The sequence below is a fragment of the Cervus elaphus genome, chromosome 25, assembly GCF_910594005.1.
Source record: "Cervus elaphus chromosome 25, mCerEla1.1, whole genome shotgun sequence".
Classification (NCBI taxonomy): Eukaryota; Metazoa; Chordata; class Mammalia; order Artiodactyla; family Cervidae; genus Cervus; species Cervus elaphus.
Genome location: NC_057839.1, coordinates 68,906,376 through 69,050,554, shown reverse-complemented (window position 1 = coordinate 69,050,554; position 144,179 = coordinate 68,906,376).

Here is a 144,179-nt window from a genome sequence, read left to right as displayed (position 1 = left end):
CTGAGCCCCCAGGAGAGCCCCAGATGTTACGACAATTTAATAACAAAAATATTTATTCAGTAGTGACTTTTATTGGTTGATATGTGACTAAATACATTTCAAAGTGTCTCATTTATGTATAAATATGTCAATTTCAAAACTTTATAGAGGACAGATAATGTAATAAATATTGATAATAATGTAAATAATATTTAACTAAAAGAAGACAATGTCTAATGTGAAATAAAACAAAGAAGAAAAACCTTAAAAATGTTTCATTTTCTTAAAAACAATGAGCAAGAAAGCAGAGGAAGCCAGTTTGCAGCGAAGAGAGGGGAATGGGAATGCAAAGAAGAATGGAGTCTGGACTCCGGGTCCCCAGAGCCTGGCCGGTGGAGGGCATTCATGACCCTGTGGGTGATCAGGATTGGATCATCCAGGTCTCCATCCAGCCCTGAGTTACCTGTTTGAGCTCTAGCTATTCACCTTGTGGAAGTCCAGTGGCCACCAACCTGCCCAGAGGTCCTTCCAAGACATCCGTGGCCTTCCGGGGGCTGCATGACCGCCACACGCACGACACCAGCAGAGAGCGCGGGGAGGAGTCGTGGAACCAGGGGAGCTGCAGGGACGGGGCTGGGGACTGGGACGCGTCCTCGGAGACTGGGCCAGATGCTGGGAGAACGTCCTTGGGAGCCCAGAGCGGGGACTGGGGGAGGGGAGGACTGGCGGAGGGGAAGGGGAGGGAGGCGGAGGACGCCCGGGGGAGAGAGGAGTCAGCAGAAGCTGGGGGTCCGGGGGTCGGCTGGAGGCGGTTCCAGCTGAGAGTCAGAGCCTGGACCGGGACGCAGGAGGAGCGGCTGGACGCGGATCCCACACACGGACCACCGGCAGCTCACGGGGCGCAGCTCAGGGGACACACCGCCCCACCCCCACTCACCACCCTCGCCCTGGGGTCTCCTCTTTGGCCAGGCCAGCCTTCCAGGTAAGCAGCCCTGGGTCTACCATCTGCCCCAGACACAGAGCCCCAGACGCAGAGAGCAGGGTGAAGGGGAACGGGCGCCCAGGTCAGGGGAGGCAGAGGCCCCTGCTGGCTGCTGCTGGGATGGGGTGGATGGACCAGTGGGGTGGCTGGGGCCCCCTGTCCAAGTGTGCATGTCGTTGAGTGTGTCTGAGTGTGAGTGAGCTAGTGAGAACTAGTGTGTGTGTGTGAGTGCAGGGGTGTGATGTGTGTCTGTGTAAGTGGGAGTTGTGGGTGAGCGTGCGGGTCCAGACCCGAGTGGGCAGGTCCCTGGCTCAGCCCCACGGGCCCCTCCTGCTGGTGCTCAGAGGGCGTTGATGACAACAGGCGCCTGTAATTACGTACCTGGAATATTCCTCATTAAGCTTTGGTGAACGCTTGCCAAACTCAGGGTATTTTGTCTAAAATTGCTTACCTTTGGGCCTCAGGTGGCCTCTGAGCATTTAATTTAAAATAACAAGGCAATATCTCCATCGGGAACGTTTGCCATAGGAAAGGGGGCGTGTGGGCTCTGACCACTTGAGCATGTCCCGGGCCGGGGCGGTGGCCTCTTGGGTCTGATCAGTGGGCTGATGGACAGTGCCGGCCGCTAAGGAGGGGGGCTGGCATCCAGGCAGACCCCCAGCCACGTGAGCACCAGAGCCAGCGGTGAGCCAGACTGGGGACCTACTGGCCTTCGCAGAGAGTACGTCAGTCCATGGCCAACTCTGTGCTCACCTGGGCCTGACTGGACTGACTGGACATGGTTACGTGTAAACCAACCCACAGCCCTTGCTGGCATCCTAGCTGGGTCAGGGTGCTCCTTTAAAATATCCACTCAGTGTGGCTCCAGAGCTCACCACACAAAACCTTGCTTGTAGAGACCCAGGGGCAGCCTAGACGCTGAGGTTCTGTTTGGGGAGAGCCAGGGGATGGGGGGTGGAGGTTGCTGAACATCTGGTGGAAGCAATTTCATTGCCAAAGATTAACATCTGTTGCTTAAGCATGAACGTATAGTGGCTGGAAATGTAATAAGATTCATGGTCCTGTTTTAAGTAGATTAATTTTGTAATATTTGCTTTCCACCCCCTGCATTTAATACTCAGATTTAGACTTGGGAACTGCCTTGTAAAATCGCTCATATGGCTCCGTCTAATGGCCCCGTGGAACGCACTGCGGCCAGATCCTCACAGCACCTCTCTGTCCACCGGGCTGCCCGCCCCTGGGCAGAAGCATGGTGTTCCCGCCTGCCTGCAGCCAACGACAGGCGGGATTGTGCTTGCCCTCTGGAATCAGAGCCTTGTAACCTTGGCAAAGCCAGGTGCTGTTACAGTGGGTGACTGAGTCACGCTTCTATTAAAATACCTTTAAGGTAAAGGACAGGTAGATGACAGTATATATTGCCAACTCTGGAGAGGGTGAGATCGTTCACTCTCCGCATTGTATCGTTCTGGTGGCCATAGCAAAACATCACAGGCAGGGCGGCTTAAACAACTGACAATTTACTTTCTCACAGTTCCAGATGCTGGAAGTTCAGGACCAAGGTGTGGGTAGGGTTGGTTTCTCGTGGGGCCTCTCTCCTCTGCGTGTACACGGCCGTCTCCTCCCTACATCCTCAGATGGTCATCCTTCTGTGAGTATCTGTGTCATAATCTCCTCTTTTTGTAAGGACACTGGCCAGATCATATTAGGGTCCATGTTCCTGGCTTCCTTTCATCTTATTACCTCTTCAGAGACCCCACCTTCAAAGAGTCATGTTTGGAGGTTCTGGGGGTTAGGAATCAACCTGTGGATTTGGGGGGACATATCACAGTGTCAATCCACTACATCCCCCAACAAGAGTAAAAACAGGGGTTCCAGTCTTGAAGGAAAACCACAGATTTGTATTCTTATAGAATCTCAACATGGACTGAGTTTTATTTCTATGAAAATCTACTTGCCAGGCCTAGAGGAATGAAACCACGTTATCACATAAACCTGGTATTTCCTGTTTATAACTAATTTAACTGTGCTGGTCTAAGGATCATAATAGAATACTATGAAGATATGTGTTGTGCTGGTCTTTTTTGTAGAGAACACCCAATATAGGTGGAAGACAACAACTGCTACTGTATTATTAATATATGAAGTTGTATTAGTCACTCGGTCATGTCCAGCTCTGTACAACCCCATGGACTATAGCCCGCCAGGCTTCTCCCTGTTGTTGTCTGGCCAGGAGTTGCTGCTCTGAGAAGTGGAAACGGCCCCTGTCCGGGGGCAGGCCTGTCCATCGTGGAGGACGGGGGGCCGCCGGTGAGGAAGGGGACCCTGTGCGGCGGGGCTGAGGCCTGGCGCTCGTCCCCAGCACACCCACCTTGGGTCGCGTTCTCCCGTTAAACCTTGAGCTGAAGTCGTTTTGCGCTGGCGGGTGACCCCAATGTGGCCCTTAGGTTACTGTCCCCTGTCCCCTCTGCCCTTTGTCCTCAGTGAGTCCTGGGTGAAGTCATGTGGAGCCGGGGCTGGGCAGCTAATTTCATCTCACGTCGTGCTCACCCGGCCACCCTGAAATGCATGTAAATGGATTCTATGTGTTTTCAAAAAGGGAGCCGTACAAATAGAAGGTGGTGAACGAGGGGGCAAAAAAAAAAAAAAAAAGATAAAATACCCGCAGCGGGCATGTGGGTGTTTCCAGTTGGAGGGAAGGCTGCTTCCTGTCACCGTCTGAATGTGTATCAACCTAACTCGATCACCTTCTGAAGAATTTATGAATCATGCTTAATAATCAGCTTTAGGCACTTCTGAGGGAAGCATCGCATTTTGAAGCTACAAAGGTCCCCTAAACAGCTCCTGGGAAATGACCTTGCATCCCATTAGAGGTGAAAATCCACTGCCATCGGATGAGGTGTGGGAGCTGAGCCACTTCAGTCTCAGCCCACTTCAAAATGTCAAGGAGCCTCCACTTAAACACTTGATTAATCTACAAGGGCCAGAGCAGACAGAGCCTTCCCGGGGAAGGGGAAAAGTCACATGTGCATTTTTTCCTTGAAGAAACTTTTCCTTTGCACTTAAGGAAAAAAAAAAATAACCTCTTCTTTCTCTCATATGCATTATTTTCTGTCTTTAAAAAGACCTTTATCTGACTTTTATCTCTTCCATATGCCTGTGGCCAATGCCAGCATCTTCCCGTTTTACAAATCTGCCCAGGTAGAGGCTTTATCTGACTCACACCGGCTTACTATTTTCCTATTTAAATGGTTGATGCTTAATCAAAGTCAAATGTGAAGGTCAGGAAGATGGTTTTGGAGCTTTGTGATCCGAGACACACAGCGGGCTCACTCGACAGAAGAAAGGGGCTCAACAGAATGAAATTCCCACCAACTGTCACTCTCGCAACCCGTGTTTGGAGCAATTTGGGCTCTGTTTGCTTTGTCTTTATTATAAATAATAATACTAATTACTCTACTTATTATACATTACATATAATTTGCATTGATAATACCATCAATAATTTATTTGTTACACATATTATAATTAATAAATTAGAGTAATCATTCAGGTGATTTGAATTTTAAATTAAACTAGGTCTCATAGAGCCTACCAAATAGGTATTTTATTTGGAGAGACTTATAGAATTTCCATAATTGCCACAATTACAGCCATCATGATACAATCATCCTGTTTCCACAGGAAACAGATTAGTTCCTGATTGCCCATTGCTTTTTTTCTGGGAATCCCGTTGTTCAAAGTTGTCTTGACATTTAGGTGAAAGGAAAGGCATAGTGTCTCCTATTTACTTCACACTTCACACCCCTGTGCACTCAGAACTCGTGAGTGTCCCCTGAGTCTTGATGACCAGTTTGCACTCACAGTTTCCGTGCAGTCCTGAGCCTGTGGCCCAGTGTTATCTCCTGGGGACTCCCTGTCATCTCCGTCGGGTGAGGGTTACGGGGTGGTTCCATGATTCTTGGCAGCTTCTCACCCTTTCAGACCCACTGAGTTATTTTTGGTTTTGAATGCGCTTTAACATTTTCTAAGACGGTAAATTTTGTGCTGTGTTCTTACCATCAAAAAAAAGGAAAAACAAACCAGGTGACCTAAGGTGACTCTGGGAGGTGCTGGCTTGGCTGTCCCCTCGCTGGTGGAGGTGGTGTCCTGATCCTGCGTAGAGTCCGCCAGCTCCAAACTGTACCCAGGAACCACACGCTGCCCTGTGGCAGGGACCCCTCCACAGAGCGGGTTAGAAGGAAGCAGCCCTCAGGGCCCCACGGGGCTGGCCGCAGGCTGATGTCACTGAGTCCGCAGAAAAATAGCCCCCCGAGCCCTCCACTCCCCGGAGGCCAGAACTGGGGCCTGCTCTTGCACCCCAGAGTGAAAACCCGGCTCTGTGAGTCAGGGCGCGGCGTGGAGGCTCCGGGCGGCTGGGGCAGGGCGGGCTGAGCAAACAAACACAGCCCACAGCAGAAGGCAGGCCCATCAGCTCCCGTCTGTCCTCCGCACGTGTCTCTAAACGCCCTGGTGCAGCCGGACAAATGCTAACTGGCCCGGCCTGGGGTGTGCCGGGCAGGAGTGGAGGGAGGGTGGGCTCCCGGAGGCTGGTGGCCGAGGGCGTGCAGGAGCATCCAGGGTCCCAGGGCCAGCTGTCAGGACGGCTGATCCCTACGTGGTCCCCCCTCTGGGGATGGGCTCTGGGTTCCCTGGGCCTCCGCATGGACCCATGTGGGGGTACCCCACCACCCCGAGAGGGACGGAAGGCCTCGCTCTGAGTGCTGACTGCCTTGTGAGCAATGGTGGGGGCTTCCTGGATCCTTCGGGAGAGACAGGCAGCTGCTGGCCTGGCCACCTGGGGTCGAGGGCCCTGGGGACCAGAGGTGGCCTTGTGCCTGGACACGGCAAGCCCGCGGCTCCAGCCATCTGCCCTCTGAGGCCTGCCTCCCCTGCTCCTTCCCTCTCTGCACAGACGTGATGGGTGACCTGGGCAACCGGGAGGAGCTGTGCTTTCATTAGACTAGAGGGGACGCCAAGAATCAGATGTGCCTGAAGCGACTAAGCGCACCTGCAGACTAGTCACTCGCAAGGATGAAACGTTTGCGCTTTTCACCTCTGCTCTGGTTGGTTGCAGGCTACTGGATGTGAAGGGTTTGGGGACATCTCTGTGGTGGCTTGGGGGTTGCATCAGTGTGAAAAGACAGTCTTCCTGCTGGAGTGTGATTCACATGCAGGTGACTGTGAAAGTGTTTTCTTTGGAGATGCAATGGCTCCTAGGCACGTGGGTTACAGAGCATCATTCTCTAACTTTTAACAGCAGAACGATGAACACAGACTGAACTTGGCCTTGAGAAGACTGTCCACACAGCAAGCACCTAACAGTCACCATCTGGCCTTTGTGGGACCAGCTTCGGTTTGCGGAGTGGGGTGGGGGGATGTCCTCGTCTCTGTTAAATTGAACAGAAATGTCACCTTTGTTGTGAAATAAATACCTCACCTTTCACTCGTGAAGGTACATTCCCGGCCAGGTTGGACCGCGACAGAAGCTGAGGTCCAGGGAACAGCGTTTGTCACCCTCATGATGAGGGTCTCTTGTGGTGGCCAGTCACCTTGCCGCCCCAGTGCCAGCCAGCATCTCCCCTGCATGGGGAGGCCATGCCCGCTGCGGGGCGGCCCCACACCCCTCTGCCCCCTCCCCGCTGAGCCGGCCCACAGCACCAGCTCAGCACCGCAGCCTGGGAAGACCCCCGGCTCTGAAAGCATGAAGGGACACTTGCTCAGAATGCAGGGACCCCAGAACTCTGAGCCACGGCCTTGGACTGGCAGAACCGACCCACGGGCCCAGAACTCTCTGGGCTCTGTCAGTGACTCCTGCCCATGTTTCCAGATCAGCACCAAGCAGAGAAAGCCTAAACGCCCCCATTATTTAGGACACCCATCTCTGCAGGCCACCCCCCACTTCCTCAGGCCCCGGCCTCCCCTGCGCCCACCTGAGGCCACCTCTTCACTCCGACGTGGACCCAACTCCTCTGCCTGCCTTTGGGTGTCTGCCAAATTCGAGGGGTGGCTGAGCCCCTCCCGCTCTCGCCTGGGTGGTCTGCGGTGACGCCCACCTGCCCCAGAAGGCAATCATCCAGCAAGGGCACGGGAAGTGTGAGCCACGCGCCCGGCGCTGCTGTAGGTCCTGGCAGGCGGGACACGAAGGCAGCGTCTCTGATGATGGAAGCTGATCCCACGTCCCCTGCTCCGTGCTTCCAGAGACAAGGGCTCCTCAGGGCAGGCCGGGGCCACGTGGCTGGAATGCCCGGGGCATGTGGACTTGGGTTTGTGGAGACGGGGTGTGTGCATTCTGAGCTGCTCATCAGTACTGCAGCCAGATGCCCCCTGGGAGCCCATGCCCAGCTTGGCGAAGGATGCCCAGGGCCACACCAGATACTCCGCTTCCAGAGTCTTCACTCACCGGTCTGAAAGAGGCCCCAGACATTTCCTCTTCTTCCCTTGGGCTCTTGGAGTGATTCAGAAAAAAAAAAAAAAAATGGCTCTATCCCATTCCTTTGGAAAGACACAGACCACTCCACGGCCGTTGTCCCATGACCCCACAGGAGAGCTCGGGGCCAAATCCTCCATGCTTGCCTTGGGGTCCTGCACCCACAGAGTCCTCTGTCCCTGCTGTACCTGAGCATCGGCCCAGGACATGGTTTCCTATTAACATGACCTGAGCCACCGGAGCCGTCCTGCCCTGTGACCTCTCCCTGGACCAGAGCATGATTCTCCTGACAACACAGCCCGAGCCGGTTCCCTTCTTCACGCCACGTGATGGTGCCGGCTTGAGTGATGTGAGGTGACTGAGACCAGCAGGTCTTTCTCCGTGAAGCTCAAGTTCCCTCCTCTTGCTCTTTGGTGTGAGTTTAGCTCTTTGCGCTGGCCTGGGATGTTCCCCCAGGAGCAGTGGAGGGTCGGGAGATGGCCAATGTCCATAAAGCCGGAAGCTTGGCTGCAGGGGAGAGTCACTTCCGGGTCAGCCAGGTTCTGGGCGTCACCTTCATCCTGACCCCCACACCGCTGCATTCCTGCTGGTGAGCAGCTCAACTCAGGGGCACAGACCGGGGCACACTTTAGGGGAGAGATGTCTTTGTGCACTTAATATGAAGAACCCTTTAAATATTGACAAATGGAGTCTCAGAGAAAAAGAGGATGTTTATGTGAAATACTCAATAGGGCCGTTATTTTATGACTCCTGTAACTTTTGTGGAGATGCTTCACTGACCGAATTCTGGACCAATCAGATCATTTCATTGTTTAGTTGCTAAGTCATGTCTCACTCGGAGACTCAGCCAATGAAGGAGACTAAATTCCATCTCTTCATGCCACAGAAGTGCAGGTGTGATGGACAAAGTAATTTAGGAAGGTGCGTGCTAAGTCATTTCAAGTGTCCAACTTTTTGTGACCCTGTGGACCTTAGCCTTTCATGTTTCTCTGTGGGGCTCTCTAGGCAAGAATACTAGAGCGGATTGCCATGCCCTCCGCCATGGGATCTCCCTGACTCGGGGACTGAACCTGCATTTCTTACCTCTCCTGCATTGGCAAGCAGGTTCTTTATCACTAGTGCCACCTGGGAAGCCCCAATTTAGGAATAACACACAGTGATTTGGGAAAACACCCATGAGTTGGGAATGAGGATAAAATCAGGAGATACTGCCTTCCTCTGCCCAGGTTGCCATAACAAAATGCCACAGGCTGGGCTGTGTAAACAGCAGACGTTCACTTGTGATGGTTCTGGGGGCTGACGTTGAGGTGAGGGGGGGGGGGGGGGGTGTCTGTTCTGGGGAGGGGTGCAGAGAAGGTTGACCTTCATCTCTGCAGTTTGTTTTCCTTTAAAGAGAACATTGTAGACCTTATTGAACTGGTCGGTCAAACTCAGTCAAACACTTGCTGGTCTTTGCATGTAAGCTTCCAACCCTCACTGGGGCGGGGGTGGTGTTACTCCAGGTCAGAGGGATTTGCGTTTGGGTTCTGACACTAGCTAAGCGAGCACATTTGAGAAGTGTTCTCCCAGACCTTCCCGGCTTCCTTTTCGAGGATAATGGCACCCCCTTCATTGGCTCACGGCATCAAGACTAAGCAGTCCCTATGAAAGGCATCTGGGGGGGGCTCTGCCCCTCCTCGGGCCTCTGCACCCCTTGTGCAGGCTGTGGGGTCCACTGTTGGAGCGAGTGAGGGGTGTGATCCCACCTGCACTTCACTCCTGGGGCCCTGGGTCTTCCTGACCCACAGAGAGGGGCTTTGTGGACTGGCCGTGGCAGCAACGGTTCTAACTTCTCAGCACACTGCCTAAGAAAGTATATACAAGAACCTCTTCCCCCCTCCTGCTCAGCATCTGTGACCCTTTGTGAGCAACCAGACACTCTGCGAAACGCTAGCTCGGAGCCTGTTTGCCAACGCTACACAAAGGAAGATTCAAACCTCATTGCACAGCAACCCCAAACCCACAACTAAAACGATACAACTGAACAAAAACACAATTTAGCGACCACCTTTGGATGTAAAACGTTTAAGACACTATTTCCTGTTGTCCAGTTGATACAACTGTTAACAAACAGGTACTCTTTTGCATATCAGTGCCCCCCACCTTTTTAAATGACAGTCAATTTTCTCACTCAGTTGGCTGCTTTCTCAATAATTGCATCAATTTTTTTTAAACATGAACTAGACAAAAATAAGATCTAGCTGCAAAAGGTGAAGCGGGAAGGCAGTTAGTATAGACGTTCCAGGCAGGGAATGGCTCACTCCTACGAGGCGCCATGATGCCCCCGGCCCCTCATGTCTAAGGGTACACATCGTCACGGATGGCTTTAGCGCACATTTTCCAAATGGACTAAATGTGATTTTGTTGAATGACTAATTGTGCTGGAAAAGTAGCTCCATAGTTTTCTGGCACATTTGTTTTGCTAAAAAAAAAAAAAAAACTGAGATTGGGAGATGTCATCATAAACTTCTCTTAAATCTTCACTGGCTAGAAAATATCTTCACTGGCTAGAAAATATTTTATCGGAAAATTCATACATTATAAAGAAGTTGGGTCTTAAAAAGCAACAGGCAATCCACAGGAAAAATATAAACAAATAAATATCAACCATTTGCTCATGTTTGTTTTTCGATAATACAATAATTCATAATTAATTCATCCATCCAACTCTATAATTACCAAGTATTTATTAGGTAGTTTCACTGTGGTGGTTCTATGGTAAAAAACCCACCGCCGATGCAGGAGACACAGGAGATGCACGTTCTATCCCTGGGTCAGGAAGATCCCATAGAGAAGAAAATAGCAACCCACTCCAGTATTCTTGCCTGGAGAATCCCATGGACAGAGGAGCCTAGTGGGCTACAGTCCATGGGGTGGTAAAGAATCAGACACGACTGGGGATTGAACACATACACTGTGATATGGATCAGAAATAGAATTTTGAGACAGATACAAATATACGCCTTGCTTTTGTAAAGCTTTCACTTACAAGCAAAACAGAAGAATTAAAGTATTTTCCAAAGGTACTTTTTAAAAATTTAGAAAACAGGCTAAATTTCTTTCTTTCAGAGTTAAATTTAAGTAAAAGACATATCTGTAATAACAGTGAAATAATCTAAAAATGAAAAAAATTAAGATTGATTTCATTAATTCCTTTTTTGGCTAGATTGTTGAAGTGACTGTGGGTGTGTTTCTGTCCACATCTAGAACATATCACCCTATACCTAATGTCATGTTCTTATAAAAAGACTGCTGCTGATAAATCACTTCAGTCGTGTCCGACTCTGTGCGATCCCATAGACGGCAGCCCACCAGGCTCCCCTGTCCCTGGGATTCTCCAGGCAAGAATACTGGAGTGGGTTGCCATTTCCTCCTCCAATGCAAGAAAGTGAAAAGTGAAAATGCAGTCGTCAGTCGTGTCCGACTCTCAGCGACTGCATGGACTGCAGGCTACCGGCTCCTCCGTCCATGGGATTTTCCAGGCAAGAGTACTGGAGTGGGATGCCATTGCCTTCTCTGATATAAAAAGACATGTATATGTAAAATAATTTCTATATGCATATTCATATATATTTGTAACATGACTTAAAATTTTGACAATGTCTTGTAGTTTGCTTTACTGTTAAATGGGAGTTTAGATTGCTTAAAAAAAATGTTGGAAACTCTTGGACAACCACTAAAATGTTGCTAAAATAAATATGAGAGATAAAACGCTAAGATCTGCCAAGAGAGGAAATAGAATTGCACAAAGTTCAACTAAAACCACAGAGGATAGAAAAAAGGCTGGGGGCGAGAAAGAAGCAAAAAACAAATGCAACAAATGAAAGTAATTACAATCTTGTAGAAATAAATGCAACTATATCAATTACCACTTTAAATGTGAAGAGTCTAAATAAAGTAAAGACAGGGAATACTGGAATGGCTTTAAAAAGCGGATTAAAAAGTTATTTTTTTTAATCTAGAAGAAGCTGATTTTAATTATAAAATTACAGAAAAGTGAAAAGTAGAGAAATGGCTTCCCAGGTGGCTCAGTGGTAATAAATCAGCCTGCCAAATCAGGAGACATAAGAGATGCGGGTTTGATTCCTGGGTTTGGAAGATCCCCTGGAGAAGAAAAAGGCAACCCACTCCAGTATTCTTGCCTGGGAAATCCCATGGACAGAGAAGCCTGGCGAGCTGCAGTCTATAGGGTCACAAAGAGTCAGACAGGATTGAAGTGACTTAGCACACATACATGCTTAACACATGAGAGAAATGAAGAAAGCAACGACAGGTCAAAACTGATTAAAAAGTGGAGAAGCTGTTTTAATTCCAGGCAAAGATGACTTCAGAAGAAGGGGCTTTATCAAAGATAAAGGCGTGTATTACATAAAGATTAAGTGGTCAGTTCTGCAAGAAGGTACCACAATCCTACTTCTGTATGTACCTAACCACGGGATATAGAAATATGTGAAGGCAAAACTGATAGCTCTAAAAGAAGAAATATATAAGCATACTTACTTGATGATTTTAACACCTTTCTGTCGGAAGTAGATCAAACCAGGAAGCATACCTATACCCCAGGCAGCACTGTTAGTCACCTTCTCCCCACCGACTTTCATGGAATGATCTCTCCAACAGCAGCAGAATGAACGTCCTTCTCAGACTCACATGGATCATTCCCATGATAAACCTCATTTTGTGTCATAAGCACACATGAATAAATGTAATATTCTGTAAATTGTATTAAAACAGTGTATATTCTCAGATCTCATGGAATCAAACTGGAAATGAATAACAGAAAAATAGTTGAAAATCTCCAATTATTGGGAAATTAGGCAATATCTATCCAAACAACTCATAGGTCAAACAAAGGCTTCTTGGAGAAATGTCTGACTTAATTACAACTATGGTGGGAAATAATGTGGATGAACCCTGAGTATCGAGTGACAGAAAGTAAGAAAGCGTTCAACACACATACATACACGTGCATAAGTGCATGTACAAATGCATGCACTCACATGCACATCTATGCACACGTATGATATGGAGTATGTCCAAAGGACTCAGGAGTTAGGTGAAGAAGACCACAATGACTCCAGCCATTTTCTTGTGAGCAATACAAAATAAAGTAGCATTGAATTATATCCCAAAGCATTAATATTCACAATCCCATTATGATATAATTAATTGATCCAATAAATAAATAAAGGAGGAAAATAGACAACCAATGCAGGATTACTACAGATAATTTCTGTAACTACTCTACTCTCTGAAACTGGAGCAGAGCTCCATCGCCCTTCAATGTGGAAGTAGAGTAGCAAAGTAACTTCCTTCCAAAGGGTACAGTAAGGAAGGGGGGACCTCACAGGGGGGGGGGGAAACGCATGTTCTCTCAGCCAGGTAGTGAAGGTCAATGCAACGGTGACAAGTTACGTTGAAGGCATGGACACTTGATACTATGCCTTGAGAAAGACACTTGACCTCTGAGCGCTTCTGGTAACCTGTAGCCCAGCCTAATCATGAAGGAAACATGAGGCAAATTCTAACAGGACATTCTACAGACTGCCTGATGGTCGCCACTCAAACCTGCTGAGGTCAGCAAAAATAAGGACCATCTGAGAAGCTGTCACAGCCAAAAGGTGTTCAAGGAGACATGATGATGGATGAGACCCTGGAACAGAAGAAAGATACTAGGAAAAAACAGGAAATCTGCTTAAACTTTGGACTTTTGTTAACAGTGGTGTGTCAATACTGGTTCTTTAATTGTTGCAAATGTCTTGCACTAAAGTAAGATCCTGAATATAAAATAATGGAGGTATGAACATCTAAGAAGTGTTTATAATATCTTTGCAATTTTCTGTAAATTTAAAGCATTTCTTAAATAAAATTTACATTTTTAGGAAATTTAATTGCTGATTTAATCTTTCAATGTGAAGAGCCAAGTCATTAGAAAAGACTCTGATGCTGGGAAAGATTGAGGGCAGGAGGAGAAGGGATGAGGTGGTTGGATGGCATCACCGACTCAATGGACATGAGTTTGAGCAAGTGCCGGAAGATGGTGAAGGACAGGGAAGCCTGGAGTGCTGCAGTCCACGGGGTCACAGAGTCAGACACAACTGAGCACTTGAACAATAACAAAATTTATTAGGAGTGCTTTCCCTCTGAAGATGATACAGTGATGATGATCACTGGTGGAACTAAAGAGAAAGCCAGAAGGAAATAGATTACTTTCAGTCACCTCCCAGGAACCTGAATTTGATGGACATTTTAACTTGGTAGAGATTAACAGGTGCAAATTCACAGGACTTAACTTCACCTGATGCTGGGGAAATCGCTGCAGACTTTCTCAAGCTGCTGGTGCCGTGGTGCTGTCTCTATGTATTAACAGCGGCACTGAATAAGTCAGAACTAGGCCTCAAGATAACAGCATTTATGAGTTTGGAAAGGAATCACAACAGAAAAGATAACAAGGACAGTCGTTGAACAGCTGGAGTATCAGAGCTCCTCAGGCCAGTTTGAGTGTTTCAGAAGAGCTGCACCCACCCTAATTACGCAAAGAGTCCGTGTAAATTAGCAATTTGTGCCGATTGAACTGTTCACCTCCAAAGCACCCGTTTATTTAAACTCAATTACTTACATGACCGGGGCCGGTGATTTTTAAAAAGGAGCCTTTCGTCTCCTGTGATAGGTGTTCTGCCAAAACTCAGCATGTATTTTGTTTTCTTTAAAAACTACCATTTCTATATAATTGGATTAACCCAGCATGTGACTGAGGCCAGATGTCGAAGTTTCCTAGCTTGGGTAGATCCCTCATGTGAATTTTCTGAGGCTTCTCTCATAATATTGTGAAAGTTAGAACTGAGTCATTGATTAAAAATGACCTTCAAGTGTCCTTAAGAAGTTTTACAACTGTTGGTCAGAAGGAAAAACACTAACGGCTTATTTAAAGTTTCAGACGTACAAGTAGCCATGGGCAGAGATCAAGAAACTGTGTTTATTAATTGCTTGCAAAAGCCTATAATTTTGCTAAGAAGTGTATGAGGGAAAAGTATTTCTCAAGTAATATGAAATTTACAAAAGCCTAGGTATTTGAGCTTTCCAGTCTTTTTGAAAAAAATATTTCAGCTGCTATATCCAGCTTATTTCTGACCCAGAAATTTTTATCTTTCTCCTCATATGTATTCTTTGGATAAATGTCTATTTATATCTTCTACCAATTTTTTCATTGGGTTATTTGTTTGTTTTTGATATTGAGATACAGAAGCTGTTTGTATGTTTTGGAGATCCATTGTCATTTGCATCATCCGTAGTTTATGTGGACATTGGTGTATTTAAATAGTGCTAAAATAATCATCAGTCCACTCCAGTGTTCTTATCTGGAGAATGGACAGAGAAGCCTGGTGGGCTACAGTCCATGGGGTCCCAAAGAATCGGACAGGACTGTGTGACCAAGTGTGCATGCATCCAAAATAATCATCATAAAAAGAAAACTGTAGAAATTTGTAATCATAGTATCAGTTATTAATTTGTATTTCAAAATAAGTGAGGGTTAGATTAAATTAATTTCACAAGTTGGAGTTTAACACAAGCAGAATTTGAGCAAAGAAGAATCACCTTCCCTAAGATAAGAGTTTATCAGCGGTGCATGAGATTGAGTGAAGTGAGAAGACTGTAAATATTTTTGCTGACACAGCCAGATGGATGGTTTGAATAGAAAGTCAAGACTTGAGGGTAGTCTGAGGATATTTGGAAACTGCTATGACTTTAAGAGAATATAGATTAACTTATTATTAGTTTCTTTTTTTTACTTTTGGAAAGAAAGCCTTGATACGTGACTTTTTACCCATCCATTGATGAGGCCAAAATCTGTGTAATATGAAGAAAGACAAATTTTTCTAGTGATAATTTGAAATGAATTTCAACAATTTCTGCTAAAAAAGAAAAAAAAAAAAAAAAGACAAAACAAACCAAAAAAAACTTTACACAAGCCCAGGCCATTGCGTGTGTGCTATGCAAAGCTGCTTCTGTCATGGCCAGTTCTGCCACCTGATGAGCTGTAGCCCGAGCTTGGATAGATTCCTCATGTGACTTTTCTGAGGCTTCTCTCACAATGTTCTTAAAGTTAAAACTGAGTCATTGTTTAAAAATGACCTTCAAGTGTCCGTAATAAGTTTTACAATTGTCGGTCAGAAGGAAAAACACTAATGGCTTATTTCAAGTTTCAGACGGGCAAGTAGCTACAAGCAAAGATCAAGAAACAAGCTCCTCTGTCTGTGGATTCTCCAGATGAGAGTACTGGAGTGGGTTGCCATTCTCTTCTCCAGAGGATCTTCCTGGTCCGGGGATTGAACCCAGGTCTTCTGTACTGCAGGCAGAGGGTGAAGAATCTGCCTTTACCCTCTGATCTTTAGACAACCAGTGCTTGGAGGCCACCTTGTCTAGAAACACTTCCCAGGGCATTTGGGGCTGGATTTTCCACTGCTTTTCTTTGAACACCACCTGCCAGCTGGAGCCACGGTTTTCTTAACGGGCTCTCTGCTGCTCCCAGAGCCAGCAGGGCTGATGCTGTTTTCCATTCAGGGCAAAGCCAGTCCAGTCCCAGAGCAGGAATAAAACCGATTCCCCTATGACCCTGAGTGTCCGTGTTACCGTGTTGTGAGTGTTGATTTGCTGAGTTTAAAATCACACACCCTCCGGGCTTGATTTCCTCCCGACCTGCCTACCTGGCCTAGTCCTGGCCCACCAACACCCGCCTAGACACACGCAAGGCCTCTGGAAGCTGGCGTGCACTCAGCCTCTTTGGGCACATCTGGCGTTTTTCGAGCTGACTCTTCTCTCCCTGGTGTTTTTAGTCTATTTGAGAGTCTTCAGATTCCAGAGGAGGTGCCAGCGGGCCTGTCACACTCGTCTTCGGATGACATCTGCTGAGGATTTTCAAGAACATCAAGTGTACACAGCCTGTGAAGAGGGGTGACAGTGGATTCTGGCAGCCACGTGGGGAGACTGCTGGGCAGAAAGTTTTGATTTGGTGATTCTGCAGATGTGGTTTGCGTCCCCTGGAGGGAGGGCCAAACACACACTGTGTCCTCCCGGGCTGGACGCAGAGGCCAGCGTGGTGCGGGTGGAGCCTGGCCGGCACTCCAGGCACAGAGGGGCCCCAGGAAGGCAGCGGCTCCTGTTTGGATGCATCTCCCTTCCTCATTCCCACTCCTTCATTTATGGCTCACAGTATCCCCCACTTGGGAAGTTCTTTCAGTTCAGTTCAGTTCAGTCGCTCAGTCGTGTCCGACTCTTTGCGACCCCATGGACTGCAGCACGCCAGGCCTCCCTGTCCATCACCAACTCCCGGAGTTACTCAGACTCATGTCCATTGAGTCGGTGATGCCATCCAACCATCTCATCCTCTGTCGTCCCCTTCTCTTTCTGCCTTCAATCTCTCCCGGCATCAGGGCCTTTTCCAATGTTAGTTCTTCACATCAGGTGGCCATGTATTGGAGTTTCAGCTTCAGCATCAGTCCTTCCAATGAATATTCAGGACTGACTTCCTTTAGGATGGACTGGTTGGATCTCCTTGCAGTCCAAGGGACCCTCAAGAGTCTTCTCCAATACCACAGTTCAAAAGCAGCAATACTTCGGGGCTCAGCTTTCTTCATAGTCCAACTCTCACATCCTAGAATTTCTTTGGGGTTTATGAATTCTTCAAAAAACAGCTTGCTAAATAAGTCATCAAAACAACTTGCTAAGTCATCAAAACAACTTGCTGAGTCATCAAAACAAGCAACAATATTTTCTCCCTCCAGTCCTTAAAATATATAATCTAGGTCACCCTGTCTACGAGTATGCTGGGTTTCCCAATGGAGTGCATGACCACACTTTAAGTCAGGCTCCTTGGAGCTGACTTCACCATGGAGGTTTCCACCTTGACCCTGTCCTTGCCAAGCCTGCAAGCCCTGTCACATGGATGCACCTGTCAGAGTCCTTCTGAGAACCCCCTACCTCCAAGGCTCTTCACTGTAACTTTTTATCCCCTGACCCTCTCGCTCTACCTGTTGGCTGTAAATCCCACCTTCTTCTATGTGCTTCGGGCTGAGCCCCACCTCTCTTCTCTGTTGCAAGAGCCCTGAAGAAAGTCTTCCTTGCCCTCTTAGTAAATGTCGAGGTACAATTTTTCATTAACAATATGCAATTAAGGTTATTTCCCACGTTCCTCTCAGGGGGCTCTTCTAGGTTCTGTCTGTGCTGCAAAAATTCTCTAGGTTGGCCGTGACCTCACTGCCAAACCCATTTGACCACACACATCTGGCCTCAAGGACGGATTTTTCCACATTTTTTCTTCCTATCATTATACTGATCTATGTCATTGCTACAGCTCCTGGGTGCAGACTTAAGTGTACGTTTAAAGGGGATGAAATTTTCACAGCAAGTCTCTGGTCTTTCTCTAAATCAGAGAGTATGGTGGGAAATAGCAGGACAAATTATCTCACTTTACACTCAAGAGAAGTAAGCTTTACTGAGTATGTGGATATTCAGTGTTTAGGAATAATTACATGTAGTGTGTGAATTATTCCAACTTCTGCCTGAAGGACTCATTTCCACTTACAACAAGATGCCAAGCTAATTTACTACGTAAATGCAAAAATGGCATATTGCATTTTAGCTTTGTATTTTACAGAAAAAATAATTTTAAAAGATATTTGGGACAAGATAAAATATTTGTCATCTCAAGGCAGCTCCCCTTCTATACTACCATCACCACCACCACATACTCCTTCCCAAAATAAATCTTTTGTTCCAATTTCTTTAAGGAAATTATTTTAATAGAGTGGGAAGCTTTTAGCTTTGGTTGGGGTTTTCTTAAATCAGTGACATCATGTGGTAGTTAATACTCCCTACATTTTATTTTAGAAATTAAAAAAATAAAATAAAAATGTAGAATTAGAAATACAAAGCAAAAACTCAAGGCTACCCCAAAAGACAAAGGGTTCAAGCATCAGTTAAAAGTATCTCTTGAGAGAGATGATACTGCTCTTGTGAAGACTGTAGTGAAATTTCCTAGAACTCTATTATACTAATCTGAGAGCTCTTCAATAAACAGGCTGCTATCCTACTACTCTTAGAAATTCTGATTGAGTAGGATGCGCATTTTAAAAACAAGGTTCTCAGGGAGGGGATATACATACAGGTATGGTTGCTTCATGCTGCTGTATGGCAGAAACTAACATGATATTGTAAAGCAATTACCCTCCAAAAAAAAAAAAACTTATAAAATAAAAATAATATTCTCTAACAGCTCACATGGTGGACACCCTTGACAGCCAGTGAACTGAGCAAGGTCATGGCTGGATCACAAACCATGTCCACACGCAGGGAAAGCTTGCCTTTTTACTTCTATTAAACGTGAGTGCTAGTCTGAATTGCGAACTATAGGTCGTTTACAGTTTTCAGATTGTAGAGATGTTAAAAGAAGTACAAACCAATGGGTTTCAAACTATGCTTTAATCCAGAGAACAGGAGCTGGGGAAAAGATGTATAAAGGTGGGAGAAGCAGTGGGGAAGAGTGAGTCAAAATCTACACAAAAAAGAAAGCAACGTCACAGTTGCTTATTTTTAGAGTGTCTGTCCACAAAATTCTCTTTAAATAAAAGATTTATCTGCTTCAAAAAAATGTTTGAGAACAAAGATAATACAAGAGTTTCTTAAATTATGTTGAACTGCAGCTTGTGATTCAGTGAGTCTAGGCTTGGTGGTGGTGATGTTGTTCAGTTGCTCAGTCCTATCCCACCCTCTGCGACCCCATGGACTGCAGCACGCTAGACTTCCCTGTTCTTTATCTTCCGGAGTTTGCTCAGACTCACGTCCACTGAGTCGGTGATGCCACCCAACCGTCTCATCCTCCGTCACAGTCAGTGTGACATGCATGCTGCTCGTGTGGAAGCCAGTACTCTTGTTCCCCCCAAAAGATGAAGTTCATCCCAGGATGTAATCAGCCCAGGCCCAGAGGCGAGGACTCATTTACAGCCTGATAGTCACCCTCTTCTCATCTGTTTATGCAGTTTGAACTGTCATTTCCTGTTCCGATACTTCCTTGATTTGCATCTTCTTGTCTGAAGTATCTTTAAGCTCAGCAAAGAGGGTGGATGAGAAGCTGAGGGATTCTGTGTCTCTCGGTTTTCTGGACCATGTTTACACAGTTGTCCTGTTATTGGCGCCAAGCAATGTCTGGTAGTTCTTCTCACCACGTTCTTGGTCCTGCTTTCTATGCCGTGGATTCACTCCACACCTCTTTTACTGACTGGCTCCTGCATAGGAGGAACTGCCCTGGGCACAGGGGCAAACTGATCAAAACCAACAGAGTCACCGACGCTGAGACCTTCGCTGGCCGTGGGGGGTCAGCTGTGTGGAAGCCGGAGCCAGGCTCCGGGGGAGTGTCAGGGTCTGGCTGAGAGCTCTCAGACTGGTTGGACGATTACTGCAGAAACTGTATATGTTAATGGCAGGCTTGCGTGGAGGAATAACTTTGCTGTTTGCTTGTCACTTTATTTCTCTACGTCTACTGAGATCTAGGTTCCTTTGGATCTAGAACATAGATTGCCTGACATAACCAACTTTCCAATTTTAACCTGCAGCTCCTTCATCCAGTATAATACCTTAGGCAAGTGTTGAATCTGAAGTTTGGAAGTGGTTACTGTTTGTTTTACAGACATCATAAATAATGAAATCATATTTTCATACATTTACTTTCAAACTTTATTTGAGATCCACAGTAAAATGTGATATAAGGTCAAAGAATGATGTGACAGTCATCAACTATCCCTTTTAACAACATATAATATTCCCTTATTGATTTTTTTATCATTTATAGAAAAAGCATTCTTAAAACAGTTGAAGGCACACAATTTTCAAATGTTCAGAAGAGTTAATTTTATGTTTTTTTTTATTTCATTAAAAAACATTTCCTAAAAAAAAAAAAAAAAAAACATTTCCTGAAAATTTTGTGACTATGATTTTAAGTTATGTAGTGGTTTGTACTTTTATTCATTCAATGTGAAAGAACTAAAATCCTGTTCTGGATCCTTATTTCATAAAGCATAATAATATATAATTCAAGATACTGCATAATCACTAAAGAAATAATTAATAGGCCAACATCAGTCACAAAGCAATGATGCTGTTGTGCTTTTTCTCATAGATGACAAAACCATGTGATATGCCAGCATTATTCTTTTGGATATTAGGAAATGTGGACTTGATCAACTAAGAAAAAGGAAACACCTAAAAATTCTCTCTAAAGTTAGTTCTCTTGAATTCTCTAAGTGTGAAAAGTTTTATCTTTAAGGAAAAATTTGGTCTTTCAAAGAACTCAGGGCATCCTATGCCGTGGTCATGACCCAGAAAAGCAGCAGTCGGCAGCCTGCAGACAAATTCTTTGATATTCAATTTAGGTAAAGCGCTGCCCTCCCAACCTGAACTCAGTAACACCTCTCACAGCAAAATGATGTCTGCACAGGGGCATGGGGAGGAGGGGGCCTCCCTCCCCTCCAGGGAGCCTCTGAGGAGCAGGGCAGCGGGGAGGGAGGACCACACCCCAACGAGGTGCCTCTTGACATCCTGTCCCCATCCGTCTCCATGAGGACAAGCGGCTGGGCAGGGCGTCCTCCCTATGGCTGCAGACCAGCAGGGCAATGGGATGGGAAAATGGAAAGAAAAAATAGCCGCCCTGGAAGGTAAGCATACTGAGAAAAAACTCAAAGTTCCAGGCTTAATTAATCTAAATAAAATGTCCGTGTACACGCACCACTACACAATGGTACACGCGCATGCTTCAAAGTGTGTGTGTTGTGTGTATGTGAGTGTGCATTAGCATATGAGTGTGTGTGAGTTGTGTGAGTGTGTGTGTGATTGAGTTGAGTGTGCGTATGTGAGTGCATTAGTGTATGTATGAGTGTGAATGTGTGTTAATGTGTGTGTGAGTGTATGTGAATGTGAGTATGTGTTAGTGTGTGTGTGTGTGAGTGTGTAAAACGGGACTGGAAGTATAGATGTTTGATCATTGCTTTCTGTCCAGGATGTTCTAACAGGCTTGTTGATATAAAACTATAAAACGTGTCATTCTTTCCGGGACATAGTGTCTCTGCGGCCTGAAATAACGAACCCCACGTCTGCAGAGAAACAGCTCTGGTTTGCCTGCGTGACTCCATTTCTGCAAGTGCCGATGCACTGGTGTGAACACAAGCCCAGCTCGGTGTTACCAGGAAGAGCGAGAAAGCGAGAAAGACAGGAAGGTGTTAGCGGAAACAGGATAAGGAATCAGCTTTACCTTTGGGGGGTTTGTGGCACATTTACTAAACTTCAGTGTTCCTCCATTTCATTAAAAGTCAGGAGCCAAGTACACCGCATATACCAGTCACCCTAAGTGTCCAAAACCCAGTTTGTCTGGAGTCCTTTCTGTGAGTCTGTGGGCCACCTCGCTGTGCACCTTGTGGGCAGCCAGGGCGGCGGCAGGAGAGGTGGTCCACCCGAGCTGGAGGAGCTGGTCTTCACGGCTCCATCCTCCCTGCCTGAACCCAGAGCTGAGTGATGTGTGTTCCCGAGCGCGGTTTATAAATATTCTTTCACATTTGTGGAACACGTTCAAAGGCATTTTTAATATTGCTTTCATTTAATTCTGGCTCGAAGAAATGTGTCTGCAAAATGGTTTCCCTAAATCCATGTTCGTAGCTTCTTGCGAACATGGGGTGGAGACAGAAAAAAATGTCAGTTATGCTTTTCATATTCACAAATGATGGGAGGAGGCCGGGTTTGGAAAGCGAGGGAAAGAGGCCGTGCACACATCAGGGGCGCAGGGCTCCGCTGTTCGTGCCAAAAGGCTCGGGGCTTGCTGCTGGGCTTTCTGCCTCCCTTGCCCCACCTGCGGACTTTTAGGTGGGGCAGAATCCACTGAACCAAGGATGATGCTCCAAGGGCCAGAATCCACTGAACCAAGGATGATGCTCCAAGGGCAGGCTGACTGCCGGACCCCAGGGACCCTCCAAGCTCAGTTTGGAGCTCCCACCTGCTCTTTGCCTCCCAAGGCTGACCCAGGGCTGAGAGGCCCGCTGGCCTGGGCCGTGGGGCAGGACCACCCCAGCCCCTCGTCCCCGCACAGCTCCTGTCTGGGGGTAAGTGTGGACCCACAGGACCCCCGGCTGCATCTCTCCTGTCTCCCACATGGGCAGAGTGTCCCTGCTGGCCAGGGCCCTGTGAGGGATGCTCCACGGGTGGTGATGACCCCCTGGGCTGAGCATGAGAAGCCTGCCCTCTTCTCCTGGAGCCTTCTGCCCCTGTCTCTGCAAGCCCTCTGTCCTGGGGCTTGTGGGACACTCGCCAGGGAGCCTGTGGCTTTGGCCCTCATCCACACCCAGCAGAGCCCAGCAAGGCTCAGAGAGGTCAGCTGGGGGCGTCCCCACTCCTTAGATGGGGCAGTCCTGGGTGAGTGGGGAAGACCCTCATAGAGGCCCAAGAGGAGAGGGCACCTCTTCTGCCTTTGGGACACTTCCTTCTGCCCTTGGGATCCCTCCTCTTAAAGCTCAGCTTTGTCTCTGGACTGACAAAGGTTTAAGAGGGGAAGCTGAGATCCACCTTGCAGCTCATGCCCCCCGCCTCCTGCCTGCCATGTCCCTGTGAACGCCCTGGTGGGGGCTCAGCACCACCCCTCCTTGCCTGGACCCCGGCTCCTTCTGGCCTGGACGGGCGAGGGTGCTGGGGTGATGGACAGTGTCGGTCCTCTCTCAAGACCGCGGCGGGGCTTGCTGAGCTCATGGCGGAAAGAACCTCTTCGGGGACCACCAAGGGCTGTCTGCTACCAGAAACAGTTCCCGTGTGATAGACACTCACATCCCTGGGCACTAGCATGGCCCTGGGAGATGCGCTGAGGGCTCTGTACTCACAATAGCTCAATAGAAAAACACATTTTTTAGATTAGACCTTCAACTTTTTACATATACATTTTAAAGGTAACACCACATTTGCAGTTATTACAAAATATTGGCCATATTTCCTGTGGCTTATTTTACACATAACACTTTATGCCTCTTAATATGTTCAGTGGCTCAGTCGTGTCTGACTGCTCATTACCCCATGGACTGCCTCACGCTAGACCTCCCTGTCCATCACCAACTCCCAGAGCTTACCCAAACTCATGTCCATCGAGTCAGTGATGCCATCCAACCATATCGTCCTCTGTCGCCCCCTTCTCCTCCTGCCCTCAATCGTTCCCAGCATCAGAGTCTTTTCCACTCAATCAGCTCTTTGCATCAGGTGGCAAAGGATTGGAGCTTCAGCCATCAGTTCTTCCAATGAATATTCAGTGTTGATTTCCTTTTAGATAGACTGGTTGGATCTCCTTGCAGTCCAAGGGACTCTCAAGAGTCTTCTTCAACACCACAGCTCCGAAGCATCAATTCTTTGGCGCGCAGCCCTCTTTACGGTCCAATTCTCACATCCATACCATGCTGCCCTCCCCATCTCCCCACTGGTAACCACTAGTTTGTTCTCTATGTACCTCTGAGCTTGCTTCTTTTTCTGTTATATTCACTAGTTGTATTGTTCAAATTCCACATATAAGCGATACCATATAGTATTTATCTTTCCCTGTCTGACTTATTTCACTAACATAAGGCCCTCGGTGGCCATCTGTGTTGCCATAAATGGCAAAATGTTGTCCTTTTAGTGGCTGAGTAATATTCTGTTGTCTATATACCGCAAAGCCATTGAAGACATACCACATCTTCTTTAGCCATTTATCTGTAGATGGACTCTTCGGCTGGCTCCATATCTTGGCTGTTGTGAATAATGCTGCTGTGAGCACTGGGGCACATCTATTTCAGAAATTCTCATTCTTGATCTGAAATTTTAGAAAACAGGCACAGGTGGAAATACATACATGTCATTTAGCAATTATTTCTAGAGTAACTCTTGTGAGACAAGCCTGTTAGGTGCATTGTAAAACATGAGATTAGTTAGAGAGATGAACAGGTTTGAATTACATTATAATACCCACAGAAGCACGTGACGCCCACGTGTCAGATAAAGAGTGTGTGCTAAATGCCTTTATTTTGTAAGATACATGATTGCTGCAAATATTAAACAAAAGTTTCCTAAACACTAAAGCTGTTCAAATGCATTGTTCTGGAGGCATTTAGTAGTCAAGTGATTGTTGTCTTTGTTTAGCCCCTAAGTCAGGTCCTACTGTTTTGTGACCCCATGTACCATAGCCTGCCAGGCTCCTCTGTCCACACAGTTTCCCAGGCAAGAATGCTGAATGGGTTGTCATTTCCATCTCCAGGGGATCTTCCTGACCCAGGGATCGAACCCGCATCTCCTGCGTGGGCAGCAGATTCTCAGCTGCTGAGTCGAGTTTCTTTACTTCCACCAGGGAAGCCCCGTCAAGTGATTAGAGGAAATTAAAAGAGTCAAAATTGAGAAAAGGGGATGATTGGCTTCTCTTCATGGACACTTTTAATTTTCCAACAGGAAATACAAGCTGCAGCTTCATTTCTGGGGAAAGTCACTGCTGTGAGTCCAGGAGTGGGCCAGATATGACGGTCCAGGTGGATCCACGCCTGTGTTTACGGCGGCCTGAACTCCCCGTGCCCGCAGAGTACCAGACTCTGGGCAGGATGGGCGCCTCACACCCTCTGAAATTCTCCACCTCTGATCATCACCCACACGTAGGGATGTGCGGGCAGTGGGGGGGCTCATTGCCTGAACCCCAGGTCACGGCAGCCAGTTGGGAGGAAGACTTGCCCCTGCAGAGCAGCCTGTTTTTTTGTTTCTGATAAACCCGTAGTCCCTAAGAACATATTGGCCTCCATCAGCACTGCCGGGATTGCCGTCTGCCAAGAACCCTGGCCACTGGAGCCTGGAAACCTCCTGGGTTGTGTGAGTGACGGCTCTTGAAGCCCCTTGCTGAGCACAGCCCTCTGACCTCTCCCGTCCTCCCCACTGGCAAAGATGCTCGTGAGAAGTGAAGGCTGTAGGGAAACATGCTCTGGGGAACACTTCCCTGAGTCAGGAGGCTGGACCCCGGCTATCAAGGTCATAATGAAGCCGTAATCCTTGGCAAGGTAGTTGTTACCAGCAGTTAATGACGACTCTGTTGGTTAACAGCTCAACCTGAAGCTCAAGGTTGTTAACACTCCATCAAACTCCTTGTTAAGAGCGCTGAGGTTTTATTGAAACCCACTTGGATCGCAGCTGGAGAGCTGCGCGGGCATTGGGCGGCCCCCGGTGGCTCATGACCGTGCTTTTTCCATCAGCCGGAGCACCGGGCACATTCCATCGTGTTTATATAATAGCTGTTAACTGCTGGGGGCTGGTGCCACCGCGTTTGGGGACTCGACGTGACGCGGACCGGACTCCCTCCCTTCTCCATGCGTCAAAAGCGTGTTTTGTTGTTACATTAGTGTGTTATTGACGTGGCCGATGTTTTAAACTCTGTGGTTTCCCGGAGGCTTAGTTCAATTCTTAAATATAAGAGACAGTGCGAGGAAGTCGAGGCGTGTCCGATTGATTCTGGGACGGGTCCCCTGCCAGCTCCATCCCGGAGGCCAGCTACAGAGTGTGACCCCTGGCCCCCCTGTTCTGCATTTGGGGGAGGCTCTCAGCCTTGCCCCTCCCTCCCCCAAGCTTCAGGCTTTTCTAGGGGGGTCATAGACAATCCATTCCAGGACTATAGTCAGAAGCAAGGCTCTTCACCCAGAAGAAGAGTCTTTATCTTCAGGGTGCTGGCCCGGCTGAACCATGCCCTAGAGGGCCCACTGTGGGTGCTTCTCCTGTTTCCCCTTTGACAGAGATGAGAAGGGGCAGCTGAGACCATCAAACTGTCTACTGTGAAGTCCTGGGCCCACACAGAGAACCGGAGGACTGAGTGAGCTGCAGAGACAGCGTGCTCAGATGTGGTCTGAGCCACATGAGTTAGTCGCTCAGTCATGTTTGACTCTCTGTGACCCCATGGACTGCAGTCCATCAAACTCCTCTGTCCATGGGATTCTCCAGGCAAGAACACTGGAGTGGATTGCCATGCCTTCCTCCGGATCTTCCCAACCCAGGGATCAAACCCAGGTCTCCCTCATTGCAGGCAATTCTGTACTGTTTAAGCCACCAGGGAAACCTAAGAATACTGGAGTGGGTAGCCTATCCCTTCTCCAGGGGATCTTCGTGACTGGTAATCGAACCGGGGTCTCCTGCATTGCAGGCGGATTCTTTACCAGCTGAGCCACCAGGATGTGGGATAAGACCCTGGAATTTGCCACGATCTGCATGGAACACAGGGCTTCCTGCATCTTTATCACCCCTGGAAGGAAAGCCTTAAGTGAAGGAACCCACGTGGAGACACTCCAGCCGGTCCGTCTCTCCGCAAGGAGTCAGCACAGCTCTGAGTCCTCCTCCTGCTAAGTCACTGCCCGGAAGCCCTTGCCTTTGTCGGGTCTGTCTGCCCGCCCAGAATTCATTACCATACTAATGCCCGGGGCTGCCCTGTGCTGGATGAGGAGGAGGAGGAGAGCCCTGGAACAGCCGGCGTTCAGAGGCCTGCACAGATGGGCCCGGGCCCTTTGTTCCGCCCGCCCGGGAGGCTGTTATGGGAAGCAGCCAACCTGCCTCTGTCCCTGGGAACACGGTCGCGCCATTGTGCGCTGTTAATTGTTACCATGTAGGTGGACTCTGCGGGGTGGCGGTGGGTACTGAGTACAAGAACCCGGCGCCCTGTGCCAGGCCAAACACATGTCCCGGGCATTCAGCCGCAGTCATCTTGTGCTCAAAGAGAGATCCTTCTCGCAGAGCAATTAAAAAGTCTGATTTATTTACAAAACAGTCTGGAAGGAAGTCTCAGAATGCTCTGTCTCTGACACTTTGCGGACGCCCTGACAGGTTCTCCTACAATGGAGCAATTCTTTCTGCCCTTGTGATATCCAGGCGGGTGGACCACTAATGACAAACCTGACCCCCGTCTGACAGGAGAGGGGGCAAGCCACCGCATCATTCCCAGCGTCTAAAGCACGGTTCCTGGCTGCATGCTCCACAGTCACTATTGCTGCGCCTGGTCCTACGGAGGACGGGGTGTTTGGAGTGAAAACAACCACGCCGTGGGGAAGACTTCGTGGTGGCTCAGCAGTAAAAAAAATCTGCTTGCGATGCAGGAGACGCAGGTTCGATCCCTGAGTCAGTAAGATCCCCTGAAGAAGGAAATGGCAACCCACTCCAGGATTCTTGCCTGGAGAATCCCATGGATAGAGGAGTCTGGTGGGCTACAGTAGATGGGGTCACAAAGAGTCGGACACGACCGGGCGATTAAACCACCAATCATGCCATTGACAATCAGGGGTCTGCATTCACTGGTCTGTTTTTATAACTTCAATAACAAAGTGGACTATTTTAGTCTAGATAGAAGGTACTTTTTTACTTTGGTTCATGGTTGGTGAGAAAAAAAGACTGAGTGAGTTTGAAGTTAATATTTTTTAAGTCAGTGAGGAGGGAGAACTGGCCTTGGTCTTGGGCTTGGGCTCAAGTTCAAGACTCATCTCTGGCCCATCCATGGCACCCACCCAACCCATCCCTCCCTCTGTCCAGCGCCGACTGCGGTCTGCGTGACAGTGGAAGTGACGGTGTGAGTCGCTCAGCCGTGTCTGACTCTTTGTGACCCCGTGGACTTTAGCCCGCCGGTCTCCTCTGTCCGTGGGATTTCCCAGGCAAGAATACTGGAGTGGCTGGCCATTCCCTTTTCCAGGAGACCTTCCCTGACCCAGGGGTCGAACACACATCTCCTGCATTCCAGGCAGGTTCTTTACCAGTGGGCCACCGGGGAAGCCTCTCCAGGCTGGGTAAGTGAGCAGGCTGGAGGAGGAACTGGATCAAATCTAAGGGAGAGGGGTGTGCAGTCAAGGCTTCCTCCTCTGCTGAGAGGTGAGAGCAACGGGAGCAAAGGTTGGCCCAGGGAGGGGGGAGGTTTTCATGATGTGACCAGCATAGCGGTCAGTGAATGTGTGCACAGTATCAAGGCAGAATTCACAGAGTATTCAGTTCTGGCTGGAGACCTCTGAAGCTTGAATGCCCAGTTCTTTTCCCTAGTTCGATTTGGAATGAAACATTAATAGACCAACTGAGGACTTAGATTTCATTTTCTTAGGCCTTTTTGTTACATGGGAACTGGATATCATTGCTGAGCAAGGGAGCTCCAAGTTCAAGTTCTAGGGGCACCGCACCCCTTAGTTTTCACATGTGTATTTTAATGCATCTTGTTCAGTCTGCTAACGCCTCTCTTGTTCATTTTTCAGTCCCCTGGCTCTGTTTGCCTAAGGAACGGGCCGTGTTTACTGCAGCACAGAGGAGACAGGACTGACAAGAGAGGAGCTGGGACATGGATGGAGCCCGAGGCGTCAGGAGACCTTTCCTGGTGGAGCCCTCACCCGGGATCCTTCAGCAGCACAGCCACGGCAAGAGGTATGTGGAGACTCATCCGAGCAGGCGGGCCTGGCGACTCACCAGATATAGGGAGGAAGAAAGGAGCGGATCAGAGGTGACTTCAGAATGCTGGTTTCAGCCGAGGGAAGAATGAAGCATCCCTAATAGAAACCGAAGAACCGAGAGGAAGGGCAGAGTTGGGGGCCGAGAGATTGCGGGGCAGGGGCGCTTTAGACGCAATCCATTTGAGGTTGTGTGACTCTCAGAGTCCATCAGGCAACCGGGCATTCACTCACGTGGCTTGGGAGAAGAGCCAGTCACTGGAGGTCCTTCCCCCAGAGCCCCGTCAAGAGACCGTGGTGGTCAGCCTCCGACTCGAGCACAATAAAATGAAGGGAAGAACAACGTGAAGTCCTGGGCCAGCTTGGAGTCTAAGGCCACTCAAATCCATCGTGTTGCTTCACGGGCACTAGACCACTTCTGGAAGTGGAGAAGAGATTCCTGTGTCCACTTCTCGTGTTCATGGAGTGGCCAGAGGCGGGGGGCAGATGAGACCCCCGGGAAGAAGAGAGTTGCAACCAGAACTGACTCTGATGGAGGGGACGGTCTGCCTCGGGGATAGAGCGAGGTGACCCAGAGTCAGGAGAGGCCTGAAAGGACAGAAGAGGAGGGGCCATTCAGGTGAATGACCCCAGGGGAGGGTCCCACCATAAACTACTGTGGGAAAGCAGGAAGAAAACGCCCTTGGTGAGCTCGCGTCATTGGGACGCATAGCCGAAGGTCAGGGATGCCTGCTGGGTCCATTTCAAAAACCAGAGCCGGAAGGTGAGGAAGGTGAGCCCTGAAGGGAGGCCTTGGACCTGTACCCAGGGGATGTTCTGAGCAGGCGGCTTAGTGAGGAGTGAGGGTAAATGTTGATGGCAGTGTACCCGCTGGGGTCACCTTTGATGTCAGGAAATGGGTGGTTCTCTCCCGAGGCGGCAGAGGCTGTGCAGAGAGTGGGGAGTCATGGGAGGAGGGAAACGGAGCCAGAGTCAGGGGGACGACCCAGAAGGGGAGGAGGAGGGCCCCGAGGGTGTGGGTGGGGGGTGGGTTGGACTCTCCCTGGAGCAGGGTCAGACATCCTCCCCAGTAACCAGTAATTTGACTGCAGTGACTACATTTTTTCCCTCTGAACTGTGAGCTCCTGGAGGTCCATGACCCCCAGAGCTCCATCAGGAGACCTCAGTAGTCAACTTCAGACTCCAGCACCATAAAATTAACTGGGAAAAAAAAATTGAAGTCCTGGGCCAGCTTGGAGTCTAAGACCATTCAAACCCATTGTCTCATCTTGCAGGTACTAGACCACCTCCTGCCAATGCAGGAAATACAAGAGACCCAGGTTGGATCCCTGGGTAGGGGAGATCACCTGGAGGAGGCAATGGCAACCCACTCCAGTATTCTTGCTTGGGAAGTCCCATGGGCAGAGGGGCTACAGTCCATGGGGTCACAAACGAATCAGACAGACAGAGCAATCAAACAGCAACAAACCAACCTGGAAGGATTCATCTCTGCTCTGCAACTGTTATATCAGAAGCAGAAGACAATGAGTAAAGTGCATTGATTAAAGCTTGGTGAGTTTATTCAAGGCTGTTATGTGCCCGCCTGTCCCTGGGGGGATTGGCATGGCTGTGAAGTCACTGCATGCCCGGGGAAGGTTTGTGGGCAACGTTCACTTGTCGAACCCACGCACTTGAAAGACTCCTGCTCAGTGCCACGTTCCCGGCCACAACAGAACACCTGCTCGAGGCTGAGGCAGATGCCGAGCCGAAAGGGGTTAAAAGGAGCAGTGTGACCATCACAGGGTGTAAAATGAGGACCCCGCAGCCTAGAGGCTGCCTAGTCTGTCCACCACCGCTCTGCTGGGCAGTGCCCCAATGGGCCCCATGGTTCCAGAAATTTCTCAGGAGCATTGAACTTTTCTGTAGAATCAAGACCTAATTATAGTGGGTTGAAACAATGTGTCAGGTCCAATTTCAAAATATTGAACCATGTCACAGGAGCCAGAAAGCATAAAGGGTGCCTCTGCCTTGGGACAATCCAATTGACCCATTTTTCGTGGTTTCCCCTCTTGTCTGCCTGAGCCCAAAGGCACCTCAGCAGCCTTGATATACCCGGTCCCTGAAAGAGAGGACTGCCTTGGGGGTCTGCCCAGGGCATTTCTGGGCCCCATGACAGAGGAGAAGTTCCTTTTGCAGGAGGTTGCATAAAGAGCCGGAATTTAAGCTTGTCTTAATTGCTCTTTATAGCATACCTGTTCTCGGGATCGCCTGACAGTCTATGACCAAGATTTCACGATCTTCATAAAAAGAGCAGACACAGAGTGCCGTGGAAAGGGGAGCTTCAGTTACACGTCTGCTTAAAAAGTTTGGGAGGAGGCAGCAGAAAGCAAGAAAAAAGGAGGCGGGGGACGGCCCCACAAAGAAGGGGAGAAGGAAGACCCCCACGAGGCTGTGTGACTGTTATTCTGCCCAGCGTGGGTCGTGCTGCATTATGGAGACGGAGCTCCACTCTGCTCTGGTCTCTGGAGGGCAGCAGGGGAGTGGGCCGCGAGCTGGGTCTCCTCACTGCCCTTCCAAAAGGGCCTGGATGGGGACACACTTGGGCTTTCAGGGATGCGGCCCAGAGGAAGTCTCTACACCTCCCAGAAAAGGGGAAAAGATGCAAACCTCTCCCTGCTCCAAAGCCCAAAGTTTTGACTTGCTTGGCCTCACTGTGTGATGGGCACACGGCCTTAGGTTGGACAAAATCTCCCTGCTGAGCAGACGCGCTCCCTCCCATCAGACAACGGGAAATCACAGCTTATCCTACTTGCTTCTTTGACTTCATTCCCAGGGAAATGTAGACTTAAATGCACTGCAGTTAAATGACAATGGATATTTCTGATACTAATTTTCCATCCCTTTCTATATCTTATAGACATTTTAAAATTTCCACCTAAAGATCTTGTTATATGTCTCTTTTTAATTTTTTGCAAATATTGTGTCACACCTTTGAAGGAAATGAGGATGTGAATCATAAAATCTCTCAATGCTGCTAAGTATATCTGCATGAAACTTGGGTTCATCTTTAAACATCCAGCTGTGTCTTTGTGAAACAGCTTGGGAGAGTATGAATTAGAGACAGGGTCTTTATCTGTGAAAGATCAAGGATGTCATGTTGACTAAAGAAAGACATGCGACCTAAAAGTTGCCAGGCTCCTCTGTCCATGGGATTCTTCAGGCACTAATATCAGAGTGGATTACCATTTCCTTCTCCAGGGGATCTTCCTGATCCAGGAAGAACAAGGACACTGATAGGGTCTGCAGGGTTCAGCCCCTTTGTGCCTGGAGAGCTGGCCTGCCACAGCCAATGCCGACAAAGGGAGATCGCGCCACACGGGGGCCTGGCCAACGTGCTGTCTGCGGGCACAGGCCCCAGGGGAGGCTGACGAAGCCCCTGACGTGGCCGCCTCTGTATGGCTTCATCTGCAAAGTGAGGGGTTTACAGTGCACCTCCGATGTACTCGTTCCAGCTTTAGCACAACTTAGAGTCCAGGGACACGGGAGTGAAGAAGAGAGAAACTTAAAACCAGGAAACTGAGCGGCAAAAATAATTCACACAGAGATCCTGATTTGAGATTGCCCCTCAGCCTTGGTGGCAGAAGTCATAAAGCCCAGGCAAGAATCACTCCTGGCAGGCGTGCCCATCCCTGGCGGTGGTGGACGAATGGAGGAAGCTCAGTGCTCCACTCGCCAGACTTCCCAGGGATCAGAGCATCCTTCCTCCACTCCTGTCATCCTACATCACGCCTTTGCTTAAAATGCTGACAGCTCTCAAAATGCAAATGTCCCTGGGGTAAGACTGTGGCATCTTCGCAAAAATGCACAATCTGTTAAGTTTAATAAAGACGAGCTTGGAGGTGAGGGTGGAGGTGGGATGTGGGCACAGGGGCCCTGTCTCCTGTTGGAGGAAGGTGAGCTGGAGCGGGGAGTGGGGATCACAGAGGAGCAAACCCAGATTCTCCACCCATCGCGCTATTTTGCACAGAAGGTGCCCCACCCTCCACGACACCTATTCTCTCTAGTCTTATAGCAGTTTAAAAATAAATTACTCTTTTCCTCAATAATGTGTGGTCCTTGGGTGCCTAAATATTTTGTCAATTCAGTTCAGTTCAGTCGCTCAGTCAGGCCCGACTCTTTGCGACCCCATGGACTGCAGCATGCCAGGCCTCCCCGTCCATCACCAACTCCTGGAGTTTACTCGAACTCATGTCCATCGAGTCAGTGATGCCATCCAACCATCTCATCCTCTGTCGTCACCTCCTCCCACCTTCAATCTTTCCCAGCATCAGGGTCTTTTCCAATGAGTTAGTTCTTCACATCAGGTGGCCAAAGTATTGGAGTTTCAGCTTCAATATCTGTCCTTCCAATGAATATTCAGGGATGATTTCCTTTAGGATGGGCCAATACTCCACTTGAAATTTCACTTGCTGATGAATCAAGTAAGTGCCTCTGGCTGGTGCTTAGGAAGTGCTATTCTCAAATTTCCATGGTGAAGCTTCTTCTCTGCTTTTACCTCATGCCCGTCTCACTTCCCAATATGACATGTATGTAGCTGTAAAATAACAGCATCTTTAGCCTACTAATAGATATTTTGCAAAGATGATTTCAGTGCGAATATTCATGATATTGAAAAACGAGTTATATAAAACACAGAGATCTTCCACCCAAAAATCACTCTACCATAAACCATACACACACATATACACATCTCCTGATTTGCTTTTAAAATATGTTTTACCCCTTCTGCTATTTAGGTTGGCTATTTTGAGAGGAATGGAAACATTGCAGAAGTGTGTTTACTGTGACTTAGGTCTGAATGGTAGCTTCTTCAAGATTATATATGATTCTTTTAAACTAAATTTTCTGCATTTTATAGGCTAGTAAAGGATTGAAAAGGTATTGGAAACAAACCCACGATCAAGCCTGATTAAGAAGGCCTAACACAAATCCACTGGATACGTGTTCCTGCCTTCACCGGGGCATAGACATGACTTAATTAGCTTTGTGGAAAGGAACTTGGCGGATGGCACAGCTGCTGCAGGAACAACGGTGGGCATCCCATCCTGGGCGCCCAGCATTCTCCTCCAAGGCTTTCCCCAGGCTTCGGACTTGGCACCAAGTGTTTTCATGACACATTTTAAAACCCGGGCTCTGCTTTGATTCTCGGCCCTTAAAATGTGGAGACAACATTTTGAAGGAGTTTTGAAGATGGGATTCTGAAACTTCAAAACCTGCAGACAATGGAGCTACACAGATGCCTCAAGTGTCTTCAGAAATCACTTACGTCTCTGTCTGACAGCTCTGATACATTCCTACGTTTCCAGCCTCCCATTCCTCATGCATTCACCCTCCTCCCAAACCGAGGGGGAACATCTACTGTCAGATGCATAAAATAACACTGGAAATGCAGACTTGAGGCAGCCAACGGTTATGTGTTATTTAAAACTTATGAACCCAAATGAGGGCTTATTTTCTCCAAATTGAAATTTATAGTTTCACTTTAGAGCGCGGGCCTGAATACTGATGGAGCTCAGGCGAGCTATTGCAGAGCGGCCCTGGAAACAGCAGGTAAGCGCCCAGAGGCAAGCAGCCGTGATGGAAATACACAGCCCCCCATGGGATACTGGAAGCTGCCACCTGAACTGGTGGCTGCAGACCTAGAGCGGATTTTGTGCAGCTGATATGCAGTTAAGATTGTCTCTGCTCCTACACCATGTGGTTTAAACCCCCACAAAACAAGGAAACCATTGGTCACTGTCTTTCATATCTCCTAGGCTGTTAAACCCATCCCAACAACCAGAAGTGTCATCTTGGAAATCTGATCACCTCTCTATTAGATCCGCGTGTGATTGATTGCTTGGCCTGTCACTTTGGCAAACTTGCTATAATATTGGACTCTCTCTCTCTCTCTCAGTCACTCAGTCGTGTCCAACTCTTTGCGACCCTTTGGACTGTAATCTGCCAGGTCTCTCTGTCCATGGGATTTTTTTCAGGCAAGAATACTGGAGTGGGTTGCCATTTCCTCCTATAGAATATTAGGCTTTAGACTTCACTGCAGTTGAAATTCAGGTCAATTTATCTATAAAACATTAAAGGTCAGAGGTCCAAATCAAGTTGAAAAACCTGTCTTCAAGGAGTCTGAGATCCAGGCAGGGATGCGACTTTCTGTACACATTAACGTATCGCAGGGTGACACTTGTGACGTTTAAAATAAGACAATAAAAATAAAATAAATATGCAGAGCGATGCAGTTGGTAAAGAACCCACCTGCCAATGCAGGAGATGTAAGTGATGTAGGTTCACTCCCTGGGTCGGGGAAATCCCCTGGAGGAGGAAATGGCAATCCACTCCGGTGTTCTTGCCTGGAGAATCCCACGGACAGAGGAAGCTGCTGGGCTACAGTCCACAGGGTAGCTAATAGTCGGGCACGGCTGAGCGACTGAGAACAGTGTTTAAAAAGTCCTAACACCTGTCCTCTGGAGAAGCACCAGGCCGCCACGGAAGACAATCCTCCGACTTCAGTGCTCCTGTGATGCCACTGTGGTCGCTACACTGCCTCTGAGACTCTTCTCGAAGGAACAGTGCAGTTTTCCTCCAGATGGTTCTGGGTGCTTCTCTCATGGACTTGCATATCAGCCTGTGTGCGGTCCTGGCTGAGGCCACGGTCCAAGGAACACTAGATTTGAGCGGTTCCCACCTCACTCTGCCTTTGGGGCCTCCCTCCTTCCCTCCCTCTTCACGGGAAGGGCTGCATGGCTGCAAGTGTGGGTGCTGCTGGGAGGGCCACTGCAGGATGACTGCAAGGAGGAGAGAAGAGGGGCCAGCCTGTGGGCTGTGCCTCTGGGAATGCGTGCTCACGTGACATACACAAGCACATCCAGGAGACAGCAAGAACCTCAGAGTCAGAAGGAAACAGGCAAATCTTGACCTCAATTCCTTGTATGGGTCAAAGATACAGGCTGATGTTGGCCACTGCCGCCCAGCTGTGTCCCCATCTGATGCTGACACGGGTGTGGCTGCCCTAATCCCTCTTGAGAGAACTCACTGGGCTCAGGACACAGCCGGACGATGGCAGTGGGCAGGGTAATCAGGTGACCACGGATGTCCCCCGGCCTGGCATGCAGGGCCTACGTGAGCACCCAGCACAGTGGGCGAGCCCAGCAGTCTCTGCAATATTAGGTCAGCCTTACACCAACATGGGAAGGCAGGGATTAACTATGACCACGTGTCAAAGAGATAGGAGAACTGACATGTGCTCGTTAGAGAGTCCAGATGCATGTGACTCCTAGGGGGGACGGAGCTGCAGAGATGTGCTGTCCAGGTGGACCACGTGCCCATTCATGGCTCCTCCTGGGGGACCCAGCGGCCAGGTCCGTCCATCACCCCCACTGAGCTCCTTCTCCCCATATCAATTCATGTGATTCCTCTTTGCTGACCCAACACCCACCTGCCATGCAATGAGATTAAGTGTGGTCATCCCGGATCATCGGTGCGCTCATGTGAAGGTCTCCCAATGAGCTCCGTCAGCAGCCAGCGAGGGTCAGCACAGGGGTTTAATCAGCAACCAGGGGTGCCCCTCACTCTGCCTTCTGGGTTGATGGCCTGACCCCCTTCCAGGACAGGGAAAATGAGAGGGCTTGAGCTAACCCCTGTGCTGGGGTGATTCCTCCTATCTCTTCTGTATACTTACAATCCAGGCAAGAATATTCTTCTCATGGCCACCTTCCTTTTCCTCCATCCTACAGTATTTTCCCTTAGGCCATTTGATGTTTCTCTGTGTTACAATAACCTTGGGAATTTGCAAATGTGACACAGGTTAGAGCCTTCTCCACACGTTATAGCAAAATAAACACTATTTTGCAATACTTGGATTTACACACACACACACACACACACACACACACACGAGTTTAATCCCAAAGTTTGCCGTAAGAAACAGCTGTGTGATTTTGGCAACTTTTGTGACTTTGACATGCTGTATTGTTTTCAGCTGTAAAATGGTGATAATAATATTATTTGCTGCATGAACTATGCTGCATAGTAAGTGAATACGTATGACATCTGGCATGCATCTGATTCTGTGCTTAAAAGCTGTTGGTTGCAATTATTAGAAGTATAAACATTTGTATTACTATTTTTGTGAAGTTTCCAAAACAAGTCACTAGACAACCAAAAACGTCACACAGATTAACACATTTGATTTAATGCAAGAAATTTATTTCAGTTGGAATTTCAGCCTATTTTGAAATTGGAAGTCATGTAATTGTTCTTTCACTCACAGAATTCTGCGGTCTTTACGAGTAGAAACGAGCTTATTTACAAAACAGAAACAGAAGCACAGACTTGGAAACGTTAAGGTCACAAGGCGGGAAGGGTGGGTAGTGGGACAGATTGGGAGTTTGGGAGGGTCATGTGCACACTGCTGCGGTTAGAATGGATAGTCAGTGAGGAACGGCCATACAGCCCAGGGAACTCTGCTCAAGATTCTGTAATAACTGAAATGGGGAAATAATAGAAAAAGACCAGATACATGTACATGTATGAACTGAATCACTTTGCTGTGCATCGGAAACTGACACACCATCGTTAGTCAGCTACGTTCCAACACAAACCAAGATTCAACAAAAAAAAGAGTGGAAACATCTTTCCTGTGGTTTGCTATTTTCTGTAGTCTTTCTCTATTAAAAAATACAGTTTCAACATCAAATGCAAAAAATTTCATTAAAACAAGAGATCCTAATTAAAGTGATTCCAGTAATTATTGTTTGCTCCATTAAAGCTATACACTCTATTATAAATTCTTTGTGATCACTTGTATACTAGCATCAGAAAAAAAATATTATTTGGGTGGAACTGTAAGAAATTGCCTTTTTGTACATCAAAAGGCTCAAATACTGGTGATTTCATGAGGTTTCAACAAATATTTAATTTGTGAAATAAAGCACAATATATCTTTTTTATTTTTAAAAAATGGTCATCTGAAGTAACTAAAGCAGTTTAAACAGGACAGTTTAAAAGTTAGTATGTTTTGAATGGACTGCAGACAATCCTACCGTATATACCTCATCGCTGTGGATTGAGTAGCTGACTCGTTTAGGGCTGAATGAAATATTTATGGTGGACCACATAAAGCTGCGATGGAATGGCAAGTTCCTATATCTGGGGACATCGCTGTCACTGTGGGCACTGGTGAAGTAGCTCTGGCCTAATTTCCTCTGACTCTGGATGTGTGCAAATCACAGGGAAATGTGAGCGGACTACAGACTGAGAAAATCGGCAAAGACAGAAAATCATTGCAAATCAGAACCTTATCAATATTTCACAAGGCTGAGACTAAATGTCTTACTCCTCCAGAAACAGAAAGCGGTTTTCTGAACCCATAACTCTGAGATTAAAAAAAAAGAAGAAGTTCACAGCACAGTTCAATGCCCAGGGTGGAAGGTATGCCTCCAAATCCATTGTTTGTGTGTATCTGAGTCACATGTGATGACAATGTGTGTGCTGACAGTCAGTATCTCTGGATAAAGGAGCTATTGCCATGGGAAAATGTTTAGTCTATGCACTGCCTACAATATACGAATAGAGTTGTGTCCGAGCCTGTTGGAATCCACTCTCCTTTGTTCTTCTTAGGGTGGCTGTGACCTAGAACCCACCAACAGTGGCCTCCTCCCTCTCTCTCATCCTTTCTGACTCCAGAAGGAAAAACAAAAGGGTTCTTTCATGGCCTGCTTGCAAAGTTTTTCTTAACATCCTCACCACAACAGCCTCGAACAGAAAACACAACATGAAAACAAAAAGTAACTTAAACTGGACCCTAAAAAGAGTGGACTTTTAAGCCTAGTGTTTTAATCAAGAAATACAGTCAACTGCATAAAGCTTTGGAGATATAAATTCTTTGTTCTGTGATAAATTTCCCTTCTGGATGGAAGCAAATAAACCAAGAAAAATAAACAAAACACACCAATTAAGGTCCAGCTTCCTACTTCACATAAACTGAGAGAACATTGATAAATTTAGCCATTCGCTGAGATTGGAAGGCTTATGTTTTGCTTTGTCATTAAAGTTTCTGCCTTAAGGAAGAAAAAAAAAATGCTGCTGGTGTTTATGAAAGGGGGTGGAGAGTGGTCTGTAGTAAGGAAGAGGTCTTAGATATGTCAGAAGATTTGTTAAAATGTTCTGTTATACAATTATACTTCAATTTTAAATAAAAGGTTAAAGTGATCTAGGAAGGAAAAGGTGGTCAATTTAGAGTACATACAAATGTAAAAAAATCATAATCACCGAAGAGACTGGCTCAAACACACACAAGTGCGTACACACACACACACACACACACTCTGGGCTCAGAGTGCACTAAAGTGTCCTCCAGTGTGAAAACTTTCCTCTATCCAAGCACCCCCATATCCCCTCTTCCTTGGTGGGCTGGTCCCCCATTCCCCAATGCCCTGAGCCCCCCACCCAGCTGGAATGGTTACTGCTTGGGGAGAGCTTTCTCCATCTCAAAAGTAAAGTCACATTTTAGTCCTTTCTTACTAGATGTCCTGCCCCCTCTTCATGCCTCTGACACCATCTCCTTTGTGCCGTGCTCACCCTGAGCCTTTCGGGTGGTGTGGCCACCCCCTCTTCACATTCTCTGCAGACTCTGCCCACCCTGCCTCTGGACCTTCTGGGCTCCCCCAGCCTCTGCCCTCCCTTCTCACACCCTCCCTGGGATCCTAACCCATGGCTATGGTTCCTCCCATCACCCACAAGCTCATGATCCACCAGCAAGTGCTTTTGCCCTTATCTGTGTCCCCAGGACCAGTTACAACTCGAAAAGCCCAACACCAGAATGCATGGCCTCTCCATCAAATATTTGAAGACTTTCAAGATGGTGACAGTGGGGCAAACCGGAACATGGTCCTGGGACAACACACAGGCTGGATGCGGTTCCCGCCTCCGTGCTGGGAGGAGCCGCCGATGAGTGTCAGACATCAGTCTCTGCCTCTGGGAGCCTGACCCAGAGCGACCGTGGGGTTCGATGTGAGTGGCGGCAGCCTCGGGAGCCAAGGTGGTGGTCAACAAGGCTGAGGCCTACCATCCTGCTGAAAGAAACGGAGGACTGGGGAGCTGGTCTACACCAACAAAAGTCACTGTGGCCCAGTTTTCAAGCTGAGCCAGTTTCCCAGTCCTCATCCACTAACAGGAGCAAAGGCTGGTCCCTGTGAAGAAGACAGAGGTTGGGCAGATGGAATCAAAGGCTAGAAGTCAGAAGTGCCCTCTCTCATTGCTCTAAGGATCCTGGGGTGGGGGAGTCTGTGCTCCTCCTCCGTCTCCTCACCTTGAGGTTCTGTGGGTCATGAGGTCATGGTTCCCCAGGGCAAACCCTTCCTACCAGGGTACCTAGAGGACATTTATTCAACGCTATGCCATGGCTGCCTCTTCTACTGCTTCAGAGTCATCAGGTTGCCAGACCAGCAGACGAGGGGAGGTTCACCATCCTGGTGAGAAAAGAGCTGCTCTTACATCCCGGGTGCTGGGATATGGCTTTGGCACAAGGTGGCCCCCTGACTCATTGGCTGCTGCCCTCATGGCCACCCTTGTCTTTGAGGGGGAAGCACTCCTCTACGGCCTCAGGAGGGTGTGCGGCCAGCAGAGGTACTGATGGGGGAGGGGACTCTAGCATGGCTACTGCCGGGGGCAGAGAGGAGGGTCACCAGCCACAGTGGAGGCTCTGGTCCACCCTCTCATCTTCCTCTTGTATGTTTTGCCAGGATGCACAGCCAGCTAGAATCTCAGAGCTTCTGTTTCCCATGGGGTGAATTCACAGGGGAACACATGGGGTACAAAGTGTGGACTCCTGTAGACACCACTTGGTGGATTTGGGTGTGCCACCCCAAATCTTCAACAGGCTCAAACCCAACATCCCCTTGGACTGGGGCAGGGGTGCTTCTCACTGAGGACTCAGCTGACTTCCTCTCCAGGAATTGTGCTCAAATGGGAGATGATGCCCAACACAGAATTCTGACCGCTCCCCAAGACAGCGTACAAGGCCAGGTCCTTGAGGGGGTCCGAAGGCTCCTCTGCCCCAGATGGCACAAATTGTCAGAACCATCCCAGCATCTGAGCTCCCCAGGACCAGTCAAAGCCTCTCCTGGATTGGTTCTGCAGCACAGCTCCTCCCTCTGCTCAGGTCTGCTCCCCTCCCCCTGAACTTGCCTCATCCTGAGAGTGCTCCCCAGGAAACTGTCTGATTTCGCATCTCCATCTCAGAAATTGTTTCCCTATGAGGCTGACCTTTGACACTGCTTCTCATTTATTCCAGACCGATAACCGCATCATGTCACAGCACAAGTGAGCAGGGAAGTAGAGAGGTTACAACCAAAAGAATTGCAGATTTCTCCCAGCACATGGAGAATACGCAGGAATGGACTTTGAAGGCGTTAGACAGGGAAGAGCAGAATGTGAATCTGGACAGGAGAGTGTGTTGACATGGGAGAAGCCCTTCTTACTTGGGGCTTAACATCTGGACCAGGACTCCAAGAAGAATCTTAACATACTTGTCATGTGGCTTCTTAAGGTGTGGATCTAGAGATGAGCTGGAATGAACAGAGCGAAGGAGCTGGAACTTCCCTGCTAGGGTAGGGAGGGAAGGACAGAGTCTCAGGGAGGGGGTGCTGGGAGATGAGCTTATTCTATGAGAGCAAACACGAGCCCTGGTCAGATTTCTCCAAGTCCACTAGCAGTTTCTTTACTCAGACAAGTGTCTTCGAGAAGCTCAGTGTTGACTTTCAGCCATATGTCTGAGTTGCCTGCAAGAGATGCCAGCATGAAATGGGAATCCCAGGTACCAGTTCAAAGGCTAGATTCTCCAACAGCAGGGCTTAGTCATCGGTGACAAGGCGAGAAGCACTTCTCAAACAGACAGAAAAACATGGAGGCAAGCAGAGTGCTTTAGGCTGAAAGAGTCAGGGAAGATGCTAACAGACAGTAGCATTACTAGGGCTGTGAAATACAGATCACCAACCAGGTATGGTCCGATTTATTTAACAAAAAGAGAAAGAGAGCAAGCACACTAGTTCTTGGAGCAGAAATCAATAGCAGCCCTGCATTAAACCCATTTCAGAGTTGGTCCAATAGATCCACGGATCCTCCCTGCTCTTTTAAATCCCTGGTCCTCAATGGACTTGAGTCAGAACTCCATTTTCCTCCTGGATCCTGGAAAACCGTGATGGCATCTTGGTAACTGTGATACTGCTGAGCACCTACCACATCACCAGTGCTTGACCTGCGTTGTGGCTTTTAATTAAATCCTCATCAAAACCTTCTGCTATGCTGCGCTGTGCTCAGTCAGGTCGGACTTTTTGCGACTCCATGGCCTATAGCCCACCAGGCTCCTCTGTCTGTGGAATTTTCCAGCCAACAGTACTGGAGTGGGTTGTCATTTCCTCCTCCAGGGGATCTTCCTGGCCTCGGGGATTGAACACACATCTCTTTCATCTACTGCTTTGGCAGGCGGATTTTTTACCACTCCGCCACTTGGGAAGTCCAAAAGGACAGATGTAATTTTATCTGTTTGCAGGTGAGACTTTGTGCCCAGGGTCAGGCATCCTTCAATGGCAGACTGGCATCTAGGCTCTTCTGGTATACAGCTGGAATTGAGATTTGTAGTCAACGCTGCTTTCTCTTGGCTTAAAATCAATTTTTTCAGAGCATGATTTGCTTATTTATTTTAGATTCATGGCTCTATTTGCAACTACTTAAAAATTCCTGCAACCCTTCACCAATGCCAATGGCATGTACCTTTCCTCATCTCCTCTCTCCAGATGTCCTAATTATACCACCTCAAACATCCTCCTTATAGAGAAAATATGTAGTGTTTTCCAGTTATTTTTAAACTGCATCCCCAAAATAAAATTAAATGTATTTTCTTTAAGATTTTAGTTAATACTATTTTTTTGTTGTTGTTCTAGTTGCTGTTAACTGCTAGAATTAAAAAGGGAATGAAACGTTTCAAAGGAAAGATCCACAGCGTGAAGACTTCTTAAAGAGAAGTCTTGTTGGGGGTATGTCCACATTTTGTCCAAGAGACTTGCCAGGAGGCATTATCCACTGTTAGAAGTGGCCTCTTTGCAAACAGCCTTGCGCATCCCCAAGCGACAGGAAGCAACACTCCCTGCTTTGCCTCTGAGGCTCATTCTATTTTCTCCTAAACACGGCTCCCCATTGGCACCCTCTCTGTATCCTGTGTCAATTTGCTTAGGTCCGCTGTCTGCCTTTCCTAATAAAGACGAACACAGATGAGCGCTCCGATAGCACCGTTGACAGTGAGTGATCTAGCCGGCGTCGTCGGGCAGGAGTGGAGGGTGCAAGTTTGGAGGGTCTCCGGCCAAGATGGAGGGGGCTGATTGTGGCGGTGACTATTTCCGGGTTAATCTTGCAAAGCTTTATTTATAGGAAGTGAATACATAAATAAAACAGGATATATATATATATATATACATATACATATATATATATATATAAATCTCCCCAAACAGGCAGAGGGAGAAAACCGTGGCGGTGCGCGCCCTGTAATCGCAGCGGAGCGGCCCCGGCCGTGGCTAATGGAAGGGCTATGGGATATCCTAATCCCTTCCCTGAGCTCCTTTGGTGCAGCCATGATGACTAAATTTCTTGTGTCTTATCGCACTGTCACAGGCTGGTACCAGGAGAAGGGGCTCTGAAGAAAACACAGCATGAAAAACGAGAAAGGCGATGATCAGATTACCAGCCCCTGGATCTGTGAGCCGGTCCCAATCTGACCAGAGCAGGCTGGATTCCAGCCCCACGGGGTGGGGGGGCGCGTAAACCCCACCCTGGGCCCCTTCAGCCTAGCACACCACTGTTTTTAAAGAACCCCAGACGTCTTTCCAATCACGACAGTGTGGTTTTCTCTTTCTGCCCTGGTCTACCCATTATAAATCTTCTACTGAAAGACGCAACCCTTCTGGAACTTCAGGGGTGGGAAAATCAGATGGATTTCATGTTAGAAATCCTCCTTAGAAGATTGAATATCAAAAGAGGTGGTGCTGTGGGAACCAAAGCTCGTTGCCCCTTCAGGTCGTGTGTGAGTCACATACAGGTTTTCTCGGGCAAGCAAAGGTGGGGTTCTCCGAGACACAGAGCATCGTTGCTTCTCAGAGTCTGAACCATCCCCCTCCACAGACACAAGACCCAGCTGTGTGCACAGCATCTCTCTGCTTCTCAAAGTGTTTGCCTGCCTTGCCTTTTGAGGAAGAATTCATTTCGCCTGCTGAGGAGGTTAAAATTGCCTGATGCCTGATTCTCACTGTGCTTAGTCCAACCATGGTGATGTTCATGGTCAATGAAATGCATACACCTGCATTAATTTTTCTAATCTAGGGCAATATTAGGCACGGGTTGCAGGACACAGCTTCTACTTGAAGTGTCCCAGAGATGCATGGTCAGCATTATGGAGAACAAGATAATGCACTCCTGCTTGCCATGTTCCTCAGAGGTTGTGGGTCTTTGAGCCAGTCTGTCACAAGCTTGGGGAGGAAGTAGACTCATCATGGTGGAAAATGCTTGTTCTCTAGTCCCCTGGCTGCTAACCAGATCCAATTACAGAACACGTGTGCGCTCAGTGGCTTAGCCGTGTCCAACTCTCTGTAGCCCCATGGACTGTAACTCTTATAGCGCCACTGTCCATGGGAATTTCCAATCAAGAACACTGAAGTGCGTTGTCATTTCTTACTCCAGGGGCTCATCCTGACCTCAGGGATCAAACCCAACTCTCCTGTGTCTCCTGCACTGATGGATTCTTTATCACTGAGCTATCTGGGAAGCCCCCAGCTACAGCAGGTTACTTGAACAAATGTTGGACAAAGGTAAATGTGCACCAGAGTTAGGGAAATAGGGCTCTGACAAGGAAATTGTGTACTGAACACGCAAGCCCAGGGAAAGAAAGAACTGAAATATCCTGGCAGAGAACCTGGAGGAGATAGGATGCTGAAATTCACCTCAAAAATGGCTACCCCTGGAGTCTGTGTAAGAAAAAGACAGATAGAAGGGAGATGAAGCCAGGACACAGGTCTTGGAGGCAGTTTTGGTAGGAAAGGGGATCCTTCAGAAAGCCAGGGGAAGACTGCTTCTGAGAAGGATGAAAATGAGGGACGTGGGTGGGAAGTGTGAGGAGCGCTGGCTGTGGAAGGCTCATAACAAGGAGAAGTCAGTGTGGTGAGGAGGGTAGACTTGAGTTGGAATCACCATTTGCTTCTTGAGAATCTGTTTGACCCCACTGTGTTTCTTAGGTAAAAGGAGGAAAAAGTCACTGAGAGCTAAATAACGGTTTTAAAATCTGTAGGAAAAGTGACAAGAGAGAAATGATGGGTTGAGTGTTGACAACTGGAAATGAGAAACAGGAAATGTTAATAAAAACAAATATATTTTGAAGTTTTAGGGACCAGCTGTGTTTATCGAGAAGCATTTTCGTTTTTTTTTAAAAGACTTAGAATCTTCTTTAAAGGAATCATTTTCCTCTGAAGAAGATGTTTTTCATAAGGGAAATTATAATGGTTGCTTTAATATGATCAAATATAATAAGTATTAAACATTACATTCAATTTTGAGAGACTGACTCTCTTTTACCCCTTGATAGCACTGTCCTTGAACTAATATACAGACTGGACCCATATGAATGAACAATAGTTTACAAGTTCAAATATAAGTCATTAGTTCTTGGTAAAATCTCAAATATGGTGTATTTGGTATTTGCAAAACAGACCTAGAGAAAGTTTGGGAAAAAACATCTTCTCAAAACTTTAAAACGTATTATATTTTTTGTTTATTTTTTTAAATCTGTTTTTTATTTAAGTATGTTATTTTGATGTAGAACAATGAAACTTGGCAGATTTGCAAACTGAGGGAACAGTCATTAGAGCTATGGGAAGAAAAACACACACATAGGCAAATCGACAATGTCTGTAAATTGCAGAAAGCGTGACATATTCTTTTGTAAAATATAAACTACAATTGCATAAGTTAAGATAAACAATAAAACATAAGATGTGAAATAGTTTGAAATTTTCATGCAGTTGAATCTCACTGACTGCAGATCTTCATGGTTGTTTGCACTGGAGGCAAAAAGGCAGTTTTGAAGCAGCAACTATGCAGTCAGAGGGGCTCATGTTGAAGCCCAGCTCTGGGTTCCGTGCAGGAACCCTGGAAGTGAGCAGCCTCAGAGCCCCCCACAGCTGCGTCATCACCCATGGAAGGGCTTCCAGGGCTGCTCCAAGAATTACCTTGAGGAACCCAAAGTACACAGAAAAGTGTCCATGGATATGGGCTACCTTCACTAATGATGAGAGGTGTGTGTGTGTGTGCTGTTAAAGGGATCTCCGTTTCATGTGTCATACACATAAATAATCGCATGATTGTTCTTTCTCTGTAACTGCATTTCCTTGGAATTGTGTGGGAACTTTTTGTATGCTTACTGGTTTGTCAAAACAAAAACTTTCTCCCAACAGGGTTTGTGTTTGTATAGACCTCGGTTTCTCAGCCTCGACACTCTTGGCACTTTCTGGAACAGATACTTCTTTATTGTGGGGGCCATCCTGTGCATTGCCAGATGTTCAGCAGTGTCACTGGCCAGATGCAAGCAACACTTTCCCCTCTAGTTGTGTGTCCCCAGACATTGCCAAATGCCTTCCATGGGCTCATGACCCCCAGTTGAGAACCACTGGCCATAGGCCCTCAGACAAACTGGGGTACGCTGGGGATGCAGCATCTCCACACTTCAGTGTTCAGTACTCAACCATAATATGCAGGCAAGTTGCCTCAGAGAGCAGCCATGTAGCTTTGCATCCTCACCAGGAAGGGCCTCTGGTGAAGTCCCGGGATGACACGCACGTCAGCCCTGACCTGGCTTTATGCACCATGGGTCATCAGGGTCATGCACAGTGACACTCAATGAACTAGCTACAACCATCTGATTTGAGGTGGAACAAAATCATAAGTGGACCATCTTTAAGGGCCTCAAATTATGCTTCTATCATTTTTTTTCTGAATCAAATCCAAGACTGCAAAATGGTGGTGGGGCGGGGGGGTACCCGTTCTAAAAGGAGAATGTGGTATGCTCTCCAATAAAGTGCAAGAAAATAAGGCCTGAGAACCTCTGAATCTCCAGGGGCAATTAAAAGAGGAGGTGGGGGTGCAGGCCTCTCCTTCACCCCCTTGCAAAGGGGCCTTTTGCTGCTCCCCAGATGTTTCACCTTGGAAAAGGCACAGCTCATGCCTTCAGGGAATTCAATCAGGAAACCTGAGCGGTCCAGGTCCTTGAGGACCAAACATGCTGCTGAAGAGGGAATGTAATTTAGATTAGCAGCATCTTCTGTAGGCAAACTTCCTTTAGATCCTGGCATTGTCCTGGATGGATGATGCTCCACTGCTCAGACTTTTAGTACATGAGACAGTCAGTTGTGTGACCCCTAAAGATGATTAGAATGTTAGGGTTAAGACAGTTCCTGGGGCTTCCCTGGTGACTTAGTGGTAAAGAATACTGCCGGTGTAGGAGACCGTGGGTTTGATCCCTGATCCAGGAAGATTCCAACTGCTGTGAGGCAGCTGAGCCCGTGGGCACAGTTATTGAACCTGGGCTCAAGAGCCCTCAACACCAAGCCCATGTGCCTTGACTTCTGAAGCCCACATGCCTTTGAGCCCAGGCTCTGCAACAGGAGAAATCACTGCAGTGAGAAGCTTGTGAGTCACAACTAGAGAGTAGACCCCACTCAGTGCAACTAGAGAAAAGTCCACACAGCGATGAAGCCCAAGTACGCTCAAAGATAAATAAAATTGTTTAAAAAAGACAGTTCCTAAAAGGGCTTACGCATTTTGAAAACCTGTTTTAAAAGTTAGATTGTGTGCATGATGTAAATTAGACTATAAAGTGATTTACTGAAATACTCTTTTCAAAAACTAGCTAAACCAAAAAGAAATGCATTATTGAACTTGATTCATTTTTTTAAATTTCTCATGACCTGTTATAATGGTCACACTGCTATTTTAACTCTAATCATAGTAAAGATGGAAACATCAAGCTGTTCTGTATGATATGTTTGGGGAAAGAAAAAAATAAACAACCAAACCAACAGAGAATTCAATTTGTAACAAAATCTTCAAGAAATTCTGCTAAACAGTTCAGAAGGAGAACTTTGTACTTCTCAATTATCTTAGAAAATGGAAAAACAGAATCTAATGTTTTGGATAAAAACATGTTCTTTCACACAACGTACATTCAGAGAAATACACTTTTCATATGAATAACTTAGTGTCCTTATATCTAAATAATATGTTAAAAAACAAACTTTTAAAGGATGAAACGTGCTGGAATCTCTATGCATTTGCTAATGAATACAGCAAGAACACTTTATGCTACGCTCACGTTAATACACATGTGCTACGTCCTTCAGTCGTGTCCGACTCTTTGCGACCCTGTGGACTGTAGCCCACCAGGCTGCTCTGTTGATAGGATTCTCCAGGCAAGAATACTGGAGTGAGTTGCCCTGCCCTCCTCCTCCAGGGGATCTTCCCCACCCGGGGATCTAACCCAAGTCTCTTACGTCTCCTGCAGGGGCAGACAGGTTCTTTACCACTAGCACCACCTGGGAAGGATTCTACCATGCTACACTATACTGTTTACAATTTTACCTTAAACTGATTTTTAAATTGATTATAAAATAACCTACTTTGCAAAAAATCTAGAAAAAGGTTAATTTCGCTATTCATTTTATATTTTAAGGCATTTATTTTCAGTTTTTTCTTTAATAATGAAAAGCTAACATTTAAAGAGTGCTTTGTATAATCTTGTATATTAAATTATTCACACACATCCTTTCTTGTAACATAAAACAATAATTCTCTGAGGTAGGTAATATTAGTAAAATATCATTAAATATATGGTTTTAAATACTTACTAAAATTCTCACAAATAAAAGTTGTACATTACATTTTAAACAGTATTTGATGTGACTATTTTAAATACATTTTATCTATTAACATTATTCTGTTTATAAATTTATTTTATATTATTCTACTAGTTAAATGGACTCTTTTTACCTCCCCAGTTTATAATTCACTAAGATTCTCCAACATAAATCTTAGTGTTGTGTTTGATTATTTCAATCTAATATTCTACATCACACAAAAAACAGCATGCAAGTATTTATAATGTCAAATACTGGCAAGCGTTGTCTTTCAATAGAATGGGTCAATCATTTGTGATACATCGTTTTAATGAAATATTCGGTGGTAAAAAGAAATGAACACGACTAAGAAAGCATGGATAAATCTTAAATGCACATCTTAAGTGAGAGATATCAATCAGAAAAGGTGACAAAGTATTTGATTATGTTCAAGTGGCGTTCTGGAAGAGGCAGTGCTGCAGAGTCGCCCTGGGGATCAGTAGTTGTCAGGAATCCCGGGACTTAAACAGATAAAGAATAGCAGGTATTTGAGGACAGTGAAGTTATTCTCTGTGAAACTGATACAATGGATACATCACACTCTTCAGTTGTCAAAATCCATAAAGCTCTAGCACAAAGGGTAAACACTAATATGTGCAAAATTGAAAGCTCATTTAGGAGGTTGAGAAATCCCTTGTCTGAATGCATAATGTTAGCAGGGTCTAACTGCTTGACAAACCTATGGAACCACATCCCTGAAGGGGGAAGAATAAGAAGGTGACAACCTATACATCTTTGGGAATGGATGGGACTTGTCAGACTAAAAGCAAAAAGGAATGGCTCATAAGCACTGCACTCTAGTTGATAAAGTTGTTTTCCACGGGGGTATACATTGACAATTCTGGAAAAACTATACAGGCCCGCTGGTGTTGAACAGTTATGTAAATAGATACAGATAGTAGGAGCCGGTTTTCTTATTGTTGGAGTGGGAGGTTACAGACAAGCCAGGAGAAGAATAAAATTATCCACATGTAACGAATTAGAGTGGGAGACATCAGTATGGACCCATACTTAACAGTACAGATATAGAAGTATGTGCAGATATAGATACAGATAAGTAAATATACATAAGTCGGTATACACGCCCATGTTTCTTTGCTGAGAGGACCTGGAGGCAACGGCACCCCATCTACAAGAACAGCTAACGCTAAAATCGTGGTTTCTCTTCCCATTCTCTAGTGAAAAGAATCAGGGATATTTACAGAATAGCTAATTATGGGAAAAGGACAAGAAATAGACAAGATGAGACTGGACTGCCTTACATTAATCTCACATTTTGTACAAAAAGCAAGGAAGTGCTCAAAGGAAAAGGATTTGCATCGACAGAAGTATGTCAAAGAGACATTAATTGCGATAAATTAATGTAAGGTGTTAACATGGAGGAAACTAGATGTGAGTTATATGGGAGTCTCTGTAATACCCTTGTTATTTTTCAGTAAAAGTAAAACTACTATAAAATTTAAAAAAAAGTTTATGTAAATAACTCACTGGATAGGACTTAATAGAATATTAGAGTCTACTAAGAAAGGATTAGTAATTTGAATATAGACTAATAGAAATTCTCAAATATGAAAAACAGAGAGAAAATATATTGAAAAGAAATAAGCATACCCTCAAAGACCTGTGAAAAATATTTATTTCTATAATATGTTTAATTTTAGACCCAGAGGGAGAGAAGATATAAATTAGAATTAAACAAACAAAAACATTAATGACAAAAATTTTCTCAAGTTTTGTGGACAATATCAACTTAGACAAACAAGAAACACATGAACTCTAAGAATGAATAAAAATAGAACTGAACCTAGGCACAAAATATTCAAACTACTGAATACCAAAGATAAAACAAATAGCTTGAAAGGGGACAGAGAAAAGAAAAGACATATTATCTGCAGGGGGGCCATAAACAAATGATGGCTGACTTGTCATCAAAAACAACTGACATCAGAATTATACAATAAATTTTTAAAGTGCTGAAAGGAAAAGAAAAAAAACTCAATCAAAACCTCATTTATAAATAGAGGTAAAAGACAAGTTTTTCATATGAGCAATAGTTGAGAGGTTATGTAGCCAGCAGATCTGCACTACAAAGATTGCTAAAGGAAATTCTTCATGCTAAAGGAAAATGAAAACAGATGGGAAAGAGCACAATAAATGGTCATTTGTGGGTGAACATAAAAGACCATCTTTTAAAAAATATTTGAAGACAAATTATAAGACCAAAAAAACCAACATTGTATTTTTTATGAATATACTTATAAAACAAAAAGCATTCATGCAAAGTACAAGAATAAAAGTTACTTTACTTTTGAGACTTTCTTACATTTCACTTGAATTGGCACATGTCACCTCCTTGGAGAATGTGGTAAGTAGAGAATGTATATAGTAATTTCAAAAGAATCAGAAAATGTGAATATCTGTTGCTGTATATCCAATAAAGAAATTAAAATAGAGCAATTATGAATATTACAGTAATCTGAAAGAATCCAGAAATGAGAGGAAAAGTCACATGAGAAAACTAGAAAGCCAATAGCAAGACACTAAAAATAAAATAAGCCGTATCAATTACTAAATTAATTATAAAAGGCATTATAGGTATAAAAGGCACATATGTGTATGTAATTATAATTAAAACTAAAAGCAGTGACTGACAGTTGCAAGTAAAAGATATCAGAACCCATTGTTTGTTACCTAAAATAAGGCATTTTAAGTGCAAGGTCTAAGATACCTTAAGACTGTTGCAGTTGTGCAGTTGTCCAACTGTGTCCAACTCTTTGTCCATGGACTGCAGCACACCAGGCCTCCCTGTCCCTCACCATCTCCCTAAGTTTGCCCAAGTTTATGTCCATTGCATCAACAATGCCATCAAGCCATCTTATTCTCTGACACCCTCTTCTTCTGCCTTCAGTCTTTCCCAGCATCAGGGAATTTTCCAATGAGTCGGCCGTTTGCATCAGATGGCCAAGATACTGGAGTTTCCGTATCAGTGCTTCCAACGAGTATTCAGAGTTGATTTCCCTTAAGATTGACTGCTTTGTTCTCCTCAGGAGTCTTCTCCAACACAACAGTTCAAAGGCATCAATTCTTTGGTGCTCTGCCTTCCTTATGGTCCAGCTCTCACAGCTGTATGTGACCACTGGGAAGATCATAGCCTTGACTATACGGACCTTTGTCAGCAGAGTAATGTCTCTGCTTTTCAACACACTGTCTAGGTTTGTCATCACTTTCCTGCCAAGAAGCAATCGTCTTCTGATTTCATGGCTGCAGTCACCATCCACAGTGATTTTAGTGTCCAAGAAGAGGAAATCTGTCACTACTTCCAACTTTTCCCCTTCTGTTTGCCATGAAGTAATAGGGCCGGATGCCATGATCTTAGCTTTTTTTTTTTTAATATTTAATTTTAAGCTATTCCAGCCTGTAACTCATCTAGCCCAGTATTTCTCATGATGTGCTCAGCATATAGGTTAAATAAACAGGGGGACAGCAGACAGACTATAGTATTTCTTTCCTAAGAATACTAAGATTAAAATATAATTATGAGTATAACTTGTCACTATGACCATAGTTAATACTAGAAAAAACTTGACTGGAAGTCAAGAATTATTACGAGAGGTAAAGAAGGGTGTTCCACAATAATAAAGTCACCAAAGTATCTCATAGACATAACAATTGTAAATGCATTGTGCCTATTAGCAAGCTTCATGTACATGAAGCAAACAGTAGCAGAACTAATGGGGACTGTAGTTCATAAGCATAGATGTTTTTTAATACTCTTCACTCAACATTTTATAGAATCTCTAGACAGATTATCAGTAAGTATGTAGATAAACTATGTTCTGCCTAGCTTTGAGTGACAAATTAAGGATGTTATAGCTAACGAAAGCAGAGTACACATTCTTCTTAAACATGCACGAAATGCCATCAAGGTAAAACATATATTTGGCCATAATGTAAAGTACTGACAATAAAATACCTAGAATATTCTCATTTACATATTAGACAAAGAAGAAATCACAGAAGAAAATAGGAAATATTTCAAATAAATGGTAATGAAAATGCAGCATATCAAAACATGTGAGATTCAACTTGAGCAGTGTTTAGAGGGAAATTTAAAAATCTAATCTAATTTACTTTAACCATATATTAAAGTGCTTATGTTAGAGAAGACTCCTATATTAAAGTGTTTATACTTATGCATATTTTTGAAAAGGTGAAAGAGGAGGTCAAAGAGTAAGAAGATAATCAGAAATGTAAGAGCAAAAATTATTAAAATAGGCAACAAAAATATAAAATGTAATTAACAAAGGCAAAGGTTGTTTTTATTAATTATTATTAAAATAAAAAACATTTAGCAAGATAGGTAGAGATATATGTAGCAATAATAAATTAAAGTATTATAAATGAAAGGAGAGATACACTACAACATTCAAAAGATAATATGACAAATAATTGGTGCCTAACTTTTACAACTTAGAAAGCATGGAGATATCTCTTTTGCAACATAATTTGCTTAAACAGATTCAAGAAAAAATAATACAAATGTCCATGTATATACATGAAATTCACCATATAAATAAACAAAAATCCCCCAAATAAAATTCCAGATTCAAATGTTTTTCTCAGAATTTTTTGACCTCTTATGGAAGATGTAATATATATATTACTATTAATATTTTTACAAAGAAGTGGAAGAAACTTACAAAGAAACTATTAATATAGCTCCAATAGAAAAAATACAATTCTACTTGTAGACATTGCAAGCATTATAAAAATCCTAAGAACTGTACATACATGTTACTTAAACCAATGACTAAATTAGAATAATTCAGACTTAGAAGGGTAAATTAGAACACAAGGTCAACATACAAAGATTACTAGTTTCTTTTTGTACCAGCAGTGAATACTCACAAATAAAACTGACATACTATTAAACATAAAATAAATAACCTATAAGGATATATTTGCAATGTAGAGAATATAGCCACTATTTTATAACTTTAAATGAAATAAAATCTGTGAAATATTGAATCACTATGTTGTATACCTGAAACAAATATAACATTGCAAATCAGCTGTACTTGAATTTGAAAAAGAAATTCAATTAAAAAAGCAATGCCATTTATAGTAGCATAAAAATATGATACCTTTAGGCATAAATTTAGCAAAGTATATGCAAAGCTTGCTGAAAATTTAAAAATATTGTTCAGAAAAAATTTGTCCTTGTTTTTCAGTTGCTCAGTCATGTCCAACTCTTTGCAACCCCATGGACTGCAGCTTGCCATGTTTCCCTGTCCTTCACCATCTCCCAGAGCTTACTAAAACTCATGATCATTGAGTTGGTGATGGCATCCAACCAGATATCTCATCCTCTGTCGTTACCTTCAGAGAAAATAAAGATCTAAATATATGGAGAAATATACAATGTTCATGAATCAGAAATTTGACACTTTTAATGTGTGAGTGCCTTCCAAACCAATCATTTCCATGAGTTTGAAATGAAAATCTCACCAAACTTTCGTGGAAATTTGACTAGTTGATATAAAAAATTCATGTGAAAATGCAAATGACTATTTTAGGAAACAAAACAACAACAAAATGACATCATGAATGGAAACAGCATTGTTAAATGAATAAATTGAAGTTTGCCTTTATTTCTTGTATTGTGTCCTCAAATTTAATGGACTGCTATATTGTGTATACAAAAAGAAACCCTCTAAAAAAGTAATAGTATTAACTAGAAGTTAAGAAAGATTAAGGCCAAAGGAGAAGGGGACAATAGAGGATGAGATGGTTGGCTGGCATCACTGACTTGATGGACATGAGTTTGAGTAAGCTCTGGGAGTTGGTGATGGACGGGGAGGCCTGGCGTGCTGCAGTCCATGGGGTCGCAAAGAGTCAGACATGACTGTGACTGAATTGAAGTGAATAAAGTTGAGCTTATAGCTATTCTATGAGCCATCAATTCCTCCCTATACATTAAAAAAAACAAAAACAAAAAACTAAGATCACAGCACATTGTACCATTAATTAATGACAAATAGAAGGGGAAAAAAGTTGAAGCAGTGACAGATTTTATTTTCTTGGGCTCCCAGAGCTTACTCAAACTCATTGTCCATTGAGTTGGTGATGCCCTCCACTCATCTCATCCTCTGTCGTCCCCTTCTCCTCCTGGCTTCCATCTTTCCCAGCATCAGGGTCTTTTCCAATGAGTCAGCTCTTTGCAACAGATCGCCAAAGGATTGGAGCTTCAGCCTCAGCATCAGTCCTTCCAGTGACTATTCAGGTCTGATTTCCTTTTGGATGGACTGGTTGGATCTCCTTGCTGTCCAAGGAGTTATAAAACCCATTTAATTGTACACTTACAAGAGCCTCATTTTACTCTATGCAAATTTCATCTCAGTGAATGGGTGAACTTAATTACTTCTCCATTCTTTCCATAATCTAGAGCTGTACATAAAATATATATACACTACTTCACATTATCTAGTTCTTATATGATAAAATAAATGATACATAAAAGTGTATTTTTCTTGTAATTCAAATTATTTTTCTTATTTTTTACATCATTTGCCAGTAAAGCTTGGTGAGAAGTTAACTGTCATTTTATATGAACTCTTTATTAATACAAATTATTCTCTTTGTACCACTTCAGTTCAGTTCCGTTCAGTCGCTCAGTTGTGTCCGACTCTTTGCAACCCCATGAATCACAGCACGCCAGGCCTCCCTGTCCATCACCAACTCCCGGAGCTTACTCAAACTCATGTCCATCGAGTCGGTGATGCCATCCAGCTATCTCATCCTCTGTCGTCCCCTTCACCTCCTGCCCCCAATCCCTCCCAGCATCAGGGTCTTTTCCAATGAGTCAACTCTTCCCATGAGGTGGCCAAAGTACTGGAGTTTCAGCTTCAACATCAGTCCTTCCAATGAACACCCAGGACTGATCTCCTTTAGGATAGACTGATTGGATCTCCTTGCAGTCCAAGGGACTCTCAAGAGTCTTCTCCAACACCACAGTTCAAAAGCATCAATTCTTTGGCGCTCAGCTTTCTTCACAGTCCAGCTCTCACATCCATACATGACCACTGGAAAAGCCATAGCCTTGACCAGCGGACCTTTGTTGCACCACTCACCTCTCTAAAATTTGAATTCTACCTTGGCTTTAATACTGTTACTCTGCTGTGTGCTAAGTCACTCAGTCGTGTCCGACTCTTTGTGACTCCACGGACTCTAGCCCGACAGGCTCCTCTGTCCATGGGATTCTCCAGGCAAGTAAACTGGAGTGGGTTTCCATTTCTTCCTCTAGGGGATCCTCCTGACCCAAGGGTTGAACCTGCATCTCTTAAATCTCCTGCCTTGACAGATAGGTTCTTTACCACTAGCACCACCTGGGGAGCCTTACTCTGTTTGCTAATGCCCTTCTTAACTCTTCATTTCTAATTCTTCCATCATTTTTAGTTTTAGGGTTCTCTCTTGCAAACAGGTTTTGCTTGAGCTTAATTTATTTTTTAATGTGATTGATCATTTTGGATTTGTTTTCATTACTGTTCATTTGAATTGTTATCTTCTCTTTTGATTTATTTTTATTAGACATTATTATTATTATTATTATTTTTTGTTGCTATTTTGGCCTCTACTGGTTTCAAAGATACAATCTTAACTATTAAACCAAAAGATATCCACAAGTTAATTTTTTCCTATCAATATAAAGCATAAAATAGTCTTTACTGTTATTCTAATGCAGAAGACCCCCATGAAGTCTTACTTGTTGACCCTGTTTTCTTCCATTCATGTAATATTAGACTTAGTTATTTCAATCAATGCATTTTATTTATATTTTCATTATTCTTTTCAAACCTTTATTTGGTGTCTATGGATTATAATTTTGAATAGTATACCTTTCTGCTTTTGAAAAATTTGGAATCTAAGCCTGTGTTTTACAACCTCTGGATTTAAAAAGTGATTAAATAATGATGTAGATGTTGTCCCTCATGCAGACCAAACTTCCAGGGCATTGAATCCATATCCTAAATAATATTAGATTATTTTTGAATAGTGATTAAACAATTCAAACTGCATGTAGGTTTCATTTTAGGAGAAAACTTGTGCTTGCCAGCGTTACTTATTTCCAAAAAATACAAACTGTTGTCCAGAAGTTCAGCCCCTATACATGCAATGCACCAACATGAAGTTCTGGGGCCAAAGGCTGGTGTCCTGGGTGGGTCTTGTTCTCCCAAATGTGCACACGCCCCAGACACATGGCTGATACAGCACCAGCATACACCACCCGTAACTACTAGCTGCAAGACTTGGAGAAGCCTCTTCACTCCCAGGTAGATGTAAGAAGATGCTGACTAGGACACCTGTATGGGAGGAGAGAGGTGGAACTTTACTGAAAAAATTAAAAGCTTAAGAAAACTCCTCTGCATGTCTGGTGTTTAACAGATGGACGTTGAGGATGAACACCCATCTGCTCTTCTCACTTCAGCGTCACAAATCAGAAACAGTGCTTGCATTCTGGGTCTTGATTTTCTATTGTTGTTTTTATCCCATGTAGATGTCAGGTGACCAATTACACCAGAAACAATAGTTTTCTCCTCTTTCCTGTATCGAAGTCTTTGGGTCCCTCTCTTATATCTGGTGGAATGGGGCGGGTGGTTCCAGATCTCCTATAAGAGGAATTACACATAAATTACTTGTTTGCTAACAGAGCTAATATACTAAGTATAGTCTTGTCTATGAATAAAATAAATCACTGTGTATATATCATTAATAAAGACATATGAAACCTCTCACATTATGTCAAATTACTAGAATTAAGCCGCTTGAGAGAGGGAGGGTGAGCCAATAAAATTTGAATATGCTAAGTGATCATTAGAGCTGGGTGTGATAATTGAAATTTGCTTTGCAGTAATTTCATTAAAAATTCATAACTATGCTGGCCTTTCCTTTCCTCACTCTGTCGTAGTGAGGAGCTTAACCCTCTTGGTAAAAGATGCTTCTGATGTGTACACATTGTTGACGACAAAGCAAGAGACAAGTGCAAACGTAAGGGAAAGACATAAAGGATATTAGCTAAAATGCTTTCTTTGGCTCCTGAGTATCCATCCTTTCCAGAGGAGTGTATGCCTTCCTAACATTCAGTTTTAAACTCCTGGAGAAGCTATTTTTAAAATTTTTAATCTCATAATCCCCTATACAATGCCTTGTTTAATACTAAACACTTGTAATTATCCTAGACATATTAATTATATAAATTATTTAGTCTCTTCTAATGATACATTCATTATCTATTAAATTATTATTAAAAAAAAAAACACATGTAGGAGAAAATAATTGCCATTAATGTCTTGTCCCCTGGAAGTTGTTCTGGGAAATTTGAGTGACAGACACGCCTTGTAAAAACTCCCAGCGTATATCCATTTATACGGGAGGTCTATGGTGTGTTCTTTCAGAAAGGTGTCCAATGTCATCTTGTGGTCATCATCAATTCATGAGTTCATTTTCCAAAACTTTGTGTGTTGATTCTAAGAAATGAATTATGGTTTGAACTCTTCAAAATCCTGGACTTTCTGTTAGAATGCAGGCATGCACGCTCAGTCACTTCAGTCCCGTTCAACTCTTTGGGACACTTTGGACGGCAGCCTACCAGGCTCCTCTGTCCATGGGATTCTCCAGGCAAGAATACTGCAGTGGGGTGCCATCCCCTCCTCCAGGGGATCTTCCCCTCCAGGGATTGAACTCAGGTCTCCTGCACTGAAGGCGAATTCTTTACCATTGAGCCACCAGGGAAGACCTTGTGTTAGAATAGACTTGTTACATGTAAACTGTATTTTGATGAATATATTTGCCTTTAAAAAATAGGTCCTGTGTATTTGAAAGAAAATTTAACCATGCATTTTTAATTCATTTAAGGTTAGCTTACCAACGTATCTATTTGTAAGAACTCTTAGAAATTCAAGAAGGCGTATGAATTTGATTTACCAGCCATTTGAAACTTTCATCTCAAGAAAGGATATCTCTATTTGTTGAGACCAAACAAATTAGAATAGCTCATGGTTGGGTTTTCCATAAATCTTTCACTTGGAAATGTTTTAATACGTTCTGAAAAATTCAATATTCATGGTCATTCTCATCTTAAGACTTTCAAAGATAGAGTCTAGATTTTATAACCATATAGATTTTATAACCATATATATATATGTATATATATATAACCATATAACCATAGAGTCTAGATTTTATAACCATAGATAACCATGCTAGATATCAGTCTGCTCAAATCACCCAAGATATGTATCTTAAAGACAATGATGTTTTAAAGGAAAATCTTATAATTATCTTGTAATTATGAAAGAAGAGTTGTATCCAATTCTACATTTCTTAAATAGGCTTTGAAATATTAAAATTTTCAACAGCTTGATGCTATTCATGAAATAATGCTTCATATCATACCCCTGATTACCCTGTTTAGCTAGCAAAGAATAAAAAGAAATATATTTGGCCCAAATCTGGATTCTACTAGTTCACTTTTGGCTTCATATACACTCACATAAAGGCGTATTTTGAACAACTGATGTCTAAGGGGCATAGGACCTAAAGGTGCAGACATACTACATTGCATCATGGAGTTTACTTCCTAAACAGTCATTGGTAATCGAACCGTCTTCAGAATTTTCAAGGAGTTGGAGCCAAAATTATCCAATATTCACCAAGCAAAAATTAAACATAGACTCATCACACTGTTTATTTACTTCATTTATTTTTCAACTTCTATAAATCTGGGGGAAATGTGCAGAAACCTGCCTATGGGGAAAGCCTGTAAGTCTGTGGGTTACTTCCTGAGGGGCACCATGTAATGAGCTGGAAGAAAATCAAATTACTCTCCAACAACCATAGTTAATGTAATTTTGCAGGACCTAGAAAAAGTCTTCACTGCCAAGTATGGACTTGGCGGACTCTCTTGCAATCATTTGCTCTTCTTTTAATATTCCACCTTCATGGAGGATTTAAATATTGATGAACACCTTTCTTCATCCATTCAGTTCAGTTCAGTCACTCAGTCATGCCCGACTCTTGGCGACCCCATGGACCACAGCACACCAGGCCTCCCTGTTCATCACCAACCCCCTGAATTTACCCAAACCCATGTCCATCGAGTCGGTGATGCCATCCAACCATCTCATCCTCTGTCGTCCCCTTCTCCTCCTGCCCGCAATCCCTCCCAGCATCAGGGTCTTTTCCAATGAGTCAGCTCTTCGCATCAGGTGGCCAAAGTACTGGAGTTTCAGCTTCAGCATCAGTCCTTCCAATGAATATTCAGGACTGATTTCCTTTAGGATGGACTGGTTGAATCTCCTTGCAGTCCAAGGGACGCTCAAGAGTCTTCTCCAACACCACAGTTCAAAAGCATCAATTCTTTGGTGCTCAGCTTTCTTCACAGTCCAACTCTCACATCCATACACGACCACTGGAAAAACCATAGCCTTGACCAGACGGACCTTTGTTGGCAGAGTAACGTCTCTGCTCTTTAGCATCATCCTCCTCCAAACCCACTGGCCGTGTTCTCAGAGCTCTTAGATTCTCTGCTCTCCACTCTCGCACCACGAGGTCACTCTGGCCATGGGCACCGCCGTGCTGTGCATGTACCACTCTCTCAATTCCTTTTGGTTCCTACGATGTCTAGCATCATTGGCAACAAGAGAACTACTCCATCTGCATGCTCAAGGTGCCCAGCCCAGGTCCTTGAGCTCTGATCCATATTCAGAGCATCCTTAGTCATTCCATATCAGCATCTCTTTTCCTCTTGTCCAGCAATAGTTCCAGACACACAAGGGGCTGTTTCCTCATTAAGAAAATCAGGACCAGCTGGGAGAAGAGATTTGTCCATCCCTTAATCTTCATCTGCACATATTTTCCTTCAATCAGCTTTTACACTGATGGTGGTCTTCTGCCTAGAAAGACTCCTACTCCTTCATAAGAAGGACACTTTGTCCTGACATTGTCAGTCTGTAGAGCTCTCTTCAATGCAAACCCCTCAAGTACATCATGAGCCCTTCAGAAAGGTTCATTATGCCTTACTCATCTTTGTATTCCCTCTGGGCCAAGCAGTAATGACCCTAATGTTTTTCTAATCATGCATTATGAGGACAAAAGCTTGGTATTTAGTGAATGAATGAAGTCAGGGCTTCTTGAGGTCAAGGGATTATTGATGCTCTTTGAGTGGTTCTTTTCACCTAGTGTGATGCTTATGCTTTAAGACTTATTATTGAACACTAATGGCTGTATTTCCAGAGTTAAGAATACCGTTTTTGAAACAATTGTGTTCATTTCTTTACAGCCACCTCTGATTTACCTTTCTGCAGATGATAGGCTTCCTGTTGGGTTGCTAACTCTCAAAGTCCCGAGGATTCCCATTGTTCTACTTCAACAGAGTCTACCTCAGCTTCTAGAACGTCCTGCTTCTCTCTGGAGTTTCTTCTCTCTCTCTTTTCTTCTCTCTGGAGTTTCTTTCTGGGCTCTCTGTTCAAACCTCTTGATCAATTGCCTGAAGTTGTCTCAGATTCATACCTCTGACTTCAATTTCTCCTCTGATTGTACCTGCTAAAAGTTCCTCTAACTGAATGAACAGAAAACCTCTAGCTCTCAGCCCATCAAAAGTATAAGATGCAGTTCTCCTTGTAAAAGCATGCCGCTCTTCTCAGTTTCCCGTCTTGGTTAGTGATGTCCAGCCAAGGAAGACGATGCACTCTGTTTCTTTCTTATATCCTGCAAAGATCCAGAAGCCCCTGCCTTTCAGAAGACATATACCCACCTGCTCCCGCTGTGATAGTTCAGGCCTGGCGTGCAAACACTCCCATAACCTGCATTTTGCCCTCTTGCTGTTCCGCGAGTGGGCCTCTCTGGCGCGCCCTACCCGGTGTGTGCCAATTATTAGCGCATGCTTTCCTTTCTGCCTCAAACTCATTTCTCATCTTTTTTTCTAATTTTCTTTCAATATTCAGATCAAAGGCCGCATCATCCAAAGAGTCTCTGATAGTTGGCCTCAATGCACACGCAGACACAACCCATCTCTGTTATAAGAACATCTACGCAGTCTTTCCTTTCTAATTAATTTCACAGTCAGCTAGGTGACTTTGATCCCAGCTGGCACAGGTATGGGACTTTCAGTTCTAACCCCGCTAAAATCAAGGCAAAACCAGGGAGACTGGTCACTCTATAATGAACTAATTATTTTGTCCATAAAACGCTAACATATTGAACAGATTTTGTTTTCTTTGAAGTTGCTACTATTGGATACCAAAGTAATGTCAAAAGTGGAATGATTGTTTTAATCTACTGCCAATATCTTGTAAATGAAGCTATGCCAATTTTAGAAGTCAATGATATTTTAAAGTTTTATAATAGCCTCGCAAATAGTTTTCCAAAGACTCAATATGCACTGTGGATAGTCTACTTGGCTTTCCGTTTTTCAGTGAGTTTTGCTCCTATTTGCTGATTCCACAATGATTCCAAAGTTTTCTTATTCCTCTGGCCAAAAGACGATAGAATTTAGACCCTCTGACCATCAGTGGTACACCAAGTTTTGCTCATGAGTTTTGGAAGCCTCATCAAACCGTTTGTGAAGAGGTGGCTTAGTATTTTGGGAAAGTGTCAAATAGTGTATAAAATAAGGGAACACACAGGGAGAAAGCTGGGCAGCCTGGTGGTCAAGGCTGCAGGCGAGATGCCTGGAGACTTGGGCCTGAGTCCTCGGGACCTGAATCAGCTCCAGAATGCCTGAGTCTGCTGTGTTAGGTAAACTCATGAATGATACTGTCTGTCCTTCAGTCACCAGCACAGGTACACATGGTGACTAGATTCACCATCAGGTGAACACGATCCTTAGTAATCTTGCATGTGCTTGCAGGAAGGATGCAATGAGGATTAATGCTGGTACCCATGAAGGATAACTGGTAGGATCCCTGCCCTTGAGAGGGGTCAGCAAATGAGGGCTCTTATCAATAACAACCTCGTCATCTATCACCTGATCTTCCTTAGACCTGGCAAGTAGAAAGGTCCCAGAAGCAGTTTTTTAGATGTCTCCATTAAAAATATTGTATATTTGAGCTATTTTTCAGTTTGGACAATTTCAACTTAGAGCTGAGTTCTAAATTTATACATGCAAGAGCACTATAACTATATCTGTAAGATATAGTCTATCCATAAGTTTTATCAAGAGCACCAAATCTATACACACTATACAATCATTTTCAAATTATTTCTCTCTTAGTTTGTAATCTATGCTATCCAAATACACAGATTTTGTTTTTATTCATTTAAAAATGCTTAGTAAAAGTTGTATGTATTAATGTTTAAGATATATAACATCATGATTTAACACATACATACATAGTGAACGCATAGATTTCAGGCAATATTAGTCTGAGTAATACTTAATTAACATCTTAAAACTCCAACAAGTCTTCCCCCGATAGTTTATACAGAGTGCTCTGCATTTGTGAAGTTGAAAATGATTGAAATTGCCTTAATAAATCAGAATTTAAAGAAGTACTGTGTTCTACTCTTCACATAACTAATCCTTTGTCTGTAGGTTTTAGCTGAGTGAATGGGTGATGCAGGAGGTCTCTTGGAGCTTCATGTTAAAAAAAGCCAAGAGACTCAGGAGACAGAACTGAACTCTCTTCAGGGCCATTTTTTAAAATTTTATATTTTGGCATGCCATGCAGTGTGTGAAATCTTAGTTCCCCTCCCAGGGAGGGAACCTTCGCCTCCTGCTTTGGAAGCACAGTCTTAACCACTAGACCACCAGGGAAGTCCCTCTCCAAGGCCATCTGTGACTCACAGACAGAGGAAGGCTTGCTAATTTTTCTATATATTATGCATTTTAACAGTCAGTCCTTCCCTTGGGTGTCACTTGGGCGCTACTTTCATTGTTGTTGTTCTTTTTTATATATATTTGTATATTTTTAATTGAAGGATAACTGCTTTACAGTACTGTTTTGGTTTCTACCAAACATCAACGTGAACCAGTCATAGGTTTACCCATGTCCCTTCCCACCTGGACATCCCTCCCACTTCCCTCCCAATCCCACCCTTCTAGGTTGCTACAGATCCCCAGTTTGAGTTCTTGAGATTTGTTTTTCTTTTTTTTTTTGGACTTCGTAAGGACATTGGAAGGACTGATGCTGAAGCTGAAACTCCAATGCTTTGGCCACCTGATGTGAAGAACTGACTCATTAGAAAAGACCCTGATGCTGGGAAAGATTGAAGGGAGGAGAAGGGGATGACAGAGGATGAGATGGTTGGATGGCATCATGACTCAATGGACATGAGTTTGAGTAAGCTCCGGGAGTTGGTGATGTACAGGGAGGCCTGGCGTACTGCAGTTCATGGGGTCACAAAGAGTCAGACACGACTGAGCGACTGAACTGAATGACTCTCTAGTTGCACACATGGGCTCCCGAGTGCTTGGGCTCAGTAGCTGTGGTGCTCTGGCTTAGTTGCTGTGTATCACGTGGGACTTCAACTCACTGACCAGGGATCGAACATAGGTCTCCTGCATTGCAAGGTGGATTCTTAACCTCTGGACCACCAGGGAAGTTCCTGAGATTTGTTTGCATTTTTTTTCTTTTTCTTTAAGTTGTTTTTCTTTTTTAATTAGCTGAATTGCTGTCTGCATTGCATGTCATTTTCCACAAAAGGCAAATATTTTTTTTGAGTCATCGTTTGGGAAAGCTGCTATATGGCTTCACTGGTTTATAGCAAGCATGGATATGAATCTTTTACCTCGAATGGAGATAAGTCACCTTCCTGCTACTTGGGAGGAAAGACCTCCTTTCTGAATGCTTGCATTTTATGGCACTGAACAAGGTCACAGGGATAGATGAAGGGAGAAGAATGGTCCGTACCTGTCTGTCTCTGATAGGCCAGCTGAGTGTGTGGGCTGGTTCCTAAGGCTCTGGAGGACGGGAATAGAGAGAGGAAGACTAGGGGAGAGAAAGGGCAGAGGAACTGCAGAAATAAACACCAGATTTCTTGGCAAAATATAGTAGTTTGAGTTATGTCAAGTCTGGAGAGGATAATAGTTTGTTAATGCCATGCATATCAAGAATGTTAATTTAAAAAAATAGATACAAAAGGAAATAGATATTTAAACACTGAATCTCGATGCAAACATTGGTGGTAACTCACGGAAGATGAGGACAACAGACTCACCTTGGAGGCGGCTCTCACAAGGCAGGGAGCAGGTGTGAGCACAGCGTCAGGGTGGAGGAGCAGAAGGTGTAATTTAGATGATGTGGAAGAGGGATTGGGGGGAGGGTTTGTTGCTCAGGCAGGCGGCCCTCGCAGTTGCACTTTCACGACTGATCAACAATGGAAACATTGCTCCTTTTTTTCGGTGGAGACCCATGGCCTCCCCCGCCCCCGGCCCCCGAGGACAGCGGGTGCTTGACTGCCTGGTGGCTCGCTAGCACTCATGGTACCTTCCAGACAGGCGAGGCTTCGGGCTGTGTCCTGGAGATGCTACGCTCCCGGGGAAAGGAAAGTAAAGGTTCTTTTGGAGTGTCTGGTTTCTGATTTTGGAAAAGCCATCAGCAGTAGCTTCCATGTATACGATGTAGTGTAAGTTGCAACAAAATCATAATCGCATCCAATATGAGAGTCGACAGACATGAGTTTGAGTAAACTTTGGGAACTGGCGATGGACAGGGAGGCCTGTTGTGCTGCAGTCCATGGAGTCGCAAAGAGCCGGACACGACTGGGCGACGAACTGAGCTGAACGGATGGGGGTCCTACGTCCTGGTCCTTTAAGGAGCATGAAGCCTTATGTCCATACCCCACAGCAGTTTTGAGGGTCCCCATCAATACATCATGCAGGCTGGTGACTAAGACAAGGTTCCTACTCTCGAGATGCTCAGGTAGATGCTGACACCAGCGAGATAAATATGGCCTGGCAGAGGAGAGGTGCAGCCTGTAATTCAGAACAGGCCATTCTGCTCCGCTCTGTGCCCCCCTCCCCCGCCCTCCCCACCTCTTTCTCTGTCTCTCCCTCCTGGTGAGAGTCCACTGGGGCTTCTGCTGTGCTGCAGCTGGGACGAAGCGTGGTCCCGGGGCGACAATGCTGTGGGGCGTTTTACCTCAGACGTACTCTGTGTAGGATGGCCAGGAGGGAACTGGGCAGGACTTACTTCCTCACCAATTCTCCCACCCACAGAGTCTTCACTTTTTTTTTTTAATTTGTATAATTGCTGGCATAAGTGTACATTTTTCCCCTTCCAAGGATCCTGTAAAAATCAAATGACAAGGCACCCCAAAAATGCCTAGGAAGCAGATGCAGGTAGAAGGATCAAAGTGCAAAAAGGATTGGAGCCACCTGGCAGGCACTGTGATCTTCACAAAGGACATTTTAGCTCGAAACAGCAGTGTGGACCAGTTCAGATCTAATCATTTGAGAATTTAGTATGGTGCCTGGCCCAAACTAAAGACTGAATGATTGCTGACTGTTACTCTTTTCCTTGACTTCCCTGGTGGCTCAGTGGCAAAGACTCCACCTGCTAAAGCAGGGGGCACAGAAGACGTGGGTTCAATCCCTGGGTTGGGAAGATCCCCTGGAGAAGGGAATGACAACCCATTCCAGTATTCTTGCCTGGAGAACCCCATGGACAGAGGAGTCTGGAGGACTACAGTCCATGGGGTTGCAAAGAGTCAGACACAACAGAGCACACACTATTATTTTCCTTATTTATCCATGTGATTTTCTTATTTCCAGATATGCTAAAATTATACCTACTAACACAGCCCCTGGATAACAGAGCCAAATATAATCAAATCTGAAAGAAAAAAATGGAATTCAATGCACAATTGCTTTTCTTCTTTATTTATTTATTTATTTATTTTTATTAGTTGGAGGCTAATTACTTCACAACATTTCAGTGGGTTTTGTCATACATTGATATGAATCAGCCATAGATTTACACGTATTCCCCATCCCGATCCCCCCTCCCACCTCCCTCTCCACCCGATTCCTCTGGGTCTTCCCAGTGCGCCAGGCCCGAGCACTTGTCTCATGCATCCCACCTGGGCTGGTGATCTGTTTCACCATAGATAGTATACATGCTATTCTTTCAAAACATCCCACCCTCGCCTTCTCCCACAGAGTCCAAAAGTCTGTTCTGTACATCTGTGTCTCTTTTTCTGTTTTGCATATAGGGTTATGTTACCATCTTTCTAAATTCCATATATATGTGTCAGTATGCTGTAATGTTCTTTATCTTTCTGGCTTACTTCACTCTGTATAAGGGGCTCCAGTTTCATCCATCTCATTAGGACTGATTCAAATGAATTCTTTTTAACGGCTGAGTAATCCACTTCTGGGCATACACACTGAGGAAACCAGATCTGAAAGAGACACATGCACCCCAATGTTCATCGCAGCACTGTTTATAATAGCCAGGACATGGAAGCAACCTAGATGCCCATCAGCAGATGAATGGATAAGGAAGCTGTGGTACATATACACCATGGAATATTACTCAGCTTTACTTCTTAAGTTTATTCCAAAGCTACTTTGTCATAATAAATGCCCCCTTAGAACATTTCACTTTTAAAATTTATTTATTTATTTTTACTGTCAGCGATAATATGCTTTCATTGTGGGAAATATTTTCAGAGCTAGTTCTTACATTTTTTTCCTATTAGGAGATCTATTGGTTTTCACTAATTATATCAGGTTATTAAATTTCTTGGAAGATATTTCAGTGGTCACTATTTCAACTCTACCATACTGATGTTACTATTCCCTTATTTCTGTACTTAGAACTTTTCAAATTTTCTATTAAAAATTCTACAATAAAAATCATTGAATAGAATCTTTTCTTGATTATTTTCATTGAATATCTTTTTTTGTTGTTCAGTTGCTCAGTCATGTCCAACTCTTTGTGACTCCATGGACTGCAGCAAACCAGGCCTCCCTGTCCATCACCAACTCCCAGAGCTTGCTCAAACTTAAGCCCATTGAGTCAGTGATGCCATCCAACTATCTCATCCTCTGTCATCCCCTTCTCCTCCTGCATTCGATCTATCCCAGCGTCAGGGTCTTTTTCAATGAGTCAGTTTTTTACATCAGGTGGCCAAAGTATTGGAGTTTCAACTTCGGCATCAGTCTTCCCAATGAATATTCAAGATTGATTTTCTTTAGAATCGACTGGTTTGATCTCCTTGCAGTCCAAGGGACTCTCAAGAGTCTTCTTCAACACCACAGTTCAAAAGCATCAGTTCTTCAGTGCTCAGCCTTCTTTATGGTTCAACTCACATATACATGCATGACTATTAGAAAATCTACAACTCTGATGATAGGAACCTTTGTTTGCAAAATAATGTCTCTGATTTTTAATATGCCATATAGGTTTGTCTAGAATATCTTTCTGGAAAAGAAATTACAACGTTTAATTGTATATGAAGTACATATATATATATATATATATATATATATATATATATATATATATATATAAATTTCTGGATACATTGTTAAATTGATTTTAAGAATGGTTGTATCAATTGTTACACCAACAATTTCTAAAAGAAATTGCCAAACCCTTTCAGTACTGAGTATTATAATGTTCATGCATTATTACTTTGATATGTTGATGTTTTATTTTTGTTTTGATTTATTTTATCACTAACAATATCAAACTAACTTCATGCTTGTTACCAGTTTTACTTTCTCTTCTATAAAATGCATTTTCGTTTTTTTCTCCATTTTACATTGAGATTTTAATGATGATCTTGTAGGTGACTAATAGCTTTTGTGTATTAAAGGTGTTTCTTCTGTTGTATGTGTTACTGAGATGTCTTCCTAGTTTCCTCTTTGAATTTACTGTTGCTATATACATAGGTGTCTCAAATTTAGTCTCCATTTTCTGAGAAATATTACTGATTTTCTTCCTTTGAAAATGTTTCCTCATCAAGAGATGAGATGATTACTTGACTCCGTTCCTTTAGTTTATGTGATTTAATTTTTACATATTTCTCTATAATTTAATTAAAGTGCACTTGTATTTTAATGAGGCAAAGGTATATGTGACTTAAAGTTAAAAAAACAAAAAACACAAATAACCTTGTATATCTTTTATGTCTCACTCAAGTGAAAGGGTAAACACTTTTAATGTTATAATCATCAAGCTCTGTGCTCTAAATAGCTAATTCTAAATTTGGTTTCATAAGTGTGTTGTTCATGTCTGTAACTCTCAGTAATTATTTGAAAATCAACATGTTAGGTTGTTGCCTGGGGTCCAATGCAGTCACCATCCAAGTGCCCTTAAACTAAAATATAAGCTACAACTTGACTTCTGAGCATCGGTCCTGCTGGCCTCCCAACAGCTGCCCCTGTGACCCAGACACGTGCTTCGGATGTGGCTTCTCATCAAAATGTGCCATCTCAGCCCAAACCACCTCATCAATAAGCTAATGCTGTGAATCAATGAGAAAGATTTGCAGGAGATCTTAATTAAAGAAACAACCGCTAATACAAATTACGTTTCCAATGTATTGATGGAGTGCAGGGGTGCTGCTGGACGGCATGGGCAGTCATCAGTGGGCAGGGACCCAGTCTCTTCCTCGCCTCCTGGTGTTCGCTCCCAGACAGACAAGAGAATGTTTAGGGGATCAGGGTGAGCTCAGATACACATTCATAGGAGGGCAGAGTCTCTGGTAAATTTATTATTATTGATAGAATCTTTATCTTTTCCCTGTTAAGGTGTTGCTCAATGACTTAGAATCTTCTTTCCCTTCTTTTCAAAACTCAGACATTAATATAGACTTTCTTATCTACCAAAATAGCCAAATAATAAAGCAAGTTTCAGGTTTGACTTGAAAAAGCTCATTTTAGTCCTCTTAGCATTATGCGATAATAGCTTTCTTAATGAACCAAACAAATGTGTCATTAAGAAGCTTCATAAACCTTTGCTGTTCATACGAGAGCCTGTTCTAAGCTGTACCTGCCCATCAAGTGAGAAAGATGCACCATCTCAGAGGAAAGATTTAAAAATTGACCGGCTACAGATTAAAAAGGGGTGAGAAGTGGGCTGAGAGGGAAAAGGGGAGGCACCCAGACGGAGGTGGGGGGAGATGAGGGAGGGAAGGAAAAGAGGCAGATAGGGCAGGAAGCCCTCTGTCCTTTGGCAGGACGCAACTGCCATTCCAAGTCGATAGCCAGAGTCCCCGAGCGGTTTCCTCCGAGACGTGGCTTAAAGAGGCGTCCATCTGTGCTGTCAGCAGTATTCAACGGAGAGCTAATGGACCTTCAAAGATCAATATGCAAACCTGCACATTGTCAAGTCTTAAAACCCACTCCTGCAACAGTCTCTGCTGGCCAGAAGGAGCAGCTGATGTTAAATAACCCATTTCAAACCACCTCTCAGACAGGCACAGATGCTGTGGAGAGATGGGTATCTCTCTTCCCCCTGGTTCTTTAACTGTGGGAGAAGACGTTCTTCCCCTGGAAGCGGAGGGGACTCAGAAGGGCAGTGCGGTGGCCGTGCTGTCTTTTTTCCTCGTCAGGGTTGTACCAAAGTCAAGACATCCTCCCCCAGCAGCACAGTCATGGAGAGCTGTGTAGGAATAAGTGCTGGAAATGCAGGTCCGAGCTGAGGCTGGTCCAGCCGCTCCGAGGCATCGCTGTTGTCTGAACGAGGGAGTTAGGAACCCTCTAAATAGAGCAAGAGTTTAGAAAAACATTTTCAGTTTGTAGGAAAGTCACCATGACTTAGAAGATGTTAATGAGAGCATAAGTCTGATAATCAATTAAATCATCTTGACCTTGGGTGGGACAGAGACAGTAGGAAAAATTTAGGATATATGTGTGTGACATTACACAGACGTTAAGTGTGTGCACTCAGGTACCTTTGCCACTGGTTATATTTGAGTGCCTAAGTGACCTTGTTGGGAAAATTGTGTGCGACAGTGATCTATCTCTGCCCATCCACAGACTGGTAAGGAGGGAATGGGGAAGGAAGGTACATTCAGTCCTATCTTCCCCTCCTTTCTTCCTCAAGGAATTAAAGGAAAATGAATATGAGGTTAGGAGTATAGCAACCATTCACGTACTCTGTTGTTAATTCACATTGGGCTGAAGTTCATTTCTGTATTTGATAGAAAAATAGAAGGACTGCTGAGCATTCTCCCTGTGGCTTATGTTGCGAGTTTGCTCTGCAGATGAGAAGTCCAGGGTGGGCGTCCACAGCTGTCTGTAAAGCCAAGCACACACCAGGGCACATCTCCCTGTAGACTTAGAGGTGGAGGGTGCACTCTACCTGTGTGGTGAGCTGGAAGGAGAAAATTCTGTCTCCAAGGGAATCTGGATACGCTTTGTGCACGTATGAAACATGCGCTGTATATTTAAAGATTGAAAGCGCTCAGCGGATCTCCTTGAGTCACGAGATTTAGATCCAAGTCATATATGCCGCGTATCAGCAGCCGTCTTAGCGGTATGCACGAGCTATTGCCACCTAATACCCTAATAATGTTAACACATTATTAGTCAATATTTTCATCAATGACACACTATTGTGTTATTAATGAACACATTAATAATAATAACACATGAACATTCAGGGTAAATCTATAGCCATTGCCAGCTGGTGTTTCCCATGCCTGGGAGTGGTATGCATGCATGAATGCTCTCTTATCCAAAGCCTGTGGGCAGGAGGGATTGAGTATTTGAAGATGGAGATTTGGAACTGGTTCAGTCATGTCAAGAGACCTTATTATTCTATCATTTCCTTTTATAGGTTATCATACTCCCTTCAAAATGACATTTGGGTACACGGGTGGCAAATTTCTAGTGTGAATATATACATTTCAACCTGTTAGGCTCAGAACTGAGGCAGGGATGAGTTTGATAAACACGTCGTGTCTCCAGGGTGAGTGCGCGCCTGTGCAGTTGTTCAGTCCTGTGGGACTCTTGGTGATCCCATGAGCTGTAGCCCACTGTAAGCTCCTCTGTCCATGAGATTCTCCAGCAAGACTACTGGAGCGGGTTGCCAAATCCTCCTCCAGGGTGACTCCATGGAAGCCCCCAGTAATCACAGAGCTTGAGGCTCACAACATCTGACCACTCATCTCCTTTCTATCGCAGCTCTTCCTTGTTTTCAGCCCATGGTGACATAGTCTGGATGTGACGACAAGGGCAGATGCACCCAAGAGGGATGCCTCTGTTCCTTCCTTACTGACCCTCAGGTCGCAGACCTCTCAACCCAGAGGGAGGGACTGCAAAAGAGCATGTGGCATTCAGGAGTTAAACTGCTTAACGTGAATAACAGCTCTGGTGGTTTAGACGCTGTGTTGTATCCAACTCTAGCAACCCCATGGACTGTAGCCTGCTAGGCTCCTCTGTCCATGGGATTCTCCAGGCAAGAATACTGGAAGGGGTTGCCATTTCCTTCTCCAGAGGATCTTTCTGACTCGGGGATTGAACCCAGGTCTCCTGCATTGAAGGTGGATTCTTTACCGACTTAGCTACAAGGGAAGTCCAATAACAGCTAAAATCACACCTAAACTTCTGCCCAAATTTCAAATTTAGAAATGCCATTTCATGGGTAGATGTTTCCTGCTAGATATGGCAGCTTTCGATTTATCAGCATCATTTTTGTTGCTTTCAACATTCAGTTTGAATAAGCATCTCCAAAGAGGGAAATTGAGCAGAAGAAATAAACGTTCATTGATCCCTGAAAGCAAGTCATTCCTGATCTTTTCAGCCCATGACGATTGAAGCTGGTTACGGTATATGAGGTTCCACTCTTCCCGGGAGGCTTAGGAAAGTGAATAGACATGTGTGTGCATTATGCTGTTGTTTTGTTCTTCAAATCTGCAACAGTGAGGGCCAAGCCTGTCTTCAGCCTGTGGATGAGGCAAGCAGACCAAGCTGATCAGGACGTTTCTAGTGTCCAGAGTGAAGAGTCTTGGGAAAGTAAAAATTGAGCCCTGTCCTCACCTGCAGCTCTGCTACAGACATGCAATGTGGAGTTGAACACGTCATTTTATTTCTTACAGCCCGAGTATCCCACCATTTAAAACGTTCATAGTGGTAATAATCTCTATCAGCATGTTCCATAAAGAAAATATATTTACTTTTATATTAGTACATAATTAATAGCTGCAATTTATGTGTGTATATACATAAATACACACATATCACGTTGAGCTTTTCATAAGAAACATATCATTTAAATGCAAATTGCTATTACTGTTTTGTAAATAATTCAAGAATGAATAATGCCTGTCATAGGAAAAATATATGTGTGTGTGTGTGTGTGTGTATATATATATATATATATATGTTTATCTCCCTTAATGTATTTTGTAACCTGTAATAATTAAGGTGTGTATGTAATTTGTGTTTACACTGGATAGTTCTTTTCCTTATGATTTCTGTTATTAAATACAAACTGTAATTTGGTATGGGATAATTGGATGGTAATTTATTTCAGACCACTTGAGTCCTAGAAGTACAGCAAAAGAGACCAGCTGCAGGTTCTGGATGAAACAGCAAACAAGCAATGGGCTGACAGCACGTGGAGAGCGCTGATGGCCTGCTGCATGCAATCCATCTTATGAGGGGCTGAAGAGTATCATGTATGTTTTCCAAACCTCAGCTCTCTGAGGGTGTCCTGCCTGGAGTGATTGCCCCATGGTTTTGTGCTGAGGGCAGAGAGCATCAAGCAAGGGAGTCTGAGATCTGTCTCCACTACTGCAGGGTGGATCATGTTATCAGGAGTAGAAGTGACCAATAAATCAATCACCGATCAATAAACAAATACAGAGAAACTCACCGTCAGATTCATTTATAAAACGCCATATAACTAGCTTGACTACTCACCCATGGCAGAAATAAATACCTAGAAGTCATGCTAAAATGGCTGTATTGACAAGGAGATTTAACTCTTGTGAAAACCCAGTGGAAAACGCCGGCAGGCCAGTGACAGAGTTGGTCCTTATTCATCAAACCTGCTTCCTTCAAGGGGAGCCTGATGGACCCATATTCGTTCTGAATCCACACAGAGACGTCCAGGCCATCGCGGTGTTCTGTGCAGGAATACGTGTTTTGTACCCTCGCTTTTCTTCCCGTAAGAGGACGACCCCCAGGCAGAGTTCTCAGGGGGTGTGGCAAGCGCATTCTTGGGAGAATGTGAGCATCTCTGGAGGATTAAAGAATTGTTTCTCAAAGGACTCACCCACATGCACACACACATCTCAGAGACTCAGATACGCCTCGGGACACCGCACCATCACCGAGAGCCGTCAACATTTTGCACCAGGGGACGGCAGCGTCTTCATGTGTATCTGGTCAGTGCCTGAGCAGGGGCCCTTGAGACCCAGCACCCAGGGCCTGGAGCCTGCCCGGCCTCCTCCGGGGACCTAAGCACAGTTGTGATGCTGCGACAGCAAGCAAACATGGCCCTGCGTGGACGCAGCCCTCCGGGACTCGCGACAGGGTTAGTTCCCCATGAGTCCTAGGATCACGTCGATTTCAGGGGATGAAACCAACACAGAGGTTAAGGGCCAAGGTCAAGGTCACTGAGGGCATCCTGCAGCTGACTGTGGGGCACGTAAAGGGGAAGTGTGAAAGTGAAAGTTGTTCTCTCGTGTCCGACTCTTTGCGACCCCCTGGAGTATCCAGTCCATGGAATTCTCCAGGTGAGAATACTGGAGTGGGTAGCTGTTCCCTTCTCCAAGGGATCTTCCCCACCCAGGGATCAAACCCGGGTCTCCTGCATTGCAGGCCAGTTGTTTACCAACTGAGCTATTGGGGAAGCCCAAGAATACTGGAGTGGGTAGCCTGTCTCTTCCTCAGGGGAACTTCCTGACCCAGGAATGGAAGCCAGGTCTCCTGCATTGCAGGCAGATTCTTTACCAGCTGAGCCACAAGGGAAGGGTCACACAATGATTTCTGAAAAGGGGAACTCCGTTAGGAATTCAGTGGATTCACCATAGTTTTTTAAGGAGCCTGGAAAAATACTAAAAATATTGTATAAGTTGTTGATTCAGATAAAATGCACACTGGCACACAAATCACACACACACACACAATTCCCCCAATATAACAGAAAGTTATTTTTCAACCTCACTTCACCTTTATTTCCATTGGCAAAGGCAAACAAAGAGATCGTGCTGGTCAGCCAGTGTCTGAAAATGTATTTCTACCCTTTGTGTATAGTTTATGCATCTGAAAATAGGGTTCAAGGGTGTCTTCAGTGGTTTTATTTTGTAAATAAAATTTATAATTGAACACCACGAATGAAGATTTCTTAAATACCAATGTATTATCTACTCATTGCCAAGGAAAGGTATGGACAGTGAGATTTCCAAAGGAAACTTCCTCTCATGGCGCTGCCAAGGGGTCCACGCGTGACCAAGCACTGGGCCTGGAGCCCAGGCCAGCACTGCACGCTCTGGACGAGGCGGCTGAGGGCTGAGATGTTCCCGAGCCAGCGGGCGGCAGGGGCAGCTCCCGGCCCAGGCTCGTGTGCCTCCAAAAGCAGTCCCAGCTTTCACTAAGAGGGCACCCTTTCCTGGCAGCATCTGAAGAACAGGGACCCCCCTCTGCTGGGCCAGCGAGGCACGCGGGGAGGGAGTCACACCCGTGTTCTACAAGAACACGGTCCCTCTTTTCATTCTCTGTGCGGTTGTTACAGCTTCTGCCTAGAGGAGAGACGGAGCGTTGGAGCGCTCCAGAGGGGAGAACCTCCGAGGTTTAGCCTCTGGTCCCCGCTGTTGGACCCCAGGTGCATTTTGCCAGGCAGGTGCCACGGGGTTTCTCTGGCAGGCGTGGGTGACGGGGACAGAAAGAGCAGCAAGCCCGATCAGCTTTGAGCTCCAGCGGGAGGCAGACGTCCAGGGATCCCTTTCTCCATCTCACAGCGTCTTCCAGGCCAGCAGTGAGGGATGCACGGCTTCTGCTCAGAAACAGTCAGCATCTTCTTCCAAGGACACCCCACAGGCGAGGGGGTGTGTCCATGGGACGCCGTGAGTGAGGCTCCTGTACTTCAGGAGGGAGGCCGGTTCCCTAGCAACGCTCCTGACCACAGACGGCTGGCCACTGCTTTGGGGTAGGGGCCAGGACGGGTTAAATGAAGCTGTTATCCTGTTCTATCCGCCTCTTCCCACTCCTTTTCTACCCCATCTCATCTATTCTATTCTCTTCCTTTATAATGTTTGTTTTGATTTTACCTCTTTCCCGTCCTTTGGTCTTTAAAATCACTACTAAAACCTCCACCATGGGCAGCAGAGATGAAGGCATTTGAATGAATCAGCTCCGGTTTACCCCGAGTGTGGAGGGCTGGGGAGGACTAGCGTATCCCGGGACCCTTCCCTGTCTGTATTCACTTTTCCTGTCCACGTGGCCTGGATGCTCATCCCCACAGGGGGAGTGGTGCTCTGTCCAGCTGTGTCCAGGAGTGAGGGGTCATTTGATGACCTTCACAGTTCAACAAGCTGGGCCCTTCTGAGAATACAGCACCTTCAGACCCCTCATATTTCATAACCGCTTTTCTGATGCCTTTTCCTGCAGGCTGTGTTTTCTATACCTAGTGTGTTGGAGTGGGGTGTGCGCCTAATAAAGATGACCATCTCCATAAAGAATAAATCATTCTTTGTAAACTACACACAAGATCGTGTCATCTAATGAGACAGTTCCCTTTACTACACACTGACCATTGGACTAGTTCTGGGCAAAAATTGACATAAGGGAAGGGAAGGAAGGGGTGGTGGTGGAATTGTTCACACTGATGGGGAAAGTGTGCCAAATCTGTGTGATTTCTCATGAATTTTGGTATCTCTGCTCATAGCTTTTATGAGTGAATTTCAAGAGAGAGAGAGTGGTGTATCTTATTTCAATGTTCAGACTGAGAAGTGGTCCAAAATCTGTTCCTCTCTCAATCAAAATCACATCATTTGTTATTTTTCAGTCACTCAGTCATGTCTGATTCTCTGTGACCCTATGGACTGCAGCACCCCAGGCTTCCTTGTCCTTCACTGTCCTCCCGGAGTGTGCTCACGTTCATCTTCATTGAATCGGTGCTGTGGTATCTAACCACCTCATCCTCTGTCATCTCTTTCTCCTCCCGCCTTCAATCTTTCCCAGCATCAGGGTCTTTTCCAGTGAGTCAGTTCTTCACATCAGGTGGCCAAAGTATTGGAGCTTCAGCATCAGTCCCTCCAATGAATATTCAGGACTGATTTCCTTTAGGATGGACTGGTTTGATCTCCTTGCAGTCCAAGGGACTCTCAAGAGTCTTCTCCAACACCACAATTCGAAAGCACAAATTCTTTGGCGCTCAGCCCTCTTATATTTAAAGGGATGCTGTAATTAAACACAGATATGCAAAGGGTAGCAAAATGACAGGCGACAAAAGCAATGTGTCTGTCTTAAGTGGTTGTCCTTTGAAATAAAACATCTAGGATCCATATCTGTGATGAGGAATCTTCCAGCAGTGTTTTAAAAAAGTGTTTTCTCCAGCTGAAGATTGTAACCTCCCTGTAACCAGGGCTCAGGGTTTGGTCTATCCTGGCGTGAGGCGAGTAGCAGCTTCTCCATGTCATTAGATGAGTGGTTGAACAAAGCGTGGGGGTGTGAGGAGAGACCCCCACCCCATGCTTCCAGAAAAAGCGGGGCATGCGGTGACCTGGTGTTAGCGTTTCACAAGCTGTTTCCTGTGTGATGTTTTCATTAGTCGCTGTTCCACGTTTCTCCCAGTCAGAATCCACACATGTGTTTCTGGGGGTTGTAAACAGATGGGATGAAGATGAAGATATTTAAAATGATCAGAAAAACCTCTTCTCTCTCCCAGAAGGCTATGAATAGAGGGTAAAAGCCATTTTTTGTATCTTTGATTTAACTCTCTAGAGAAAGGAGGAAAAAAAGTCTCCAAATATTTCCCACATCTTCTTAGAGAAAACTCGTCACACTTTTGCCAACACCGATATTAAATTCAGACTCGTTTCCTTGGCAAAAGCTGCTAGAAACTTCCTCAGGAAATCATTCCCATAGACGCCCCACTGTAGAATAAAATATGGGAAACTCCGCAACACTGCGAACAGAAAGAGTCCTCTAGTAGTTTCCAGGGACAGGCAGGAGGGCTGGTTCAAGGGAGAAACCAACAGGAGAAGAGATGGGGCAGCCGGGGCTCACCCCGAACCCCTGGGCCTATCTGCACATCTTTTCTTGAGAATCTAGTGAATTCTACCAACAGCAAGCTGGAACCAGGTCACCGCCAGAAGCTGCGTCCACTGATGACGTCTTCACACCAAAAACTCCAGCCGCCGTGCCTGAGGTGTGTGTGTGAACAGGGCCCCCGTCCCGAGAAGAACAGAACTTCACTACACGTGTGGCTTTGGAGGAAATATTGGCTGGAACAGGACCTGCTTCTCATCAGCTTTGTTCTTCTGAGCTCTGGGTTCACCTGGGCCCTGAGCAGCAGCAGGTGGGACCTTGTGGATTTCAGTTCATCCTCTGATTCCCATCAGGCTCCTGAGAGTCAGGTTCGGGAGTGAAGCAGCGTGACTTCCAGGAGGTGTTCTGGGCCAACCAGACGGTCACTGTGTCATCAGGCACTGAGGCTTGGAGAGAGAGACCTAAGTCGTGAGCAGTTAGAACCAAATAGAGACTTGGATTCACTCCGGTCTACAGCACGGTGCACGAAGGGCCCACACACACCATGCATCTTATTGTTCTCCTATCCAGAGTGAGCGACCTCGGACAACTTCCATAAGACAAGAGGCTCTGATGTAACAACCACGACATCCACAAAGCTCCATCCTGGGTTTCAGCATGGGGAAGGCTGATGACAGAGCTGGGAAGTTCCCAAGTCCATGATTTTTAAAGTGGCCACGGAAACACGAGTGTCCCTTGCAGGAAGCAGCAGCACCTCCACCAGTGAGCAGCCACTTCAGACAAACGGGATGCCAGCAAACCCCTGGGCCGGGGCTTCCCCAGTGACTCAGCAGTGAAGAGTCTGCCTGCAACGCGGGACATCCGGGTTCGACCCCTGGGCCAGGAAGGTGCCCTGAGGCAGGGAATGGCAAATCACTCCAGTATTCTTGCCTGGAGAATCCCACAGACAGAGGAGCCTGGTGGAGTCAATAAGGCTCTTGCAAAGAGTCGGACATGACCGAGCAACTGAACACCCCCCCACCCACACGCACGCAACCGCCTGGTACAATCCTGATAAAACTCCAGGGACAGAACTCTGGGCCAGGCCAGGATAGACTTTTTTTTGCTTTATTTATTTATTTTTTTTTTTCAGACAGCCAGATGATTCAAAATTAAGGCCATCCGACACTGGTGAGGAAGAAAAATGGTGCTATGTTTAACAGAAAGCACTTAAATGCCACACGTCTCAATAATGTAATATCTCCACAACTGTTTCTGTTTAAAGCTAATAAAAGTAAACATAAGACATCCCGTCCTTTCCTATCAAATTTATTACTTTGAGCGACAAAATGACAAAATGATTAGCAGTTAATAAGGCCTTGGCTTAAAAGATTGACTGACATTGCATTACTCATTTAATTTCCGCTTCTCTGAGCTTTTTTTTTCCCTCTTCCTTCCAGCACGGAGGGAATTAATATTATCACATCAAAGGCTTTCCTTTAAATGGGGAGAAAAATCATTTAAAAGGACACAGGCTGTGATTATTCAAACTAGGTTATTTGCACCTTGTATATATAACAATATCATGGTACAACTTCATCTCACTCAAATTGCTGTCAGTCACTAATAGAAGAAATTTGCTCACATTTTATCAGCACCATTGTGTGGCGTCAGGTGGGGGAGGGGTCTGAAACTCAAATCTGATAAGAAGCATATGAACTGAGAGCCAGGCCTGGGCCACGTGACGGAAGACAGATTTCCAGACTAATGCTCAGTATGTAAATTCTCCTCCTGTCTGTCCCCCACTCTGCCTCTCTCTGCTCTTTGTTTCTCCTCAGTCGCCCAGTTTTTCTTAAAGAACTGGACACCCAGAGATAAGTGGCAACCTCCATGGGATTCAGGATGCAGTTAGATGACGCAGCGTTAGCATTCTGCTTCCTTTCCCTCTGAGCCTTGGCAGACAAATTATACCAGGGCTGATTTAATGCCTAAAGACGTATGTCATCTTTCTAGACAATCGCTGTATCCGTGGGTGAAATTAGGAATGGCCCAATGCTTGGCCCAAGTACCGGTCACTGATCTACGAACATCTACGTCTTGATAGATGGAGGGACTATCTTCTCTAACTGCCACCGTGTTAGAGTGTGGAAGACTAACGGCTCACGTGTCAAAGCTTTATTCTTTCTTCCAAGGAAATGAGGGTAGGGAGCTGCTGACCAGTGTGCAGAGGATGCTGGGAGGGAGTGTAGGGAAAGCTGACTCCCATGCAAGATGAAGCATTCATCTGCAAGGTCAAGAGGCAGGACTTGGTCCCCAAGCCTCTAGGGGGACTAAACCCCAGGGGTCCTGGGCAGGATGGGGGAGGGGGTGACAATCAAGTGAGACTGGAGCAATGTCCCCACGTCAAAAGGCTGGGAGAAAAGCCTTGTTAATTCGGGAAACTGCAGAGGGAAATTAGTCCACGCCCTGGCGAAAAGCAGTGTTGCAAACGGTGCCAGGGAGATCAATTCCCCCTGACCGCGCGGACACACCCACCACCGACAGGGCACTGCCGTGCAGGTTCATTAAACTGTCCGACTCCTAGGAGACTCTACAAATTTATAACACTTCCTGCGGATGCGGTCAAGTTCAACGGGCAGGAAAGGAATTATTCACGGATTACAATTTCAACAAGTTAGCATTTTTAACAAAAATTAAGACCACCGTAATTGTCTTTGGGATTGTAATACTAAATCACAGAAACGGACCAAAATTGCTTCCTTTCTGGTGCAGATCCCCATGCTTGATGGGAAGCATGTGGAGAAGGTGATGGGTCTTGCGCCAGCAGTAAGGTTTTAACCAGACAGTATTCAAATAATGTCTGAGAATGCGGTGGAATGCCTGCCATTACCAAGATGGTGGAGACAATCTTCCGAGTGGTTCTAGGTCTCAGTTTAAAAGGAGATGGATACATGCCCAGTATTAGAACTGCTGGATCATATGGTAATTCTGTTTTTAGCTTTCTGAGGAATCACCATATTATTCTCCATAGTGATACATAGATACAGTGGAATAAATTTATTACTCTGTCATAAAAAAATGCAAGTGCTATTTGCAGTGACATGGGTGGAGCTAGAGATTATTATACTAAACGAAGCAAGTCAGATGAGAAAGACACTTATCATACGATGTCACCTATGTGTGGAATATAAAATATGACACAATGAGCATGTAACAAAGCAACCTCACAGGCAGAGAGAACAGACTTGTGGTCATCAAGAAAGAGGAGAGTGAGGGGACCACTGGAGGTACGGGTTAGCGGATGCAAACTAATATACGTAGGATGGACGAACAATAAGGCCCCGCTGTACACACAGGGGACTATATCCAGTATCCTGTGATAAACCATTCATAAATGAATGTGAAAAAGACTATATACACATATGTGGAAAACTGAATCACTTTACCATACAGCAGAAATTAACACAAGGTTGCAAATCAACTGTATTGCAATAAAAATTAATAAAAGAGATGGAATTGTGGTTTAATTGGATTTTAAAGCTAAAACAAGATTTCCTTACGCTCTCCTGATTTACTACTATCTCTTGAAAGTCGAAAAATATCACCTTCCCATGGGAACATGTATTTTCCTTCATGGATCTACCTTCTTTAAGTCTGGGACCACTCTCCCAGGATGTATAAGCTCCAAGTAATGATGCTCTTTAAAGGAACACAGCAATTTGTTTAAATATTCTCCTGGCAAGCCCATGTCTTGCTCCAGGGTCTTCTACAGTGATTTTCCTTGTTAAACACAGGTACTTAACAGGACATCGATAGTCAATCTAGTTTGAGATCCACTCCAGGAGTCATAGGAGAAAGAGGAGACTCTCAGCTCATAAATATTCTGTTCCTGACAATATCCAAAATATATGAGAAACATCTATGATTCAATAGAAAAAAGGTTAAGGTTAAAAGGTTAAAGTGCTCAGATTGAGCAACTAACTCGTGTCTGACTCTTTGTGACCCCATGGACAGTAGCCCACCAGGCTCCTCTGTTCATGGAATTTTCCAGCCAAGGATACTAGAGTGGGTTGCCATTTCCTATTCCAGGGGATCTTCTTGACCCAGGGATCAAATCTATGTCTCCTGCATTGCAGGAAGATTCTTTTCTGTCTGAGCCACCAGAAAGTGAAAGTGAAAGTCTCTCAGTTGTGTCTGACTCTTTGCAAACCTGTGGACTATACAGTCCATGGAATTCTCCAGGCCAGAATCCTGAAGTGGGTAGCCTTTCCCTTCTCCAGGGGATCTTCCCAACCCAGGGATCGAACTCAGGCCTCCTGCATTATAGGCAGACTCTTTATCAGTTGAGCCACAAGGGAAGCCCAAGAATACTGGTGTGGGTAGCCTATCCCTTCTCCAGCAGATCTTCCTGACCCAAGAATCGAACTTGCATTATAGGTGGATTCTTTACCAACTGAGCTATTAGGGAAGCCAAGCCACAGGGGAAACCCATACCTCAATAGGAAAAAAAAAAAAAAAAGTAACCCAGTTAAAAGACCTGAATAGGTTTCTCCAAAGAAGACATACAAATGGCTAGAGGTACATGAAAAAGTGTTCAATATCACTAACCATCTGGAAAATGAAAGTCAACACCACAGTGAGATATCAGCTCACAGCACTTAGAGTGGTCATTATTGGGAAGAAAGGATAGCAAAATTCGATGAGGATGTGGAGAAAAAGGAACTCTTAAACACTGTTGGTGAAAATGTAAACTTGTACATAGTATGGGAAATCCTATGGAGCTTCCTCAAGAAGTTAACATTGAAGCTATATATGATCCTGCACATCCAGAGGGATATTTACCCAAATAATTACAATCGGGCCCTTGAAGAGATAAATATACTCCCATGTTCATTGCGGCATTATTCATAATAATGTAATAACTTGGAAACAACATAAATGTCCATCAACAGATGAATAAAGAAAATGTGAAAAAAAAAAAAAAAAAAGAAAATGTGGCGTGTTTGTGCAGTGGAATATTATTTGTCTTCAAACAGGAAAATGCAAGGATACAGATGGTCCTGGAGGACATTACAGTAAATGAAATAAGCTGGTTCCAGAGGAATAGATACTGATTCTGCTTACATATGGATTCCAAAATAGTCAGACTCAGAAGCTGAGAGCAGGATCCTGACTGCCAGGGTCTGCTGGAGGGGAGCATGGGCTGCTGGTGTTTGGAGAGTATCCACTCCTGTTACGCAAGGTGATGAGGGTCTAGAGATCTTCTGTACCTTGCACGGCCGGTAGTCAACACCACCGTGTTACACAGCTGCCTTTGTGAAGATGGTAGATCTGTTAGCCTGCTTGCCACAAGAAACAGAGTAGACAAAAATGACAAAGGGAAACACAGCAACTTTTGGAGGAAATGAATATTTTTATTATCTTGATTGTGGTGACAGTTTCAGGGGTGTGTGCAAATGTCCAAAGTCATCATCTTGTATATTTTAAATATGTGGAGTGTTTCATGTGTTTATTAGACCTCAATAAAGCTGTTAAATCCCCTTCATGGATCACAGCTTGTCGTGGCAAAGGGCCTTGCATAACTCAACAAAGCTATGAGCCAGGCCATGCAGGGCCATGTTAAGGACCTAACAAAGCAGAAGAGATTAAGAAGAGGTGGCAAGAATACACAGAAGAACTGTACAAGAAAAGTCTTAATGACCCAGATAACCACAGTGATGTGGCCACTCACCTAGAGCCTGACCTCCTAGAGTCTGAAGTCAAGTGGGATTTAGGCAGCATTACTAAGAACAAAAATAGTGGGGGTGACGGAATTCCAGCTAAGCTATTTAAAATCCTGAAAAGACGATATTGTTAGGGTGCTGCACTCAACATGTCAGCAAATTTGGAAAACTCAGCAGTGGCCACAGGACTTGAAAAGGTCAGTTTTCCTTCCAATTCCAAAGAAAGGCAATACCAGAGAATGTACAAACCACTGTACAATTGCGCTGATTCCACATGCCAGCAAGGTTATGCTCAAAATCCTTCAAGCGAGGCTTCATCACTACGTGAACTGAGAACTTCTAGATGTACAAGTTGGGTTTACAAAAGGCAGAGGAACCAGAGAGAAAGTTGCCAACAATCGCTGGATCATGGAGAAAGCAAGGGAGTTCCAGAAAAACAACTACTTCTGCTTCACTGACTGCTCTAAATCCTCTGACTGTGTCGATCACAACAAACTGGAAAATTCTTAAAGAGTTGGGAATACCAGACCACCTTATCTGTCTCCTGAGAAACCTGTATGTGGGATAAAAAGCAGTAGTTAGAAACAGACATGGAACAACTGGCTGGTTAAAAACTGGGAAGGCGGGATGGCAAGGCAGCATACTTCACTCGGCTTATTTAACTTGTATGCGGAGCCGATGTGTCAGTCACTCAGTCGTGTCCGGCTCTTTGCGGCGCCACAGACTGTAGCCACGTGCAGAGCACACCATGTGAAATGCCAGGCTGGATGAATCCCAAGCTGAAATCAAGATTTCTGGGAGAAATATCAACAGCCTCAGATATACAGATGATACCACTCTAACGGTAGAAAGTGAAGAGGAACTAAAGAGCCTCTTGATGAAGGTGAAAGAGGAAAGTGAAAAAGCTGGCTTAAAACTCAACATTCAAAAAACTAGTATTATGGCATCTGGTCCTATCACTTCATGGCAAATAGAAGGGGAGAAAGTGGAAACGGTGACAGACTTTCTTTTCTTGGGCTCCAAAATCACTGCAGATGGTGACTGCAGCCATAAAATTAAAAGATGCTTGCTCTTTGGGAGGAAAGCTATGACAAACCTAGACAGCATATTAAAAAGCAGAGACATCACTTTGCCGATAAAGATCCAGATAGTCAAAGCTATGTTTTTTCCACTAGTCATGTAAGGATGTGAGAGTTGGATCATAAAGAAGGTTGGTTGCTGAAAAATTGATGCTTTCAAATTGTGGTGTTGGAGAAGACTCTTGAGAGACCCTTGGACTGCAAGGAGATCAAACCAGTCAATCTTAAAGGAAATCAACCATGAATACTCTTGGAAGGGCTGATGCTGAAGCTGAAGCTCCAATACTTTGGCCATGTCATATTCGTGCTAAGTCACTTCGGTCATGTCCAACTTTTTATGACTCCATGGACTGCAGTCCAACAGGCTCCTCTGTTTATGGGCTTCTCCAGGCAAGAATACTGGAGTGGGCTGCCATTTCCTTCCCCAGGGGATCTTCCCGACCCAGGAATCAAACCCACCTCTCTTATGGGTCCTGCATTTGCAGGCATGTTCTTTACCACTGGTGACACAAAGAGCTGACTCGTTGGAAAAGACATTGATGCTGAGAAAGACCGAAGGCAAAAGGAGAAGAGGGCAGCAGGTGATGAGATGGTTAGACAGCATCACCAACTCAATGGACATGAGTTTACACAAACCCCAGGAAGTAGCTGAGGACAGCGTAGCCTGGCGTGCTGGAGCTGATGGAGTCGTGAGGAGTCTGACATGTTGTTATTGACTAAACAACAACAGCAGCAACAAAGCTATTACATAGAACAAACCTCTTAAATTCACTCGTGGTTCACGAAGTTATAGTGATGCTTGAAGTTGCTACCGTGTCTGTTTCAAAGGCAATCATTTTTTGAGAATCAATAATTCATAATTTTAATTATAATAATTTTTAAAATGTTTAATTTAATCACCATGAAAAACATATTATCCAAGCATATATATATATATATACACACACACACACACTTTAAAAGTACACCTAAAATCTTGAAAAAATATTGGCTTAGCTTTCATTCCTTAAGATTTCAGACACCCGTATTGACACCTATTAACTATAACATAAATCTTGCATTCTCTATTGATTTTTAGTAAGTTCTGTGTTATTCAAGAAACCAGATATCTGCAAGCCTCCCACCTGTTACAATAGCAACTTGAAGTCCATGCCCAATGTCTGCGTGCAATTTTATAAGGCACAGACAATGAAGCAATCATGTTTCATGGATAAGAAGAAATAAATGAAAATATAGCATTCGCATTTTGAATAAAAGGAGTGAAACCTCTTCCACTGATCAAGTCTTAAGGGCACAGGGGACACTGCCCGTGGTCCCGGGGGGCAGCAGTGGAGGCGGTCCCCCTTCCCACCCCCACCCGACCCCCGCTCAGACCGAGGGCATCGCTCCTGGAGACTGGGAGCAGTTCTCAGGCTGTGAACACCTGGGGCAGATGGCCCTTCTGCCAAACTCTGAAGAGCAGGAGTTCAAAGATAAAGCTGTGAAAGGGAAGACAGGTGCAGGAGAGAGATTCCTGGAGGCCGTCCTGGAGTGTGGTCTATAAAGGAGGAATGTGAAGTGAGGAAGGCCCTAATAAAGGAAAAATTAGTGAAGATCTTCTAGCCATCAACTTGACCTTGCGTGTGGTTCATCAAGTCGGCTGGAAGGGCAAAACAATGTGACCGGAAACACTCTCTTCCAGAGACTAGAGGCTGGAAAGTCTGATGGGCGAGGTTATCGTCAGGGGTGATAAATCACACACTGCCACCCTTTGCTTAGTGTTTAAAATATTGTTTAAATGAGTGATGTTTGTAGCTGCCATGTTAATAGGCCTTCAGGGAATACGTGGCAGAAGATTAAAAAGAACACGGATTCATAAAGAAAGCAAATAATGAGAGAGGGGGTTAATATCTCACGTAATAATTTCTCCACCTTTCTGGATAGGTCACCTGTTCTAGAAACTCACACCCAGTAACCATAAATCTCCTGGCCTGAGTCATGATAATGGCATGAGACAGGAGGTAACAATTGCTGAACAAGTGAAAAATAGGAGGAAAAAAAAAAGGTTTTTTGCCAATTAAACACCCCCAGCTTTTTGAGCGTCACCATAAACGGCGCTGGAAACCATTGAGAGTTACCGTGGCCTAGATCTGTTTCCTGGGAGTATCACAAAAGTGTTGATCAAGGATTTTTTTCACTTGAGCCATTTCCGCGAGACGCGCTCCCCCTCTTCCATTAGCTGATTTGCTCTCGCTGCCGCCCGGCAAATGCTGACCAGCGTGCTCCAACCACACAAAGTGGGCTGGTTGTCCTGCAGCCTCGAGAGTTCCCCCCGGACCCTCGGGCATTTCTCGGTCTTTTAAGCTGTCGTGTGTGGTCCCTGGGCATCCAATCTGTTAAATGAATTAGCCCTCGACTATTCCCTGCAGCATGCCTGCGCGGCTCTGGCATTTTCTAGCCCGGTCCCCATCCATTACCGAGGCGCGGCCAATCCTCGCGCCGTAAATCATCGGGACACGGCGCCCTTTCTCCCTCCCAGGCCCGGCAGTCCCCCAGCTTCCCTGCATTTATGTCAGCGCAGCCCTCGAGGAGGCTGTCTGAGGGTCCGTGCTGAGTTTGGGTTTAACTGAATTAATCACGCGTTTCCTTTTTCTCTGCATCTCAGACAGACCTTAGATGCAGACAGTCTTTACAAGTAGCCTTAAGCTCTAGTATTGGATATTTCAAATACAAGTCCAAAGCCCATAAATGTGTGATGACAACATCTCACAACAATAAGGGATGCGTTTATTCTCGTCACTCACGAGCTGGATGTGCAAAGGCAGGTGTGAAAATAGAAACAGAGAAGATACCAATGAAGGGGTTCTGGTCCCAGATGTGCGGAGAGCAGGCTCACCAGCCTCCGCCTCCGCCTCTGTCCCATCTACAGACTCCAGAGTTGTTCAGTTTGTGACTCCATCGTCACTCTACGAGCACTCTCATGCCCACCCACGGGCACGCTCTGACCCACTGTGCTGCAGATATAAACTCCTTTCATTCTGCTTCATTCTGGGCCAGTCTCTGCTCCTGGAACTTGATTCACTAACCTGGGCTTCCTGCTTGTAAGCCCCAGTCCCCCACCCCTGAGGCAGGCACGCCTATTCTGCACATTTTACAGATGGCAACGCTGAGGCTAGGAGGGGGTCTGAGGCTGATCCAAGGGCTGGAGCGGAAGCCTGTCCTGCAGCTGGTTACAGAGGCTCCGCTATAAACCCTGTTTACACAGAGACGATGCCAGAACGAGTCACACATGGAATGACAACCCAGCGAGTTGCCTTGATGCATCTGTGTTGTTTATAGATGTATCTCTTCACTACCTGTAGCTTCATTCAGGTTCCAAATACTTTGGTTGTAACCTGGATACTATACATCCTTTTCATTTTGTGTTCATTCATTCGATTGCCATGCATCAATCAGTAATAAGGCCTCAGTTGAGAATATGGAATGGAAAGAAAATAAGTTACCCTAAATACACAGGTACCACCCCTCTGTAGCATGACGTGGGGGAATGTAGGGTCCTGAGGTTCAGTGCAGGATGGCTTGCGGCAGGGGTGGGGGTTGGGGGGCCGTGTCCCCCCTGGGCTGGGGAACCTTGCTCTTGCTTGAAGCAGCAGAAGGAAGCAAGGTTTAGAGAGCCGTGTGAGCCCCAGGAGCGAGACCAGACAGAGCTGTGAAGCCAAGTAATTCACTGCGGCAAGATTCCAATGCTACTCTGTGGGGCGTGATACTTACACAACCTTTAAAGAAAATATCTATTATGCGTGAAAGAGCCCGTAGGAGGGTCTCTGAAGCTTCCAGGTCAACCAGCCAGGAGCTGCCCTGAAGTAAGAGGGGTGGGGCTGCTGATGGAGAAGGAGGGGGCAGGACAGGGAGCTTGCCGAGACGGGGAGCCCAGACCCCACACTGTCCAAGGCGGGCTGCATGTGATCGGATGAAACTTCCCGAGAGAGTCCTCTGGGGACTCAGCAGTGTCTCCATGGAAGGCACACACACGTCACACACATGCACGAGTATACTCACGGGTTCACATGTGTGTGAGCGTACAGGCAGCTGTGGACACACAAGGGCAAACACACGCGCATGCACACAGCGGCTCACACCCACACCACACAAGCGCCCGCACACGCAAACCCTCACAAGCTGGTCACACGGTGCCGGGGAAAACGCCCGGAGGAGACTCGGAGCTGCTGTCATTCTGACGTCGAGAAGGTTACAAGTCCCTCCACTGCGGGTCGTCCCCAGGAAAGCGTTTTAGGAAAGAGAAGAAAGCAGGCTATGTATGCTTCCCCACCTGCTTCCGGAGTGTCTTGTTCGCTTCATTCTGGGGGCAGCTGTCCGGCTCTGGTGCCTGTTCACCAACCCGACACCCCACAGCTCTGCAACTGGTCTCTTTTCTGTCATTTCCATTCGTGTGGAATTACTGTCCAACTTCAGATACCCAGGGCACATAAACCCTACAGCAACAAACCCCAGTAAATCGAGAAAAAGGAATGCCAGCTCCACTCCCACCTGGAAGGGCTTGCGTAATGCCGGGGCTCCGTGACTGCACCTTGTTTTAAATTCATATGTACTCACTCCATAAAAATAGTCTGTTTTATACTGATGAATTTATCAATAGAAAAAAAAAAGATACTGCACCAAGATATAAAAAATTACCTGCCCAAATCATGATTTATGCCCATTTTGACGCTTCTCCTCTATTATTCATGTGCTCAGGACTTTTCCTTTCATCTTGACATTTACTTCACGTTATAAAAATGGGCCCCTCTCTGCGATGTCTTCATCTGAGCCGCAGGTAGGCAGGAGCGGACTGAAGTCAGGGCTTCGAGTCTTGGCAGCGTCCGTGAGGACGCGGCCAGCCGTCACGCGGGCAGGTACCGGAGTCAGCTGAGCCCCCGCGAGGGCACGGATTCCCACGGAAGCCCCCCGCTCCGCGTGAAGAAATGACCCCGCTCTTTTCCTGATCGGAAACAGGGCTGTTTTCATTTGACCGGAGCATGCTGGCGTGAAAGCTCAAAGGCAGTGTGAAGCCATTAATATTAAATTTGGTAGAATACATGATTTGAGCGCCGAAAAGGAGCTGGCACGAGGGGAAGAAGCAAACCAAAGCTGGAGACGGCAGTACCTGTCCCGACTCCTGTTTTCCCACGTGACGCCAGGAAGCACAGAGGCGTTGAAAGCGCCCTCCCAGGGCGGGGCAGGGGTCGCGGGCAGGCCGCTGGGCTCCGCCCCGAGGGCGGGCAGTGCGGGGCGTGGCGGGAGGGCTGAGAAGGCGGCTCCTGGGACGTGGACGCGGCGGAGTCCGGCGGGGCCAGGCAGAGAAGCGCACGTTCCAAGCGCTGACGGCGCCGTTCTGGGCACCGCAGGCCCTTCCGTCTGATCACAACCACAGCATCTTTCTTTCTTACCTGAGCCCTGTCACCTCATGTCTTTGGGTACCAAAGCCCACGTAAAACCTCCAACACGCTCGCCTTTGTACCTAGAAAAAGCTCAAGCCATGGGCTCCAGTGTGAAGGAAGCAGAACTTTCTGCAGACACTGCTCCCATCTGGAATCTTCTTTCCGAGGGGGAGGCAGAAACTTAAACCTGTATCAGATGCCATCGTCCCTGCTTTGCTGTCTGTGCTGAGGTTTACAGAGACCAAGGCGTGGGTGGTTATCTTGTCCTTAGTCTCTACCCCTCCCAGGATGGTGTCTGGGGGCGGGGGGAAACTTGGTCCAAGCAGGTTGTTGTCACCTGCCCCTCCTGCGGTCCCCTCTCCAGATCTCATCCTGTGGCTCGGTCCTGGAGGACCCTCTCCGTATGTGGCTCAGCTCTGTAAAGAGCCCCATCCCTCCAGAATGAACTGTGACCAGGAAAGTGCCGGGCTCCATCCTGAGCTCTCTGAGGTCTTCTTCTTCTTGTTCAGTCTCTAAGTTGTGTCCGACTCCTTGCGACCCCAGGGACTGTAGCACACCAGGCTTCCCCATCCTTCACTATCTCCCAGAGTTTGCTCAAACTCATGTCCATTGAGTAGATGATGCCATCCAACCATCTCATCCTCTGTTGTCCCCTTCTCCTGCCTTCAATTTTTTCCAGCATCAGGGTCTTATCCAATGAGTTAATTCTTCTCATCAGGTGGTCACAGTATTGGAGTTTCAGCTTCAACATCAGTCCTTCTAATGAACACCCAGGACTGATTTCCTTTAGGGTGAACTGGTTGGATCTCCTTGCAGTCCAAGGGACTCTCAAGAGTCTTCTCCAATACCACCGTTCAAAAGCATCAGTTCTTTGGTGTTCAGGTTTCTTTTTGTCCAACTCTCACATCCATACATGACTACTGGAAAAACCATAGGTTTGACTATGAACCTTTGTTGGTAAAGTGATGTCTCTGCCTTTTAATATTCTGTCTAGGTTTGTCATAGCTTTTCTTCAAGAAGCAAACCTTTTTAAATTTCATGGCTGTGGTCACTGTCTGCAGTGATTTTTGGAGTGACCAATTACCCTACTATCCCATTCAGGGCTAGCTTTATTTTTTATTTGCATCTCCATATACTTTATTTTGTTTTCCCAGATTTACTGAGGTATAATCAGTGTTTGGAAAACTCCACAGAATTCATGTAAACAGTTTTGTGAATTTGGATCCACCATCGTATCGCCATCATTGTACAAGGTAATGGACATATATCCACCCACTTCCAAATGTTTCCTTAAAGTCTCTTTGTTTTGTTTTATTAATATTTTGGGGGTAAGAGTAGATAACAGTAGATCTATGTGACAAACACATTGTAAGTGCAAGATACCTTATTGTTGGGCTTGCCTGGTGGCTCAGATCCAGGTTCTATCCCTGAGTCAGGAACATCTCCTGGAGAAGGGAGTGGCTGCCCACTCTGGCATTGTTGCCTGGAGAACTCCATGGACGGAGGAGCCTTATGGGCTACAGTCCATGGGGTTGCAAAGAGTCAGACATGACTGAGCTTCTAGCACTTCCCCTTTCATACCTTGTTAATTGTGGGCAGAATGTTGTGGGCCGCCGTGTGGAGACAACACTCCTGTGTGCTTACGACTTTTACCCAGAGAGCGGCTCCCCTCCCGCGCGCCTCTCTCTCTGGCCCAGGCAACCGGCGCTCTTGTGTCTGCTTCCACACACTGGCCTACTTTTCAGCCAAGAGGAGTCACCCTCCGTTTGTCCTTCTGTGTCTGGCTTATTTCGCTGAGCGTGATGTCCTCCAGGTTCATCCACCTTGTTGCAAATGGCAGGTTTTCCATCTTTTTAAAGGTTAAATACCACACTGTTTGTAGAGAATGCAATTTTAAACCAAGTCCTCAAGATGCTGCCTGTCTTATGTTCTAGTGAGAGACTCAAGGTCACAGTGGCGGACGTAAGTACTGCAGGGTCACGTGATGATCGGCACAGTCTACAGGTAGACACAACTGTGTCAATCCGTGGTCCAGCTTGGGAGCCAGGACGCCAAGAGGACTGCAGCTAAAAATAAAAGGAGATGATGATCAAACATGCATAAAATATAGACTGCTTTCAGGCCCAAATACTCACCGTTTTACTCTCTTAAGAAGCAGTTTTAGCCCCTGTTTTTTCTATCCGGTGAACAATCTGGCCATTGTCTTCACAGGGCTGCCTACAGCCTCACTTGGCATGAACTTGGGGTACAGCAGCGCACCCCAGAACCCAGGAACTTCTCCCTTCTTGTCAATTGTTTTTTTAATAAAACACCAGTCCAGGTGCCACTTCAAAGTATTTTGTAGACATCATTTACTTCTACAATCAGTTGGCTTTAAGTAAGGAAACCAACCTTCCTCATGGGGCCTTATCCAATTCCTTGAAGGCTTTAAGAGAAAAGCTGAATTTACCTGAAGAAGAATGAATTCTTCCTCAAGACTGTCCTGTGGAAACCCTGCCTAAGCTTCTAGCCTGTGGGCTTGCCAGGCCCCATCACTGCAAAAATCAAGTCCTTCACACGAATCTCTTGCTGTCTCCATCTTTGTCTCTGTCATCCGAATCCATATCTACATATATATCACCTATTTCTATATTTATCTCCATTTCCACTTTTATATCATCTGTGTCTACATCTACATCTATATGTGAATTGTGAAATACAATTCATAATTAATGGCAAGACAAGAAAAATGTAAACACGCAAACCTGTCTCTGCCCCTTGGCCTCCCGCCTCCCTGCACCATGCCCCGTCCGTCTGTATTAGGCATCGCCCACACTTACCCATCCGCAGAAATACCTGCTCAGCCATAAAGAACAGCGTCCTCCCAGCAACCCCAAGACAGTTCCTGAAAAGACAACATTTCTTCTTGATCTTGTGAGGGGCCACAACGACCCACCACCTTACCTCTAGATATCTGGACTGTGCCAACAATTTACATCATTTAATGCACAGCCACCTGTCTGAAAAAATCTATATCACTTTGCTTTGACCTCTGTTGGGCAAAAGACTTTACAGAATTTTCTGAGAGGCAGCTCCCTGATTATAATCATCAAATTGACTCCAATAAAATTTTCCACTTCTTTTTTAGATTGACTGATGAATTTTTCATCTACAGTGTCATCCATAGCACCTCTCTTTTTCTCTCTGTCTGTCTGTATATACCCGTGTTGTCTACATACCCACACACTTGTGTCTCACTCTACAGCTATATGTACACATGTTGCTGATTTTGTTTCTCTGAAGAGTCCTGCAAACACAGGGTCTATGACCTGGTTCTACTAAAGATCTAATCCAAACATTTCTGACCATAGGGAGCATCAAAAACTTAGGTCATCTTTTTTTTTTTTTCTTGGACATAGAGAGACTTCTTCTCTCCTTTTGCTCTATTTTTTTCATCAAAAAATTTTATGTGGCACTATATTGCTTTAGCATATATTATAAATAATAATGGGCTTCCCAGGTGGCACTAGTGAAAAGTACCCATCTGCCAATGCAGGAGACATAAGAGACACAGGTTTGATCCGTGGATCTGGAAGATCCATACTTAGCTGTGTAATATTTTCTGTATATCACACTACACTCTATTGCATTATACTGTGTTGGATGTGTGTGTGTGTGCCAACCATCTCTGCCCACAAGAGGACTGGAAGGTGTAGGAGGGTTGGGTTTACCTATTATCTTCTCTGCCACGTCCCATCACCTAAACTCATTCTTGGCTCCTTGTAGCTGCTCAGTAAGTGTCTGGAAGCATGCAGATGAGAGTTCAACTCCATTCATGCACATTCATTTGAAGTGCAGACCACGTTGCACTGCATACACTGAAGGAGAAAACTCACAGCCCTTTGCCTAGTGTTATGAGCTGGCACCTTGCTGAGCAGTGAGAGTACGTCCATCGGCGCATTGATACAAACCAGCAGTGAAAGGGGCCGAAGAGGAGCCGCTCTGGGGGAAGGGTTTGATCTGCTGGGCTTTGCGCACGGCGAGCGGGACAAGCAGAGCATCTCACCACTCAGGGCCTTCCCCCCTGTGCAGGGCTGGGGTGGGGGCGCCAGCCCTGGTTCGGGAGCCTGGGTGAACCCAGGTCCTCCAGCTACAGCTGCTGGGCTCTCCTGCTCTATGCCTCTGCCCCCCTCCTAAAAGGGGGCAGGACACGGATGGACCTATGGATGATCATACTGAGTGAAGTGAGTCAGAGAAAGGCAAGTATCACATGACAGCACGCATAGGTGGGGTCTAAAAAAGAAGGGAACAAAGGAACTGATTCACAAAACAGAAACAGACTCACTGACATAGAAAGCAAACTTATGTTTACAGAAGGGGAGGGGGAGAAGGATAAAGTAGGAGGTTGGGATTAACATACACATACTACTATGAATGAAATAAACCAGGACTAGTTGCACAGAGAACTCTACTCCATGTCTTGTAATAATAATAATAATCTACAATGGAAAAGGATATATATTTATACACACACACACACACACACACACACACATATACAACTGAATCACTTTACCGTGCACCTGAAACTAATCCACCATTGTCAATCAACTATGCTCCAATAAATAAATAAATAAACACAATGGGCTGGCACAGCGCTTGCCTCAGAGTAATGGATGAAGATAAAGAGCTAGCAGGCGGCCACGACTCAGCTCTGCCTGGCCTGGGTCTGCCTACAGGGGAGCAGGCTCTGCAAACGTCAGGAAGGACAAGCCACTTTCCTCACTTTTTTCACAAGCCACTTCCCTCATATCCTCCCTCCCCTACCTCCTGACCTCCAAGACCACCTGTTAACTGTGGTCCTCCAAACTAGGGCCACAGAACAGGGAATAATTGCTTAATAGTCATTGAATCTTAAAACAGCCCTTACTTTTCAATGGATTGCTATTCATCTTAGCTAGCAGACTAATGTGTTGGACGATGCTCTTTATTCTTTACCCTCAGTGGGTGGATGGCCTCTCTATTCCTGAACTGAAAAGTTTCTGACTTCAAACTTCTCATCACTGATTCCAGGCTGGACCAGAGTCTTCCACGGGAGCATCTGCTCTTCGTTCAGCACTTTTCTGTTCAGTCGCCAAATGGTGTTGACCCTTTGCGACCCCGTGGACTGCAACACACCAGGCTTCCCTGTCCTTCACTATTTTCCAGACTTTTCTCAAACTCATGTCCATTGAGTCAGTGATGCCATCCAACCATCTCATCTTCTGCTGCCCTCTATTCTTCCTGCTGTCAATCTTTTCTAGCATCAGGGTCTTTTCCAATGAGTCAGATCTTCTTATCAGGTGACCAAAGTACACTCTTTGATATGTCAGTTAAACAATATGTGCTAGATTAGATAGAGAGATGATAGATGGCTGGACAATCAGACAGACAGATAAGCAGACACACAGATGATACACAGATAATAGATTCATACCGAGAATGTGACAGACCCAACATCAATCTTCTGTACTTGCTGAGATTCATGTCACTATGGACATCTCTGCTGGAATATGCATCTAGAATCATTGTGACTCTCTATTTTAAAACTGCAAGGTGCACTCCTTTGAAAATTAATATGATATTGCAGTGCATCCCTGAGTCACGGACCAGTCAGTCATCACAGCTCTTGTGTTAAAGATGCTGAAGCCAGAATACCCCTCCCAGCTCTGCCCACCCCCCACTCCTGGCAGTCAAGGAAGAATCTGTCTCAGACGGTACATTTTTTAAACTTTTGAACAAAGACACATAAATGCGTAATGCTATAATATTCAAATCCTTTTTTCCAGCAGAAGCTTGCAAATCTGTTTTCAGTGTGATCTGATATTTGGCTTCTGGAAAGAAATACATAAATAACAAATTGACTAGGCATAGGTATTTATCTTTTGTCTTGACGTATGCCAAGCGATATTTTTTAAAGTAATAAAAGGACAGACTGAAAGTTGAACTATAAAGATGTCACATTTGAGAAAAGATGCCAAAGGAGTGGGTGACCATAAAAAAATAAGCTGTGTTTTCCAAACTCTAAGAAAGTTCGCCTCGAGAGACCTCTCTATGGTCTGCTGCTAGAACTCTGCTGGTTTACGTTCACGTGGTGACCTCTGACTATCCTACCATGGGGCTGGTTGTGTAACTGAAAAGTCTAGCTTGGGGATTGGACACCCTCAAATTGCCAATCAGGCCCCAGCTAGGCAGGGGTGTTTCTCTGCATGCACAGAGCTGGATTTCACATCGATGCCTCCTGGGTGAGTGTGGAGTCCTGTTTTATCCACAGGGAAGTGTGCTGGAGGAAAAAGAAGCAGTCTTCCCAAGGGACCTGAGACAGGGCCATGCAGGTGACCTCTCAGAGCAGCCCCTGAGAGGTGCCTCCTCACTGTCTCTGCAGCCTGCAGGATCACCCTGGGCTCTGAACCCCACAGCACAGGGCTTTGAGGAGGCCCCTATGTGCAGAAACCCGAAATTCAGGTGGTTTCCCCTGCTAGAGGGCAACAGATGCACACACCCTCAACCCTGAGATGGCCTTGGGGAGCCAGGCAAGGGAGTCTAGGGTGCAGCCTCACCCAGCTGGCACCATGTTTAAATCCCTTAATCATCAGTGCCCCCTGGTCAGTGGTGGGCTCCCACACGTGGGTGTGGGAGAGAGAAAAGAAGACCCCTAGGACTCCTTGTGCGGCCCCCATCACCACACACGTTTCCTGCACTGGTGGAGACAGGAGGAAGGCCACCCGGAACCCAGAGAGGAGCAGAGCCCAGAGGTAGTCCAGAGAAGAGGCTGTGCTGGCAGAAAGCGATTCCTTCTGTTCCTACCGAGATGTGAGTCTTCAAAGACCCTGGACATCGCCTACCTTCCCTTGCTTGGATCTAAAGCCCCCATGACCTTTAAGTCTGGATTTCCAAGGCCAGGGACCTAAGGCAGGCAAAGCCAGACGTGGTCACCAGGAGGGGCCTTCCCCGTGAGGGGGCCTCACGGTGGCAGAGAGCCACTGCCCCCAGCACTGCCGACTCCTAGCATCTCCGCACACACCAGGGACTCCCATCTGGGTCCACCTCTCCACTGCCAGCCTTGAGGGGCCTGCTTATTTAAATATCTTAGTGAAGATGAGATATCAAGGAGTTCTGCCAGCAAACAGACCCTCATGGGCCTTTCCCCCCTTCCCCACCCCCTTATCCAGCAGCAGAGATTGGAGCATGGGCAGAAGTGTCTGAAAAGCATTTATAACTATTTCAAGATCAGGTGCCTTTATTACTGTCATGCTGGAAGAAGCTAATGGCCAGTCCGGTGGCCCCGCTTACAAGTCCTGCTGCCTTTACTTCCCTGCACAGTTTTGCTTTCTGGTTTAACTGGCAGTCATCTTTGTTTTCGTGGCTTCCCCGGTGGCTTAGATGGTAAAGAATCTGCCTGTGATGCAGGAAACCTGAGTTCGGTCCCTGGGTCAGTATGATCCCCTGTGGAAGGGCATGGCAACCCACTCCAGTACTCTTACCTGGAGAATCCCACGCAAAGAGGAGCCTGGCAGACCACAGCTCATGGGGTTGCAGAGTCAGACATGACTGAGTGACTGTTCACTTTCTTTCATTGCAATTGCACATTGTTCCACGTTGCCTAATAAATGGACCTTTGGGACACTGATGCAAGAAGCAGATCCCTGGGCTTCCGTCTCCTCTGCGTGTGCTGTTCTTGCTGAAAGCCCAGCAGTTCTGTCTCCCTCAAGAAGGTCAAAGGCTACAAGGTGGTAGGACTGTCTTCCGCAGTCTCTGGCCACCATGGAGATGGGGCTGGGATGTCAGGATATTCCTCTAAGGCTGGCTGGGTTGGGCCCTGGTTGGTGGAGCTTTTAGTCACCTGGAGAACAGAAGAGGTGTGTCCACCCAAGGCACAGGGGAGACCCAGAAAGCAGGAGAGTCAGCAGCCCCAGGTACAGTGAGGAGGGGAAGGCTGCAGGAGGCCTGGAAAGAAGGCTTAGCCCTGGAGGGTCCAGGCAGAAATGCCTTTACCTGCAGGGGAGCTCAGGTGAGCCCTGCAGACTTCTTGGTTCCATATCATGTGGCTCTAGAGAATTGCCTTAAAGGTTTTTCAGGTATTAGGAAATAAAAAAGCAAGTCATAAGCAGGAGAATGGGCTGTTTGGTAAATAGCAAAGATCCCTACAGACTCAGAAGAAATCTCTTCTCAGTTTTACCCCCTTGGAGTTACACAGGCAATTTTAAGATGATGGATCAAAGCCATCAGGTGAAAAACTAAAATTCATACCCAAGCAGAATGTGTTTAACAAATGTTGTTGTGTGTCTTCTAGATGCCAACCTAAGGACCACCAAGCGCCCTCTACCCACCCTTCTCTACTGAACCATTTGTCAGAAGAAAAGCTTATCAGAAAACATCATCTATTTTAGAAAAACTTTTATTAAAACACCCAGCAGTTAAAAGTGAAAAAAAAGGTAGTCAGTTTCCACTGAACTGAAAGGACTTCTTTCTGAAGTGTGACAAGATCAGACCTTTTGCCCAGAACTCTTACAACGATTTCCAGTTTCCCGTTTCCACGGGAAAGGGTTTCTTGCTTTTGCTCAGAATTCCCTGGTTTTATTTTGAAAATTTAAAAAAAAAGGAGGAGAGGATACTTTTTGAATGAACGCAAAGGTGATTTCATTATCGATTCATACTCCACACGGCACGCGGCCGATTTTAACCGAGGAGCCCGCAGAAAGATGGGAGCTGCTGGCGGCCAGCCTGCGCGGTCCATGGCCTTTCTGGCGACGATTCCAGCATCCTTCCTTCCTCTTCCTCTCTCCTGCCCCAAGGTCTCTGCGGTGTGACAGAGACAAAGACAGCAGTTCCCTCCCCGGGGTCCTGGCCCACTCAGCCTGGTGGTGCCCCAGCCCCGAGGTCCCTGGGGACCATACTATCACTTTCTGCCAAGAGGCTCACCTCTCTGCCCGGCTCTCTCCTGAGCCCCTCTGTTCAGAGTGAAGAAGAAATTCAGAGCCATTGAATGATGATAGGGGTGCGGAATTAAAAAAAAAAAGAAATGAAGTGCCAGCAACAACCACAAAATAAAAGCTGGAGCGGGTGTGGGAGAAAATGATTCCTGAAGAATGTGAGAAAGATAAATAGGGTCCGGACTTGGTTTCATTGTCAGGAGCACTCTGGGGTTATTTGAAGCTCTTATTTATGCTCTGTAAGCAGAACAATACTGGAGAAGAAATGATTAAATACCGGCTCTGTGAGCCACAGACGTCTCATTGTGGTGCTGGGCTTGCCACTGGGTGGTTTTGATAAAGGCAATATGAGTTGATAACTGATACAGTTTGCCAGGGAGTCATCTGGGGCTGCTGACAGCTCCAGCCCTTTAATAAAATCATTAGAATGTAAATGTTTTTATTGCGGAATAAAGAGCCTCCAGCGAAGTTGACACCGCTCTCCCTCTGCTGAATGGGATCGCCGATTAGCATTCAAATGATATCATGATGGGCTGGTTATCTTTATTAAAATTTTTCAAATCGAGTCTTCATTTTGCATGATTGAGTTTTAAACAAATGCAATATCCAGTTGGCTGGCGAGCTGGCCTGAACACTCCTGAAATAATTAAAGTGTTCCTTTTCTTTTTTTTTTAAACATGTGTTTCATAAGAAATGAATTGGATTTGCTATTTTAATATGACAATATCTAGTTAGCTTTGCATAAAAACAGGGATGTTATAGCATAATTATTGAAAGTGTACAGCTTTTAAACATATGTTTCATAAGGCTGAATTCAATTTTCTGAAATATGACAATACCAGTCACTGGGTGAAGTGTGAAATCAAGAGATGGTTGATTATTGAGATCAATCCCACAAAAATCTTCCTCATGGATGGCAGCCCACTGCACTCATCTGTGGTGATTCCAAAAGAAGGAAGTCTCTTTTCCTTGAACATTTTCACTATCCCCAACTCTGATGGAAGGAAGGGCCTCTGTATAGACTTTGATCACAGGCTCTTGGTCACGGAAGCATTGATTACCCAGGACAAATTAAACCCTCATTAAGAGGAAGAGACTCTTGGGTGGCTGAGAGGAAAACGGTGTTGTCTCATGGTGGAATTCCTCTGTTGAGGGAAGGCAGGTCAGGTCCATTTCACTTGACATCTCTGGCCATCCTTTGCCCCAAGTCTGGGCATCCTTTCTCCAACCTGACCATTCTTAAAAGTCATATTGTGTTATGGGTGCTTAGTCACTCAGTCATGTCTGACTTTTCGCAATTCCATGGATAGTAGCCTGCCAGGCTGCTCCTCTGTCCATGGGGATTCTCCAGGCAAGACTACTGGAGTGGGTTGCCATTTCCTTATCCAGGAGATCTTCCCAACTCAGGGGTTGGACTCAGGTCTCCCACACTGCAGACAGATTCTTAACAGTCTGAGCCACCAAGGAAGCCACAAGTTTTGTTAGCAAGACAACCGTGAGTAGTTCTTGCTTATAAAGAGCCAAGATAATCAAAAGAAGTATTCCTTAAAAGTATGACCCTGGGATAATTGAGTATCTTCTAAAAGGGAGATAGCTACAGAGCTCATCTCCTGCGTGTGTGTGTGTGTGTGTGTGTGTGTGTGTGTGTGTGTGTGTATGTGTGCGTGTGCAGTTGTGTCTCTGACTCTTTGCGGCCTCATGGACTGTAGCCCACCAGGCTCCTCTGCCTAAGGGATTCTCCAGGCAACAGTACTGGAGTGGGTTGACATTTCCTGCTCTAGGAAATCTTCCCAAACCTGGGGTCGAACGCACGTCTCTTGTGTCCCCTGCATTGGCAGGCAGATTCTTGACGAATAGTGCCAGCTGGGAAACCTCATCTCCTGTAAGGGAGACCATCTGAAGGGGTGTTATTGGTTGTCTTCAGCATAGCAAGGGGTTCCAATTCATGTGAGCTGCTTTTGCTATTTGTTGTTTTTTTTTTGAGATAAAAACATACATTGAAATAAATGACAACATATTTTGTCAGTCTATATTACCATATTAACAGACTCTGAATTTTGTAATAATATCTTTCTAACCAGGGTATAAATGATGAATCAGATGATTCTAATTGGTATGTAAACCCATATTAGTTAGTATGACTCATAAGGTCAGTATGTATATAAGTTAAGAATTTTAAAAATTTGACATTTGGTTCTGAATTTGTATATACACAATGCCTTAATATTTCTATGTCATAATTTTAAAACAGAATGTTGAACATTCAGGGCAAATCGAAATGACTCTTTTTCTCACCAAATCGCTATCACAGAAAAGTCAGGATAGGAAACAATTACTCCGAAAGATGCTCATAAGGAAAGGTCCACATTTTGGAGTGGGAACCATTTTAGAGGAATTCTTAAATCCTTGCGAGGGCAGAACCAGGAACGATCCATAATCCCGACTGGAGAGCAAAATGTGGAAAATCCCACATTTTGGAGTGGGAACCATTTTAGAGGAATTCTTAAATCCTTGGAAAGGGCAGAACCAGGAATGATCCATAATCCCAACTGGCGTGGTCAGCTGGGTGTTCCCACCACACAGAGAGAAAGGCAGGGCCCAGATGAAGAGGATCACAGAAGAGAATGGATTCAGCAAGTCCTTTGTGGCAGGGCCCTCAGTGAGGCTCCCCCAGCATGTTAGCAAGTCAAATGGAAACTGAGAAACACAGTTCTGATGTGATAAGTGAAAAATGACCCTCCCTCTAAAAGTCTGACTCTGACGGAGGAAGTAGAAATTGAAGCAGAAGCCACCACTTCAAAATAGGCTGCAGAGGAGTTGCAATACAGATAAATGCTAACAAAACTGTGTACACCCATCACGGATCATCTGGACTCAAAGTCCTTAACCCCAGAGCGCTCAGACCCCATGTTCTAGTGTCACACCATAAAGTGATAAACAAGTAATCCCACTTGGACTTCCGTTCAGTTCAGTTCAGTCGCTCAGTCGTGTCCAACTCTTTGCGACCCCATGGTCCGCAGCACGCCAGGCCTCCCTGTCCATCACCAACTCCCTGAGTTTACCCAAACTCTTGTCCATTGAGTCGGTGATGCCATCCAACCATCTCATCCTCTGTCGTCCCCTTCTCTTCCCGCCTTCAATCTTTCCCAGCATCAGGGCCTTTTTAAATGAGTCAGCTCTTTGCATCAGGTGGCCAAAGTATTGGAGTTTCAGCTTCAGCATCAGTCCTTCCAGTGAACACCCAGGACACTTGGACTTATGTTTTCTAAAATAAGACCAGTGACTGTATCCACAATACCTAGGCTTACAGATTCTGAGCCTTCCTTGCCAAGATACCCTGTGAAGAACCCTGGTTCTTCAAGCCTCACATGCAGCCTTTTCTAAAACCTCCTTCCCGTTCCAGGCAGTGTAAACAGTCACACACCAATGGTAATTCACTACAGGGGGTCTTGATTCAAGACCACTGGTGTATGTATGAATCTTATTTTAGGAACCTTGATTCTTTCCATTTACTCAGAGTTTTAGGGGAGCAAAATCCACAAAAAACTGGACATTAGAAAGCCTCCTCTGATCCATGGGCAAAGAGAATCAGACATGCCACTGTGGTCCTATAGTCCCCTGGCTTCGAGGGCCCAAGAAACAATGACTCAGAGCCACGCACATGGCTGGAGGTCCACACAGCTGATGTCAGGAGAAAGCCAGAGGACCAAGACAGAGGCCCAGGAAAGAAGGTGTCCAGAGTCAAGGCAATTTCCTCCAACAGAAAAGGCGCCCATTCCTTTCGGTTTTTTTTTTTTTTTTCTGGCCTTGAAGTATAGTATGCAGGATCTTTGCTCCCTGAGCAGGAATTGAACCCATGCACTCTGCATCCTGAATGAATAGTCTTAACGACTGGACTGCCAGAGAAGTCCCTCTCAGACTATCTTATTCCCTCAAGGGTGAAGGTATCTAGAAAGGGTTCACCGTGCTTAACCTGACAACAGAAACCTGAGCCCGCCACCATCCCTGGGTGTGACTTTCTTATGCCACGGCCTGGCCGTGGGCACCATTCCGGGATCACAGGCCCCTCCCCCGGAGGTGCCAGAGGGAGGGGCAACAGGGCCACGGGCTGAGTCAGAAGGACCATTATGATTCTGGTCAGCAGAGTCTGATCATTTTAAACAGGGTCTCCAAATGCTGTTCGTTTCATGTTTTATTTAAGGGGATGTTGGTGATTTGATGTCTTCTTTATCTTGAGAATGAAAGGACTGGAAGCCACACAAGTGGGCACCTGGCCTTTGAAGGTGGACTTGGAAGGGAGAGGGATTTTATGTGCCTCCTTGCTGGAGGAAAGGCAATCCGGAAATCATTGCAACGTCTCGTTTTATTTGTACTTTTTCTGCTAACACACACGATAACCATACATTTGAGGCTAAAAACCAGGCGGTACAGCCATGTGCATGGCGTACACGTCCCACCCCATTTCTTGGTCTCATAAGAAAGATTTTAATGAGAAAGGCCCATTTCTTCTACCTGAGCCCCAGACGGCCTCCAAACAAGTGTCAGATTTTCCATATTGATGTCATCAGATGTTGGCAGTCTCAGTAGTCACAACACTAGACAAATTGTCAGGGAAAGGAGGAAGGGATTTTTTTGGGGGGGAAGGAGGAAGGGATATTTTTTTCCCCTCTCTAGCAGCTGGACTTAAAAAAGAAGACAGGCATGAAATTTGTGGGTAGATCTGTTTCAACAATGGCAAGAACTACCAATTGTGTAATCCAATTTCAACAGGGGATTTCTCTTTATCTTAATAACTAGTGAAATGGGTGGACTTCAAATTTCATTTCACTTTGGAAACACGCCCGACATTTTGGAGATGTTTATCCCAAACTCAGTCAGCTATATAAACCTCTCCAGGCCCTAAGATCTTTCTGGGAATTGCACCAAAGCAGATTTTTTTTGTGTGTGTGAGATTTCTAATACTTCCGGCTTCTGGAACAGTCTCCCTCCTAATCCTTCAGTAATTCAGCCTCTAATCCAGACCAGAAGAAAGAATACAGACCATTCTGGAAAACAAAAATAATGAACCTGTAAGAACCTGTGTCTAAATTCCAGATAAAGTTTTGAGGAAGTTCTAACTGTCTACAAATCGCACATCTCTTTCTAAACTTCAGTGAAATTCTTTTCCCAGTGTCTCTGAGCTTAAGCCTCACAGCATTAGGAAAAGGATATGTCCCAACATGGCCAGATTCTTCAGAAAAAAGGAAGGTTATGAATAAGCATGAATCTTAACATTCAGGTTGCTATTTTTGCAAAGTGTTTCTTCATCTTCTGCCATATTTTCCAATTCTGGAGATGAGTGTTTTATCCAGCTTTCCCTGTTCCCCTGGGAAGTTCACTTTGTTATGTGGAAAGGAATATTAAAAACATATTCTGCATGTCAGTCACTTCTCATGACAGCCAAGTTCAGGTTTCTTTGCCAGAACTATGCTTAATTTTGAGGTGTTTTCAAGTCTTCGCTGACTTAATTGTGTCCAAAGGCATAAGAACGTTGAAAGTGCAAAGTTGTACAAGTACCAGTTAGGCTGGAGTTTACGTAATTGGAGGCAGCAGGGAAACGGACGGTCCCACCAGCAGGGGTGGGTCACTGGGCAACATGAACAGATCTGAAGGCCAGGCTTGGAGAATGTGGGGCTGTGCCATCCACGAGATGCTGCAGGAAATGGAAGGCTGTGGAGGGAGCCCCCCTCACCACCCCGAGTCAGTTCTGGGAGCCCAGACTATTGAGGGCTACTCAATGCACGATGTTTTTAGGAGTTGGGGGCGTCCCAGTTGGCACTAGTGGTAAAGAACTGGCCTGCCAGTGCAGGAGCCATAACAGATGCAGGTTTGATCTCAGGGGTTGCGAAGATCCCCTGGAGAAGGGAATGGCTACCCATTCTAATATTCTTGCCTGGAGAATTCCATGGACAGAGGAGCCTGGCAGGCTACAGCCCATGGGGTAACAAAGAGTCGGACACGACTGAAGTGACGTTGCCCAGAATCCTGGGGGCTGCCAGGGGCCCTGGGGAAGTTCACAGGAGGTCTCCAGGGAGATGAAGCCGGGTTGCCTCGGGGAAGCATCCTCAAGGAGGAGAGGCTTAGCTCCAATAAACTCTGAACAGGTGACATTAACCACAGTGCATCTAGGAAGTAGCTTGATAACTTCCTAGTCACACAGTACTTGCAAAAAAAATACAGTAGACACACACACACACATCCACACGTACACTCACAAATGGACTCGGGAAAGGCCTCTGACTCATTCCAGTCTCAGAAACAGGGCCTGAAAACTGTAAATCCAGCTACTGTTGTTCAGTGGCTTAGTCGTGCCCGACTCTTTGTGGCCCCAGGGACTGCAGCACGCCAGGCTTCCCTGTCCTTCACCGTCTCCCAGTGTTTGCTCAAACTCATGTCCCTAGAGTCGATGATGCATTCAACCATCTCATCCTCTGTCACCCTCTTCTCCTCCTGTGAGTCTGGAATGCTTATATATAACAGAAAACTCACCATTGTAATCATTTGTAAGCGTGCAACTTGTAGCGTCAAATGCATCCACATGGTCATGCAGCTATCACCACACTCCCCAACCTCTTCGTCTTGGAAAACTGAAGCTCTGACCCCATTAAACGCTAACTCTCCACCCCTGATTCCACAGCCCATGGTGTCCACCTTCTACTTTCTGTCTCTGAATCAGACACTCTGAGGGCCTCACATGGGTGGCCTCATGTGAGTATTTGTCCTTTTGTGTCCACCTTCTTCCATTTAGTGTAATATTTTCAAGGCTCGCTTATATTGCAATATACCTAAGAGATTCATTCCCTTTTAAGGCTGAATAATATTCTAACCCTGAAGATTCATTGGAAGGACTGATGCTGAAGCTGAAGCTCAAATACTTTGGCCACTTGATGCGAAGAACTGGCTCATTGGAAAAGACCCTGATACTGGGAAAGATTGAGGGCAGGGGGAGAAGAGGGTGACAGAGGAAGATGAGATGGTTGGATGGCATCACCAAGTCAATGAACCTGAGTTTGAGCAAACTCTGGGAGATAGTGAAGGACAGGGAAGCCTGATGTGCTGGAGTCCATGGAGTTGGACTCCAACTCCAAGGAATTGGACATGAGTTAATGACTGAAAAACAAAACCAATATTCTCCTGTAGGTACCCAGCACATTTTGGAACCACTCATCTGTCAGTGGACGCTTGGGCTGCTCCCACACTGGGCTATGTTGAGTAATGCAGCCGTGACCATAAAGCTTTAAATCCACAGTAAAAGTTTGGGTCCACCTCCCTATCCAGGCTCCTCACCTCCTTCTCAAGAGGATACCACATCCTGAAGTCACTTGACACCTTCCTCAATAACTTATTGAAATTGCCAACTCGTGTATGTATCCATCAATATACATAATATTTTGTGTACTTTAAAACTAGCAGACAATCTAGTTCCACATTTTGCACAAGATTCAATAAGCATATGCCTATATTTTAAAAAATGAGAGGGAGGAAAAGAAAACCAGTATTTTAGCAAAATTTAGTTGAGTTGAGGTATGATTTCTACTAATGGTGCCCATAATTATTTTTGGTTTTATTTTAGTTTCCTCCAATGAGCTTCCTTAGTACCAGGAACAGAGTAAACTTGAAATTAATTGTGAATAGAAGTTTTCAAAGTATCTTTTCCTTTTTTTTTTGGCAGATCGAAGGCTCCATGCTGAGCCAGGCCCTTTAAGAAGGAAGGCATTGGGGCGACGGGACGTGCAGATACCCTATTTCAGTTACCAAGATCCTCGCTGCAATCAGATCTGAGGCTGAACTCCGCAGGGCTTTCTCTCTCATACATCAGCCCGTCTGCAGGCTGGGTGTCCGTGGGGTGGCTGTCCAGACGCTCGCTGGGTCAGGCCGGCAGCGCCTGCACCATGCGGCGGCCCTGGACTGGGCCTCCTGCGGGCAGGCAGGGAAGCGAGATGGGGCAGCAGCGTCAGGGACTCGGGGCCAGGTCTCCAAGGAGCCCACAGTGCTGTCAGAAGCCGCACACAGACGGTCACCGTCACGCCGCAGGTCACAGCGAGCCCCAGCCTGGGCGGGGCGAGGAAGCCGTGCTCCTGTCCAGCCATGATCCTGGAGGAAACGGGGGTGGGGTCGGGCTCAGGAGCAGGGAGCAGACGGGGAAACTGGGAACCAGGACTCCTCCACCCCAGGGGCCTCCTGCGGTCACCCGCGTGGTCTGCAAGTGTGCCTGAGTTTCCTGCAGGTTTGGATTTCTCCAGAGCACTCCATGCTCTGCTGTGTGGTGATGCTCTCAGAAGACGCCCGGATTCCCAGCTTCCATTTATCGTTTTCCTTTTTCCTGTCCTTTCTCTGGCTCCCCTGGTTCGGTAAGGTCCCCGGGTGATACACGGACAAGTCAAGGGATGTGTATGTTGTGTCGGGCCAATGGGAGCCCCATGGTTCTTCCTTGCCAAGCTTGGTCAAATTCCCTGGGAAAAGTCACACAAACGGCTCTCCAAGGATGGCCCTTTGGACACTGGGTGTCCCGGAGCCTTATGAGATTCTGGTCCAGAGTTCAAAGAGAAGAATCAGGCCTACCTAGTCACAGTTGCAGAGACAAGGACACTTGGTCCTCACCTGGGTCAGTTACAAATACAGCCGGCTCTGCCTGACCCCACGCAAAGAGCCATTCGCCCTCTCTAAAATTCTGCGTCCCAGAAAAAGCCTGCCCTGTCAAGCACCGACCACAACAACATCTGAGGGAGAAAGAAGAGTTTTCTGTTTCACGTTAAAGGGGGCAGATATTCTATTATTGATTCAGAAAGGAAATGTGCTGAGGGCAAACTCAAAATGCAGCTGAAGTGAACCGCGGGAACAGCTTACGGGATGGGATCTGAGTGCGGCCGGAGAATGGAAACAGATGTTGTGCTTCACGAAGGAGAAAAAAAAAAAATGAGTTTGCATTTTGGGTCAAAGCGGCAGCAGGCTAACACCTGGACAAAGGATCTCCAAAATGTGCCGTTGTGTCTGAACCTGGGAAGGATGCGGGGAGGGACGAAGATGGCTGACGGTCGCCCGGGGTAACAGGATGCAGGAGAGCCCCACCCAGTTCCGAGAGGGAGCGAGGACCGCAGGCAGCCCCACGCTGTCGTCGGTGATGGGAAGACACAGGGGATGAGGAGACCACGGCGGGGCGGCTGGGACACCCGGTGCATGTTTTTTTTTTTACACCTGGAGTTCCTGGAGCTACAGGAACATCCCCCCTTTACCCCACCGCCAGACCCCAATCCCCACCCCTACCCCCCACCCTTGCATGTTTAAACTCTCCCCCGCTTGGGCACGTCACGAGGCAATTTCTTTTTTAAGTTTGAAAGCTGCTTCTCCTTCACTCATCTGTCACTGCTGTCGTCAGGCTCCGAGTGTTTCACCTGCAGCTTGCAATGTGCTGACTCAGGGCCTTTGATCCCAGCCACGTCAAAAAGAGCTTGATCCCGAGAGTAATTTTGCAAAGAAAAGTATCCCGGGGGAGAGGTTGAGGCGATGCCTCTGTTCTTAACCCCGCTTCCAGAAGGAATTAGAAGCCGGAGCCTCCACTTAGTGTCTTTGCCTCTCGGGGGGAAAGGATCCCTTCTGATATCTGAGCAGGATGCGGCGGACGCTTCAGAGATGAGCTGGAGCGTCACCACGTGGCTGCCAGAGACGCGGCCTGAGTGGCCCAGATGGTGAGCAGATCGGAGTCCTCTTCCAGTCTCTTGGTCCATGACCACATTTCCTGTGCGTCTCTGCTGCCCATCAGTGGGTAGAACTCTTTCTTGAGCGGGGTCTTGGCACGTGGGAGCGAGATTGAGGATCTTTGGAGGCCCCTGTTGTGTTTGTGTAAGGCATGCACAACCTTTGCCTGCAAAGCTCTTGGTGGCTGCCTTTGTCTCTCTGGCGTGGACAGAATCTGTTCTCCATGAAATAAACAAGGGTGATCAAAGCCGGGAGAAGCGAGGCATCCACCTCCATCTTGCTCTGCCTCTGCAGGGGATAAGTGAAGACCACTCTAGTATTCTTGCTTGGGAAATCCGATGGGCAGAGGAGCCTGGCGGGCTACAGCCCATGGGGCCACGAAGAGTTGGACTTAACTTAGTGATTAAGCAATAGCAACAACAATGGAAGGGCACACATACCAGCAGCCTTGTCAACGCCCAGCCCAGGGTTACCCCATCCCCATAGACAGGACCTTGGCAGTGCTGACCCCCACCCCCAGCAGAACTGACTTGCTCCTGCAGCCCAGGATCCAGGCCTCATCTAGGCAGCATCGAACACTCAGGCAGGGATCTCAAGGGGGCAGCAGTCATTCTGGACATCAGTTCAACCACATACTTCATTCTTACATTGGAAACAATAACAAAATGTTCGTGTAATATCAGCCATGATGGCTGAAGCACTTTTTTCCACTTTCTGTATCAAGTCTGGACTCTTCCACATGGTTCTAGAGTTAAAACAGCCATCTTATACATTGGTTGTTGTTGTTCAGTTACTAAGTCGTGTGTTTGACAGGTTTGAACCCAGGGACTGCAGCAGGCCAGGCTTCCCTGTTCTTCATTATCTCCTGGAGTTTGCTCAAACTCATGTGCATTGAGTTGGTGATGCTATCTAACCGTCTCATCCTCTGTCCCCTCCTTCTCCTCCTGCGCTCAATCTTTCCCAGCATCAGGGTCTTTCCCAATGAGTCAACTCTTCATATCAGATGGCCAAAGTATTAGAGTTTCAGCTTCAACATCAGTCCTTCCAATGAACACCCAGGACTGAGTTCCTTTAGCATGGACTGGTTGGATCTCCTTGCTGTCCAAGGGACTCGCAAGAGTCTTCATTTGAAAGCATTGATTCTTTGGCCCTCAGCCATTTTTATGGTCCAAGTCTCACATCCATAAATGACTACTGGAAAAAACATAGCTTTGACTATATGGACCTTTCTTGACAAAGTGATGTCTCTGCTTTTAATCGCTGACAAGGAAGCCTGGTGTGCTGCAGTCCACAACGAGTTGGACACGACTGAGCTACTAAACTGGACAGAACTAGGTTTTCATAGCTTATCTAAGAGCACATTTGTACTCTTAAGTAAATGATCTCAGATATCTGAACAACCTAAGGCACTGAATTTGGCTGAAACAAAGAACTGGCTTGCAGTGGGGTGGATGGGATCCCAGAATAAATCTGTGGGCCCAGGGGCTAATGCAGATGGCCCCGCGCAGGACTGCTGACCGCTTACTATGAGATAGATCAGTTCTGGATGCTTCCGCTGGACCAGCCATGACTCAAAGGCAGCTGCAGTGGTTTTGTGAATGAGGAAAGTGGGCTTAGAGTCTGAGATTCAAGTCCAGACCCACCAGGGTCCAGAAGAAGAGCTAGAGTTTCACCAGCTCCCTGGAAACAATTGCTTGTGTTAGCCTTAAAGACGAAAGGCTGACACCATTTCAGGATTAAGTCTGGGCACACTTGCAATTGTGACTGCCTCCCCATTCTCTTTAACTCAGGTCCCCCCAAAACATATGGTGTACCTGCTAGGAGGAAACAAGTGAAGGGAGCGTGCCCTGAGAGGCGTGTGCCCTGGCAGAAGATTCTGGAAAGAGTGGCCACCAGCCCCCGAGAGCCCAGCCCTGGCCTCACCAGCTCGTACTGTGTCTGCAGGCCCCGCACCCTCAGTTCCCTGCCTCCCGCACCCACGGGCCTGGAAGCCCAGGCCTCCCACAAAACACAGGGGCCAAACCCTAATAAAATGGTTTAAGATACAGGGACTCAAAGTTTTTATCTCATTACTTCTTGCAAATCCCAAGCTGTCACAGATGCAAGGCTTTCAAGAAGGTTCCTTTGACTTAATAACCTTCTGTTTCGGTGGCTTTGCTGACCCCACACTGTACCCCGTTAATTCTCATTCCAGCTCCTCTCTGCCCCCCACATGACGCTGCCTAAGTAGCAGCTGGCTGGGGGGAGGTGGGGTGCGTGGGTCTTTAGGCTTCGGCAAGACCGAGAAGTGACGGGAAGTCTTCAAGGGGGCTCAGGGCTGCTTGGGAAGCTGACCAAAGACGAAGGCCCCGGTGTCTGGATCCTCCTGCAGAAGCCAGGGGCCCCCGGCTGTCCCTGGGGCCGCGTGGGCACCACTCTCAAAGGCACAGGCACAGCCAGGGGCGGCTCCTGGCGGGTCCACGGGGAGCTGGGCTTGGCCACGCTCGGGGTCTGGTGACCTACGGGGAAGTGCTCATTTGACCCGAGTCAGGAACCCAACACAAAGAGGAAGGTAAATTGGCAGCCAAACAGCTCAGCAGAGCCACTCACACCTCGCTCAAGGGGACTCCAGGGACCAGCCAATCCATGCGAGAAGAATGGTGCCACTCGGAGCGCCGGCAAGATTAATCACCGCCGCAATGCAGATGTAGCGCGTTAGGTGAGAAGATAAATGTGTAAAAAGCTGTGTCAAAACCCATGGTGTGGCCCGCACGGCACTTCAGGGTCAGTAATTGAACTTCACTCTAATTATCCTGGGGAGATAATATTAACTTACAGTCGGGCGCGAGCCGGCGAGCCCATAACTCATCACTGGCTGGGCGGCTCATCGCATTGTGTTATTGAAATATGATGGCTCCATTTTTATCCTGTCATAATGACAACTGATGCGCTTATTTTCTTCCTCTGCGCCTCTAGGGGATGATGAAATAGTAAGCAAACATTCTTTCTGGTGAAGGAGCGGCACTTTATCACGCTGGCCTCAGCTCTGAAAAAGCACTTGCGAACTCAGAACCGATTTCCCTGGAGCTGGGGCTGCCCCTGGGTCGGTCCCCTCTCAGGCCGCTAGCCCTGGGGGGGTGGGGGGGGGAGGTGGGTACCACTCTCAGCGGCCTTGGCTTCCCTCCACGACTCCAGACCCATCTCCGTTCCAAAGCGTGACTCTCTTACTCATTTCTGGGAATTCTGAAGCATCCAGGCCTCTTTAATTTACGGGTGTTGCAGGGTGGAGTGTTTGGGAAGGAGCAGAGATTTATTAAAAACGGGACTCGGTATTATTGCTGTGTTTACCCGTCAGGCTTCAGAAGTCAGCGTCCCTACTGCCCAGTTTATTTGCCACCTTTCTTTCCTTTTTTTTTTTTAACTTTGTTCCCTTTGGTGACATCTTATTTTTGTTTGCTTCACAGAGTTGGGCTTGCATCCTGGGACGTGTTCTTCATCAGTGACAAAGGCAGGGATAAAGCCTTCTGCCTCAAACTTTAAGATAAAGTCCCATGAAATTCCAAGGAAACACTGCTTTTCTGGTTTATTTGAAATGAGGCTAAAAGTATATTTTAGCGAGTTGGGAAGAGGGGAAATCCATTCTGAAATTCAGAAGTGTTGAGAAGTGGGAGAAACCAGAAGCTTCCTTGGAGGCACCGGGGAAAGTTCGAAGGTAGCTAAGGGTCCGCAGAGACTGACCCCAAAGGAGAAGCGTGAGCCTCCACTCAGCTCTAATTAAGAAGCACAAATTGGGTGGGCGGCAGTGGCCTTGGTGGAGAGGCTGCTGGGAAGACGAGGTGCTGGGACAGGCCCGGCCTCTTTGCAAAGCCGCTCACGACTCAGAAATTCATGGGGATCTTCCTTCTCAGGGAGATGCTGGTAAGTCAAGCCTTCCAGAAGCCCTCCGCCCTCCCTCTGGGGAAGTTTATCCACAGTTCGACCGTTTGCTATTTTAATTGAGAACAGAAAGCCAGTGCAGAAACCAGGACCTCAGGGCAAACAGGTTTGTCTAAACTCATCTCCACTTGGTCCTTGCCTGCCGTGGGTGCCCTGGAGGGTGGCGGGGCTCCTCGGGAAGCAGGGTCTGGCCTGCTGTCATTGGTCGGACAGAGGTGGGACGCTGTCCCCAGGGACCTCTCCCTTGGGGACACACTTGCTGCTATTGTTTGATCTTAAGAAGAGACTCCCAGAAAGCTCTTGAGGAGAGGAAAAAGAAGTTTCAAACTGATCGCAGTGCTTTAGTTTCTGTCTTGTGGATCCTGGCCCGGGGTTGCAGGGTGCGGGTCAGTAGAATAGATAAGATTTAGGGGGCATTTTTAAGAGAATTCCCAGGCCAGATCAAGCCAGTTGCTGCCCGTGTATTTAGAGTTGCTGGGAAAGCAGCAGGAGCTCACTGACATCAAAAGCTGCCTGGACCCTTGAAGGCATCCATCGGGTTTCAGGGCCACTGCAGAGGAGGCTGTCTGCTCTCCGCTATTCTGATTCCTGGAGTAGATAATCAGAAGGACACCGTTCAGTCATCATCACGTGCTGGCTTTCAGTGGAGGATGAAGGACTTTCCACGTGTGTTTCTCTTTGGGTTTTCCGGTCAGTCATCACCTTAGCACAGGGATGAACACACGGAGGAGAGCGTCTGGGAGCTGCAGGTGAGACCCGCCTGAAGCTCTAGGCTTCATCTCAGAAAGCAGATGAAGATGCTCGGAGTAACATGGACAGCAGGTTCAGATCAACAGAGTCCACATAGGGATCAGAGCGGCACGTCTTTCTGTGAAGGAGCAGAAGCCTGGGGGTGAGGGGACACTTATAACCTGGGTGCATGGCTCCACCCAGGCTGTGGGGTTTTGCTTGACATTTGAGTATCAACATGAAGGGAACAGCACTTGATCAAATCTACTCACAGAACTGTCAATTCCTCTGAAGCAGCCCAAAGTCATCCCCCAAATTCTGTTGACTTAAAGTCGCCTTCCCAGTCTCTTAAAGATAATTTTAAAGCATCTGCTTTCTTTAACGATGTCTCAGGCAGCTAGGAAGACACACCAGCTCTTTAAAAAGACATCAGGTCCGTATTTACATGAAAGATCATGACAGCCGGGTAAAGCACTACTGTCTGTAAAGTGTTATATGTTTTGAGGGTCCTCATAATTTATGTTTCAAAATTTTCTTCCCACACATTTGCAGTGTATAATGGACGTTTCCTGTGACGTTTCTAAAGGAGCAGCTCTGATCTGCCAGCTAAATGGTATACAGTGTTCTATAAATTCCAGTCTGAAATTGCCTCTAATGTGCAAGCATTTCTGAGACAGATTTTTCTCCAAGAAAAACTGAAAGGAAATGTGCAAAGGTATAATCCATTACGACTGTGTTAAAGGTGTGCCTGGAACATTTTTACTCTCAGAGTACTCGGGATAGCAGATGGGAGGACATTTATTCGGCAGTTTATTCTATTAAGTATAGACTTTTTTAAAAAAAATTATATAGACTCTAGCCAATGACTTCAGGCTACTTAGTGGGTCATATCAGGCAGTATTCTTGAATTTTGTTCAAGAACGGGGTGGCAGAGGATGAGACGATTAGATAGCATCACTGACTCAATGGGCATGAGTCTGAGCAAACTCCAGGAGATAGTGAAGGACAGGGAAGCAAAGCATGCTGTAGTCCATGGGGTCGCTCAGAGTCGGACATGGCTGAGAGACCGAACAACCACAACTAACTGTAACTGAAATCACACCCCTGCTCATGCCCCGGCTTCCGTCACTGCAGCTGCAGTCAGATCACCTGGGGTAAGGGGTGTTTCAGCCCCTTGCAGAGAAACATGACCACACGGCTAAGTTCGGGTGTCAGCGGTGTGCGGCAGCTCTGGGGACTCTCCTTCATGAAGGGGGGCATATGTCCTCCGCATCTCCTACTTCTTGCTTCCGGCTTGCCCCTCAGACTGTGATCTGACCACCAGCATGCCTTCCAAAAATCACGGTGGGCCCAGCCTAGGACACAAAAGGACTGCCAATGCCTGCTGAGTACCATTACCATGCAAACATTTACACATGATTTCTTTATCCGGTCCTCTGCTGAGAGGCACTTAGGTTGTTCCCACATCTTGGGTCCTGTAAATAAGGCTGCGATAAACATGGGAGTACCATATCTATCTCTTTGCGATCAGGGTTTCATTTCCTTTGGACGTAGACCCAGAAGTGGGATAAGCTAGACACAATCAATGTAACCAGTGTAGAGAGGGAAGGAAGAGGGCTATAAAGGGGTGGGGGAATAAGAGTTGCAAACTATTAGGTATAAAATTAGTTCAGCTGGAATTCCATCACCTTCACTATCAAAGTCCAGGAGATAGTGAAGGAAGGACAGGGGAGCCTGGTATGCTGTAGTTTCTGTGATCACAAAGAGTTGGACATGATTTAGCAACTGAACCACACAAAAAACACAAGCTATAAAATAAGTTACAAAGATACATTATACAACATGGAGAATGCAGCTAATATTTTATAAGGACTGACTGCAAATGGGCTATAAACTTTAAAAATATAAGTCACTATATTGTACACTTGCAACTTGTAAAGTATTGTATAGAGACTATACTTCAAATAAACATCTTAAAAAGAGAAAGTTAATAAATTAACCTATACATTTTTTTTTAAGTGCAGAACCCAAACTCCCCCAGTCTAAAGAAACTGGGCACCAAGATTGTTAAGCGTGATGTGTCTTCCTTGACCTGGACAGGCTTCAAGAGGCAGTGCAGTCCCCAGCTTAGCTCCTGACAGCTCCAGGTAGAACATCCAAAATGTATGAGATGAGATGCCAGCAATCTCACCTGTCTCTAGCAAGAATATCACTCTCGTGTTCTAAAATGCTCTTGTCCATCCTCATGGTGCAGCCTACAACAGATTATTTTCTTCTCATGTTTCTCCCATTGAATGGGATCTTGGCAGTGGACTGGTTTTGGACACAACTGAAGTGACTTAGCACGCACATTGCACACATCTGAACATTTATGTTTGCTGATAATTGTACAAATTTTCTACATCTGTTTTCAATTCTTTCACAGCCAAAGTTTTAGCAAAGCTCTCATCCGTAAACATCCAAGAGGAAAGTCCCAGTTTATGGGTGCGGTCAGGAGTCGGGACGGGACTGAAGGTCCCTGTGAACGGGGCGAGGTCTCCTCTGCTGCTGTGTCTATAGCTCCAGGCCCCAGGCGGATGCACAGCAGGTTCCCGGGAGATCATGGTTCAGTGAATGAAGATGTTGCTTGATGGACAACTCAACCAGTCTGCTGAGCTTGTCATGCATTAGAAAGTATGTAGAAAAATACTCAGATGAACTGGCCTGACCAGGCTTCAGTGAGGTTGCTTGAGTGGCGTCCTAGTGCCTAAGCAACAACTGTTCCAAACCCCAAAGTAAAAGCAGGTTTAGACATTTCTCTACCCTCATTTGGGCTACGCAGGTGGCTCAGTGTTAAAGAATCCACCTACAGAGCAGGATACCCGACCTGGGTGTGATCCCTGGGTGGGGAAGATCCCCTGGAGGAGGGGCTGGCCACCTACTCTGCTATTCTTACCTAGAGACGCCCATGGACAGAAGAGCCTGGTAGGCTACAGTTTATGGGTCACAAAGAGTCAGACACGACTGAGTTACCATTACTTCTCAATTTACCTTCTTTTAACTGAATGCATGATTGGCACTAGATTCTGGAACCTCTCTCAGGCAGATACTGAAGCCACTTTGTTATAAATTCATAAAATGCAAGATCTTCTATCGTTCAGTTCAGTTCCGTTCAGACACTCAGTCGTATTCGTCTCTGCAGCCCCATGGATTGCAGCACACCAGGCTCCTTGCCCATCACCAGCTCATGAAGTTTACTGAAACTCATGTCTGTGAAACTCATCACTGTGAGTCAGTGATGCCATCCAACCATATCATCCTCTGTGGTCCCCTTCTCCTCCCGCCTTCAATCTTTCCCAGCATCAGGGTCTTTTCAAATGTGTCAGTTCTTTGAATCAGGCAGCCAAGGTATTGTAGTTTCAGCTTCAGCATCAGTCCTTCCAATGAATATTCAGGGCTGATTTCCTCTAGGATGAACTGGTTGGATCTCCTTGAAGTCCAAGGGACTCTCAAGAGTCTCCTCCAACACCACAATTCAAAAGCATCAATTCTTCGGCGCTTCTACTGTTAAGTGGATTCAAATGTAGACCCATCCCTCTTTTACCTTTCCCTACCATGCCAAATACTGAGAAAATAATTATCCTAAAATTGTTATAATTATTTTGAAACCACAATGAAACTAGAATATGACATGACAGTTCAGGAGAAAAAATATAACTTGAAATTTGGCGTTTAACAGTGACAAATAGCTTTCCATTAAAATTAACTCTATTAACCTACAACGATGTGTTATATGTCAATTATATGCTCCATTAAACTTTCTCAAAGGTAAGGATATCCAATCCAATGAATATCTCAAAATCAGTCAGAAAAATAAAATACAAATATAAAGTGAAGAGTGAATGAAGCCACATTTGCAATGTTTACAGCATAACTCAGTTGGTAAAGAATTTGCCTGTACTGCAAGAGAACCCAGTTCGATTCCTGGTTCTGGAAGAATCCCTGGAGAAGGGATAGGTTACCCATTCCACTATTCTTGGGCTTCCCTGGTGGTTCAGCTGGTTAAGAATCTGCCTGTAATATGGGAGATCTGGATTCCATCCCTGGGTTGGGAAGACCCCCTGGAGAAGGGAAAGGCTACCTACTCCAGTATTCTGGCCTGGAGAACTCCATGGACTGTTAGTCCCTGGGATCACAAAGAGTTGGACACGACTGAGCGACTTTCACTTTCACTTTCTGCTGCTGCTGCTGCTGCTAAGTCACTTCGGTCGTGTCCGACTCTGTGCGACCCCATAGACGGCAGCCCACCAGGCTCCCCCGTCCCTGGGATTCTCAAAGCAAGAACACTGGAGTGGGTTGCCATTTCCTTCTCCAATGCGTGAAAATGAAAAGTGAAAGTGAAGTCGCTCAGTCGTGTCCGACTCGTAGCAACCCCATAGACTGCAGCCCACCAGGCTCCTCCGTCCATGGGATTTTCCAGGCAAGAGGGTTTCACTTTCAACCCCTCTTAAATATGGCCCAGCCACTCAAAGCAGAGCGCTCCTGAAGAAGTTATGGGTCACACAGAGAAGTATAGCTGTGGTCCTTACTTGGACTCTGTGCTCTGTTCAGCAGGGAGAGGAGACCCCAAGATGAATTTTGGAAGGAGAAATGCTTGATGTCACAGACAGTTATAGATAAAGCCCTGGGAAGATTCGATGAGCACAAGAGAGACTGTCAGGACTCCCACAAGCAAACTCGAGGGGATGGTAAAGGGTTCAGGGAGCAATTAGAACCCGGGTTAAACCTTAAAGGAAGGGGACGGTTTAGACTCAGACACAGGGCTGATGAAGATAATGGACAAAGGTTCAGATTGCTGACTGTAAACTGGTTCCCAGAAGCAGGGTCAGAGGCAAGAGTTTGGGGTGTGGCCTCAGGAGGAACCAATCAGAAAGGGAGGAAGGAAGGGGGTGTAAATTACAGGGAAACCAGCGGGGCGCTGCTGGGGTCACTGAGAGGTCAGGAGGGTGATCTCCTGGGGAGGGGCGCCAGGGTTCTCCTCTGACTCCGTCCGGTTACTGGGCAGGGGCTGAGCGTGGCTCCCGGGTGCTAATTACACGGCATGTCCAGCTTCCCTGGGACCTGCAGACAGAGAAGGTCCTTGGGCAGACCATGCCCAAGGCAGGAACAAGCTTCACTTAGGAGATGAGCTGGTGCAGAGGGCAACGGGCAGGGCATCCGTGGGGGCACAGCAGTCATGAGCAGAAACAAAATCCAAGTCTTTGGGAAGATTCCCTTGTGGAAAGAAAATGGAAAATGACTTTTTAAAAGTTAAGGGGAATTTTTCGTTATTGTTTTTAGATGCAGGCACATAATTCTGGAGATGGCCATCTTTCCTATCTTTATGGGTTGCCTGGAACTCAGATTCCATGTTACTAGAAATGTCAACAGTATTAAAAAAAAAAAATCAACAGAAGCTAGAGGAAGTTCCCAGACTCCAAATTCTGTATATCATCTAGAGTATATAATATAAAGATTACCAGTTTCAGAAAAACAGAGGGGAGAATGACCCATCATTGGAAAAGAATCCATAGCATCCCCACAGAGGATGGAGATGTTGGAAAGAGCAGATAGAGATGCTGAAGGACCGATTGTGCTTATGTTCAGACATTCACGGGAAAAGGTAGACAGAACCGGCAAGCAGAGAAGGAATCTTAGAAGAGAAATGTAAACTGTTCTGGCAAGGAGTCAAATGCTTTCTGGGGACCTAGAAATCAACGCTTGGCAACACAGAATTAATCACTCATTTGTCCAACAGACACTTAGCCTGAGCCTGTATTGTGCCGAGCGTTACTGGGGACCGCGGGACAGAGATATCAGACGGTGTATGTTCCGGTGGGAAGGCAGCTGATAAATAATCACACAAATGTAAAGTGCAATGTCAGGTGATAATTACGTGTGCCGTAGGAAAAATAAACAGGGTGAAGGGATAGAGGTTTTCAAGGGATGCTATTCCAAATCTCAATTTCCTGGAGGCAGAACAAGCCCTCTCCCCAGGTCCATCAGGCTGGCGTGGCAGGAAGGGGAGAGAAAGCCCCCGGCAGAGCTGGCGACAGAGGGCGGGCTCGTGACTCCCCACTGAGCCGCGGAGTGGAGGGTCCCGCCGTCTCCGCCCCACGAGGCCCGTTTTCCTCTCCTTCTGTCCAATGCCTGGCTGGCTGGGACGGGCCGTCGGGAGGGGAAGGCTTGGGGAAGCCAGCCGAGGTGGGTCACATGCTCTGCAAAGCCAGTCACGGGAAAGCAGGTGGAGGGAAACACGGGTCTGCCCCACGGCAACCCAGGAATGGGAGGGCCAAGTTCTCTAAGCAAAGGACAGATTTGTTAGTTTGCAAGAAGTAAGGTCAAGGTCATTTATTTCGGTGTCATTGCAAAAAGTTTTTCTTTTTTTTTTTTATGAGCAACAGATATAGGCATTTGGAAGGAAATTCATACTTATGGTGTCCGACTCTTATCGCAAAGAGACTAACACTAATACTACTCATCCTTATGGCAAAAAGATACGTCAGTTTCAAGCATTTTTGAAGTGAAGTGGGCTAAGCAAAGAATTGAAGTGTCTGCTCCCTTCTCAGGAGACCCAGTTTTTCCTGCCCTAGCTCCCTGGCCCCCTGCCCACTGTGAGCCCCTCTCCAACACACAAGCACATGTAGGGCCTCCTATCACTGAGGCCCCAAATTGTGCAAGAGGTGCGGCCAGTTTGTGGAGATGACCTGCTTTCCAAAAGGTCAAATATTGGGGAAGTGGGTCTTAGACACCAAAAGGGGGGAAAGAGGAAAGGGAAGGAGGCGGTGGGGGACGGGGTACAGGAAACAATTACCTGGATTTGACAACAGTGTCTACAGGCCACAGACACTACAGAGTGTCCACAGTCTTCCCCAGGGTCCGAAACGCATGAGCAGGGGGGCGTCTCTGGAGTGGGATGGGGACTCAGCACCAGTTTGCAGGTCTGAGGAAACACAGAGGTCCACCTTCTGGCCTCGGTCCTTCATGGGGAACAGCAAGAGAATGTCTGTGGGACAGAGAATAAGGGTCATATGAGTAATTTAACAGAGCCCCCACGCGTCAGCCCCGCTCCACTCCACGGGGGCAGCGCATCACCCGGAGCTCACCTTCAGGGGGAACTCGCAAAAGCCACTTCCACACAGCCAAACCTCTGCTGTGTGCAGCTGTGCCCGTCACCCCAGCCCAAGGCTCTGCTAAGGACCTGCGGGGAGCTGGGTCATCTGACAAGGCCAGCGGGCAATGTCAGCCAGCCCAGGGCACCGGTTGCCAGGGGCGGGAGTGTGTGTGGGGCGGGCTGCTGCTGGCAGGGCTGGGAGGAGCAGGGGGCTTCCCGGAATACACGCAGCAGAGTGGAAAGGCAGCTGCTTTCTGTGAGCAGGGACTGAGGTACGAAGCAAGGACACTCACAACAGGCCGGGAAGCAGACCGACAGCTTTCTTCACACAACTTATTGGAGGAGGGTAGGTAAAAAATAATCATGCTCTTTGGGAAGACCTGGGGGCTAAGAAGGGTGGCCCCGAAGCTTGAATTCATTGAGTCAGTTGATAATGACAGAAATCTGACATGAATTGTTTTGCAGCATCAATGAAACGGTGGGCAGCGGAGCCAGCAGGGCAGGAGGTGGGTCCTGGGTCACTCCTGGGCAGGAGTGACCATCTCGAAGGCCATTGACCCTGAGCACTGCTGTGCCAAGGGTCAGACAGTCACCGGCCTCTAACGCCCTCTCAGCCTGAACCCCAATAGCCAGACGGCCTCCTCTAGCCACTGGATGAACTGCACCTAGAACATTGGCCACAGCTGGTTTCCTGCAGGACGTCCTGCCCGTGGGACACAGGAAGTTCCATCCTGCATCCTGAGCATCGCCTGGCATCCTCCAGGGTCAGGGTCACCCGAGTCACACGCAGGGTTAGCGTCACCTGCCTCACAGTGTAAGGTCACTGCTGGTTTCATGGGCCTCAGGCTAGAGGGTCAGTGTTGTTGTTGTTGTTTTACTTAAACAAAATCTTGAACTTTTCATTTTGCATGAGGATAGAGCTGATTAACAATGTTGGGATAATTTCAGGGGGACAGAAAAGGGACTCAGCCACACGTATGCGTGGATCCATTCTCCCCCAGGCTCCTGTCCGCTCCAGGCTGCCAGGTAACCCTGAGCAGAATCCCCTGAGCTATACAGTGGGGCTTCCCTGGGGGCTCAGCTGGTAAAGAATCCGCCTCTAATACAGGAGACCCCGGTTCAGTCCCTGGGTGGGGAAGATCCCCTGGAGAAGGGAATGGCTACCCACTCCAGTATTCTGACCTAGAGAATTCTACGACTGTACAGTCCATGCAAAGTGTTGGACACGACTGAGCGACTTTCACTTCACATGCCATAGGTCTTTGTTGGTTATCCATTTTAAATACAGCAGAGTGTACATGTCCACCCCAGACTCCCTAACTGTCCCTTGTCCTCAGTAACCATGAGTTCGTTCTCTAAGTCTGTGAGTCTCTTTGTGTTTGTTAAGTTAATTTGTACCGTGTCTTTTCAGATTCCTGATAGAAAGGGTGCCGTTTGATATTTCTCCTTCTCTGGCTTAGTGCTGATTAGTGTCATCTGGCTCCCACTGCAAGGCCAGAACTCTTTTGCACCCACAGCCTTTAGATGAGAATTCCTCTTATCTTTTGCCTGCCTGATTGCAGTCTTGAGGGAATGACTTACATACTTTTAAAACCTGCAGTGAATTCTACGTAGAATCCACAAGTGCAGAGCAGTTAGTAGAACTCTCTCACCCATTAAGGGCTAGGAGGGATTTGAAGTTTGCTTGGACCTGCCAGTTGAGGGTGAGTTAAAATGACAGAGGAGAAAGAAAAGATTGTAAAACAGAGGAAGGGGCATTGAAATCTTAGATGACACTGTTAGCTTGTCTGCCTGGGGTGAGTGGAGAATTACCAGTGGTAGGAAACCTGAGACATTCTTGGCGGGGAGATCCCCAAGTCTCCCCGTGAGCCCCTGGCCTGCAGTGGCCAGCGTGTGAGGGAATACCAGCTCTCACAGCAGGAAAACTCCATCCTGGGGCCAGCCTTCAGCCCTGCTTCCTCCCTGATGTAAGGAGTTCTCTGTGGTCCTTAAAGTGTCGTTTTACCTCTCTCTAGTTACCTTGGTAGGAATGGAACCTACCTACTCAGCAATCTGAATTGCTGAATTTAATCCCAATCAGTGCTGAGTCAGTGCTAAACCAATTTGGTGTTACTGATGGTCCTTGACTCATCATATCCCATCCACCCTGTTCTACTCCCCACCCACGGATCAAACCCAGATCTCCTGCATTGCAGGAAGCTTCTTTACTGTCTGAGCCTCTAGGGAAGCCCCATGAATACTGCAGAATTTATGAAAAGGGGCTGCTCTGCCTCAAACCGTGACGTCACAAAACAAGGAAGAGTGCTATAAAATATGGCTTTTATTATCCAGTTCTCCAAATATGCTTCATCCTAACTTAATCCTAGAATGGTCCCCTTGCAAAGTGGCTTCAAGCTGACCCGTCAGCTACAGCCCGATGGTGTGAGAGGAACCGGCACACATTTCATCGTGGGTCCCAGGGTGCTGCCTGGCTGGGGTAAGCGAGTCAACTTGCCAGTCTCTGCAAGACCTTTAGATGAGGGGGTGTTCCAAGGGTGGGCTGTACCAGGAGGAACACAGCACCCACAAAGCCTGCGGACTCCTCCTGCAGGGACAGCAGGGAGCACTCAGCGGATGGTGCTGTGATGACTGGAGACTGTGCGCTCTGGTACCTGAAGTGTGACCGAGAGCCACGCACTTCAGACGTGACGTCCTGCCCTGCCGTCCTGCCCGCTGACCTAACGCACTGACGTCTGTGGAAACTGGGTCTCCCTACCTCAATGGCCCTCCTTGCTTAGTGGCCACCAAGGCCATATCGTCCTAGGCCGTCTCTGCTGAAGACTGAGTGAATGAATGAATGCAGGAAGAGTCACTTCCTATAGGTTTGAATTTGTCACTCTCGGTGCACCATTCACTTCCCACAACTGAATTTCCTGTCTCTGTAACACCCCTTCCAGGCTGCATTTTGTTTTAGATTTCAGAAAACTGCTGTTGTGGTGGTTGTTCAGTTGCTCAGTCGTATCCATGACCCCAGGGACTGCAGCACGCCAGGCCTCCCTGTCCCTCACCATCTCCTGGAGCTTGCTCAAACGCATGTCCATCGAGTCAGTGATGCCATCCAACCATCTCATCCTCTGTCGTCCCCTTCTCCTCCTGCCCTCAATCTTTCCCAGCATCAGGGTTTTTTTCTAATGAATCAGCTCGTCACATCAGGTGACCAGAATATTGGAGTTTCAGCTTCACATCAGTCCTTCCAAATGAATAATTCAGGGTTGACTTTCTTTGAGATTGACTGTTTTGATCTCCTTGCCGTCCAAGGGACTTTCAAGAGTCTTCTCCATCCACAGTCCGAAAGCATCAGATCTTTGGTGCTCCGCCTTCATTATGGTCCAAATCTCTCACATCTATACATGATTACTGGAAAAACCATAGCTTTGCCTATACAAACCTTTGTTGGCAAAGTAATATTCTGCTTTTTCATATCTCCATATTTTGAAATGTTTTTGTGACATGATGGATTAGGCGTGGCCAGTGGAAGACTATGAGGTACTTTCACATTGGTTACTAAGTACACGTTAGACCTTTCTGATCTCAGTTGCTGTGGTTCATTTGCTCAGTTGTGTCCAACTCTTCACGATCCCATGGACTGCAGCACACCAGGCTTCCATGTCCTTCATCATCTCCCAGAGCTTGCTCAAACTCATGTCCATCGAGTCGGTGGTGGTATACAGCCATTTCATCCTCTGTTATCCCCTTCTCCTCTTGTCTTCAATCTTTCCCAGTATCAGGGTCTTTTCAAATGAGTCAGCTCTTCACATCAGGTGACCAATGTATTGGAGCTTCAGCATCAGTTCTTCCAATGAATATTCAGGGCTGATTTCATTTAGGATTGACTGGTTTGATCTCCTTGCTGTTCAAGGGACTCTCAAGAGTCTTCTTCAACACCACCGTTCAAAAGCATCAATTCTTTGGCACTCAGCTTTCTTTATAATCCAACTCTCACATCCATACATGCCTACTAGAAAAATCATAGCTTTGACTAGATGGACCTTTGTTGGCAATGTCTCTGCTTTTTAATATGCTGTCTAGGTTTGTCATAGATTTTCTTCCAAGGGACAAATGTCTTTTAATTTCATGGCTGCAGTCACCATCTGCAGTGATTTTGGAGCCCAAGGAAAGAAAGTCTGTCACTGTTTCCACTGTTTCCCCATCTATTTGCCATGAAGTGCTGGGACCCAACACTCTGATCATTTTTTGAATGCGGAGTTTTAAGTCAGCTTTTTCACTCTCCTCTTTCACTTTCATCAAGAGACTCTTCAGTTGCTTTCTGACCTCAGAAGACTCAGAAAAGAAGAAGAAAAATGTTACAGTTGAGTAAAACGTTGCTTTTTGCCCACCCATTCTAATTTTTGCAAAGTTTCTGGCAGTATCTTTGTAAAATGTACTTACATCCTAAACACAGGTCTGAAAAACACTAGTAACCCAATATGACTGAGAGCAGCCTGGATATTAAATGCCCAATATACAGGTTAATTATGGGAATCCTGACAAAACCTTAAACTATGCTTGGAGAGAGGAGGGAAGACTGCTTTTCTGACATGAAAATGGCTCAGAAGTCTTTACTCTGTCAAATCACAGATGCTCTGAATGGCCTGGAACACATATGCCCTTAGTAATTCTGCTGTGGCACTAGGGGGCTTGCTTTTTCCAAGTTTAAACACCGCTGGTTTTTCAGACATGGTATAAATTTTGTTTTCCACCTTTGCTGCTGTTCATTCGCTAAGTCATGGTCAACTCTTTGTGACCTCATGAACTACAGCATACCTGGCTTCCCTGTTATTGCTATCGCCCTGAGTTTGTTCAAATTCATGTCCATTGAATCAGTGATGCCATCCAACGATCTCATCCTCTGTTGCCCCCCTTCTCCTCCTGCCCTCAATCTTTCCCAGCACTGGGGTCTTTTCCAATGAATTGGCTTTTCACATCAGGTGGCCAAAGTATTGGAATTTCAGCTTCATCAGGCCTTCCAGTGAATATTCAGGGTTGATTCCCAAACCACCATATCTGCTGTTATGTTAGGTTCTATGGACTGGTTTTGTTAAACACTGTGACCATGACGAAATGATGCACTTGTTAGGATCTGGTTTTCTTTGTGACCCTGTGTGCACGTCAGCCAAATGCATCACCAAATGCATCGAGGCCCAGGGGTCTGTCAGGGTATAGATCCAGGTCTCCCTCAAATGTTCCCAAGGGTGAGTCCCCTGGACTGAGTCACTTGCCACTGTTATTATTTCTGGAAATAACTCAGCATCACACATCTCTGCAGTGAGGCTGCTTAACATGGCTTTGTGAAGTAAATGGCTATTTTTGTGTGTAAAACTGCCATCAACAGGGCAGCCTGTGGCCCAGTCTTCCTAACCAATGCTCTCTAGCAGTCAGAGTGCCTTGGGAGTGTTTCAGCGAAACAGAAGTGGGAATTGTGCCTACTTATTAATGTAGTTTGAAAAACTGACACATGAGATGTCAAATAGCCTCTGCTACATTCCTCATCCTTAGGTCCAACACACATCCTCATGACAATTAATTTATTGAGTTTTAGGAGTGTATTCTTCCACTCCTAGAATTGAATAATTTCAGTAATTAGCTCCAGACATGGCTAATTTGGGGTCTCCAAGAGAGAGATGAAGCAGAGATTTACTGGGCATACCGAAGTCTTTTGTGATAGCTATAGCCAAGGGGCAAATCAAAAACAAACAAATCCAACGGGCATTTTTAAAGCCAGTAAATGTAATTAGAGTGTGTGCACACTCTACTGCTCACAAAAGCCAAGACATGGGAGCAACCTAATGCTCATCAATGGAGGGATAAATAAAAGACGCAGTGTTTATATATATATAAAACACGTATAAATATATATGTGGTATAAGTATATATATGAAAGTGTATGAAAGTGTTAGTCACTCAGTCATGTCCAACTCTTTGCGACCCCATGGACTGTAGCCTTCCAGGCTCCTCTGTCCATGGGATTCTCCAGGAAAGAATACTGGAGCGGGTTGCCATTTCCTCCTCCAGGGGAACCTCCTGACCAAGGGATCAAACTTGGGTCTCCTGCACTGCAGGCAGATTCTTTACCATCTGACCACCAGGGAAGCCTATATATATGAATATATGTATTCATTTTAGGATTAAATCCTATTATACACACACACACACACACACACATACATATACATATATGAAAGTTTTAGTTGCTCAGTTGTGTCCGATTCTTTGCAATCTCATGGACTGTAGTTCACCAGGCTCCTTTGTCCATGGGATTTCCCAGGCAAGAATACTGGAGTGGGTAGCCATTCCCTTCTCCAGGGGATCTTCCCAACCCCGGGATGGAACCCAAGTCTCCCACATTGCAGGCAGATCAGATTCTTTATCATCTGAGCTACCAGGGAATCTCCTATATATATTATTATTTTTATATTTGTATTTATTATGTATTTTCATGACTTGGCAACTGAACTGTAACAACTATTTATATATATGTATATATAATGGAATATTACTCAGCCATGGAAAAAATGAAAAAAAATGCCATTTTCAGCAACATGGATGGGACTAGAGACTATCATACTAAATGAAGTCAGAGAGAGAAAGACAAATACTGTATGATATCATGTGGAATCTAAAATATAACACAACTGTATTTATTTGTGAAGCAGAAGCAGACTCAGGGACATAGAGAATATAGACTTGTGGTTACCAAGAGGGAGGGGTTTGGGAGTGGAATAGGGTGGGAATTTGGTTAGCAGATGTAAGCTGTTACATACGGAACAGACAGACAACATGGTTCTACTGTACAGCATAGGGAACTGTATTCAATATCTTGTGATAAACCATAATGGAAAAGAATATACGTGTGTGTATGTATATATTTATATAACTGCATCACTTTGCTGTATAGAAGAAATTAATACAATGTTGTTAGTCACGTTTACTTTACTAAAAAAAGAAGAAAGCTTCACTTCAATAAAAGAAGAACAACACTTCTATGTTCAAGTACAAAGAAAAGAATGCGTGCACATTTTGAAGCTCGAGGAGTCTGAATGATGAAGACTCATCTTGCGACTCTATTAGCACAAGTCTTCTACATTGTAAGGGACTCATGGATTCGCCAGGTAAAGCTGGTGACCGAGGATTCACTCCTCACTCTTCTAAGGAGAGGAGAGGGAGATGAGACCAGGAGGAAGGAGGCACTTCCTTCCACGGTGCTGGCACAGCGTCAGGACAGTAACGCAGACACCCATATCTGAGCTTCCTTCTGCAGTGTGGAGATGCAGAACTGATGGGTCCCTCCCCTCTCCCAGCATCCTGGGGGAAGCAGAAGACCCTGCACACCACCTTCCTGTTCTGTTTCATCCTCACTGCTTTGCAGTTTCTTTGCAACTTCTTTTTTTTTAATTTATTTTTTATTGAAAGATAATTGCTTTACAGAATTCTGCTGTTTTCTGTCAAACCTCAACATGAATCAGCCATAGGTATACGTATATTCCCTCCCTTTTGAGCATCCCTCCCATCTCCCTCCCCTCTTTGCAACTTCTCATTGCAATCTCATCTGTGGCACTTGAAGGAAATGCAAATTAAAACCAAAGTGTTTTTGACACTGCTGTGTAGCTTCCTCACATTTTATACATTGTGGAGACTAACCCACTTCATTGAGCAGGACTAAATAAGACTTAGAGATGAGGACTGGCCTCAGACACCAGAATGGAGAGATGAAGAAGTGCTTCTCGATGTGCCTCTTTGAGGACAGGTCAGAAGTCAGCATCCGTGTCCTGACCCATCATTTGAGCACCCATCACTGAAAATTCTAGAACCTGTATTTTAGAGAATGGGTTTGTCGTTCTTGCTGTTCAGTTGCTAAGTCATGTCTGACTCTGCAACTCTATGCACTGCAGCACGCTAGGCTTCCCTGTCCTTCACTGTCTCCTGGAGTTTGCTCAAAATCATGTCCATTGAGTCAATGATGCCATCCAACTATCTCATCCTCTGTCTCCCCATTCTCCCCCTTCTCTGCTCTCAATCTTTCCCAGCATCAGGGTCTTTTCCAGTGAGTTGGCTCTTTGCATCAGTTGGCCAGAGTATTGGGGCTTCAGCTTCAGAACCCCTCCTTCTAATGACTATTCAGGGTTGATTTCCTTTGGAATTGAATGTTTTGATCTCCTGGCAGTCCAAGGGGCTCTCAAGAGTATTCTCCACACCACAGTTTGAAAGCATCAGTTCTTTGGTGCTCAGCCTTCTTTATGGTCCACTTCTCACATCCATACATGACTATAGCTTTGACTGTACAGACCGTTGTCAGCAAAGTGATGTGTGTCTGCTTTTTAATATGCTCTCTAGGTTTGTCATAGCTATTCTTCCAAGGAGCAATTGTCTTAATTTTGCAGCTGCAATCACCATCCACAGGGATTTTGGAGCCCAAGAAAATGAAATCTGACACTTTTTGTATATTTTCCCTCTCTAAAAGAGTGGGTTTAACTAGGAACAAATAGATAATGATTCAATCCTTTCATATCTGGAAGTCTGTAGCATTTTCAGAGGTGAGATACCTCCTTGAACAAAGAAAGTGAGTCATCTGTGACCACAGGATGTGTTTCTTCTCCTGGAGGTAAGGTGAGTCTTTGAGCATCAAGGCTCTGTTGGGTCCTGAGTCCGCCGGGCTCCCGGAGGCCCGGCCATCTGGGTCAGTCATGTTGTGCGACGTCAGGTCAGCTCTCTGGTGATGCAGAGGGCAGGACCACCCCTCCAAACAAGGGCCATAATGTGAACTAGAACCGGCTCCTTCATTTTGTATAAAGCTTTTACACTGTGGGCTGGGGAATGCATTTTATTAGTTTATTACCCACCTGGCACTTCAGACAGCCTCAGCCCCTGTACCGCAGACAGCAGTTAAAAAGGAAACTCTCTGAGGATCACTTTAAGAGATGAATGTTCGGATGCAGATAAATGAAGGCTCTATAAATAAACGTTATGCATATACGGCCCTGCGTGCGTGCGTGTGTCCTTTCTTAATGCATAGATGTGTACAGATGTGCACACGTAAAATACATTTTAAAATGAAATGGCGTGGAACTCACCTTGGGGTCAGCATGCCTGTTTCCTTCTGTGAACTCTTGAGGAAAATGCAATAATGTGATTATATGGCTTATACTTCGGGGATGAGTGATTTGCTGTTTATAAGGATCAGGCAAATCACATGTTCTATTCCAGTGCTCCACCTCACTTCAGTGGCTTTCTGCTCGTAGAGGGGAACCCGCCCAGCTTAAAGACACGGATCTGGACACTGGTGCCCACACACTTGGGTTTCCCTGGGCTCAGGTGGTGCAGAATCCGCCTGCAATGCAGGGGACCCGTGTCCGATCCCTGGGTCAGGAAGATCCCTTGGAGAAGGGAAAGGCAACCCACTCCAGGATTCGTGCCTGGAGAATTCCATGGCCAGAGGAGCCTGGAGGGGTCACAAAGAGTCAGACACGACTGAGTGACGCTCACTTTTACTCACCCACACGCTCAGTAAGATGAAGGCTGATGCTGCACTCACGTGGTCCGTGGACCTCTCCCAGGCTAGAAAATGCTTCTGATGTCTAGGATTTCTCTGCAATTTCATGATAGTTAAGCTAGAATTTCAGAAAGGAGAAAATAAAATAGATTTACTATGTGCTATAATTGGGCCCAGCTTTCAACCCCTTACTTCTGAGAATGAATAGCATGTATCTTTCCCAGTGAAATTAAGGATAAAATCCAGACCTCCTGAAACATCAGTCCCTCCTTCTACCTGAACTGAAGTTCACCTTTCTCCCCCAGGCTGTTATTCCAGAAAGGAGTATTGATCAAACAGTTTTAGTACCAAATTGATTCACTCAACTCCAGAAACATAAGAGTTGCATCTCTATGAAAAACACTCAACTCTCATGAATTAAATTTATTTTTATGCAAAAGTATAATTACTATGAAAAATGCCTACATGAAAGTAGTTTTGTGTCTTTGCTGTATTTTTTCTTAGACGATCTCAATAAATCAAGTCATTATTTAAAAGTCTTATTTGTTGATGTCAGAATTTTATCTGTTTTCCATAGCTAAAACTTATTTACATTATTTATATATGAATTTCAAAGGTATTTTACTTTGCAGGGCTAAAAAAATGCTCAAAACAATTATCCCCCAGGTATAGTTTCTGAATATTATTCTATAAATAAATCTTGTCTTATTTTTATTTATATTGTCCATAGCTACTAGTTACTTTTAGAGAATTTCTTTTAATAGTAGCTATTATTAGCAATGGGAAAAAAAAACAGTTGAAAATTAGGAGTATTTTTTTTCTGAGAATTTCTATGTAAAATATGTATGTGCATTTATGAATTAACTTAGGTGAAACTGTGACTGAAAACACAGGGGATGTTTTTATGCCTTCTTTAGTTCTTTTTAATTCAGTGAGGGGTCGTTTTTCATATTGCTTTGGGGATGAAAGAGAGAAACAGATGGAGAAGGAAAGAGACGACTCAGAGGGTGGAGAGGGGAGAGTGGTCAACAGGGGCGAAGCGACTGAAACGCTGCCGCTGACTAGCTGACCTTTCCGGTCACTCAGATGCGAAAGCAATCACGACCATATTTCACTCGCGTCAGGATCACTCGGATGGCTTCGAAACCCGAGGCTGCGGCAGAGAAGCAGTCTTGCAGCAGGTGCTGCAGGGCCACGAGCCCAGGCGAGGGTGGTTTGGGTGGCAGCTGCCCAGGTTTACCCTCATCTCATCTAAAGAGCTGCAAGGAGGCGCTAACCACTCTCCAGACACTTTCCACAGAAGGGAACTTCCGGGGCCAGCTTGCTTTGCTTCAGCTGTGAGCTGCATGGGCCAGCAACGGCATCAAAGGTTAGCTCCTGGGAGAGCTCACGGAAACCCAGATGAAATGGCCTGTGGGAACTCAGCACCTCCCATGGAGCTCAGGATGGATGCGTGCGGGTGGAAACATCTGTGCTTGCGGTGGATGCGAAGGAGGTAGGCGGTAGCAGGGAAGCAATTCCAGCGATGGGGCCTGCCCGGGCTGAGATCCCCTCAGGGGAGGCTCATGGGGAAGGCTCTGACTCTCTGCTGCTTCTCTGCACCCCTTCCTCCCACTTCTCATCCTGCTCCTTCTCTGTCTTCTCCCTCTCCCCATCCCCCTTCCAAGTCCTCCCTCTCCCCTTCCTCCTCTTCCCTCCTCTCTTCACTCTCGGGCTCCTCCGTCCAATTCTTTAAACTTGAATTTAGAAAAAAAAGTCATGTGATAGGGCGAATAGTGTTCGTATAAACGCCTTCCTCCAGTCTGGGGAGGAGGACGCTTGGCCTGTTTGCTCTTTCATGAAGCTCTAACACACACACCTGACGCAGTTTCCCAGCCGTGCTGAGGACCTACACGGAACCGGAACCGGACAGAGAGGTGATGGGCGGGCGGTGGGTACATAAGGTGAGAGCCTCCCCAGCGCCCCGTCTAGGAATACGCTACAATTTAGCAAAACAAACCCACAAAACACTCTTGACTATAAGCAAATGCAATCTTAAAATAGTTTAGTTCTATAATCCCATAAATTACCATCTATTATAATGATGAAAATTAAATGGTGAACCATAGCTAATATGTATTTGCCAATTTGTAAGTAAAAAGGTATGGATCCATTGCAATGTCACAGCTTTTACTCAATAATAGTTAGATTGCTAACCCATAGCTCTGACGAAATCTATATCTATCTCATTTCCACAATGTTTTCCAATGATTTCGGGTAGTAAGAACAGTGACAATGTCAGTGTTTTTCTTTTTCTTTTTTTCGGATAATGTGCGATCAATATTTCCTGGATTAAATAATATATTCTAAGTGTGATCCTTCTGATTAAAAAAATTGTCTACACTGGGATTTTTTCAAATATATAGATGGAAATGGGTGGGACCAATTTATCTTATTCAGAAGAGACACTGAAGTGGAATGTGGTATTGACATAGAGACTATGCCTTTCTACCCAGTGTAGGGGAGGGGTGTAGACATTTTATAAGAAAGGAAAAAACAGTTCACACGATTTGCTGCTAACTGTGGAAGTCTTGTTGAGTTTTATTCAGTCCATTCATTTAATAAATGTTGTTCCCTTAGAGTTCATTTAAAAATTAATGAAATAGTTATCTTTCTCTGGTTGACTTACTTGACTTGTATGATAATGTCTAGGCCCATCTGTGCATGTGTGATCAGTTGCTTCAGTACTGTCAGACTCTTTGCAACCTTATGGACTCTAGCCCACCAGGCTCTTCTGTCCACGGGATTCTCCAAGCAAGAATACCGAAGTGGGAGGCCATTTCATCCTCCAGGGGATCTTCCCGACCCAGGGATTGAACCCTCATCTCTGGTATCTCCGGCATTGCAGGTGGATTCTTTACCCACTGAACTACCCGGGAAGACCCTAGATCTATCCATCTTAAGTCAAACGACATTATTTCACTACCTGTGTGCCTGAGTAGTATCCCACTGTATATATGTACCACATGTGTGCCCACTCACCTGCTGGCAGACACTTAGGTTGCTTACATGTGCCGGTTATTGTCAACAGTGCTGCAGTGAGCCTTGAGGTGCGTGCATCTTTTTGAATGATGCTTTTCTCTAGATATATGCCCACAAGCGGCATTCCTGGTCATACTGCAGTTCTACTTTTTTTTTTTTTTAAGCCACCTCCATACTATTCTCCACATTAGCTGCACCAATTTACATCCCCACCAGAAGTGTAGGAGGATTCCCCTTTTCTCCACTCCCTCTCCAGTATTTATTGTGTATAGACTTCAACACATGCAGCTCAACATTGAAAAAGAAAAATCCAATCAAAAAATGAGGGGAAGATCTAAGTAGACATTTCTCCAAACAGTTTCCCTACATTTTGTGTTGAAGCCCTGACTTCCCATGTGGCTGGACTTGGTGATGGGCTCTCTCAAGAGGGCATTGAGCTTAGAGGTGGGCCCTGATTCGATGGGCTTCCCAGGTCACACTCCTGGAAAAGAACTCACTAGCCAATGCAGGAGACACGGTAGATGTGTGTTCTATCTCTTGGTCGGGAAGATCCCCCAGAGAAGGAAATGGCAACCCACCCCAGTGTTCTTGCCTGGAGATTCCCATGGACAGAGGAGCCTGGTGGGCTACAATCCATGGGGTCACGAAGAGTCAGACACAACTGAGTGATTAACGTATACAGTCATTGTTTATTCCTTTTTATTTACTTTCAAAAATAAATGATTGTGAGTTTCCTGTGATGGAGGCTGTGCGGGGACTTTTCTGCGTTGGTGAGTGGGAACAGGTGAGCAGGGCGCTGTGCCGGTGACCTCGGAGGACAGCAGCAGAGGGCAGGCGGGCAAGGGTTGCAGTCACTCTGGGCAGCACCCTCTCGGTCCAGCTGACAAATGAAGGCCTGCCTTCCAGACACAGACAGAAGGCTGAGAGGTGAGGGAGGGGCCCTTCAGCCCTGGCCCAGGTCTCAGGAGGGCTGCCCAGAGGGGCACCGGGCCCTTGAGTGGTAGGTACAGATGGGGATGTATCGTCACACGCAATCAACAAACCCACAAGTGTAAGGGTGCTGGCCAGCACGTCCCCAGGACAGGAGGCTCTGGAGGAGTTTTACCACTTTCTGAACCCGAGTCTTACAAGACAACCAGAACTTTACAGATGGACCAAATCTGTGCTACAGACGGAAATCGCCGCCATGACCCCCGTTAGCAGTAAGCGGGAGGAACCTCAGCACACAGCTGTCTTCCCCACAATAATTGCCTCATTTCAGCAGTAACGGCCGTTCCCCTGGATGTGCCTGCGATTTTTGTCCTGGGGGCTTGTCGGTGTCCATTACTTGGTTAGTATCGTCACGGCCACTCGAGCACCACGCTCTGCAGGAATGGCCTTTGGCTGCCAGAGCTTACTGGCTATTGATTTCCTAGCTGGATGGGGCTGGGGAGGGGAGAGAGGAACTGAGTCTGACTCATCGCCACGCACTGCTGTTTATGTTTGGCAGAGACTCCGAAGTTCACGCCAGGCCCGCACAGCTCTGCCCTTGCCCAGGTGGAGGAAGCTCAGGAGCTTGTGGCCAGAGCCCCGGAGCACCCACGTGGTGCCCACGGCCTCGGCCTGAGTGGCTTGGAGGCTGGAGTGGCTGTGGTGGGGCTCTCAGAGGGGCCAACAGCGCATTGCCCGGGAACCAGGGAGCTCAGGAGAGGTCGTGAGTGTTCATCACCTGTGCTTGTTTGGGGCCGGCGCCGGCTGGTGCAGCTTGCATGCGCCATCCAAGAAAAATCCCACCACTTGACGTATCTGCTTTGAAGAGGGACCTCCCGTAGACGTGTGGACATCACACCCGTCTGAAGGGCCTGGAACATGGGACTTCCCCCCAGTCTGAAGCAAGTGTACCAACAGTAATAGTGCTCAGACAGGCTGTTTACCCCTTGTTCTTTTGCATTCACTCCCTCACATAAACTCCACGAGGAAGGTGGCAATAATACTGTCCAGTTGTTCAGAGGAAGAAACGGATGAGCTCGTAACAAGCACTGGGCACAGATCTAGAACGTTCCGTTCCTCTTGTGTATTGGGGCTGGGAGCGTGGTGGAGGCAGAGCTGGAGAAAAGCTGTTGTGCGGCACGGCTGAGCTGACGCGGTGCAGGCCCAAGGCCGGGGGGCTGCTGCAGCCTGCCTGAGTCTGGCTGGTCCACGCTCTGCCCGGAATTTCCCTGTGGTGGGCTCGGCAACCGTATTGGAAAATGGAAGCGCGTCTGTGAAGGAGAGGACACACCCACATTTGTTCAACTGGGGGGAAACCTCTGTCCCGCCAGGAGGTAGGTAGGGCAGAGTCCTCGTGCGTCATTGGGAACATGTGACGGGCTGACCTGTAAAGTCCGAGGGGGATTCTTCATCACTTCCTGATTTTGTCCACAATTATGGCACTCAGGATTTTAAAAACTCACTTTGCAGACAGCATGTTTCACTTGGCATGAAAACAGCACATGTGAGAGGGATACAGCCCATCTCCGGTCAGAAAAGTGTACGTAGGGAATCAAGACGCAATAGTGGGAGATGCATAGACACTGAGGCCCGTTAACCCAGGCCTGAGGGCAGATGCTGAAGGCCAGCGGTGCGGGGCTGTGAGAATGGGCTTCAAGGTCGAGGGTGAGACCCGCTCCCTTGGCTGGTGGGTTTCTACCAGACGCCCAGGGAGCTAAAGCGTGTGTGACTGACAGGATGAGAAGCAGGGGTTGGCCAGCCTCACCCCAGCCCAGCCCACGCCCTGGGTGAGCTCTGAGTGTGCCAGAAGCCTGCCGTCAGGAGGGCAGTAAGCACAGAGCTGGGGGACATGGGCCTGGGGGTGCAACGGGCTCCCCCGCTTCCCGATTGACCTGCTGACATCCCGGCTCTCTTGGCAGAGACTGGGAGCCGTTCAAGGCTGGAAGGAATGCTTCTGTCTGAGACGGGAGCAAGCCCAGCCTGAGCAAGCCTTTGAAAGATGCTCAGGGCAGCTGGGGCTACACCCACCCCTCGATGCACCGTCACAGTCACTGATGAGGAAAGTTCTGACAAGTTCAAGATCCTTGACATCCAGTCTCCTCTCGGGGCCTGAGGCATTTGCTCCCAGGAGGGGGAGAGACACTGACGCAGCCAGGATGACAGAAAGCAGGACCTTCCTGGGGCATAAATCTCAACAAGAGGTTGGGCGAATTCGCTGGATTTCATCACAGTGCTTTTTTATTTTCTGAAACCCCTGTTACTTTCATGATTAAGGTGATTCTCCTGACCTTGGGACCAGTCAGGAATCAGTATGTAGCTTTACAATGATTTCAGCTTCAAAACATTTGACCTTTGAATATGCTCATCGTTTATCCTATTATGCAAAGACCTTCCCAACTTAATGACACATGACTCTTGGGCTGACTACTAGCAAGCACTTGTAGGATAAAGAGGAAGAGAAAGATTAAGGCCTGATGGCATTAGCAGTAATCACACCAAAATATTTCTTACTGAACTCTAGTCCATCATAAAGAACGCACTGTAATTAACTATGGAAGGAGGAGGGTGAAAATATTCAACATCCACAAATACAGAAGGGCTGAATGTACTAAAATACCTGTTCTGTTAATTATCTAAGAAGCCACTCTGCTTTCCGTAAGATACTGTTTAAAAGATGGTAACGAGGACCCTATGTGCAAGACAGCAAAAGAGACACAGATATGAAGAACAGACTTTTGGACTCTGTGGGAGAAGGCGAGGGTGGGATGATTTTAATGAATAGCATTGAAGCATGTATATTACCATATATGAAAGAGATGACCAGTCCAAGTTTGATGCATGAAACAGCTCTCAAAGCCAGTGCACTGGGATGAACCAGAGGGATGGGATGGGGAGGGAGGTGGGCGGGAGGTTTGGAACGAGGGACACATGTACACCCATGGCTGATTCATGTCAATGCATGGGAAAACCACCACAATATTGTAAAGCAACTAGCTTCCAATTAAAATAAAGTAAATAATTGAAAATAAAGCACTTAAGAAATCTATCTGGCATGTAGAAGGCACTCAAGAAACCTGTGCTGATTTTGAAGAATTAACCATGAACCTCAGAGAGTTCCTTTTGGATGACTTTCTTACTAAATGCATGTCTTGCTGCTGGAGACAAGACATCCATTGTCCCCAGCAGGTCGCTGCTTACTAGCTCTATTACATAGAATGCATTTAATTAATTGTAGCATCCAAGTTCATTAATATCTACCAATGGCCAGATACACCCAATCACCCTCAAACTGAGGAAAAAAGTCTGCAGTTGGAAGCCTTAGTGCTCAGCTGCCCCGTCGTGTCCGACTCTTTGTGACCCCGTGGACTGTAGCCCGCCAGGCTCCTCTATCCATGGGATTTCCCAGGCAAGAATCCTGGAGTGGGCTATAATTTCCTTCTGCAGGGGACCCTACTGACCCAGGGATAGAACCCGTGTCTCCTGCTGGGCCGGCAGATTCTTTAACCACTGCACCACCTGGGAAGCCGTTACAAACCTTAACCACCAGATTTTCTGAATTTGTTCTTCGCTTTCAACCTATCAGAATTTTCTCCAGGAGGATAAGTTCACATATGAATCAGCTTGTTAAATTAACACGTTTCCTCAGAGGACAACTGGATCCTCAGACCAGACCTCAGAGGGAAGGTGGGCGTGAGGGATCCTGAGGGGTGAGGAGACCCAACGCCATCTTGAAGGTTCTGGGGGGAAATGGGTGTCTTGACTTCCCTGACAAGTGAAGGGTGAGGAAATCCATCAACACTGGGGGAAAATAGGATTTTTGAAAGGCTAAGCCCAGCTGGTAGGTGGGGAGGCTGATTTAAGAAGCCAGCCAGCCTGCAGTGGTAGAGAACAAGTCGAGGAATAAAATCATACTGAAAGGTCACTGGGATATGAAACAAGGCAGGTTTCTTTTTTTTTTTGGAATGGTTCAAATTCCTGAAAACAGAGTGACCCATTAGAGGGTATTTCCAAATAGCAAGTCTAAGCCAGTGTATAACCATGAGTCAGGAGTGGAATCACTGTGAATACCGACGATCTCTATTTTCCTTTCCTGACCTTCAACGTTTGCTTGTTTACGATCTTTTTTTTTTTTTTTCCTGATCACCTGAGCTAGTGAAAATGAAAATGTGCAGAGCAGCATTAAGTCATATTTTCCTCGCGAACATCACACGGAGATTGCTGTGATAACAGGTGAAGCCAAGATTGAAAACTGATTGAAAAAATACAACCAAAAATACCACATCTGTACAAAACACTTTAAAATGCCAAACATTTCCAGGAGACCCAATAATTGAAAAATAGAGTACAAAAGTCATCTGTCACGATGTTTTTAAAGATGAAATATTTGCAGTCACATTCCAATCTGTGTCTGTGGTTGGGCATCCCTTAGTCTGAAGCCAAAAGAGGCAGAATACACCTTTATGTTAACAGAATTCAGCTTTTTAGGATCATCACCTCTGCTATTTCTTTCTTTATGAATTTTGATCGCATATTGGACTAAATTGAGTTACAGTGTTGTACACAGCTTTTCAGGTGCACAACAGAGTTTCAGGTGTACAACGAAATGATTCAGTTCTACTTACACACGTGTCTCTTCTTTTCCAATTCTGTTCCCATTTAGGCCATTGCAGAGCATTGAGCAGAGTACCCTGTGCTCTGCCCAAGGTCCTTGTTTAAATTCACCGCAGTATATTTACATGTCACTCTCAGCATTTGAGAGCAGTGAGCCCCCAAGAGGGCACATTCTGGGATGCCCAGTGGGGTCCAGCCTTGGACAAAATAGCAGCAGAACCAGTAAGTGATGAACCATGCATCTCTGAAATGGTGTCAATGGGGACGACGTGCACACCCCTTCTTAGGCAAATATTGGCAGGGAGTGTAGGTTCTCAGCCAGCCCCGAGACTTTTCCTCCTCCAGGTCCATCCAGGGTGAACATCTCATGTTAGTCCAGGCACTGGCTTTGCCTCTCAGGTATTTGTTGGGAAGATACCTGTCCAGATAGAGGGTCATGGAGTCTTTAAATTCAAGTCTCCACCTCGCCTCACATTCATGTTCCTTTATCAAGTTGATTTATCCCAGTGGTTCTTGCAAAGGCAGTTCTATCAGTGCTGTGTTATGGGGTTGGATTGCTCCTCCCAAAGATGCGCTGACCTCCTAAGCCCCCCAGTGCTGTGAACGTGACCTTACTTGGAAGTAGGGTCTGTGCAGATGATATAGTTAAGCTGAGGTCATTACTCTGGGTCCCTTATCCAGTAGGTCTGGTGTCCCCAAGAGAATGGGAAATCTGGGTCCAGCCATATGCATGGGGAGGATGTCATGCAAAGATTGGAGCTCTGCAGCCACGAGTCAGGGGACCCCACGGGTGACCAGCAACCCAGCGGAAGCCAGACTGGGGACAGGTCCTCACAGAGCCTTCAGCCCGCATGACCTGTGGGCACCCTGACCGGGGACTGACTGTGGCCCCTAGAACTACGAGAGGATAAGCTTATGTGGGACTTGTTAACAGCCCCCCAGGAAACAACTGCCACCCTGTTTGAGAAAACTCACTTCCGGCATTAGACGGCTTCGTCCTGTGAGGGCAGGGTCCATGGGACACCCCGGCTACTTTGGCCTGCTGACTGTGATCTGCGCCTAGGATGGGAGCGGAAACTCAATGGGCTGATCGACCCTGTCCTGGGGGTGTGCTCAGTCGCTTTAGTTGTGTCCAACTCTTTGCGACCCTGTGGACTGTAGCCTGCCAGGCTCCTCCGTCCACAGGATTCTCCAGGCACGAATACTGGAGTGGGTTGCCATGCCCTCCTCCACACTGTCTTGGGATCACTGGTCAAACCCCTCAATTTCCCAGAAAGTCTGTATTGGACAGAAACTCCCCCCGAATTCCTCCTCTCATCCAGAAAGAGCTCTTAATGGCCTCAGCATCCTTCACCTTCCACAGCGCCGGGGGCACCAGCCTCCTGAGAAACTCAGTCTCCCCACTAGATCCTAAGAGAAGGAGGGCTTTCATTTGCTGAAAAGTACTGACAGCTTGTGAAAGGTCACTGTTCCTCGGTCACCTTCAACGGGGGGTCGAGTGTCATAAGCAGAGAGGACACTGGTTGGGGGCCGGTTCTCGGGGACCTGAAGGACTTACACCGCGGGGGCTGTTCTTAAACTGCAAGATGCACGCACAGCATTCCTTCCGGCAGGGAATTTGTCAACAAGGTCTGTGACAGGCAAGCCGGGAGGCCTCGCCTCATTCATAATTGAGGGTACTTGATTGTAAAGTCATGTTTGAGACTCACACACGAGAGGCTGGGTTCCAAAGCTCTGAATCCCACTGGGGTGCCATCTCTGACTGTCGTGAGCCGGGGAGCTGCGTGTGACATCTGCAAACTTGGGGATGCACAGATGTCCATTTACAGGAATGTCAGGGTGTGGGCTGCTCTTGCTGCCCCGTGATCAGGACTTGTCAACCAGGCCCTTACTCTGTGGAGTCTTAGACGTAGGGAGGGAATCAGAGATAAGGAGAACAAATTCCAGGGCTTTCTGTGTAAGAACAATATAGATTTTGTTAAAAAATTACCTTTAAAGGCAGAACATGAGTCTCTTGCATTTTCCAAATAAGATGTCACGCCCATGTAGAAGCAGCTAAGAAGACCTACTGGCAGGGCAATTTAGATGAAAAATCGGCCTTGCTGATTGCTCTTGTAGCTACCTAACCGAAAGAACTAAATTCAATTTTCTTAAAAGGCACTGTCTGGGGTTGATCACCTCTCTCATATTTTAAAAATGTTCATGAACTCGAACACTGGGTTCAAGCGAATCTGATCTCACACCGCGGAAGGCTGGCTGAGAAGCCAAGGTGAGAACATTTCTCCTCCACCAGCTGTTAGGTGAGACCTGAATAATAAAGGATGAGGTTGGGATGATGAGGGGCCCCAAGGGGCCAGGTCCCGGCCAGCCCGATGCCGGGTTCACTCTGCTGCCTGCAGTTCCTCTCCCCTTCTCTGTCTGTTATCCGTCCCACCCAGTCTGTCTTTCTAGAGCACCTGCATGGTGCTGAAAAGGGAGAATGTTAGTCACTCAGTCTTGCCTGACTCCCTTTGACCCCATGAACTGTAACCACCAGGCTCCTCTGTCCATGGAATTCTGCAAGTAAGACCACTGGAGTGGGTTGCCATGCCATTCTCTGGGGGCTCTTCCCGACCCAGGGTTCCAACCCAGATCTCTTGCACTGCAGGCAGACTTTTTTTTTTAACCATCTGAGCCACCAGGGAAGCCTGCATGATGCAAAGACACCTCATCAATTCCAAGGACGCTCCCAGAGGACAGAAGGTATTGGCATGACATTCACTGGTTGGTCCGGCATTGCAGGGTTCAGTCCCTAAACACTGGGGACTACGTGGCCATCATCCAAATATGCTTCTCTCATCACGTTGACCACTGTGCAGCTCTTATTCTATTTCCAAACCATACCCTGTGTTGGTCTGACTCTGTTGCTCAAAGAAGCAAACAATGAGCTTGGAGAAACAACAATCCACCCCGCTTTTACAAGATACACACAGTCCCAGGAAGACGGTCTGCAGATGACCAGCTGCTGTACGGGTTCCACATCCACAAGATGACTCTTGTTTGAATACAATCCGCATGGGTATCGAGAAGGTCTGGCCTATATGCTTCTCTACTTTTAAAATATTTAACTAAGTGTCCTCTTTTTTTTTGTTTTGTTTTGTAAAGTATAAAAAATACACTATTGAAAATGAAAGTCGCTCAGTCATGTCCTACTCTTTGAGATCCCATGGACTGTATAGGCCAGAATACTGGAGTGAGTAGCTGCTCACTTCTCCAGGGAATCTTCCCAACCCAGAGATCAAACCCAGGTCTCCCACATTGAAGGCAGATTCTTTACCAGCTGAGCCACCAGGGAAGCCAAGAATACTGGAGTGGGTAGCCTATCCCTTCAGGGGATCTTCCCTACCCAGGGATCTAACTGGCGTCTCCTGCATTGCAGTTGAATTCTTTCCCATCTGAGCAACAGGGAAGCCTATGTAGTATTAAGTCTATGTATGAATAACTGCCACTTGGTGCCTCTCTTAGTGGAGTCCAGTTAAATTGCTAAATTAGTAAATTCTTTCCAATTTTGCTTGAAAACAATGCATATTTAAACAAATTTGTAATACAGCATATGTGGGAAACTGCATTTTTTCTCTTTTCTTGTGTGTCTCCCATTTTCCTTCTCCTCTCCCTTCATTTATTTCCCCTCTAACTAATGCATCTGTATTAGTTTCCTTTACTGTGTAAAAGATAGCACAGAATTTAACTTAGGACTTCCCTTGTAGCTCAGATGGTAAAGCGTCTGCCTACAACGTGGGAGACCCAGGTTCGATCCTTGGGTCGGGAAGATCCTTTGGAGAAGGAAATGGCAACCCACTCCAGTACTCTTGCCCGGAAAATCCCATGGATGGAGGAGCGTGGTAGGCTACAGTTCATGGGGTCACAAAGAGTCGGACACGACTGAGCGACTTCACTTCATAGTTTCCATGGGTCAGAAGTCTAGGCATGGTTCAGCTGAGCTCTCTGCTGAGGAAGTGAAGTGAAGTCGCTCAGTCATGTCTGACTCTTTGTGACCCCATGGACTGTAGCCTGCCAGGCTCCTCCATCCATAGGACTTTCCAGGCAAGAGTACTAGGGTGGGTTACGATTTCCCTCTCCAGGGGATCTTCCCGACCCAGGAATCAAAGCCGGGTCTTCCGCACTGCAGGCAGATGCTTTACCATCTGCTGAGGAATGTCTCCCAAAATTAGAATCCAGGTGCTGGCTGGGCTGCATTCTCATCCAGAGGCTTGTCTAGGGAAGGATTTCCCTCTAAGACCCTCAGGTTCCTGGCAGGGTCCACTTTTTTTTGGCTGTAGCGTTCATGGCAGATGCTTCTTCTAAGCCAGGGAAGGAAAGTCTTCATGGCTTCAAATCTCTCACATCTGGACCTGCCATAAAAGGATGTATCTGATTAGGCCTGGTCCTCCCAGAATGATCACCTTTTGATTAACATCAAGTCAAAACCAGGGACCTTAATTATGATGCAAACATCCCTTCAGTTGTACCACTGATGTTGCTGTTCAGTTGCTAATTCATGCCCAACTCTTTGCAGCACCATGGACTTCAGCACACCAGGCTCCGTTGTCCTTCACTATTTTCCAGAGTTGGCTCAAGTTCATGTCCACTGAATCAATGATGCTATCTAACCCTCTCATCCTCTACACCCCCCTTCTCCTTTTGCCTTCGATCTTTCCCAGCATCAGGGTCTTCTTCAATGAGTCAGCTCTTTGTATCGGGTGGCCAAATTATCAGAGCTTCAGCCTCAACATCAGTCCCTCCAATAGATATTCTGGATTGATTTCCTTTAGGATTGACTGGTTTGATCTCCCTGCCGTCTAAGGGACTCTCGAGAGTCTTCTCTAGCACTACAGTTTGAAAGATTCGATTCCTCGGCACTCAGCTTTCTTTACGGTGCCAATCTCACATCCATATATGACGACTTTAAAAACTGTGGCTTTGAATAGATGGACCTTTGTCAGAGAAGTGCTATCCCTGTTATTTAATGCGCTGTCTAGTTTTATCACATGATGTAACATCATCCAGCACGGTAGTCGACTGCTTTGCCATATTTTATCAGTTAAAAGTGAGTTCGGGGACCACGCTCACGCAGAGAAAAGGGGTCTCACGAAGACGTGGGGCCACCTGCCGCATGTGGTCTTCTCCCACGTGTCCCGTGTGTTGACCAGATCCCTCGTGTACAGACGTGCTGCCTCATGCACAGGCAACACGCTGGTCAGTCACCAGTGGCAT